This window comes from Equus caballus, chromosome 1, assembly GCF_041296265.1.
Source record: "Equus caballus isolate H_3958 breed thoroughbred chromosome 1, TB-T2T, whole genome shotgun sequence".
Classification (NCBI taxonomy): domain Eukaryota; kingdom Metazoa; phylum Chordata; class Mammalia; order Perissodactyla; family Equidae; genus Equus; species Equus caballus.
In genome coordinates this window covers 50,140,596-50,256,821 of record NC_091684.1, presented here as the reverse complement: position 1 = coordinate 50,256,821, position 116,226 = coordinate 50,140,596, and the positions used below count along the sequence as shown (strand labels likewise).

General features: G+C 39.6%; 2 protein-coding genes, 1 long non-coding RNA gene and 1 other non-coding gene across 7 annotated transcripts; 3 read left to right on the top strand and 1 right to left on the bottom strand.

Annotated features, from left to right (window-relative positions):
- Positions 1-12,222: 12,222 nt before the first annotated feature.
- On the top strand, positions 12,223-23,151 carry MRLN (myoregulin). Of its 2 annotated transcripts, XM_014732968.3 has the most exons (4): positions 12,223-12,356; positions 13,713-13,807; positions 21,486-21,597; positions 22,923-23,151. In XM_014732968.3, exon 4 carries the CDS (start codon positions 22,943-22,945, stop codon positions 23,081-23,083), a length of 141 nt encoding a protein of 46 aa, XP_014588454.1. In that variant the 5' UTR covers positions 12,223-12,356; positions 13,713-13,807; positions 21,486-21,597; positions 22,923-22,942; the 3' UTR covers positions 23,084-23,151. The 2 variants fall into 2 exon arrangements, with proteins under 2 accessions (XP_014588454.1, NP_001291741.1); NM_001304812.1 differs by lacking the exon at positions 13,713-13,807 and having other exon boundaries at positions 12,267-12,356; positions 22,923-23,145.
- An 8,235-nt stretch (positions 23,152-31,386) lies between these two features.
- Positions 31,387-38,644, bottom strand: LOC138923560 (uncharacterized). Its single transcript, XR_011437303.1, has 3 exons — positions 38,516-38,644; positions 37,418-37,497; positions 31,387-31,523 (listed from the first exon to the last, which is right to left on the bottom strand). It is a non-coding gene; the product is annotated as an uncharacterized lncRNA (long non-coding RNA).
- On the top strand, positions 37,618-95,919 carry SLC16A9 (solute carrier family 16 member 9). 3 transcript variants are annotated; one of them, XM_070262933.1, is made up of 6 exons: positions 37,618-37,823; positions 62,089-62,321; positions 74,402-74,545; positions 87,800-87,895; positions 92,474-93,382; positions 93,804-95,919. In XM_070262933.1, exons 2-6 carry the CDS (start codon positions 62,126-62,128, stop codon positions 93,980-93,982), a joined length of 1,524 nt encoding a protein of 507 aa, XP_070119034.1. In that variant the 5' UTR covers positions 37,618-37,823; positions 62,089-62,125; the 3' UTR covers positions 93,983-95,919. The 3 variants fall into 3 exon arrangements, with proteins under 3 accessions (XP_070119034.1, XP_023499331.1, XP_001503456.1); XM_023643563.2 differs by lacking the exon at positions 37,618-37,823 and adding an exon at positions 37,887-38,519; XM_001503406.7 differs by lacking the exon at positions 37,618-37,823 and adding an exon at positions 40,575-40,715.
- An 8,504-nt stretch (positions 95,920-104,423) lies between these two features.
- On the top strand, positions 104,424-104,544 carry MIR9058A (microRNA mir-9058a). Its single transcript, NR_128080.1, has one exon. It is a non-coding gene; the product is annotated as a microRNA mir-9058a (primary transcript).
- Positions 104,545-116,226: the final 11,682 nt, after the last annotated feature.

Sequence of the window (116,226 nt, the reverse complement as noted above, 5' to 3'; positions counted from 1 at the left end):
TCTTTATGAAAGTTACAAGCACTCTCATAGTTCTTACTCTGTGCTCTTCTAAATGTTCCACGCATGTTAACTCACTTAATCCTTGAAACAAGTATCCATGAGGATCATTATTATGCTCTTCAGTTTACAGGTGAGGAAACTGAGGCATAGAGAAGTTAAATAACTTGCTTGGAGTTAAACTGCTAGTAAGTGATCAAGCAGAATATTAAAGTTTTTCTGTATCCCTGCTTAGTCTCAGTCTTATCTCTGGCCACTTCTATCTCGTTCTTTATCCTCCAGCAAGACCAGCTACATGCTGTTCTCTCCCCACCCGTATCCATTCCCCTGCCTCCCTGTACTTTGGCTCCTGTTAATATCTCTATGGAATGCCTTTCCCTGTTGACTTCTTGGCAAATTCCTACTTGTCCTTTCAGACTTGGCTCTGGCGTCATCTCCTCCCTCAGTCAGTCTTCCTATGCACCCTTGCAAACATCTGAGGAGCTGCTTTGTGGTAGGAATGAGACAGACAATGACAATGGAAACCAAGAACTAGAGATGGTACTAAGCATCTTATGGTCATTTGAGGAAAAGAGGCAAAAAATCCTGGAGTAGAAGAACATGAGTAGTCCAGGAAAATAAACGCAGGGCACTCTGGGAGGACATCCTCGGGTGGAGGAATCCAGGCCTGAGGGTGAGGAAAGCCTTCCCAGAGGAGGTGATGTTAAACCAGGAACTCATGGAAAGAAGAAAGTCACAGTGAGGAACTAGGGAGAGGAAAGGTTTTCTAGAGAGGAGGAATGGCATTTGCAAGCTCAGAGCGAAGACAACCCATGTTAGATTTGGGGAAATTGTCGAGTGTGTTCATCTACTTACGACGGCCCCTGACTTATGATAGTTCAACTTAAGATTTTTCAACTTTAAGATGGTGCGAAAGGGATACACATTCAGTAAGAACTGTACTTTGAATTTTGAATTTTGATCTTTTCCAAGACTAGTGATATGCAGTATGATACTGTCCCGTGATGCTGGGCAGTGGCAGCCACAGCTCCCAAGGAGCCGTAAGATCACGAGGGTAAACAACTGACACACTTCCAGCCATTCTGTACTTATCCAACCATTCTGTTTTTCACTTTCAGTACAGTTCAATAAATTACATGAGATAGTCAAAACTTTAGTATAAAATGGGCTTTGTGTTAGATTTTGCCCAACTGTAGGCTAATGTAAGTGTTCTGAGCACATATAAGGTAGGCTGCGCTAAGTCATAATGTCTGGTGTATAGATTTGGTGTATTAAATACATTTTTGACACGATATTTTCAATTTATGATGGGTTTATTGGGACATAATCCCATCGTAAGTCCAGGAAGATCTGTACTTGCTTCTCCTACTTGGCAGAGCTCCTTACGGATGTCAATCCACTCTGCCTGGCTCAAGGAGGTCTCAGTGGACAGTAGACTAGAACCCAAACAGTGGACTCTCTGGGTCCCTGTCTCCCCATCTGTTAATGTAAGGGCCACGTGAGGATACCGCTAAAGTCCTTTGGATTTTCTGAGATTCTATGAACCACACAAGGAAAAGAAGGCAGACAAGAGGCCTCAGTCTCAGAATTTCCTGAATCCTGGGAAGCTGGAAAGGATGCTGAGGCCCTGATTTTTAACTATTGGGGAATAAAAGAGGGTGATGGGAGGATGGTAGTTGAGATAAACTTAGCCACTGCATACTTTCTCTCCTACAGAGGGGAAGTGGAATGGGAATGCCTCTTGCCATCATCCCTGGCCTGAGTGTGGAATCATTTGAGGGCTGATTAGATGTCTGAAGCCTCTTCTAGAGGCAAGGTCCCTATTAGAGACCTGAAAGACTGAATATACAATGGCCAGACCATACATGAAAACACAACCCTGACCCACAACCTGGGGCAACCAGCCCAGGAAGCCAAGCCATTAGCAACTCTAACCAGCCCAGGAAACCAAATCATAACCCCTGTGACAATCTGCCCAAAACAGCCAGGACTTGATTAGTAAATGACAGCTTCCCTAATTTTTGCATCCATTTCTAATTTAGGAACAACAGGAGAAAGCCAACATCCACCCCTAACAAATCACATAGGATGCCCCACTTCTAGTTAGCCCGCCTACAGCTTCCCCAGGCCAACAGCCTCCAATCAGGGCATGCCTGAAGCCTTCCCTTTTTTCCGCTGGAAAGCTTTCCCAGTCTTCTCCCTGCCTTTGAGTCTCTGCCAAATGTATGTGATGGTGGCAGATTCCCTTGCTAGAGCAAGCTCGGAATAAATAGCCTTTGCTTGTTCTCATTTGGGTGGTCTCTATTCTTTCCCACAGATTACGAGAGGTTCCCTGAACCTCTGGGTATTACATCTATTTTTTTCACTCTTGGATCCAATTTCCTTTTCTTAGAACATTGGAGAAGTTTTTAAAGAATTTCCTCAAACCTACCCCAAAGAATGACCAGGATTGGGCATGTTTGTGCTGGAAAGAGCACTGTCATCTATGAGATCAGAGATAGCACCTGGCTTCCCCACTCTGCCATTGGTGCTGTGACAGTCAGCAAGTCCTTTAGCCTTCTTATATCTTCCACCTCCTTGCCTGTAAAATGGGACTAAGAAATTATTGTCTGCTAAGTGCTGGGACCACACCCCAACGTCCTCAAGATTTGCAAAGAGTGAGGCACCTCTCAGCACTTTCTCACTAACCCCAAATCTAGACTAAGGTATGGAGAGACTTTCTTTGAAAAGACTATTGCAATGGGGGGAGGGGGACTATTGCAATACGGAGAACACTCTGAACACAAGAACTGCAGGAGTCTCGAAACCTTTTTGCAGACAGGTATAGTCAGGAAAGGCTGTTCTGTATTCTGATGTTGGCTCAGGGTGAAGGTGACAAAATTCAGGGGCCTATGGGGAGTGGGGAAGTCAGACTAAAGTGTAGTCAAGTCACGTTAGCAGGTATTTTGTCCAGATTGGTCACTGAGGACAAACAATTCAGTTCATCATTTACAAGACAAAGAACAGGAAGTTGGAGAGTCTGTGTCTGGTCCTGTCCTACGTAAACAAAGGAGCATCCACAAGTGTTATCTGAGTCACACGAAGGGTGGTTCTTAGCAGTAAGCCATTTTGAAAGGATAGAGGGGTTTCTTGGTTGCTGTTTTCTAGGAATGTAGGTCTCAGGTAGAGTTCAACATTGTCCTCCATCAGTGGATGAATGGATAAACGTGGTATATACATTCAATAGAATATCATTCAGCCTTAAAAAGGAAGGAAATTCCGACACATGCTACAACACCGATGAATCTTGGGCACAATATGCTAAGTGAAATAAGCCAGTCACAAAAAGACAAATACTGTGTGATTCCACTTATATGAGCTATCTAAAGTAGTCATATTCATAGAAACAGAAAGTAGAATGGTGCTTACCAGGGGTTGGGAGGAGAGGAGAGTGGGGAGTTATTCTTCAATGGGTATAGAGTTCAATTTTGCAAGATGAAAAGAATTCTGGAGATTGGTTGCACAATGTAAATGTACTTGACACTACTGAACTGTACACTTAAAAATGATTACGATAGTAAATGTAACATTATGTGTATTTTACCACAATTAAAAAATGTTTAAAAATTCAGCATTGTCAGTCCCCGCTTTGTTCGGTGATGAATTCATCACTGAACAACTCAGAAGTGATCATAAATCTCCTGAGTGTGAAGAAGCATCTAAGAAATAGTATCCTGAGGACTCTTGTTGGTATTGTTCCTGCAAAGTCAGCTGAACCATCTTTTGAGAGGTGGTAGCTAAGATCAGTTGTTTTAGAGTCCTATGGATTAGGCGCCTTATGTGAGGGATGGCAAGAATAAAAGAGAGAAACATTAATGTAAATGATTATATTAAAGTAAAGAGCCAGGAGTTGGACCCTGGGGGTATCCAGTCTAGCAGATTTCAAGAAGTAGGTGGATGAAAACCTTTTAGTAATGCAGCACTGTGCGTTGAATTTGTTGGACTTAAGATGTCAGCGCTCTTGGTAATGCTGTCCATGGTCTTGGTTACCTCTCACATGGCAGCCCAGACAGTGCCTTTTCCAGGGCGAGATCTGGCCCCTGCTGGGCTGCTGTGAGGCTGAGTCCTTTGAGGCATATATCAAGTCAACAGGGCTTTAGATTGCAGTACTTCCTCAGATGCTAGGGGAAAAAGCCAGCTACAAGGCAACCTAGAGTCCAGATAAGGATCTGGCAGTCATGTTTTAGTTCTTGGTGAACCCAATGCAAGAGGGAGAGAGAAAAATTGGAAATGTTAGTTTGGATGCTTGTAGGAAGATACTGAAGGAAAATAGAAAGAATTGAAAATGTAATAAGGTTTGACAATGTGTGCAAGATGATAGGATCTCATCCAATTTATAGGTGTTCATATCCATCAGTTACCTGCAATTTACAAAGAGGCTCAAGCTAGCTCAAAAATGATGAACAGGGCTAGAATCTGATAGCTCACAAGGGTGTGCTATAGTTTTCCAGTGAAACACAAAAATTCTCTCTACAGTTACCCCTCTTTTGACCAAAGATAATCACAAAGAAAGATTATTCTTGATCATAAAATAAAGCTGGTCTCATTAGATATGGCCTGATTATTTATACAGGTACAGCAAGAATGGTGATTTAACATACAGGCCTTTTAAAGTTTGTTTTGCTGTAAGTTTTCATAAGGAATCTCAGAATGGATCTATAAAAGCCTCTTGAGGCTGGGAAGCCAAGCCAAGAACTCACCATCAGGTTTCACCTGTATTACCCAAAGATTTGGGTGATTTCCTCTCTTCTCGAGGTCCCTCACGTAGCCCAAGTTTCTTTGGCCTGCCAGGAAGAGAACATCTCACTCCCCTGTAAGGCTGGGAAACCTTAAGCCAGGTACCACACTGGTTTTCCCAAGGGGGCTTTGTAAGCATTGGCTCCATAAAATCAACCTTATTTCCTTAAAACTGACTGGTCATATCTAATCCATTCTCAAATATTACATCCTGGACAAAGTCTTTGTTGTATAAACGATATTTTCTATTATATCCTGTTAATAAGGAGGTCAGAATCTCATTGAATCTATGCAAATAATTATACTCCCATGAAAATAAGAATGCTCCATAAGAGTTTCCAAATTCTGGAGGAATCAGACAGGGAGAAAATGATAAATGTTTCATTTCTAATTTTTGAAAGCTTAGTCATCAACATTGTTATAGATAGCTTAAGAGAAAAGAGAAAGGAGTTTCTTATATTCAGAAATAGACTAGTTAAGTATCAGCAACATTCCAAAGAAAACCCAAATCACCCCTCGTCAGTTAATTCGGTTCTATGTAGTTCTTGTTCTGCTCCAGCTGGGTTAGCTGTCTCATGAATCCATGAGCTGCTTCATTGGACTGCTGGCAATCCTGGCTCAGTCTAGTGGTGTGGTCTCAAAGTTGTTTAGGCAATGCCATCAGAAGCCCGTGCTCAGGAGTACCTGACAGCACTTTCCTTTGGGGCTCTGAGACCATCTTTTGTTAAAGTCAAAGCACTCTGCCCGGTCGCAGATTTACAAATGTGTTCAGGGAGGGGCTGGCCCCATGGCCGAGAGGTTGAGTTCGCGTGCTCCGCTGCAGGCGGCCCAGTGTTTCGTTGGTTCGAATCCTGGGCGCGGACATGGCACTGCTCATCAAGCCACGCTGGGGCGGCATCCCACATGCCACAACTAGAAGGACCCACAACGAAGAATATGCAACTATGTACCGGGGGGGGCTTTGGGGAGATAAAGGAAAAAATAAAATTTAAACAAAAAAACAAAAAAAACGAAAAAACAAATGTGTTCAGGGAAGCATCAGAGTAAAAAAAAAAGTCTATAGATGATGAAAGACTTACAATGACTGTGGTTAGCTTATTAGTGATTTTCAAAAGGGAAAGATCTGATAAGATTTCATTACAAAAATAATGCAGTTGACAAGGAAATATGGTCTTTTCCGTGGCATGGAAAACAAAATAAAATCAATCTAAAATCAAAGTGACAAAAATAGATTTAAAAAAAATGGGAGATAACATGATTGTAAAGAACCTTAGTTCTTCCAAAAGTAAGAAGTTTGTTCCTTTAAGCAATCAATGACATGATAAAGTCAACAGAAAGCACAGGAATGTATCCTGATAAAACACACAATCTTTCCTTTTTAAGCAGATTTCTCAGAAGGTAAAGAAAAACCTTTTACAACCTCTTAAGAAGCAGATCAATAATCTAAAAATATTTTGTCATTTAGCAAAGAGAAAGTAAAATTTTAGTTTTGCATCAGTATAATAGTTTAAAGAAAACCTCATAAGAATCCCATTAAACCTTAGCCAACATTGACCACGACAAATAAAATTCCCTTTCTCTGAACCTTCTACGACTTTCTATATTCATTCAGATTTTATCCTACGCATTCCTCTTCCTCATTCTGGAACATCCAGTCACTTTACTTTAGGACAAAGCTACTCTTCCTTCCGTTAACAAAAGCACGTCCTGAGCACCTTGTGTGCACTTATTTTTCTCTGCAATTATTTTTCCCAGAGACTCTCATTCACATATATTGATCACAACTCTTAACCACAGTAACTTGTAGCTTGCAGAGATAATTATGAAGTGGATAATTGTGAACTGTGTGTAATACACCAACGTTTTGTAGCAGCACCTATGAAACTACATCTCACAACTTTTTATAGCCATATATATCCTTACAGTACAACTTCTCAATGTGGCAAAAATTAACACATTCATTAACAGACCAAAATATGTACAGCCTTAAAATTACGCTTAACAATTAATATTTCAGCATTTTGTCCTATTAAAAAAGATCTAGGTCACTAGCATAAGTTTCATTACCAAAAGATCTTGGAGACTATCTTCAAGCTGACACATACTAGAAAACATAATTACTGTTGAAACAAAGTTTGTCTGAATAATGATTTAATTTGGTTAAACAAAAATTTACAGTTTTCATAATCTTTTTTTTTGGAAGATTAGCCCTGAGCTAACATCTGCTGCCAATCCTCCTCTTTTTGTTGAGGAAGACTGGCCCTGAGCTGACATCTGTGCCCGTCTTCCTCCATTTTATGTGTGGGACGCCTGCCACAGCATGACTTGACAAGTGGTGCGTAGTCTGTGCCTGGGATCCGAACCGGTGAACTCTGGGCCACCGAAGCAGAGCACATGAATTCAACCATCATGCTACCTGGCTGGCCCCCAGTTTTCATAATCTTAAACATTTGGTAGACATAATGCTAATTTATTTAATTAATAAACCTGTATAAGTTTAGGAAGAATATGCCCAAATAGAATTAAAATGTATGCTTGTATCATACTTTAACTCAGAAGACGACTGTTTTTATTAAGCCAACAATATTAAACTAGTCTTATTTGCCAAAGATTTATCTAAATTTTGTGAACTTAAATTCTTAATACATTTAGGTTAGTTTTTATAAGAATGCTTTTGAAAGCATTAGAATTTCAATTTTCTTAGTTTCTGGAAATTTTAGGAATATTTAATTCAAACCAATCAAAATAAAGCTTCTTTAGAGGATTTTATAATGTAATTTGGTAATATTATCTGGAAATAGAAAAATACTACACACACATAACATACATACATATATACAGACACAGATAGAGGGCTTATAGCTTCAATTCAACTCGTTCATATAAATGAGTGCACTCCTATCTTTGTCCCACCGTTGTATTTTTACCAGGATTGTGTTCCTGGCAGATGGGGCAAGTTGAAGTTATCTGCTCGACATGAGAGGTGCAGTGTCCCCACCAGTATTTGTAGAGGAGCTCCTTTAAGATTTCCTTTGCCCTGATGTGTGCTCTGATGGAAGCTGTGAACTGAATTTTGGGTAAGGAGCTGAGGAGGACCAAGTGGCCATCCAGGTGTCTCCAAAGCGCATCTAAGTGGATAAAATATCCAACTGTTTCCAATTAGTTTTTCCAGCCTCAGATGATTGCTCTTGAAGTCCTTGAGAATCTCGAGAACCCCTGACAAGGGGAGGACCACCTAGAGCCCAAGTGACTCTAGGGAGTTGAGGGGCCAGAGTGGGAAGGGGAAAGTATGGCAGGGGTGGATAGACGGGTGGAAGGAAGGGGAGCAGATCAAACAGTTCAAGGGAGTTTAGGGGAAGGGGAGATTCAGTAAGAAGGAGGGAGAAGGAGCAGCGAGGGGCAGGGTGTGATGGGAAGGGAGGGATTCTAGGTGAGACCCAGATTGGGGAGTTTCCTAGTTTCTCAAAGAGGCCGCTGAAGTTTCAAATGGTCTTCAGTAAACTTTGGCCTTTACTGAACATACTGAACTGAATTGTGCCATAATAGCGAAGTATGGGAGAAGAGGAGGGAGAGTGCCAGACAGAGAAAGAGTTACTGTGACAGATGAATTGTGTCCCTCCTGAAAGATATGTTGATGTCCTAGCTCTGGTACCTGTGAATGTGGCCTTATTGGGGAATAGAGTCTGCCGGTCTAATCAAGTTAAGATGAGGCCATTAGGGTGGGCCCGAATCCAATACGACTGGTATCCTTATAAGAAGAGAAGATAGAGACACACAGGGAGAAGATGGCCGTGTGAAGACAGAGGCAGAGATTGAAGCGGTGTAGCAGCAAGCTGGGGAATGCCGAGAATTGCCAGCAAACACCAAATGCCAGGATGAGGCAAGGAGGGGTCTTCCCTAGAGTCTTCAGAGGAAAGTCACCCTGCTAACGCCTTGATTTCAGACTTCCGGCCTCCAGAACTGTGAATCAACAAATCACTATTGTTTTAAGCCACCCAGTTTGTAGTATTTTGTTGTGACTGCCCTAGGAAACTAATACAGTTAGTAACCCGTGGGATTAGATAATGAAATCAGACATAAAACCTTAAAGAAGACAGAAAGACAACACTCCTTGCATTACTGCTTTAATGCTCCTTGCCTAATCCCAGTTGAAAGAATCCTCCCTCATTCAATCCTTAACTGAGGAGCCAAGGGAACACCACTAGAGGAACCCTTGCAGGAGAGCCAGAGAAATGCCTGCCTGAAAGAATCAATGTAACTTCTTAGCGTGTTACAACAGACAAATGTCCAGAGCGCTGGATTCAGGAGCTGTGACTCACCATCGTGGATCCCATATCCCCAGGACACAAAGGGCACAAATACCTGGGGGAAGACAGCAGGGTCCAGGGGACAGTCAGCACTCCACGTGAGCCATGGCACCAGAAAATTGTCAAAGAAAAACAAATCCAGATTTTGGTAAGGGGAGACTATCTGAAAAGACTATGGTAGGTGGTTGCCAAGAAATGGGGGAGAGGGGGGACGTGGGAGTTGCTGTTTAATGGGTACAGAGTTTCAGTTTTGCAAGCTGAAAAAGTTTTGGAGATCTGTTGCACAACAATGTGAATATACCTAGCACTACTGAACTGCACACTTAAAAATGGTTAAGATGGTCAAGTTTATGATATATGTTTTTTACCACAATTAAAAAAATTATTACAAAAAAAGAGAAAAGACTTATAAGATGAGGAGGGGGCCTATTGCAATACAGAGAACACTCTGACCACAAGATCTGCAAGCATCTCAAAAATCAGGCACAAAATGGCTTTTTCTTTTATAAAAACGAGTAAATAAGGGTAGAAGGAACTGAATTTTGGGAGTGGAGTGAGTGAGTGTGTGACTGGACAACTGATCAGGGAAAGTCTTTGTGGTCAGCTTATTTTCGGGAGGGGTCGTTAAGGAAGGGCTGCTCTGTGTTCCGATGCTGGCTCAGGTTGAAGGTGGGTCAAAGTTCAGGGGCCTGTCTGGAGAGGAGAAGCCTGAGTAGAGTTTGGTCAAGACACGTTAGTGGGTATTTTGTCCACATCGACCAGTGAGGACAAACAGTTCAGCTGCTCATTTATGAGACAAAGAAAGAGAACTTAGAGGGTCTGTGTCTGGCCTCGTCCTAGGTAATCCAGGGAAGCATGGTTTTGAGGAAGCGTGGTCCTTTTCTGTAAGCCTGTTCCTGGAACACAATGGGTAGGAGATTTCTTGTACAGTGCTGTTTTCTGGGAGAACAGGATTCAGGTAAGTTCAACATTGTCACCCCCACTTCAACTGCTCTCCCTCCCTGGCCCAAATCTCACTCTGACAGCAAGTTCCTCAGCTGTGAGTCTTTGAAGGAGTGCTCCACCAAAGTTGGTTAGCCTCAGCCTACTCATCAGGGCTTAATAAATGTGTTATTGTTTCTGTGTTCCTGACACCATGCTGAGGACGCGGTGTGCCTTCTGTCACTTATTGCTTGAAATAACCCAATTAAGTGGGTAGAGGTTTTAATTGCCATTTTACAGATGAAGAAACTGAGGCACAAGAAGAGCAAACAACATGACTAATGTCACATTGCTAACATCACATAGCTAATATATTTGTTTCCTAGGGCTGCCATACCAATGACCACAAACTTGCTGGTTTAAAACAACAGAAATTTATTGTCTCATTTCTGGAGACCAGAAATCCAAAATCCAGGTGTCAACAGGCCGTCCTCTTTGAGATCTGTAGGGCAGGAGCCTTCCTTGCCTTTTCCTAGCTTCTAGTGGTTGTTAGCAATCCTTGAGATTCCTTGGCTTGTAGACACATCACTCCAGTGTCTGTTTCCTTCGTCACATGGCGTTTCCATATCAGGCCACATTCACAGGTTAGGACGGAGGGTTAAGACTTGAGCATATCTTTCTGAGGGACACAATTCAGCCCACAACAGATCATAAGTGGCGGAGCTACGGTTCTGGAACACCCCCTAGTCATCTGCAGAGCGGGGTGTTCATGCCCCAGGAACCGGTAAAAATGACCCACTGGGAGTGTTAAGAGAATATTAGAATGTCTATTTTTAAATTATATCTTTTAAAAATTTCTACTTATGTTTTACAATGCCCATAATATATTTACAATAGTACATGAATATGTTCTATCCAGATACATATATATTCAGGGGATACTCAAAAATTTTAAACTGATCAGAGTATGAAAAAAACAATTAAGGCTCTGTACCTACTCTTCTCCCTCTCACCCATCTAGTAGACTGGTGTATTACTTTCTCTCTTAATCAACTGCCTCAGCAGGATAACACTCCACTGTGTGACGTTTGTAGTAAGGTGTGCTGGCTTCCCCACTTCTAGTATTTAAACACTTGAAAAAGGGTTTAGTTTGAAAAAAGAACAGTTACCAGGCCTGAACCAGGGAGATAGGCAGCTGGAACTTTAAGAACGAGGGAATTTGACAAGCATTTGTTCCCTTCAATTTGTATCTTTATATATTTCAATAGCTTTTGTCTAATCACCAATTTTCTTTCTTTTTCTTTGGTGAGGAAGATTGACCCTGAGCTAACATCTGTGCCACTCTTCCTCTATTTTATGTGGGATGCTGCCACAGCATGGCTTGATAAGAGGCACTAGGTCCATGCCTGGGATCCAAACCTGTGAACCTCAGGCTCTCCAAGCAGAGAACGCAAACTCAACCACTATGCCACCGGCTGGCCCCTATCAGGTTTCTTTTGACACTTCAAACAGAGCTAGTGTTTAATATAATTTAGGTCTGAAGACATGCTGTTAATGGTCTGAACAATTTGATGTCAACTGTTGGGGGAGAGCAGGCATAGACTTGGACTTTTTTGAAATAGAGATTTTCAAAAGAGGAGAGGCACCACACACCAGGAGCCAGGTCATCATCACGCTTCTGTTCTTCAGATTTCGATTCTACAGGTTCCCTTTTATGTTCGATACAATCCCAAGACCCACACCCCTCCCCCCAACACATACAGGTACTTCCAGGAATTGTTTTGCGATCTTAAGGGAGAGAGATCAATAATGCTCACAGGTAAACAAATCTCAAAAAGTTGATAATGTACATTTGAAAATCCATTTGTTTATATGTTTTAAAAACGGGGAAGTCAAAGCAAAGAAGACAAAAGTGTATAAATTTGAGAGATATTCAGATATCCATGGAAGAGAATTGCTCAGAAGAACAAAGCAGAGTATAACATTACATGAGTCATGGCCTTTCTCAAGAGAGTAAAAGTAAGCATATTTTTATGAGTTGATTGTTTAACTCTTAGAACATTTGACATGGGGTCTATTGATTGTGGAGGGGCTGATCTCCTCCTCGTGGGTTATTTGAGCTCCTCTGTGGGCCTAGGTATATTTTTGTCATAATTTATCCCACCTGTGTCTGTCAATTCCTTTCCACTTGCCTCCTCCCGTGACAGTCTGGCTCATGTTTCTTCAAAAAGCTCTAAGCCAGTTATTAATAACAGCCCAGAGAGTCTCCTGATCCATCTAGGAGCATATGGTGTTTTCACGAAAGAGAGAGATCATCTCCTTGACTTTGAACTTCGCTTTTTGAACGCCTGAACAGTAAGTTTTTTAAAAAATGTGGCATTTTAAAATGTTGATGTAGGAGGGAAGTTTAGTGTGACTCTTGTTTGCTTCTGGTAGAGGGAGAATATAGTAAGACAACACTTAGACTCCTAAAGCTTATTTCCCCTCCCTGCATTTCAACATCTCTCCAATTTTTATAAGGCTGATTATACAATAGATTAATGAATTAGAATTTTATTCCTTCCATTTCCTTCTGGCTAAATAAAAGCAGGAGGAGAAGCAAGGGGTTAATAATATCTAAAGTACTTGACCAAACCTTGTGGCTGTGCTCAATATTCCTGTCTCCTGGTGTTTCTTCTCCAAAGAGAGGATTTCAGTGATTTCAGAGAAATTTCACATACGGAAAGTATCTGCAGGGGAGTGTTCAACAGGAGACGCGGGCTGTGTCATTTTTCTGTCATTTTCTTGAGATTTGGAAGATGGTGCCTGTCCTGTTCCATGGATTCATTGCCTTCTGTTTTTTTTGTTTGTTTGTTTGTTTAGCCAAAGGCTTTGTCTTTGCAGCCTTTTAAAAAATAATGGTTGCTTCTGAGAGTCCTGCAAAGTAGGTCACTGTGTTTTCTGTCTGGAAAAGGAGGACCCTGAAGCTCAGAAAGACTGATGCCCTGCTTGGTCCTTGTGGGCAGAGATGAAACCTGATGCTCTGGTCCTTCTTCAGGACAATGGGCTCGTATAGTTTTCTGCTGTGGTTACATACATTCAACTCTCTTGAACATGCGCATTAGGCTTCTGTTGAAATGTGTGAGGGAGGCATCACAGTGAATGGGAAGGAGGCAGATGCTGGCCTGGTATTGAGCCCTGGCTTGGACCACTAACAAGCTGTATGCCCTTAAATAAGTACTCAATCTCTCTGAGCCTCAGTTTCCTTGTTTGTGAAATGAGCGTCATAAACTGTTTTACAGCATGGTGGGGTTTAATCTTAACGTATATAAGTGGTCAAGTATGGTAACATTAATTATGAAATCCTTCATTTGAATTTTTCCTAAATCTTCTTAATCATCGCTCATTTGTTTCAAATTCAAACCTAGAGCCCCCAATGTGGTCTTTGATGGGGAACATCGATCTAAATTGTAGAGACAATGATTGGCTTTTACTACTTTTAATAAGTTCATCTTTAGGATGGTGGAAGCTGTGTGAGTGCTGAGGGTGGGAGCCTTGGAGGATAGTGTGTGGTTAGCAGTTCAGGATATTAGGCTACAGCTAAGATCCAAGATGATGGGGAATTTCCCAAAACAATTTCAAAGCATAAGCTGGTCTTAATAAACTTATCTTCTCGACTATGATCAGCATTCTAAAATTTTTCTTTTCCTGTGTGTTTCTATGGTTCCAAAGGACTGGTAGATTCGATTCTCTATCTGGATGAAACAGAAAGGAAGGTTGTCTCAGAGAAGATCTGTTTCCCAAAGTGCTACCCTATAACTCAGGAGGTACGATGAGATTTTTGTTGTCCTTTATGAGCTTTCGTTCTGCAAATGTTTATTTAATATCTACTGTGTGCAAGTCACAGTGCTAGGTTAACAAAGAGACAATAAACTCTAAATGTAGTAGGAGAAAGAAGTCATTTCATGGGTAAGTCTGATTGGGAGTCAGAGTGGGCTTGTTCCATGGTATATGAGAAGAATAGACAGGATACTGTAGGTATTCCACAGGGCCTTCACACCCAAAACTTACTCACTGAAAATGGGCATTATAGGTCAGACTTCCCCTTGGAAGCGTGTACTTTCTTGGAAAATGATTCAGTGATCTTCAGGGCTCCTCCTTGGGTTCACCTTCTAAGTCATGAGCCTGTGAGGCATAGAACAGCACCTTAAAGTCACATCTCATCCTTCCCACCAACCCCCATGTTTTTTATTGAGCACCTATTTTGTTCCAAGTTCTATGCTAAATGCTGGAAATATAATTCTGCCTCAAAAGCGGTCAAAATCTTTTATTTAACTTGAAATTCTGTTCTCCAATCTAGCCTCCAATCCACCTTAGCTAAACAACTCCAAATAACATTGAGCTGGTTTCAAAAATCAAATCTTCACTTTAATATTTTAAAAAATCATCGCTGATGAATTTATGGAGAGAAGTGTGTGTTACAGAATAAGAGGACAGTTTAAAAGGTTTTGCCAGTTGCTTTCCAGAACTCAAGCAGGTCCGGAGATTCTCCATGCTCCTCTACTCACCAAGCCCAAACCTGGGATGACACTTGTCTGGACGTATGAGTTCTGCAGATAAAAAGCAAAAACCTAACAAACAAACACCCTTAGTGCCACTCCTGCTTCCTCACATCATGAAAGGACCAGTGTTGGATGACCCTGCTGTGTTAGGGCTTCCGGGTGAAGCCTTTCAGGGCTGGTCCCCAGCCAGGGCTCTGGGCAGTTCCAGAGCTTCTGGGCCTTTCCGGTTTGGTCTTGTAAGAGTGCATTACAGCTGTGATTCATGGAGAGGGTTGGGGAACTTGGCAGGGAGAAGGTTGAAAACATTTTAAATATTTGGTTCCAGAATATTTCTTAATGTTAAGTGCCTGTAATTGAGTGATGTCTTCTTAGGGGTGACGCATAGTCTCCTATTTGGGGCAGGTATGTGGTTGGTGGGAAATCTCAGCCTTTAGGCATCTTGGTAGCGGATGATTAAAAGGAAATGTTTGTTCATGTGTAGAAAAATAGTCCATTTTAGGGCCAGAATCTTTACTTAAAGCATTTGAGCTATGGTCATAGATGGCTTAGGAAGGCCCAAACTGGACAGGTGTTGACACAGAAAGGACGCATGAGAGGGACAGTTGAAGATAAGAGAAGAAGAGTGGTTCCACATGGGGTGATCAGTGGACCCTCATGAGTGCTGCCAGATGAGCCAGCGCCCTGCTGTCCCCATGTCTGTGTGGCTGCTGCAGCTTCTCAGGGCTTTCCATCTCTTAAGTCCATTTGTTTCCTCTCATCCGTCTGAGTCACTCTTCTCTCTTTGGGATAGTTGGGCTGCAGAGAAGTGGCATCTTTCTGATTCTGCTGCTTCATCGTACCAACCACTATTTTGTCCAGTACCAGGCAGCACGCTGGGCTCTTGGCTTACCTTTTTGTCAATCCTGAGATACTGCAGTGACTAAGACTTTGGAGCCAAACAGACCTCCACTTAAATCCCTGGTTATTCTGGGTCTGTGATCTTGAAGAGCTCACTTAACCCCTCTGGTCTTGTCTCTCCATCTAAGGAAATAGGAGTGTTAATAACTCACCTCATAAGGTTTTATGAGATTAAAATCGAAGCATCTGTAGGCCCGTCTTAACTGTAGTTACGAATAAAATCCTTTCAAACTCCTGCAAAACAGATATTATCTCTGTTCTCCAGATGAGGTAGTAGGTGAGGTTGAGTGCAGGGTACAAGGCTACAGAGTGAAGATCAGCCAGAATCAGGATCTAAAACCAGTTCCATCTGGCTCCAAAACCTACTCTCTCCCCACTCCACCTTGCTGATTGACCATCTGTGACAAAGCATATGTTTTTGTTTTCAGTCAAAGTTCACTTTGTCCAGTTCTGTGCCTCATGAGCCTGACCTGCCAAGTTTCTCAGTTTTCACTTGTGCTTTCCTTTATTCTGGACTCTCTGGGCTTACCTTGGCCTGAATCAAAGAAATTGGGAGGTGATGAAGGTAGAATATCTGCAAACAGCCAAGTCTGGTGAAATGCAGAATCCAGTTTATCATAAATGGCAGAAAATTGCTGAGGCAATTATGACAGTAGCTCTGAAGAAAAGTAACTGTGTGACATCAGACAAGTCACTGTACTTCTCTGGGCCTCGTTTGTCAAATGAGAAGTTTACAAAATCTCAAGTCTCTTTTCCAGTGATGACATTTCCATAATATTTCAGACCTTTCACTGCTGTTGGTTTTCTTAGCTAGAAAGAGAAACATCTTCTCGAAATCATATCTTAATCAGGAAACAAGGTACAACAATGATGCTTGCAATCATTTAAGTGTAAAGCCCTATGCCATTTAATATGATTCTCACTGAAGCTTTTTCTCATATAAGGCTCATAGCATTGATGAGTTAATTTCTCAGATGCATGTTGAATTTCCTTTATCATATAATTCAGCTTTGGGCAGAATCAAATGGATGCAACTTGAACTCAAAATAGTCAAGAAAGTGTAACTTTAACTCAAATTCTAGAAACTTACAGAACACACAAAATCCATGTACCATTGAATGTGCCTGAGTTTATAGTTAACTTCTAAATGACTCAAATTTGAGGTGTTTACATCTCCTGCCCTGCCACACCACCATCCATTTCTGGAGTTTTAAGGGCACACATCTCATTAGGCTGTAGAAACGGTAGCCATCCCAACAAGACACTTCTATCTTAAAATCCTGTAGGGCCGGTGCCAAATTTTTGTTGTCTTCCAACAGCTTGACTTGGTTCCTTAATTACAAGCAAAAAACAAAAACAAAAGCAAAAACATAAACAAGACATAATTCCCATATGATTTCCCAAATTTCTAAAAGATAATTTTATTTAATATAAATTTTACGAGAAAGAGACATACTCCATTTGGAGACAAATTGAAAGCACCCAACTTTGGGATTTTATTTTTAAAATATTTGCTGGGAAAAGTAGTCTTACGATATGTGTTTTTCTTGTTGTGATTGACATTTGAACTTTAAGTCTTCCAAGAAAATTTCTACTTCATGTGCAATGATTAAATCAATATTTGTTGAAAACTAATTAGCTTCAGATAGCATGAGGCACTGGGATCCAGGATGGGTAAGGCCATACCCACTTTCTAGAAAGACAGCAACTGCTTCTGGGGTGGTGAACGCAAACAAATAACCATAACACAGTGTAGTGAGTTGCGATGCATTATAGACAAGTGGGCAATAAATTCTGCCTGAGGAAGTCAGGATGGATCACAGAGGAGGTAACAAGGGTTTCAAAGGATGAGTAGGCATGTGATAGTTTTATGTGTTTAGGTGCTTAAAGAGAACCTGAGAGGAGTGATTCATTTAAGAGGTACTATCTAAGAGGTAATATGCTAGACTATAATTAATAATAATAGTCACCACTGCTTATTAAATGTTTGTTGCTGGGCACAAGTATTAACTCTTTTAATTCTCACACTGCCTAAGAAGTAGGTACTATTATTATCGTCCCCATTTTATAGAAGTGCTAACTGAGGTACAGAGAGTTCATGTAACTTGTCCAAGATCTCACGGTAAGTGGCGGATCTGAGTTGAACTCCATCAGTCTGATTCCAGACCCATCTCTCAACCACCACGTCCTAGAAGCATTCTTATTGTTTCTCCGTCCAGTTAATGTTAAGGATGTCAAGGGGAGAAATTTGTCAGTCATAAGTTGATCAGTGGATAGATAACAAACTAATAATAAACAAGAATAAAATTGCATATAGTAAAAGCTAATAAAAAACGGTACTTTCAGCTAACCTGATTGCTTGACAGTAAGCTCGTAGTGCTGTTCTGTGACTATTCCATTTACAAAGAGTAGACTGTTTAGATGTGAATAAATTAACAACTGGCTGTCGAAAAGATATTCTGGCAAATTCAGGGTTATGGGGCCCAGAGGGGTAACTGCAAGACTGTCCATCCCAATCTTCAACATATTCAGTTCACATATACAGAAAGGAGCCAGAACCGAAGAGGAAGAGTGGCCATTAACAATTACATGTGGATATTTCCATTTCAGTATAGTCACTTTCCATTGTAATATAGATGTTTTCAAAAGTAATTTTTCATTTAAAAACATTAATAAATCCACGTAGTTGAAAGAGGTGACACCTGCGGACTGGAGTCCTGGGTTAGTAGTATTTAGGTTCCAGCATAGAATACTGAATAGTCTTGGGCCATTGCTCCATCTCCCAATAGTGCATAATCACAGCCTGGCACATATTACACCCTCAATAATCGTAATTATTATACTTTACTTAAGTTTCCTATTCAGCAAAAATGAACAGATTTCAATTATGTCTCATTTTTCAACTTGTGTCTCTAGGGAACTTCCATTAACATTATTTTGACCATTAGATATTGATGGAAGCAAAGAGTAGGATTCGCAAATTCTTGTCAAAAAAGAAAATATTTTTTGAAATGTGACTCATGCATCTAAGACTATAAACTTGAATCCAATGAAAAGTGTTTTTCTTTTGATTGAAGAAGAGACTTTGCAAAGTATGTTCTGTTCTTTGTCTTGACCAAGAATCCACGCTTAATAAAGGGAAATAGTAGAGGTTGAGAGAAATCAAGAAAAGGGTGAAGTCTTAGTACTAGTAATAATTTTATATAATAGAGGATTTTTTGTTTGTTTGTTTTGCATTGTTTTGTTTTTGCCAAGGGACCAAGACAGTTAGCAAATGCACTCTTCTTATAGTCCCAGGAGTCAGAGTTGATTTGAGAATACTCATTTTACATAAAAACAAAATTGTAAAGGTTTTAAAGGCAAGAGCCTATATGCTGATGCCAGAGTGAAGAAAGAGAATACAATGATGTTCAACCCCAGAGAGCAAAGATTATTGCTACTCTCCATTTGTCTAAGTTACTTTGTGGGATGCCACCATTCAACTCTTCAATAAACAATCAACAAGTCAATTGGAATTAGATTATTTGGACTCATGATTGAGGTAAAAGAAAAAATAAAGACAAATTTTAAAAACTAGACGAGAGAATATTCATTCTATTTTCAGTACAGCGTTCCATAAAATAAATTGATCCCCAGAGCCTTCTGGAAATAGGGAAAAGAAAGGTAGGTAGAGGCATTAAGATGGGAGGGGAAATTATTTGCCGTCCTCTGAAATTTCAGTGTGAAATACATTTGGCCCAAAATAACCTAGGATATCTCATATCAGAAATTGGAGGTGATGTTATTTTAGCTATGATTTTTAAATACTACCTTCAAAATAAGAACACAGTCTTGAGATAGTCACACTCAATGTATTCTGGCTTACGTTTAGAAGTGTCCTAACTTGTTTGACATTTGTTTATATTTTTAGTGCACAAAAAACACTAGGAATCATTTTTTTTCTGAAAATTGCTGCTGTTAAATAATTTTCCCCCCAAAGAATGTCCCTGCGATCCCGAAGAAAAAACGCTTGATTAGCAAACTTCTACCTAAGTAAGTAAGAACTTATTAGGTCAAATGTAAACCAAAGTACTGTGACACGCATAACTTTAATCCACAGTAATATGTGAGTGTGTTAGCAAGCTTATGATGATACAAATTTGTGTCCTTCCAATGACTGAGCTCTTGAAACAGATCTAACATCAAGGAGAAGAAACAAACAGGAACTACCCACATTCCTCTTTCTAATGAGCATTTTGAATGAGACAAGAACATGTTCGTTAGCAAAAGAGACTTAATATGAACTCAAGGAAAATTAAATTTATCAGTGAAACATTTTAATGAAAATATTTGTTAACATGATTGGTTTGACAAAATTAAAATGAGTGTATGTTACTTTTCAATACACAGAGAAGAAAGAGGACTAGCAATTACGGGACTACTTTCTTTAGTTCTCTGAAGTTACATAAGCAACATCCTTTTAAATGAAAATGTGAGAAATGGAAAAAGCAAGGGAAAAAATATCACGCATAGTCCTTCTACCCAAACTTGGCTACTCTGACCACTATTGACATTTGTAGGTATTTCTCTGTTTTCCTTTTTTAATATTTCAATCGTAAAGTCTAACATACATACAGAAAAGCACGTAAAACTTCTATGTACGGTTTCACAAGTAGTTAAAAAGTGATTCCTAATGTAACTGCCACCCAGGACAAGAAATAAAGCATTGCTGGAACTCCCCACCTCTCCCTTCCCTTCGCTCGCTAAAGTCACCACTCCCGTGATTTTATAGTAGCCAGTCCCTCGTTTTTCTTGATAAATTTACCACCCACACCATTGCCACCCATATATACACCCCTGAACCATGAGCTTTTAACTGTTTTTCTACTTACATAAATATTATTACATGATATGTTTTCTTTTGTGTCTTGCGTTTTAAAAATTAAACACTATGTTTGTAAAACTGACCTCTGTTTTCATATTTATCTGTAGCTTAATTTCATTATAGTATAATATTCCATTATATGAATTTATCTACCTACTAATGGGCATTTGGGTTGTTTCTAAGTTGAGGATATTATGAGTAATGTTTGGATAGGTGTCCGGGTGTGGATATCCATGCATTTCTTTAGGATATACACCTAAGAGCGTAATGAGTGGTCAAAGGTATGGATTTTAATCATATTTAAATATTTTAACGTAATTTTCTAAGTAGTGTTCTATTCATAATTGTAATAACTATCATTTTATTGGATAAATAATCTTCCATTTGTGGCTGGATTTTAAAGCCTGATCTTTTGTAATAAATTCACTCCTCCATTTTCTAATTTTTTTGTAAAAGTGATGCAAAATCTTAAAACTGATAGAATTTACAGCAGACATGCAATCACATGAGTTATGTTCTCCTCTGCAGACAGAGAAATTTTGTTTGTTTGTTGTCATGGAAGATAATGAAGCCAATATATTTAAAATAATTTTTAGGGAATTGTTTTGTGTTGAGTTATATTTGACGTACAACATTGTGTAAGTTTAAGGTGTACAACACATTGATTTGACACATTTATATTGCAATATAATTGACATAGTAGTGTTAGCTCACACCTCTATTGCCTCACATAATTATCATTTCTTCTAATGTTGGAAGAATTAAAATCTAGTCTCTTAGCAGTTCAATGTTAACAACAGTTTTATGGTCTGTATTCACTGTACCGTGTATTAGGTCTTCAGAACTTATTTATCTACTAGTTGCAAGTAAGAACTCTTAAACAATATCTCTACCCACCCCCCTTCCCCCAAGAATTGTTTTTTAAAAGCATGGTGATTGTTTGCCCTGCCAGGAAAATCCTAGAATTCAGCTTAACCTTTCTGTTAAAGGTTTAGTTTTTAGCTATACAATTCTGTAATAAGTTGAAATTAAAGCGTCATATTTTTCAAAGTGCACTCTTTGACATCTCCTTCCTGACTTCTTCGAGAGTAGTTTTAGAGTTTCTCCATGCAGGCTTTCTGCCCCTCCACTTCATACACTACCTCACTATCCAATAAAACCTTTTGATATGCTTTGACACAGGAACCAAGGTTGCTAAGAGACCACCTGTGCTGAATCCACTTTGTTCTAGCAAGAGCAGACGGAAAGAACACCAAGGAGCAGTGTTAGCTGTCACTACCTGGGATTAAGGCAGGTGAGAAATGGGTTTCTGCTCACTCTTCCATCCCCACCAGTTGTCTGGTCTTTCCCTCACTTGCTATTTCATTCTCTCCCTTACTGTTACTGTCTTACTGTGGAGAAAATTGAAGGTACCCCTCAGAGCACAGACTGAAGAGACACAAGCTGGAGGCTGAGGCTGTAGGAGGGAAGGAAACTCAGTTTGCAAACCCATGTATTATTCTTACCCCTTGTTTCTGAAACATAAGCAAAGGGAATTGTTGAATGTGAGGGAGATTCTAGAAGTTTACTTTGCCAGCGATGGCTGCATGATTTGCCACACATCGCTCTCTCCTCTAGGAACGAGGCTGGTTATTACAGAAATTAATTAAGATTGCTAAAAGTGGGAGAAGACAGCACCTGCATAAATCTCATATATCTCTTCCTCTCTCTTTATCCTTCTCTCTTAAAACTCAACCTGCCTTTTTGGTTTTTGAGTGAAATTAGCAGAAAATATTTCCCTACCTCAATCTTGCCACTTTCCAAAGGTATTGATGTTCATCTTAAATTGGGTGTTAGGGACTTTGATGTAAGGCTTTGAAAATTACTTGACTTATTTGACTTTGCATTCCTGAAAAGGGCATTAAGAATGGTTCTAAACTCCCTATCTGACAGGCCTTTGGTAAAATGTTCCAACAGTGTGCTAAACAAGTCACAAATTAATACCTTTTACAATTCCATAATACTTTTTAAAATTCCAGCTATTTTTTAAACTGTTTGATTAACATAGAAATGTGGAGGAAATAAAACGTTTAATGTCTTATTAAGTGACCAAAATATTAGAGAGATGATCTTGAGGAAAGATCAAGGAAATGAAAAAGAACTTTTATTGTTTAATTTTTAAAAATTTTATCACCTGCCTTTTTCCATGTCTTCAAATTCTCATTTCCTGGTAATAATGACAGCACAGGTTGGAAGAATGGCAATTTTACTGATGCCAGTAAAAAGGATTATAAACACTTTCCAGATAAGACTTCATAAATAATCTTACTACTGATAACATGAAAAGAGATGGGTCATTCTGATAGTGCCTTGAGCTGTTTCCTTTAGAAAGAAAAGCAAGTTTGGCATATAGAAAAACCTATGAGTATGGCAAAAAGTGGTCAAAATTAGCAAGTGAACAATATTTTAATTAGGCAGAAAAATATTTTAGTTTGTTGGTTGATTACAAATACGTACAGAGCACTGCCTGAAAGACATTTCTCCATCATTTTTTTACGGTGCAAATATTAGGTTGAATTTAAAGAATCAGGATTATAAATGTGCTCATTTGAGGATACTTTTCTCTTTTTTTTCCCCTAGGGAGCAGGAGCTTTCTGAATATGACGTGTAAAAACTGGATATTAATTTCTACTACTACCCCCACAAGTCTGGAAGAGGAAATTGTGGGAAGACTTCTAAAAATTTTGTTTGTTATCCTTGTTGACTTAATGTCTATTATATATGTTGTTATTAGTTCTTAGTTCTGACTTCCCTTACTTTACATGTAAATTCCATATTGAATTCCAGTGAATAAAAATTTGTAGTCTAATATGTTGAGTAAATTTAATTTGATGACATCTCCAATTATTCTCAAAGCCAACAGAACATTACAATAAAAACAATATTGTGTTTAGTACTTTATGGTTTATAAAACATTCATAAATTGAAGTGGAATTCTTTCCCCCCAAAATCTACACTATTGAGTCATAAAATTTCTTGACTTTTAGCACAACTGTTATTTGGTAGATTGACTAAACTTTGTCGGTAGAATATGAGTGAAGTTGATTTTTTAAGGATGCACACCTATGTGAAATTTTATATGGTTCTATTTTTAACATAACAAGCTTAACATAGGATAATTTTTCCACCCGATATACCAATAGTTTATATTCATTTTCTTGTACACATACTTCATCTGTGTGGTGGTAGATTGTTTTTCTTAACCCCGGACAATTTTTTTCTACCAGCAAACACTAAGAGGAATAGAAATACTAAAAAGAGATTCTTTTAGGAAAATAGAACTTAGAGAAAACAGGGAGCAACCTGTGTTGATTTTCCATTTTGGACTAAATACTCACAGTATGTGATTTAACATAAGGCTCATGATAATCCTTGGAGGCAAGTGTTTGTTGTCCCTATGTGACAGACACAGAAACTGAATTTTGGAAGAATTATTCTAGCTTGAGACCACCACCAGGAAGTGGTAGAACCAGGTCTCAGGCCTTTACAGTCCGTGATATCGTGTTGCCTCCAAAGATAGACATTAAATAAAAAGACAAGTGTGGGCTCTGTAGAGCTCAACTTCTTTTCGTAGTAATGTTTTATTCAAGATCCTATGGTTGTATTTTAGTGTACCCCTACTTATTCTTATTCCATATTTAAAAATCTTTTATGAAGAAGAAAGATTGTTTACTCTTTTCTTATATCTAAATTGATAATGTATTTTCTTGATTCCCTCATTTTCTGACAGTGTTAAAATATAAATGTTGAACTTCTGCTTTTTTTCCCTAATTAGTGCAATATATATTTATCTATTTTACTGAGGTAACATTGGTTTATAATACTATATAGATTTCAGGTGTACATCACCACAATTTTAAGCTTTTGAAAAACAAAAGTCTCTGTGTCTTTTAGACTTTTTGACATTTTACATGGGACACACATGCTTCACAAAATTCTGATATCTTCCACGTGCTGACCATCTTCTCAGGCTTGGCCCAATCATTAATGCAAGGTTTCATAAGAGACCTAATGAAGTGTGAAAAGGATCTGAGACCTTTGAGACTTAATACTTAACTGACCCTTACTTAACCTTTCAGTGGTGTTGTATATTTAACCGTAAGCCAAATAGAGTCAAACTATTTGAGGATTTGCTATAACAGAAAGTCCTGTTTCTTTTTCTACACTATATTCTTGGACCCTTCCTTTTTGATATATGGGCCACCTCCTTTTGATGTGATGTGTTTCTCTCCAATTTCTTCTAATTGGGATTTGTTGGAGCCAATTATCAGGTGACAAGGGAGTAAAGTCACTCCCATCTTCAGGCAACCGTTTCTTTTCTCTATGTGCTTCCAGGCACTAGACAACATGGTGGAGAGTATTGACTCTGAAGTGAGACTGCCTGAATCCAAATCTTTACCTCTTACAGTTTAATAACTGTATGTCTCTACTTCCTTACCTATAAAATAAGTGCCTGTGTCTAGGTTTGTAGAGAGGATGAAATGAGATGACTTGTCCAAGTGCTTAGCACAGTGCTTGGCATATGGAAAACTCACCATCCATGGTGGATTGGTGTTATCAGCATCCTCAGGTGGGAACAGAGGTGATGTGGCTCCCTTCAAGCTGAGTGTTAGCAAGCCTCAATCACCCTGCCTGTTCTCCACTTCCCCCTTGCCCTTAGAATGACCTCGCATTAACTCATCCCATTGGCCCAGGGATGTGATTGTGTTCCACTGGACCCTGGCATAGTTCTGATGGATGTATAGGTCTAAACTGGTTGACTCTGCAAGGCTTCTTGTGGTTAACTTATTTTGGGACCTGGCAATTACAAACAGACATCACAATGTAGATATTTTATAAATATCCTTTTTCAATAAGTAATCAGAGACTTAATATGCAAGTGTTGCTGCTTTGTGATGGGAAATAGGTCACTTTTCCAAAATGCTTGTTCAGTTCCTTTTTGCCAGTCATGGTGCTGGGCAGTGAGGTCAAAGCAGAGAACAAAGCATAGTTCCCGCTCTGCTGGAGTTCATAAGAATGACTACCCAAATGGTGCAATTGCAACTGGGAGAAGTATGAGGAAGGACATGCCCAGGATGTTATGAAGGGTATGGCGAAGGATGTTCTAAGGACTACAGTAGTAGCAACTCTTGGGACTTTGCTAAACATGCAGAATCATAGTTCCCCCCAGACCTACTGCAGAATCTGCATTGTAATCAGATTCCCAGGGATTCATATGCATGCTACAGTTTGAGACACACTGATGTGGAGGGAAGCTCACTGGATTAAGTGTTCCTACTGTATGGCTACTGAACAGCTACGTGACTTCTAGGTAAGTGGATTAGCCTCTCTGGGTCTCATACTCTTCCTATGTTAAAACAAAACAGAACCAAGAAAAAACCAAAAACAGCATTAATACTACTGGCTTTGAATATCACATAGAAATACTGTGAATATTAAATGAAATGGACTGAAACTTACATGAAAATGTATAAGAAAAAGGAGTTACACAAATCGAAGACATTGTTATAAAAATCATGAAGACTAGAGTAGCTCTGTGAGGTAAGAGACCTGTGATGACCTCCAGGAGAATTGGAAAAGGATTGTTTTCATAAATGGCAACAATATCCTCAAGACGTCTGTAAGGATGCAGCCTGGGTTGGGTACATTCTTCCTTGGTTGGATTTCTGTGGAGTTTCATAGAACTTAGTGTTCACGTGCACTGTTATAATCAACCCTCCAACTGAACTGGATGGTGTTTCTTGACTTGCCACTAATAGATATGAATTGTCTGGCCATGCCTGAGCTCAGATATGTACATTCTGTTAATTTCATAATCTCTCTTGGTATCAAGTGGCCTTGCATCCTTCCCAATTTTGTGGTCCCTTGAAGAAGTTATTCTGAATTTGAGAAAAGAGGTCAGAAAATGTCTACTAGAATTCTTATTTATAAATGGCAATACCTGGAATTGAAGTGCACTGTGCTAATTGCTTTGCATACATTACACAATTTAATCTGCACTAACAAGTCTATGAAATGTCTCCATTTTGCAGACGAGGAGCTGCAGGCTCAGAAGGACTAAATAAAATGCCCAGGTTCACACAGGACATCCTGACTGTGGTGACACAGTAAGGAAATGAGAGAAGCAAGACCTTCAGCTCAAAAACATCTGCCTCTAGAACTCTGTTCTTGAGCATTTGGTTATTTTGCCTCATACCAAGCAGAAGTTAATTACCTCACTGGCTCCTCATTTGGAAGGCAATAAATTTTCTCTGCAATGAATCATCCCAATCCTACCCTCAGGGATTCAACGAGTAAAATGCAACCTGTTGCATTTTCCCTAAATGTGTTATGAAACCTTGCGATGTGTTGACTACCCACCTTCCAGGTAACACTTTCTCTTTTCCAAAGCTTCAGTCTGTGACAAAATGGCTTATGTATTCTCCAGTCATTGAGCTCCATTGTTTCAGGTTATCAAATATGAAGTGAGGTTTTATAAAAGGGAGTCTTGGATCATTGTTCTGCATTCAATATACAAATAAGTTTAAATTGCATCTATAAAATCATTTAATGTAAATTTTTTATAATTAAAAAATCTCAAATACCATTTTGAGTAAATTGTTTCCAAAGAGCTCACAAGTAACATCCTGGTAAATGTGCCAATTGCTTGGGCTTAATAATAACACCTTTTGAGTGACAAGCACTCTACAGTTTATGAAGCATTTAGCGATTCTTTAAGTGCTCACTTGAATGAAATGACTTTCAAGAAAAATAGGCCAGATAGCCATTCTGAGTTAGGATGGACAGTTCCTAACTCTGGGGCATGATTAGGATGAACAGCTTCTGTAGAGACTGAGGTTAGGGTTTGAGAGAGGATCTTAAATGTGTGGTGTTTGTGTGGCCATGCAGACCAGGTTTTTGTTCTGTGTTGCTCTCTGCATGACTGTTATTTGCTGACCTTACTGGGAGCAGTCCTACTAACTGAGCAAGCTGAGGGCGAGTTGCCATGTAGGCCAGTCTGGGATCAGCAATAAGCCCAGACTTATTTATAAACCCACAGGATAGGTCCCTGAGTGTGCTCTGCCATCTCACCTGGGACCATGGTGAGGGAAGATTAGCACGAGAGCACAGAAAGTCCTCGGTGGCCACTGGGGTTTCCAGTTTGAGTCATTTGCCCTTTCGTCTGGGAGTTGGCTAAGGACTGTTCTCTGGATGATTAGTGTCCCTGGACTTCTGTACAAGGTGTGATCTCAAGGTACAGAGACTGACCTTTTGGGTGTTGCTTACGAAGTTGATTACGACTTGGATCATGGAGATCGTTTACTCAATAAATATTCATCAAGCAGTCACTGTCTCTCCGGTAGCATTCTGGGCACAGGGAAATACTGTGGTTCCCGTCCTCATGGAGCTTGCCTTCTGGTGGGGGAGGCAGACAACAAGCTGATAAACACAAGAGAATGTCAGATGGTACTAAGTGCTGTGGAGAAAACAAAACAGAGCAATGAGAAAGAGAGTTTATGTGGGGGAAGAATATTTTAGCTAGGAGGAGGGTCTCATAAACCTTTCCTGAGAAGGGGACATTGGAACAGAGGCTTGATTGGCGAGGAGCCAGCTAGGTGGAGACCTGGGGGAGGAGTGACGACTTCAGCTGCAGGTACGAAGGCTGTGAGGTACGTAGAGCTCAGCAAAACATTAGGAAATTCAGTGTGATGACAATAAACTCTCTCTAGGGATTGCAATTTCTCCAGGATTGTTCCAGGCTGATCATGTCTGGCCCCTAACTTGTGACAATGTTAGGAACCTCCATCGCTCTATTAGTCGAATTAAAAATCTGTATTTTTAAGACCATACAACTCATCTGTTTGAGGTGTTCAATTCAATGATTTTTAGTATATTTATGGAGTTGTGCAACCATTACCACAATCAATTTTAGGACATTTTCATCACCCTAAAAAGAAGCCCCATATCCATTAGTACCCATTAGCAGTTACTCCTCATTGGCCACCAACCTACTCTCCTCCTAACCCTTGAAGACTACCAGCCCTGGCAACTACTAATCTACTTTCTGTCTCTATAGATTTTCCTATTCTGGGCATTTCACATAAATAGAATCAGACAATATATAGCCTTTTGTATTTGGCTTCTTTATGGCCAAATAATATTCCATTGTATGGATATACCACATTTTATTTATCCACTCACCAGTTGTTGGACATTTGGATTGTTTCCACTTTTTGGCTCTTATGAATAATGCTGCTATGAACACTCACGTACACATTTTTTGGGAGGGCATGTTTTTCATTTATCTTGGATATATACCTGTTAGTGGAATTATTGGGTCACATGCATCTCTACATTTAACCTTTTGAGGAACTGCTAAACTATTTTACAAAGCATTTGCCCCAAATCTATAGTTTTTGGAAAAGTTTTCACGCGACCTCTAGGGGAAAAAGAACTTTTTTGTCACTCTGATAATCTTCAGAATTTCAAATGTTAAATAGGTAGATTATGAAATAAAGGCTAAAGATGAAAGCATTTGCCCTTTTCCTCTTAATTTGATCTGAGTTTTAAAACCTCCATCTATTTTCTTTAGATCTCTATTTTATGTCTATCTAGCAATCACAGCTTATTATTTAGGTCATCACCCATTTCATGTCAAAAGTTAATTATATAAGAAATTCTTCTCATTTCCATCAAGTACCTTAGGTCAGATAATAAAGGTCCAAGTTAACATGAGATTCTTTTTCATTGATTGAGATTAGATTTATTCAATTAATATTCATTGGGTACCTACTCTAAGCTAGGCATGTTCGAGGTTCTCGATATTTTCCTGGCTGTTTTCTACTTTAGGAGGTTCACTTTATTAGTTATGGGTTGAGGAATACTGTGCAGTACAAATGATTCTTACAGCTCATTTTCTATAAGAAGTCCCTTTGCAGGTTGAGTTTTTGGCTTTTGACATTCATTAGCTGCATACTTCTCCTTATAAAACATACTATTTGGGCCGCACTTAGTGAGTCAAACTTATTGTAGATTATAGTTGTCAGTGCGACAGGAGTTCCATTATCTATTTCTTTTCCCACCCCACAGCAATGTTCATTTTTTGATTTATTTGGTGGTGTATTGTAACACTATTGGCTAAGGAACCTGTTGAAAAATAATCTTGACCAGCCAAAGAAAAGTTGAACTAACAGCCTTTCCAAGAATTACATCTAAATCAGAATCCAACCCTTTAGCTCATTAAGACCGTAGTTTACAGAAGGTGGACCCAAGTTGACACCTGAGGAACGACTCAAGTCTTCTTGGTCAAAAGGCTAATTTTCAGACTGTGTTAGTCACTGGACTCTGTTGATCTCCTGGGCTGGTTATCATACCTGCCTGTCACCACAGAAACTCTTCTTGAATGAATTTCAAAAATTCAAATGCAGGTTTTGATGAGACATCTTTAAAAGATATTATATATGACAACCATTCATAATTATTGCAAATTTGTCAATGGATAGAATTTTCATCTTCTAACTATATATAGGAGAGGTAGGATCAGAACCCTAGTTGGGGTTCACTGTTATACTCATGAAAATAAGCACTTACTATGTGTTAGGCTATTCTAAGCATTTTATCTGGTTTAATTCACTCAATCTTCAGAACTACCATATAAGATGGGTATTATTCTCCTCATTTTACAGATGAGGAAACAGGCAGAGAGGACAAGGAACCTCATCAAGGTTACAAAGTTAATAGGTAGTCTTGGCTTCAGGGTGTGTGCTCTTATCCTCTATTTCATCTGCCTCTCATCATTTAACCTCTTGGAGTTTCTGTTTCTTCATCTGAAAAATTAGAAGATCAAATGCCACATTGAGTGTGAGGTTATACCTGCTAATCTCCAAGGCCTACTCGAGTTCTAAGACTCTGCTTCAAATTTAGCTGTCTCAAAAGAAGCATTCATGACTATGTGTGGTTAAGAGAAACAATCAAAGCACAAAGTATCCTGGGAATGTTAAAATACCCAGAAACAGCCTCTTTGAGTCTCCAAGGATGTCTGGAGGACCAGATTCCATGGAAGGAAATGCCCATAACCGTTATTATGCATGACATTGAGAGTTAATTCAGCTTTCCCTTGGCAGGTGCCAGAGTCTGTGTGATCAATCCAAGTATTTGTACTGTGGGTCATACCACTCTAGATTTAGCAATGTAATGGTTTTTCTCTAAGTGCAGAGTGATGGATTTGGTTATGGATAATAAGGCTATTGGCATGCCTCTGTCTGAGCCAGCTGTACTTCTGGGGTTTGATCGATGTTTGCTTGTTGCTGCCAAAAGATCTGGCCCCTTCCTTCTAAGGTCTCTTTAGCTTAATAATTAACCCTGATTCTTCTTGGTTAAGACAGGCCTATTTCCAGGGAACCTTTTGCATTTACTTTGCAGGCACCACTACTCACCATACTAGTATTGAACAGGTTTTCCACTTTTTGTTTCTGCTGCATATGTTCACCATCCATGATCATATTATCCAAACCACAAACCAGGAGACTTGAGTCTGACAAAAGAATTTTGTACCATTTCCAACTGCAAACGAAAGCTTGGAGATATATTTTAGATTTGGAGTTTCTTGGAAATTTTTATACTTTACTGGAACAATGAGATACGATGTTTGAAATTTGGACTATTCTAGAGGGTCCTGTAATTTTCCAGCAATTTTTTATAAACTCTTATGGGAAACCTGGAAGTCATCCCAAACCTTTCTTTTTACTAATCCGCATATCCATCAGTTGCATGGTACTTCTTAATCTCTCAAATTGGTCCCCCTATCTTTTCATAATTTTATAGGTTTTGGCTCAACTATTAAATCAGCCTTCTAACTAATCTCTCTCCCAGTCTATCGTCCAACATGATTTCTAAGAGTGATCATTTTGAAACACCAACTGTGTCCATCTGTGTCATCCCACTGTTTAGAATCCTTCAGCGGTTCCTCTTTGCTTCCTGGATAAATCCTTTATATGGAGACAAGAACTCACATGGCCTAACCCGTTGTAGAGGACATTTATTGTGTTTTGACTAGTCAGCATGCCAATTTGCTTTGGGAGAATTCTCTCTCCCTGAGTGAGTACTCTCAAAGTGCCCCATCTTCCCCTGAGAGATGATTATATTGCCCAAGCCAGGTCAGTCACACTCTTTCTTCTGGGACTTTGAATCTTGAACAAAAGCCTGCAAAGATGGAGAAAATAGTCAGAGCCCATTGATTTCCTGAGGAGGCTCTGTAGTCCTTGCCAACTAGATCTCCAAGTGGACCTGCGTCCTCCCCAGTTCTCCATTTACTCTATCTTGCCAAGAGATGAGAACTGTTGCTTGCAATCAAAAAGCTCTATTTTTGTTTACCTTCCACTTCCCACAAATACTCTTCCCATTAATCATTTCTACTTACCCGTCGTAGTTCCCTAGCATACTATGGGAGTCTCTCATGCCACTAAGACTTTGCTAATGCTCTTCCCTCTGTCTTGGGTTACCTCCCTCTCAACCCAAGCAATGTTTCCTTCTCGGGGTTCCCTTAATGCCGCATAGGTATCTTGACTAAGGTATTTAGTGCATTCTAGTAATTATTTACCTGTTACTCTTCTTCCCTAGATTGCAAGACCCTTTGTTTTCACATAATGGCTGGCACAAAATAAGTGATTAAGAATTATTTGATGAATGAATAAATAAGAATTGACAATATGTTTTGTAGTTCATGCATGGGGATTTATGTTATAGACAAGTGGGGATCATTTCCAGAATTCAAGAAACAGGCTGCAAGCTGTAGTTCATAGAATCATTATAAAATGCATGAGACTTGCCGTAAGGTAAATTGCTGTTGAGATTAAAGCAAATTTATTTAAAGTAGGGATGGTGATGATCACAAAGTCATGTGACAAACACAGAGCACTTATTCTACTAGCGAAGTTTTTTTTAACTAAGTAATTTTAAAATATTATTTTTAATACAACTTGGTTAAATAGTATAGTGGTTAGGAACACAGGATCAGAGTCAGACGGCCTGGGTTTAAATTCCATACCTCTGTGTTTTTTTCTTTTGAGGAAGATCAGCTCTGAGCTAACATCTGCTGCCAATCCTCCTCTTTTTGCTGAGGAAGACTGGCCCTGAGCTAACATCCGTGCCCATCTTCCTCTACTTTATATGTGGGACACCTGCCACAGCATGGCTTGCCAAGCGGTGCCATGTCCGCTTGCCAAGCGGTGCCATGTCTGCACCTGGGATCCGAACCTGCGAACCCCGGGACACCGAAGTGGAACGTGCAAACTTAACCGCTGCGCCACTGGGCCGGACCCCCATACCTCTGTCTTTTCATCTGTAAAATGGAGGAAATTGTATGTGCCTCATACCTGCTGGTTATGGTCATTCTCTGTTTGCCACTCTCCCCAACACAATCCAATTTCTGCCCTTCTTTGCTTTGCTCTGTGCCTAGGAGGTTGACCCCTCATGGGCAACATTTCCCAGGCTCCCTCAGTGCCCGGCTTCTGCTTGGCTTTGGTCAATGGTAGGCACCACCAAGAGATCTGAGAGCAGGGAGAGAGGTGGGGGTATTCTTTCCACATTCGTTTGGCACTTTGGCAATAAAACTCATCTCTTCCCAATTCCAGCTCCCTTCAGGGGGGATCCCTCCTTTGCAGGTTTGTTCTCCCAGGAGCTGGTGACACTAGGTCTCCCTTTGTTACTCCCCAGGACCAGTAGTTGCTTCCTACTGTCCTTCGTCTTTGAGTGTCTCTTGTTGATTCCTTTAACCCTGCCCATTTCGCTACAAACATATTTTCCCTTAAGATTCCTTCACTTGACTACCTGGGACAAATTCTGTTTCCTTCCTGGACCTTGACTAATACACTGCATATATTAATTACTTAAAAATGTGAACTATTATTATATTAACTTATTAATATTAAATATTTAAATAATTAAATTAAACAGATAATTATCAATGTTAAATATTATCATGGTATTAAAACACACACGGCAATTGAGTAGAAGGCAGGATTCACATGCATCTTTAAAATAAAACAGACGACCTCAAACATTTCACTTCTGCAGCTGGTTGTTTTGCCTATGGTTTGGAATAACTCCCAAGTACTTTGATAGAAAAGCTTAAGAAGCTCTACAATGTGGTGGGTGGGGGGATAGAGATGAGCATACCCATACAAAGTGATGGGGTGGATGGGGGAAAATGCATTCACTCTGTTAGATTCATTCTATCTCTGTTGATTTCTGTCTACGTTCAAAATCTTACGGAAATACTTGACTTTACATTTTTTTCCCTCAAGGGTATACCTTTCTTTATAATTTTTAGTTTCATGGGTTTGCTACCATCTACTAAATCATACGCAATAAACCAAAGTTGCAGCATGCCGAATAGATCTAAGGTGACCATATTTTCCAAATAAAAAACGTTTACTTGCTGAAATCATGGGGCAAAGTTTTGGACTGCCCACAAATTTTGGACAGTGTAGACCCTTTACATAGAGGAGAGGTCATGCTTTTTCTCCTACATCATGTAATAAAGAAGAGAAGAAGGCTAACACAACATTTTGACTGAAATATTGTTTGGAGCTGTCTGAAACTTTGTTATGTAATACACAGAAGTCAGACACATAGGCACATTAAAAAAATTGGCACTGTTTCATGAAGAGATTCGATTCAATGGTCTTTGTTTATTTTAAAATAATATTCATCATTTCCACCTGTATTTTCACAAAAAGAAATTGGATCCATCGGTACATTTGAACTTGACAGCCTACCTTTGGGAATAAACCCTTCTCAGATAATTTATTATCTAATAGGATTACATCAGAGATCTTGCAAGCTGAATTTGTAACACACGATTCCATGAGTGAATTAAAATGTCGGAAATGACCTTAAATTATCCTGAACACATGAGGTAATTTTATCCCTCTCTCTTTCGTCTTTGTGCAGACGTTACTGTGGGCCAAGTGCTGTGCTGAATCCTGGGAACAAGCACAGTGAGAGGCCAGATAGCCTAATCTTACAAGTGTGGACCGTGGACTCACACTGCCTGTGTTTGCCTTCTGTCTTTGGTGCCCTCTAATTTGGGGCAGCTCACTTAACCTCGTGCAGCCTTAGCTTCCCATCTGTAAAATGGGTAAAATGTAGCACTTGCCCTATGGGATTAAATGAGATAATTCTTACGATTACTTGGAATAGAATAGAACTTGGCAGAGTAGGGCAACTGAAGAATTTCAATGATCCCTTGCAGCAAAACAATCACTGACAGTTGAGCATGCATTCATTCATTTGCTCATTTGTTCATTCATTCATTCAACAAATGTTCACTGAGCCAAGTTTTAATTTGCTGCTGCTACTGTGCTCTAGGGAACACTGACGAACAGGGCAGAACTGGCACCTGTTCTCCGGAGTTTATAGTTTTGCTATGTAAACAGACAATGAGCACATTAAAGATGTCATAATTCCTATATACAGAGATATACTGGGTGCTTTGGAAACTGATGTACATGAAGGCGTAGCTCGTTTTTGGTTATGGCCTTGAAACCATATGATGCAAGTCAAAAGGATGTCAAGTGGAAAGTGCATATATGTGTACATACACACACACACAGGAGGACATGCACATTCTATGTAATTTTACATTTCCGATCTACTTTTATGAGAAAATAGAGTGATGGTTCAGAGCAAGGTTCTCTGTAGCCTGGAGGCCTGGATTCGAACCCAGCCCACCCCTCATTAACTGTAGGCAAATTCTTTAACTTCTCTCTACTGTCTTTTTATCACCAGCAAAATACAGATGATAATAATTCCACCTACTTCTTAGGTTTATTGTGAGCCTTAGATGAGTTAATACATGTGAGATGTCAGTCCTCAGTGTTAGCTCTTACCAGCCCTGAATCATTTTTCTAAGGTGCAGTGGGAAGAGCACAGGCTTAGCAATCAGCGAGACTAGGGTGTGAATCCCTCCAACATTTAAGGATTGAGTGACTCAGCAAGTAACTTAACCCCTCTGAACTTCAGTTTCCTCGTCTGTAAAATGGACATAACAATACTTATCCACATGAGATTGCTTTGAGGGGTAAATGAGATAGCATAGTTCTTGGCAATGACCAGGCACTCCAAGAACTACATTCATCCCTTTTCCCCCTTCCCCGAAGACTAAAACATCCTTTGAGCCAGAAAGCATGATGAAAATAAAGGCAAGAAAAAGATGAAATAATATTCTGGAGAATTGCAAGTAAAACGATGATATAGTATGTCTTTAAGGTCATTTTTAACACTTGAAAATTTGTCCTTTTAAACCAAAGCTCCAGGAGCATAAGAGGTAATGATTTATCCACTTCTCTTATTTTCTGATCTTTTTATCTGTTAGGGTGTGAGAGAATGAAACGGAATTAATAGAATGATCTTTAGATCTCTGAGCTAACTGCTATAAAAACTCTAAATTCTATTTTTATTTTTGGTTATTTTTATTTGGAAGTGTAGTGTCTTTGTAGCTACACTTTCATTCATAAACAGGGGAAGAACGACGAGAGCAGAAGAGAAGAAGCCTGCCCTGGTGTAATAAGTCAGGAAGGAAAGTCTCGTTAGCTGGGCAAGCGCTGGACCAGTGACTCAGGTGCTGTGCAAAGGTCCCATCCCCTGCCAACCAACTGATGCCTTCCTCTGTCCTCCATGTTTCCGGCTTCCTTGCTGGGATGAAGACAGCAGAGCAATTTTAGGTTAATTTCTCCATCTTATTCTCTAAAGGATTGAGGTAGCAGATGGTCTAAGAAGCGTGAAACTTCGTATAAATCACAAATCACAAATTCTTAATAAATGCTCCATAATAATAATAATACAAGGCAAAGAGTGATCGCCTTTGCTCAGGGCATCGTTTTTGTATCAGTTTTTCTTTAAATGCTTTCCCTCAGGTTTCTTTCTTCCCAAGGGAGGTTCATCTAAATCCAGCTCATTTAATGACCTGTCTTTTTTTCTTACTCCATCTTGTTGAAAGTCCATCGACTTCTGGGCCCAAGAGAGATCCAAAGGGCAGGGGCTGCACAGAACTGCAAAGCCAGCACTATTAAACTTATCTAACTCTCACCTTGCAAGCAGATCTTGCATCTTCGTGTCACTCGGATGAAAACTCTGGATGGTAGGGAGGTGGTTTTAGTCTTGTCTCTGCCAACTTGCTCCCCACCCCCCTCCACCCTGGGGGGTGATCAGGAGCACATTCCTTGCTTCTCTGGGTCAAATTCCATTCATAGGTAAAGCATCTGGGTTGGATTAGATTTCTGAGTTCTCTTGCATGTCTAAATGCTCTGCTGAGGTGTGACTGAATGATGAACCTTTATGAGGGGGTAGGGGTAATTTTCACATTCCAGCCTGGCATTAATCCCCTAAACCAAGAGGCCACCACTGCCCACAGAGCCAGCTTCCATGCTCCCTAAGTTCTGCAGGCAGTACTTTATTCACTACATTATGAGTCTGGACCCCCAGCCTTTTGAGTTTTTGACCCCCGAGATCCACTTTTATGCCAAAGTTGGGATCATACTGTGTGTAAGGATGAGCTCATTTCAGTTCTTAGTTGATAGAACTGGCCTGAGCAGACATGGGAGTGCTGGTCATACACTCTTTTTAAAAAAAATCTGGGAAGACTTGGTGGAGATGAGAACAGAGACACAGAACTTCCCTATAGCCTAAAAGTCAGTAAACTGTGTAGAAAGGAATGGTGTGGAGCAAAAGGGATGAACCACTGTTTTCATACTTGTGAGAAAACTTGAGTGTGGTCAGGGTCCACAGGTTTTTTGAACTCCCATCTCACACAGACTCCATGATGCTGGCAAGATGAGAAAACTGAGGCTCAGGAAGGTTAGGCAGCTTAATCTGGACTTCAGAAACCTACGCTTTGCAAGGCGTCTTTGTATAGGTCAGAACCAGAGGTGGTCAGTGTAAAAAGGGAATTGTCATCCTGGGGGATGGATGGCTCTAGCCGCCTTTGAGAAGCTAGTAGGAGGTATGGTGCCCTTCTCAGAAATATGTATACACACAGGAACACAAAAAGTGCTTATCTCTTTAGGAGGTTCCCACACCCGGCGAGCCCCTGGTACCTATGGACCGTCCCCAGTCTGCTGCAGTGACTCTCTGCGGGGATGCAGCACACATCCATCTCAGCGTCCTTGCCCACTACCTGTCAGCCAAAGATAGGAGTGTATTGTTAGTGCAGTCCACCTGGGGGACAGACTGAATGTCCTTAGATGCCGCCTCCCTCCCTCAGCACCCTGTGTGCACTGCGGGGGCGCCCCCCTTTTCCGTGGAGCTGTCACAAAGAACAGCACTTGGCATCCTCACTCCTCACTGCCCAGGAGCACCGACTCCACAAAGTTCTGGTGCCCGTTTCTCTGGGATCACTGCCAGCTGGGTATACAGCTCCGGCCAGGAGGGCGCCCGGCGGCCCCCGGAGCCTGGGAGACCAGGGGCGACTCGTACTCCTTTCTCCACTCCGGCTCCCCCCAAGTGCGCACGGTTCTTGGCTGGCGCGCGCGAACACGCGGTGGGCAGCCGGGGCGCAGCGGCGCCGGGGGCCGCGCGCGTGTGCTCACTGAGAGGGCGCCTGGCCGACGGTGTCCACCTCTCCAGCGGCCCTGGTGGCTCCGGGCCGGCCTCAGACCACGGCCCGGGCCGCGTCCTCCCTCTGCCTGGCCGGCCTGCCCTAGCCCGGCCCGAAGGAGCCGCGAGAGCAGAAGCAGCGCCCCTACCGCCCGCTTTTCCGCCTCCATCTCCTCCTCCTCCTCCTTCCCCCAGCCAACCGCGCAGTTACAACCGGTTCAGACTGGCCAGGGTGCCCCGCAAAGAAGAGAGAGAGGGGGGAAAACGCAGGGAATAAGTTCCAGGGGAGAAGGAGAAGAAAGAGAAGGTGGAGCTCAGAGGAGGGGGCCGGCTCCCTCCCTCCAGGTGGCCGCCGCCGCCGCCGCCGCGGGGCTCGGCGGGGGCGGAGGGCGGCGGCTCCCGGGGCCGCGCGCGTAGCGGGACCAATTGCCCAACACTCCGGCAGGAGCCGGGCCGGGCCCGGGCCCCGGGATAAATAGCCGCCCGGCAGGGAGCGGCAGGGGAGAGCGGCGGCCGCGGTCCTCGCCGCACCACCCGCCCGGCCTGCCTGGGCCACCGCGCCCTGTGCTGCGCCCCGGCGCCCCCGCCGAGGCCCGTACCCAGGTAAAGGGCTGGAGCTCGCGGGGAGGGTCCCAAGGGTCGGCGGCTGCCCGCATTATCTAGCCGCCTGGAGGCGGGAAGTGACTCCTCCGACTCTGAGCGGTAGGGGGAGGCAGCGGCGACGCTGTCACCGGCGGCCGAGCAGCTTGGAACCGGCTTCTTGTTTGGGGTGTGTGAAAGTGTCCTGGCGCCCGCTCCTTCATACCCTCTTTTTGATGGAGTGCTTCTCCGCGGTGGAAGAGTTTTCCCAGGAATCTGAGGGTGGCATTTTGCACGGAGTTGGAAGAGAGAAAGAAAGGGGGAGAGAGAGAGAAAGAGGGAGGGAGGAAGAGAAAGGGGGACCGAGCCCTCGGTTTGGGTTCGGGGTGGAGATCTGCCCAGGGACTCCCCAGACTGCTTTTGGGGCTGCTGGTGGCAGAGCGATGAGTGGAGGGAATGGAACCCAAGTGGGCCTCTGTTTCCCAGAGGGCAGCGAGGCCTACAAGTGCTCTGGTTGGGAGCTGGTGCACGCAGGTGCCCCCGGGAGGGTCGGGCTTGGGGTGCCCGAGGTGCTCCTGGGCTGGGAGGAAAGCAGCGCCCTGGGCTGGTGGATTCTGCACCGCGCGCCGGTTCAGCACCACCGGGTCAGCCCCGGCGAGCGCAGGAGCACAGCCTCCGCCACCGCCGCGGAGGCACCGGCATCTCGGCCGCCGGGACGCCGAGCGGGGACTTGGGAAAACTTGGTGCTTAATGCTCCATCTGTGGCTCGCTCTAGGTAACCTGCTCTGGCTTCAGCAGCGTTCAGGTACTTTGGAGAGACCATTTAAAAACTTAGTCATCAAAAACAAGTCAGTGCTTCTTGGAATACCAGGTCTAATCCAGCACAGGTCAATCCATCTGGGAGGATTAGGCAAGATTTACCTTAAATATAATACTTATATAGTAAGTTATTTAATATAACAATTTTTTAAACAATTTCCTGGGTCACGGTTAGTTTGGGTGTATTTTAAAAAAATCTTCAATTACTTGGATGATAGTTCAGATTGCAGGTGGATCCCCCCACCTCCCCCCGTAGGACTTTTCAGTTGTTCCATCAGATTCTGTTCGTTTGGTATGTCCTAACAGTTTCTTGACTTGGGGTGGCTTCAGCTCTGAGAAATTGTTCTGGCTGGTTCAGGCAGAGCACTGAGGCAGGGAGAGAAGATTCTGAATGAAAGCTGGAAATGCAAATAACAGGGTTAGTACCCGTATCATTGCCAGAAATAAATTTGTTTTCTTTTTAAGGCCCTGGGAAGTGGAAATTACATGATAAAATAGTTTGTCTGCAATTTTCCAATAACATACTTTTAGCACCACTGGCTGCCTAAGAACATCCTTCTCTGTTTCTTCCCTTTTGTGTGTGGGTGAGTGGAGTCACAAGGACCCTTCATATCTATAGAATGAATGTAAGGAGGGACTAAAGATGTGGAGAGGTAGATCAGGACCCTGGGCAATCTTTTCCCACTTCTGACTTTGACTCTGAAAAGATAGTGATGGTGTGCATTGGTTGGTGTCTAAATCTGTATCAGGGCAGATCATGGTGCTTTGGCGGTGTATCTGGTCATGAAACTAGAGCTGGAGGATGACAATTAGACAGATTTGGTTGGATTTTCAAGCTTTACTTCTTCACCCCAATTCTTTGAACCCCTACTTTTTGTAGTGTTTTTCTCCAGTGACATATCTCTTGAACTTAATTCATAGAATGCAATTGCGTCTAGAAGGCCAGTGTGAAGGTGCAAAAGAAATGATGTTTTGCTTGTATAACTACAGCTTTCCAAGAAAGTATCACTGAGTGACTAATTTTGATTAAAGAGTGCAAGAATGCATATATTTTGATCTAGTTGGCCTTTTCTTTGAGAGGTTCTTTGTAGACACCAAAGTATCTCCTGTAGATAAGGAGATTGAATGATAACTTAAAATTGAGTTTGAGGAAAGATGGTCCCCACCTTCAAAGAGTTTAATCTGGTGGGAAAGATAGGCGTGTTTACAAAGATCTACAACACAAGATAGTATAAATGGAGTCATGACAGGAACATCAGTGGTGTGCTATTGAGTGGCCGAGAAAAGGACAGGTTCATTCAAGGTTAAGAACTTGTGGTGGCTGTAGCATTTCAGCTGGGACTTGAAGAAGGAAGATTTCCTCGATGGAGAGGCCTGCTCGAACTAGGAAATAGCACAGAGGTAAGGAAGTCTGGTATGTTCAAAGGAAGCAGAGCAATTTGGAGTTTGGAAGTTAAGATAACTTAAGATCATCCCAGCCTGGAGCCTGGAATTTAAGATAGATAAGTTTGGGAGATAAGACGCAGCTGGAGTATGGAGAGCATGACAAGCTATGCTAAGAAATAAGATGTGATTGAACAGTATTATGTTTATATCAACAACGTTAGCATCTTTAACTGAAGTTTATGCCTTGAAGTTCAATTTTGTGAGCTTCCCCCTAAAATAAATAAATGAATAAAATCTTAATGGTATTTACTTCTTATCAATGTTACTGTAAAAGAGTAATGTGTTCCAAAGAGCCTTCAATGCTTCATTTAAATCCAGCAGTTTTTTCCTCCAAAATCTGCAATCTTGTGGTATAACAACTCTTAGTTTATTAAAACTTTGGATAGGAAAACACCTCCGCTTTCCTGGGCCAATATGCAGAGTAAACCCACTTTCTATTTTCTGTTTCAATTGTCAATAACAATAATAATTATTATTAATGTTTACTAACGTGATATGTTAAGTGAGCCACATACCTTTTTTTTTGTTTTTTTTGAGGAAGATTAGCCCTCAGCTAACTACTGCCAGTCCTCCTCTTTTTGCTGAGGAAGCCTGGCTCTGAGCTAACATCCATGCCCATCTTCCTCTACTTTATATGTGGGATGCCTACCACAGCATGGCTGCCAAACGGTGCCATGTCCACACCCGGGATCGGAACCAGTGAACCCCGGGCCGCCGAGAAGCGGAACGTGCAAACTTAACCGCTGCGCCACAGGGCCGGCCCCATCGACATACCTTATTTTATCTAGGGAGCCATAATTTTTATCTCAGACTAAGAATTTTAATCGGGTCGCTCAGCTAAGTAAATGATGGGACCAAGAAGTCTGTCTCGAGAGACTATCCTTTGAACAATTGTGCTATCACATAACAAGGGCATAATGCGTGATAACTATTATTAATAGTAGTTACAAATTGGGCCCGCTACCTGTAGGAATGTTTCTCTATTTTTTTCTTTGCATCCTCATTCTCATCACTTTTATTTTATTTTACTTTGTTTTTTAGATTGAGATATAATTGACATATAACATTGTATTACTTTTAGGTGTACAACATAATGATTTGGTATATGTACATATGGTGAAATGATTACCACAATACGTTTAGTTAACATTCCCTCACCACACGTAGTTACAATTTTTGGTGATAAAAACTTTTAAGATCTACTCTCTTAGCAATTTTCAAATATACAATACAGTACGTTAACTATAGTTATCATGCTGTACATTACCCATTGTTCTGATTAATTGTACTTTACAGATTCAATGATGGGACATATTACAATGCTGTAACACATCTTCAAACTGTTATATCATCTTGTACTTTTATGACCCACTCAAAAGAAGCCCTTAAGCTCTTTGAGAAGAGATGGGATGTGGGATGAGAAAAACATTAGTAAATGTGACAGCATTGAACACAAAGACCAGACCTGCCAGATGCTCTTAAAGACTGTCAGTTTCAAGTATTCTTCTCATTATTCCCAATAAACCCTCGAATGCACCAGATCTTTTCGTATTTCAGAATCCCATCTATGTTGTTATGTGTCTTGATTTTTCTATTCTGAAAGTGATATAGCAAATATACTAGTTTGTACATGACATACTAATGTGTGTATTCAGACAAAAAACTGGATTCTACATAATCATGTACAAATTATGCAAAACATATACTAAGCAAAAGGACACACCAATGTAGATAGCATCATCATAGATTTTTTCACCAGAACTAGTACTTGGGCCAAGCTTTGTGGGATATGGGTTGTGTGGGATAGAGATAAACTGAAACAAGAGCCTGGCAGTCTAGAGAGCATGATAAGAGTGTGGGATACAGGAAGATGATCATATCAACTTGTATCTAAGTGTCAGGCCCTCATTTTGCCTACATTTAACTATTAAATCTCTAGATCTTTTCATGTTTTCTCAGACTCTGAATGGTTTACAAATTCTGTTTTCTCTTGTGAGCCTGGGAGCAGGACTTGGAAATAGGCTGGCTGTTCGCTGGATTGGTCAGTAAGGAATCTTGATTCTGGTCTCCCTAAACCTCAGTTTTCTCATACAGATGAAGAAACTGAGGAGCTGATAAAATTGCTGGTGGCAAGTTTACAAGATTCACCCAGGGGGAACAGGCATCATAAATGACCAGAGCAGACTAGGGTTGGAGGGTGGGGAGAGCACAGGTGAAACTCTAAAAGCAAGTTAACCTTTGTCCTGTGTCAGGGAGACACTAGGGAGTGGAAGGAACTGGAGTGAACGTGCCCATGCACTGATGGCCAGAGTTACTCAGTTCCAGCCAATTGTTAGATAAGAAGGAGGGCCCACTGTTGCCAGATCTTCTGATTTTTCAATACAATATGGAAATTCAGATTTGTATGTGAACTCTTCCAGTTTTAAAACATTGACAATTCACTCAAAATTTCTGAAAGTAAAATAAAAATTGGGTGGGCCAGACAAAACACCTCTGGAGATCTAGAGATCAGATTTGGCCTGAGTGCTGCCAATTTGTTAGATCGTTTCCAAGGTTCCTTCTGGCTTCAACTTCTATGATCCTATACTCAATCCGTTTTATCTCTAACCCATATCTTCCCCTTTGCTAAAACATATTCTAGTACTCGCCATATCTAAAATATGAGAGCTTTGGAGGCGCTCTTTGGCAAGTGCTGGACTATGATAGACCTATAAGGCCTTTAAGGTCAAAAGATGTCCTTTTTCAGTGAACATGCTGTTGACATAATTCAGAGGCCTCAGCAGTTAAATACTTGTGTTAATTATCCTTTTCAGAGACAATTAGTGTGGTTTAATTCCAGGACCTAGAGTTGTTTCTCTAAACATTTTCCTTCCTGCTCTTCCTTCTCACCCCACTGTGAGGTAATAACCAGCTAGGAAATTGATCCTGGTTTCTACTTGGGCAAGGTGTATTTATAGACTTGACTTATGGTGCTCAGACGAAGAAATCTTCATCATCTTTACCCTGGCAAGATTTCACCATGTAGTCTGTCTGTCTTCTCAAACATAGAGCTCTTTGGGGATGTCCTTGAATTGCAGCTAGGTGAATAAGTTGAGTTAGGCTTTGATGAGCTGCGTTAATACAGCAGTTTAGTTTTTTTTTTTTAAGTATGTTTATATGGATCCAAAAGATAAAAATGAAAACGAAAGTAATGGATTTGCATATGAATCCAATTCCACATTATTTTGAATAACTCTGACTCCTAGGAGAACTATGCACTAAAATTCTTTAATGTAAAATTTTTTTTTAAAGCTTGGATTCTTGAATTTGACTGGCTAGGACGTGTTCTTCATTTTATATCAATGAGCTATTTTACAAACAAGTGGACTGACTGTGTCTGAAGAGCTCAGAGTAGATATTGACAATGAGAAGGAAGCATCTGAGTAAATAAAACAAGATTGGCATGTTCAGAGAAAGCACATACCTTATTGTGACTGAGCTGACTGTGAGAAGACAAACAGAAGGCTCTGAGCTACCGTTTGTCCTTGTCTTGGCTCCAGCGATGTCACATTTCCTTGTACTTCAGAGGGTACATTAACTGTGTTTGGATGTTTAACATTTAAAACAAAGTCTAAAAGAATCAGGTAATTATCTGATTATTCGAGAGATACCATCTGATGTTATATTGGTAAAAAATTTGGATTAAAAAATCAATTTCTGTATTTTTACCCGTGTATTTGGGTAGTCCTTCAGATTCGATGATGGAAGCAGGCTCTAAGTTTCATGGAGGTGGGGACCACATTGCCATCACTCCATAATACCTTCTAAATCTACTCGATTCATTTTGTTGAATGAAAGATATTTGATTAATCAATATACAGGAGATTTAGGTAAGAATGTTTTCTATGCATTCATTCATTCTCTTCATAAAGATTTATTGAGTTTTTACTATGTGCCAAGCACAATTCATAGTGCTGGGGATATGGGCGAGGCTTATGGGTTAGATACCTTAACAAATAATAACAATATATTGTGATAAATGTTGTAATAGCAAGGCTGCCCAATCGCTGTGAGCCCTGTGAGGAGGAATGACTAACTGTTGGAGCGTCAGGATGGCATCAAGTAGCCCAAGACTTTGAGCTAAGTCGTGAAGGAAAAGCAGGAGTTTGTCAGGAGGCTGATTGGAGAAAGCATTACAGCCCTCTCTACCAGCTGGTGGGAACTGAGGGCTCAAAGGCATGGAGGAGGGAAAGAGTCTGGCTTAAGTACTGAATTGTGACAGTGACCTGGGGAACACAGGTTTGTGCGACGTCCTAGAGAGGTGTGGGGTTGGGAGCCAGATTGTTGTAGATCTTTAGACAAAAACCGAAAGAATCAGATAACTAGCTGAGTGTTTAAAGATCTAAATATTAATAGCATGTGGACAAAACATGGATTTGGAAAACCAGTTTTTTCATTTTTATTTATAAGTGTTGAATAACATTGATTGATGGAGGGCTGTAAGCTCCATGAGGGCAGCAACAATCATCTTTGATTTTCTTGTGCATTTATGATAATAAATTAAAGAAAAAACTTGTTGTCTGCTAATGGGTAAACTGTGAGCAGTGAGGAACCACTGAAAGATTTGAAAGGTTGGAAGCAGAAGTTGAGATGATCAGAAGCATGGTTTGAAAATATGGCTCTAGCGGCCGCCTGACAGATGCATTGCAGCAGGAAGAGACTGCAAGCAGAGGGATTCATCAGTAGGCGCTGTGACTGTCCAGGGATTTGCAGAGAAGATGGAGAGCAAGAGTCTGGTTGCAGAGCTCTTTGTCTGCAGGACCGTGTTCCTGATTGACATGGGACGCTGGAGAGGAGGAACAGGGAGGGCATGAAAGGGGCTTTCTGTTTTTGGGCAAATGGAGGTATGGTGATGTTAGTTTTCCCCGTGAAATTCAGGAGGAAGAATTATGAATATGTTGAGTGTGAGGGGCCTGAGAACATGCAGATGAGCTCTTGACATAGAAAATGGTGAGAAATTGGTTAGAAATGTGGATCTGGAGTTCTGAAGAGAGGTCTGGCCTGAGAATGGAGACTTTGGACTCTGCCCTTGGCATATCTGTGATCATTTGATGAGGCTAGAGAGAGCCTGTGGGGAGTCATGTGGGAGTGGGCTCAGGAGAGTTAAGGAGGCAGCGGTTTGCAAAGAAGAAGAGAGAGGTAAACAGTATCAAGGCTGAGGGGGGTGCAGTGGCTCAGTGATGAGGAGGTAGGGGGCACCACAGGGAGAAGACTTTTCTTGTTTGGGTGCATGACAGCCAGAAAACACTGAGCTGGGGAATGATTAGGAGGTGAGAAAGTGGAGGCAGGGAGAGGACTTTTTCAGGTTCTTCTGAAAAAGCCTTTAAAAGATGCAACAATATCTATGAACTTTTACTGTATGCCAAGGACCATACCTAGTGCTTCATAGAGATTATTTCTATATTCCTCATAAAAATCCTGAGAGGAAGGAGTTCTTACTATTCCTATTTTATAAGATGAAGAAATAGAGAAGTTTGTTAACTTGCTTAAAGTCACATGGCTGATGGCAGAGCCTTAACTATGAACCCAGGAGAAATGACTCCAGGATCCCTGTTCTAGACCAGGGACTTTCAGTGTTTTGACTGTGACCCACAGTAAAATGTATTTTACAGCCTGGCCCTGTACACATACTCAGGCACATATATAAAGACTGAAATAGCATTGAACTCAAAATAATGCTGAACCCTTACCATCATGCTGAGGGTGCTCTTATGTTTTCTATTCTCATTTATTTTATTCTGTTCTAAATTCCAGTTTTACAAAGTGCTGTGCACAGTCCACAATTGATTTCACAACCCATGAGGCAGAGTTTGAACAACACTGCTCTAGACACCACTTTGTGTTGCTTCCCAAACTGTAGCTTAATACTCTTTTCTATTAAACTCAACAAACATTTATTGAGTGCCTACTATATGCATAGATATGGAAAGAACATAAAGCATATAAGATGTGCCTTGATCCCAGGGAATTTTCAGTGTAGTGAAGAGAAAGGGAGAAAGACGAGTCAATGGCTAATTATAATGCCTGCCAGAGTGAAATAAGAAAAGAGAGGTGTAAGCAACATATCGTGGAAGCATACAGGAAAGAGTGATTAATGTCGGCTCTGAATATATCTTGATTTAACTAGTAGTGTTTAGTGTCTTTTGTGCTACGAGAATATTAAAAAGCTTTTATGAAATGAATAGAAATGTCTTTGGTAAAGACTTTGATGCATAAAGACTAAAGGGGTCTGGCCCGGTGGCGTAGTGGTTGGGTTCACACTCTCCACTTCGGTAGCCTGGGGTTTGTGGGTTCAGATCCCAAGTGCAGACCTACACCCTGCTCATCAATCCATGCTGTGGCAGCATCCCACGTACAAAATAGAGGAAGAGTGGCACAGGTGTTAGCTCAGGGACAATCTTCCTTAAGCAACAAGAGGAAGATTGGCAGTAGATGTTAGCTCAGTGCCAATCTTCCTCACCAAAGGAAAAAAAAAAAAAGAATAAAGGCTAAAGGAGATTTGGAGACCATAATATTCTGTGTATTATACTCAAAGGTCTGAAGTGGTCAGAGTATAATAAATATTATTTAGATATCAGTTTGTTCAGTATAAGCCCCTGAATGATGTCAACAAGTTGAGTCGTATTAAAAGTATCCATTAAAAAAAGTTTTAAAATCAAGGTGCATTCATTAAAAAAAAGTTTATAATCAACTTCCCAAAGTAAAAGAATGCAGCCATAGTGACCCTTTATGAACCCGCATGAAGTGATAACTCCTGGGTTAAACGGAGAGAGGCTTAAATAGAATGTAGTAAAATGCCTGTGGACACTGGGGTAGACTGACGATTATTAATACCTACCTCATAGAGCTTTGTGTAGATTAAAAAGATAACATTTGAAAGTCCTTGGCACTGTGTCTGATACCTAGAAAGTGTTAATAGAAAATGGTAATTAAAAGTTATTCCATGATATAGTTAAGTAATAGTATATTTAATCCTTAGAAAAATTTAATTCCACTGTTTAGGGAATTCCTAAGAAAAGATGGTTTCACTATAGGGATTTAAGGACGTTTGAAATATTTTTCCATAGCCATGATTCAAGTGGGTTAAAAAAATGATCAATTTAAATAACTAAAAGCCGTCAAGTCTTTCATTTTATGCTTGTACACGAGGACTTGCATTTGTTTAAGATGGCCTGTAGTCCACTCCTTTTGCTCAATAACCACACAATGAAATCACCTGGAGCCCTTTAGCAACCTGGCCTCAACCACAGGGATCCTGTATTACTGGGTCCAGCATGGGCCCAGGCATTGGTCATATGTAAGCCCCCAAAGTGATTCTACTGTGCAGCTGGATTTGAAACCCCCTGCAGGTCTTCATGTATGCTCTGATGATTGGAAACACGCTCATGTGGAGATACAACCTTAAAATGGGGTCTTTCATTTGCTTTTTTGATGCACACAGAGTTACCACCTTTTCTTGAGAACTAGTTTAGAAAGGAAGATCTTAGGAGTCTTTGGAATAAGGGTGGGGTCTCTTTGAACTGGGGAGAGAGTATGAAACTGGGGTCTGAAGAATGACAGACAGACTTGACTTCACGCAATGCTTCAGAGACAAAGGAGCCGATTTTGAAAAGTCGTGTGTAGCCCTTGTCAACTTTGATATGAATTCTCACCTCCATTCTGCCAATGAGTACCCTAATAACTGCACAGCAGCCTCTGGGAAAGGGGTGCTTGTAGGCTCTGTAGTTTCCTGAGCTGAGAAGAAAAGGAAGGAAGGAAGGGAAAGGAAGAAAGAATGATGGAAAGGAAGCAAAGGCAAACCTTGTTTTGAGTTTGGTGCCTCTTTGCTTCATCTTCTCTTGGCTGTTGGTGACCTGAAGGCTCTTGGTGACCTAAGAGCATACCATTGTTGTCTTTGTGGTCTTTCCTCACTGAGACTTCCCTCTTCCCATTTGTCGACTTTTTCTTACTGTCAGGAAATTATTCGAGATGTTGAAAATGCCAGTTCCAGCGCCTATCGTTTTTTTGGAGGTAGGAATTTGGTAATAATTGTGTGTGTGTGTGTGTGTGTGTGCGTGCACATGCGTGTGCGTGTGCTTTTGTGGCAGGAAAGGAGGAGAGTCGTGGATGTTCTGGCCAGCTGTATTTGTGGGGCTAATACTTTCAGATTTTGAGGGGATCTATGTCAAGATAAAAAAGCAAATTTTTATAACAATCCATTAGGTTTAAAAGGATAAAAAGTAATGATCACTTATGCTGAGATGACTGTGTGCCAGATGCTGGGCTATGGGCTTTATATAAACTAACTCAATCATCACGACAGTTTGATGAAGTAAGTACTATTCATTCGCCCACTTCATAGATGAGGGAAGTGAGGTGCAGAGATATTTAAGTAACTTGTGAAGATCACAACTCTTGGCTGGTGTCAGAGCTGGGATGTGCACCAAGCCCATGCTCTTATTCCTTATGCTAAATTTTCTAGAATACATGTCTTCACGTGTTTATAGATATAAATAACTGTGTGTGTGCTTGTATGAAACTGTAGCTATTGACATAGCAGAAAGGTAGAAATTCTACTAACTATTCTTTGGGACCATATCATGCCATTACCAAAAGATCCTAGCTTCCTCCCCAATACCTTCTCCAAATTGGGAGGTTGTTTTGCTAATTTGAACAAATTAAAGTTGACTCCATCCTCATGTTGACAGCTTTATTATAATTATCACCATCATCATCAACATTATCCTCATCATTAGAATCTCTGAGTTTTGCCCGCCAACCCTATGCCTGCTCTGTTGGAGACTGTAGCCGGTGGCTGGGGCATGTGGCTTGGACCCAGAGAGGTGGGGCGGCCATTTTGGCATTGGCTGCCTGGAGGTTCTTGCAGCTGCTCCTCCCCAGGTCTTTTCCTGGGCTGCTGTACAGCAGAAGGATGGCATTATGGGTGGTTGAGTGATTCTTTAGAGGCTGTGTGCCCAGGCTTGGCCATTTGGGACAATGGGAAAGAGACAGGAAAAGACTCTCCTCTCTTCTGGCTGGCAGTGGTGTGTGCTTGCTCTCTCTGGAGCCGCAAGGGTGAAACTGTGCTCATTCTCTAGCCGAACACCAGCCAACAAATTTTGGGGGTTTGCCATGTCAAACTGTGGGGGTTAATAGCGTTGCCTCTACCAGTGGGGACAGAGCCAAATGTCACAGTGAGGAGGGAGCAGGCAACTCTCCATTCCTTTGTTCTCCTTTTTTGCTCCAGGGTGCTTAGAAAAATATCGTGCTCTCCTGAGAAGGTCCAATTATTCTGCTCTCTTGTAAAGTTCTGATCTTTAGAGAGAGATGCTTACTCTTCTATAACCTTCCAATTCACTTAGGTGAGTTAGCGCGTTAGAGTTATTTTTTTGAGTTGTTTGATAACACTTTTTCCTATTTTCATTAAAAAGAGTTTTGCTAATCTGCAGATAAATGGATGTAACCATCTTTTAAATTTCGTATCACAATGATTCCCTTCTGCATTTTCCCAAACATTTTATAGAGAATCAAGAAAATAACTTGTGCCATGGTCATCACTCCTATCAGAAGTTTTGCTTTTGTTGCTATTGGAATCCTAGATGTGCTGATCAATAGAGATTTTAGGGGGTAAATAAGCTTTGTTCTTGGCAGTGTGGATGACAGGTACAGCTAAAAGAACCACCAAGTGCTGGCTGTTGCACTGGGGTGGGTGGACTCAGGGCAGAAGAGTTTCCACTTGCTCCAGTCCCCTTCTTTACCCCTAACTGCCTCTATCGTCTTCCCTCCCTCACCTGTGTCCTTCCTCCACTGGGACAGAAGATGGCACAGCTGGTCAGAAGTTGTTCTTCTGTCCTATAGGGCAATGATTCTCAGCCCTGGCTGCACATTAGAATGACAGAAGGGTCAGGCTCACCCGGGGCTTGGCATCAGGGATGTTTAAAAGCTCCCCAGATGATTCCAGCGCAATAGGGGTCAAGAACCACTGAGGTTGGGCAGCGTTGTTCAGAGTGCATCTGTGGATGGCCTGGCTCAGAATCGCAGGTTGACTTTTTAAAAAGGCAAATTCTGAGATTTCTAACACACTAAAAATGCTTAGGCCTTGAACTTGAAACTTGAAAGGAAACCAAATCGTAGGAGTAAACATCACTTTTGAATTATTCCAAATCGCAATCTGCCAATGTCCAGATCTTGGTTTAAATATGCTAAGTATTAAGAAATAACTAAAGATTAAAAATTCTCGGAAGCCCTAAATTTATAAATGATTCAGTAACTGCTTGCTGAAGAACTGTGGTGTAACTAGCAACTATTCCTTAGAAAGTAGCTATCAAATTAGCAGAAATCCCTTACTGTTATTAAAGTAATAGCTAACATTTGTTAACATTTTTACTGTGTGCTAGGCACTGAGCTTTGCACTTTAAGTTCATTTTCATCTCATTTTACAGATGAGAAAACTGAGGCTCAGACATTAAGTAATTGGCTCAAAAACATAGCAAATAGCATAGTCTGGCTCGGAACCCAGAAAAGCATGTAAGAACAAAGCTCATGATTTTAATCATTACTCAGTTCCTGCCATTCTGGAACCAGATACTAGAAAAATTTTCCCTCTTCCTTTCTACCCCATCTTTACGGTAAAACTAAGAAGATTAAAGGGAAGCTATCAAGCAATTGAATATATTATTAACTCGCTCCCTATCATTTTCTTTACATCCTTCTTCTATATGTACATAAAGCAGCCAAAGATCACTGATGTTTACTTCAGAAACCCTGAATTTATGTTTGTTTTCAGTTGTTAGACACTTCTTTTATGACGTGTAGTCATTTCTGCTCGCGAGGAGAAGCTTTGCTCTCCTTTGCTCCTTTGGGGAGCCACACTACAATGGAATAAACAACACATAATCTCCTGATTTTATTGCCCTACTGTAGACCTGTTTAGGTTAAAACTCTGGGAGTGTCTGTGGGGAGGTGTGAGGGCATGAGTGGGGAGGACCGCTGGCCTCGGGGAGGGCTGCACGTCTACGAAAGGCCTCGTGAAGATATTGTTGATTTTAGCTCCAAATCAGGCTGTATATATGGTGATTGTAACCATGTGTGTGTTTATCGCTTTATTTTTGCTTTATAAATCAGCTTTATTGAGGTATAATTTACATACAATAAAATACAATAATTATAAGTGGACAATATGATGAATTTTGAAAAATTAATATAGTTGGGTTTACATTAATTTTTTTAATAACAGCTTTATTAAAATACAATTCACATACCCTATAATTCATCTATTTAAAGATTCTATTTTTCCTTTTCTCCCCAAAGCTCCCCCAGTACATAGTTGTGTATTTTTAGTTGTGGGTCCTTCTAGTTGTGGCATGTGGGATGCCGCCTTAGCGTGGCCTAATGAGTGGTGCCATGTCCGTGCCCAGGATCTGAACCTGCGAAACCCTGGGCTGCCGAAGCAGAGCTCATGAACTTAACCACTCGGCCACAGGGCCGACCCCTCATTCATCTATTTAACGTGTACAATTTTATGGCTTTTAGTATATTCACAGACTTATGCAACCATCACCACAATCAGTTCTAAAACATTTTCATCACCCCCAAAAGAAACCTCATACCCATCAGCAGTCACTTCCCATTTCCCCCCAAACATCCTAGCCCTAGGCGACCACTAATCTACTTTCCATCTCTAAAGATTTGCCTATTCTGGAAGTTTCATGTAAATGGAATCATAAAATATGTGGTCTTTTGTGATTGGCTGCTTTCACTTAGCATAGTGTTTTTAAGGTTCATCCATGTTGTGGCCTGTCTCAGTGCTTCAGTCCTTTTTGTTGCTGAATAATATTCCAGTGTGTAGATATACCACATTTTATTTATCCATTCATCAGTTGATGGGCATTTGGGTGGTTTCCACTTTTTTGACTGATAGCATTAATTTTGACAGTGTAAATGTTTAACAGATATCTTGATTTTTACAGACTCATTTTGGCTTTTGTTTTCCTTCAACATTTAATATGCCAGGAGTCTGAGGTAACTTAGTCTTCTCTGACTTCTAAGACAATCTTATTAACACCACCACAATTGGATTCACAGTTATACTAAAGTTATGATTTCTTTATAGCTATTTCATATTGTAAAAAATTCTTATAGAATTATAAATAGAGAAATACATATAATGAGGATGACTCAGTATGATTTTACAGAAAGTTTTAATAGTTTATTTAGAAGGACAAGAGGGTGGGTTCTTTTTGTTTTCCTTTATAAAATGACATTGATATAAAACTAAATTTATTTTACTTCAGAACAGAAATCTTAAACTGTGCTGATTATGAAATGTCACGGGAGAGGGACAAAACTGATCCAGCAACTATATCTTTTAAAGGACTAACTTTGGCATTAATGTGACAACGTTCACTAATATACGAATCAACAAATAGAGTAGACTCACTTGAAAGTTTCTGTCTCTGACTCAGATGAACTTATATTATTTTAAAGCTTTTTGGTTTATAATTTGTCAAAAATCCGTCTTACCTGTGTAGACATTTTTGCAACTGATGACTGCAGATGTTGCACTTTTCACCCCTTAAACATTGTAGAGTGAAACTACTTTAGAACTAGAAAAGTGAAAGTAGAAGTGGAATAATAGCTGTGGTAGGAGGCCGACTCAAGAATCAGAAACAGGCATTATTACCTGTACACCTTAACCGCCTCTCCTGTGCTTGTCTCCCATTAAACGACATTTAATTAATTAATGTTTGAAAGATGAGCTTCAGTGTGTATTAAAGTATATTTGTTTACCTATATTTCATTAGAGTTCCAAAAGAGTTGTTTGCTTATCTTCATTTTCATTAGCACACTCAAAGAATGATTTGTTTACCTACATTTTTATGACAATTCCCAAAGAGTTTTTTCTCAATTCCCAGAATGCCTTTACCAACTGTGGTGCTGGCGAATAAATGACAGATGTTTGGGGGGGACAAAACTCGCAGCCGGCAAATAGCAATGTCAACACTAAAACCGCTCTGGCAGAACAGGTCTGCTCTTTAGTTCGTGAAACTTGTGACCTATATAGGAGTCAGAACTGAAACTAATTTCCAGTAGCTTTTGAAGGAATTTTATTTTAACAGCTTTGTTGAGATATAATTCACATATGATAAAATTCACCCGTTTAATATGTACGGTTCAGGTGGTTTTATCCGTGGAGTTGTGCAACTTGCACCACAGTCTACTTTTAAAACATTTAAAAATAATTTTAAACCGTTTTCGTTACCCCCAAAAGAAACCTTGTACCATTTAACAGTCATTCCCTATTCCTACCCCTCAAACTGTTTTCTGAAGTGGCTGCAGCCTTTTCATCCCCACCAGCAACATATGAGCGTTTCAGTTCTCTACATCTGGCTGTGGTTTATAGCCCTCCATAAAATAAGAGTGGCATAAATGGAAATGAAGGAAGGTCATGAAGTCCAGTATGACTTAGACATTTTTTTTTTGAGGCAGATTAGCCCTAAGCTAACCTCTGCCGCCAATCCTCCTCTTTTTGCTGAGGAACACTGGCCCTGAGCTAACATCCGTGCTCGTCTTCCTCTACTTTATGTGTGGGATACTTGCCCCAGCATGGCTTGACAAGCAGTGCATAGGTCCACACCCAGGATCCAAACCGGTGAACTGCAGGTCGCCGAGGCAGAATGTACAAACTTAACTGCTGCACCACTGGGCCGGCCCTAGACTTTTCACTCACCTCATGGATGACTAAATCAAGACAAAGTCAACCTGGAATCAACCATTTTTTCCCAGGATGTAGTCACATGATCCTAGACTCTAAATAAAGTGCTTTAGCACCAGGTAATTTGGTAATGATTGAGACTCAAAGAAAAATTTGCTGTTTTAACCTCCTCCTGTAATTCAAGTGAAGAATATGTCTAGGAATCTTTTGTGAGATATTTGTAGATAACATTCAAAAAGAAGTTATTAGAGAATGATTATTGTGGTGGGGTAAAAAGGCAGGAGGGAACTGTCCACTGAAAATAAGATCAAACAATTGTGAATCACTTGGAATTTGGCAAAAAATAGTAGGTATGTTTACAGTTCAGGGACTGAAAGCTTCTGGATCAACATTAAATGTTCATAAATATCAAACATGCAATTCTGATGTCCTGCATTCGGCAGAATAGAGGTTTCCAGCCAGCACAGAGTTGAGAAAATAACAAAGAACTGGCATTATTTGAACAGAACAGAAGGCACTCTAAGCCACTGGAGCTTCAAAGCTTTACCGTCAGTGAAATGTGGACTTTCATCAACGCTCCTTTTCGTTTTCTGAAGCAAGTGTCTTGGAACTTGCTGAACTCCCCTTTCCCTCTAACAAAACAAATTCTGGCTTTAGGAGATTTGTTATCCTTTATACTAATGATAATCTAATTTGGTTGAGCAATGATATCTTATTATGGTTAGTTTTATTTCAGCTCTCCTCTCCTGTCCAAGAGAGATTTATAGTATGTGGAATATATTTAAATTTTTTTTTTTAGAAAGATTAGTCCTGAGCTAACATCTGCTGCCAATCCTCCTCTTTTTGCTGAGGAAGACTGGCCCTGAGCTAACATCCGTGCCCATCGTCCTCTATTTTACATGTGGGATGCCCACCACAGCATGGCTTGATAAGCAGTGCATGGGTCCATGCCTGGGACCCGAATTGGCAAAGCTGGGCCAGAAGCAGAGTGTGTGAACTTAACCACTGTGCCACTGGGCCAGCCCTGAGTATATTTAATTTTTAAGTTAAAGCTAAGAAATATACTTAAATTATAAGTTAATTTTATAATTTTAATTATTTTATTAAATTAAAATTAATTCTGTGATATCCCATCAGATCCTGTAATGTGACAAAACTGCCCCTAAATTACAATGCTTTTCAAATGGTCTCTCAAAATGGCTTCTAATTTTGAGTTTTGTAAGATGTCTCCTCATGCAGACTCTGAGTTTTTTGACACTCTGGTTAAAAGAGATTCCAGGGCTGGCCCTGTGGCGCAGCCGTTAAGTGCCCACGTTCCACTTCTCAGCAGCTGGGGGTTCGCCCATTCGGATCCTGGGTGTGGACATTGGCACCGTTTGGCACGCCATGCTGTGGTAGGCGTCCCACATATAAAGTAGAGGAAGATGGACACGATGTTAGCTCAGGGCCAGGCTTCCTCAGCAAAAAAGAGGAAGACTGGCATTAGTTAGCTCAGGGCTAATCTTCCTCAAAAAAAAAAAGCAAAACAAAACAAAAAAAAGAGATTCCAAATTCTCAAAGAATATACTGGAATATACTACAGTGTTTTTGTTTCCCAGAAGCATATTTTCATACAATTGTATGAATAAGAGCTCAAATCTTTGCATATACTCATGGAACGCTAGTCCCAATAAAACAACACCTTCTGGTACTTACAGATCTTATTATCTTTTAGGCAAAAAATCCACCACTTAGATAATATAATGGATTATTAATGCCAGGATTTATTATGGAAATTGTGAAAAGAATCTTTTCTTGGGGTTATAAACACAGGCTTTTTGAGACACTTTCTTATTCTTAAATTTTAACTGAGAGTGCCATGTTTCTAATCTTGTTTTCCTCAGTGAGCCCTCTACGACCTGCCCTCTTTACTTTCCACTGAACCTATCAGGCCTACCCTGATTCCACACCCATGTTTGTATTGTACCTGTTGCTGGAGTCACCCTTTCGTAAGTCTCTCCATTGTTCTTTAGAACCAACCTACTTCATGAGGCCTTCCACTCCTGCTCTCTCCTTGATTACCTTCATTTCCCTCTGATTCCTAAACGTTTAGTATCTATCCACCTCTTGGGTTCTCAATCATATGCTCTCTTGTGTACATATCTTACCTTCCTAACTGGATTGTAAGCTTCTAGAGGGCAAGGGCCAGGCTTATATTTATTCTGACTTCCTTTGGTATCTAGTGCAATATAGTTTAAATTGTGATCAAAAAGACTTTTTGAATAAAGATCACTTTTATAATTCTGTGTTTCTGTAATTTTAGGGTAAGTGGGTTAGTATAAATTTCAGTTAATTTAGTTTTTATTTAAAAGAATACCAGAGAAGGGATTTTATCATATTGGATCAAAAGATATGAAGAAGAAAGGTTAATAAGATGATATATTCAGAAAAAAAAAGATATATTTGATATATTCAGGAAAAAAGATATGGTATCTGTATTTCCTATATTTTGTGGTCATAGACTATACTCCTAGGCTTAATCTTTGGCCCATATGGGACCAAGTAGGGTACGGATGGTTAAAATAATCAACTTGAAATTACTGCATACTCTCAATATGTTTATTTTGTTCCACATAAAATAAACGAATACTAGCTAACTTAACAAGTTTACTAGGTTAGCTCATAGAGTGAAGGCTGGATAAACCAGGCTTGGGTATTACTAGGGAGTTAAAGTAGTGGGAACTGTCAGAGGGTCTCCATGATGTACTACCATTGGAATCAATAAACTCCAAATATTTTTCTTTTATTATAGCATTTCACTCAAGATTCAGGGTCCTGGGAGAGAGGTCCTGATGGCCTCATTTGGGTCAAGTACCACAGTATGGGTCAAGATCAAGGCACCTTGATTAACAGTCCCACCAACTCTCTACCCGTAAGGAAGATACAAGTTCCCCAAAGGGAAGTGGTTCCATTACAAAAGGAAGGAAATGAAGACCAGACTGTTTGTGAAATCACATTACAAAATATAGAATATCAGAGAACTAGCAGGTGAGAGACATCTAAGGAATAGAGGGAACTACAGAAGAAAGGTGTTACCCTGACAGAAAACAAGAAATCCTTAAATGGTATTCACCATGTTCTACTAAGACTACATATATCTCAAACTATGAGACAATTAAAGGTCAGAAGCTGTTAGCCAACTCTTTGTAAAATCTTATCTTTCTAGTCAGAGTTGATATATATGGGAGCTTTGTATTTCAAAGATTTCCTCTCCCACGTATTTGCTTACTGTGTGAAGAATTTCTCTGGCTCCTGTCCTATGTGTCAGAATGTCACCTAAGGCAAGACAAGGCAAGGCATTTCTGTTGACTTAGGTTTGAAAACTGGCAAGGGAGATATTCCTCATCCTTTCACTCACTTTCCTCATCTAGAAAATACTGGCTTTATTCATGATTCTGGTGCTTTACCTATGTAAATGTGTACTCTTCCTGATGTGCTGTAACTTGTGGATTTAAATGAAGGACAATCTCATATGCATTTGTTTTTGCACAACCTTTTAGTCTCATTAGATGTTTGGCTATGTTTGGCTAGTTTAGGGAGTTGACTCTATTTTCTTTAAAAGGGATTCTGTACGGGAATTGCAAAGTACTAAATTGTCGTTAGAAAGACCAGAATTATGTTGTTTACTTTTACAATAGTGTAGGTACTGGAGAGACTAAACTTCTGATGAAGGGGCATATCTGATTACCTCAAAGGATTTCGGTATTTGGAAGTTTAGAGCATTCTGTCTGCTAACACAATCATGTGGTCTGAGAGAATGGATTTTAGACTCTACAGTTTTGTGCACAAATTGTAACATCTTTCAGTTTTCAGTTATTAAATATTGAAGTTGTTAATTTTTACAAAGGCCTGTGGCAGGTGATGGTGTTATTTTTGCCCAGTGCTCTGAATGTCAAAGTGAAGAAATTTACTGAAACCCAGGTAGATTGATGGGTGTAACCATGACTCTCTTAAGGTAGCCAAATGCCTCACCATCTAGTTAGGGACATGCATGAATGAATGAATGATATTCCTGTTGTCTTTACCTATTATTTGATAAAACTGCAGCCAGGGGGATGGCTGGGCAAAATCTGTGGGCCGAGAAGACTCTGCTGCACTTGATTGTAAACCTGGCATGGTGAAGAGGCACAGGAGGTGTAGATTAAGTGGGAGGCCCTGTTAGGAGCAGGGACGTCAGGCCTTGAGCCTCCAAATCCATGGCCATGTAAACTGTTTCAGAACTTAGAAAAAGAAGGAACATTTCCAAATTCTTTTTAAATATCATTTTGATACCAAAACCAAGTAAAAATTAAAAACAAAAATAGACAAATCTCACCTATGAATTTAAAAATTCCCCCCCAAAATACACTGACATAATCAAAATAGCTCATTAACCAAGGAAGATTTAATCTAATAATTCAAGGATGGTTCAATAGGAGAAAATGCAGATTTTTTACCTTAAAAGTTATAAGGAGAAAATCATAATCTCCCTATGCACTAGAAATGCATTTGATAAAATGTAATAAGCGTTCTTTATAACAACACTTAAAAATAGAAAAATATGAATCCTTTCTTCACTTTCTGAAATAAAGCTATCTACGCCTCACAGGCAGCACCATGCATTTGAAAGCATTCCCACAAAAGTGAGGAACTAGACAAAGATGTATACTCTTATTATTTAACATTATTTTGGATGCCCTGTTCAATGGCAAAGACAAAAGAAAGAAATTAGAGGTATTAAAAATTCAGGGCCAGCTCCGTGGCTAAGTGGTTAAGTTCACATACTCTGCTTTGGCGGCCCAGGGTTTCACCAGTTTGGATCCTGGGCACTGACATGGCACCACTCATCAGGCCATGCTGTGGCGGCGTCCCACATAGCACAACCAGAGGCACTCACAACTGGAGTATACGACTATGTACTAGGGGGCTTTGGGGAAGAAGAAGGGAAGAGAAAAGAAGATTGGTAACAGATGTTGGCTCAGGCGCCAATCTTTGGGAAAAAAAGTATAAAAATTCAAAATAAGGAGGTAAAGCTATCACTGTTTGTAGATGATTGTGTAACTGCATTGTATTGTATATTGTATATACCCAAGAGAATCATCCAAAAATCTACTGCAAATGAGAATTTAGTAAGGTAGTGGGATACAGAATTAACATGTAGACATCAATAATTTTTACACATACAAACAGAAGACAAATCCAAGAAATAACCCCAATTATAGTATTAGCAAAAAGGATAAAATACCTAACGATAAAATAAAAAGAAATATTAGGGAAAACTTTAAACATTAAGAACACAATAATAGACTTGAACAAATGGAAAGGCACACGTTCTTAGATAGAAAGACTTGACAACGTCATGAAAGGATCAATTTTCCTTAAGTCAATTTATAAATTTAACTCAATCCTAGTGAAAACATCATCAGATTTCTTTTAGGACCTGACAAACTGATTCTGAAGTACATTTTAAAAAGTAAATAAAAGCCAAGAAAATTGAAAGAGGTGTGCAATGATGGAGAGAGAGAGAAGGAATGTGGCCCCACTAGAATTTAAAATATATTAAAAAGACAAAAAAAAAAAAAAGACAGTAATTAAACTAATGTGGAAATGGTGAGTGAATAGACAGATCAATGGAACAGAATAGAAAATCCAGAAATACATCTATATATACCCAAGAATTAGATAGAAATTACAAATGGCTTTTCACCTATGCAACCACACACAGCATTCAGAGAATGCTGAGAAATGCAAGTCAAAACTGTAACGAAATACTGTTTAAAGCCAACAAATTGGCAAAAATCCAGAAGTTTCACAACACACCCCAAATTGCTGAGGAAGATATAAATCAATTCAATCCCTTGAAGCCAATTTGGTAATCCTATCGTTATAATTACAATGTACATACCTTTGACTCAACAATTCCTCTTTTGGATTTTACCCAACAGATAGGCGTATATGCAAAAAGATATATGTATATATAAAGTTATTCACTGTAGCATTGTTTTTCATTGTAAGCCATAGGGATTGGTTAAAGAATTAACTGGGACACAATCCAGCAGGAAGAAAAGAATGAGGAAGCTCACTATGCGTTGCTGTGAAAGATCTGCAAGAGATTTATCAAGTGATAAAAAGCAAGACGTACCAATGTATATAACATGCTATTTTTTTTGTGTAAAAATTTAGAGGAAATCTATATATATATATATTTTTTAAGATTTTATTTTCTCCTTTTTCCCCCCAAAGTCCCCCCTTACATAGTTGTATATTCTTCGTTGTGGGTCCTTCTAGTTGCGGTATGTGGGACGCTGCCTCAGCGTGGTCTGATGAACAGTGCTATGTCCGCGCCCAGGATTCGAACCAACAAAACACTGGGCCGCCTGCAGCGGAGTGCGAGATCTTAACCACTCGGCCACGGGGCCAGCCCCAGAGGAAATCTATATTTGAGTTGTCTTATATATGCATAAACAACCTCTAGAAGGATATAAAAGAGACCAGAAGTGTTGGTTACCTGTGGAGGATATGGGAGTTAGGTGGGAAATAGGTACATATAGACTGTATACCTTTTGTCCTTTTTTCATTTTTGAACCATATGAATGTTTTGCCTGTTCAATAAGTAAATAAATAAACAGGTAAGTGTACAGCCATATGGTGAGATATTTTGTGCTTATTAAAAAAAAGTCTAAGGATACTCTCAATGTATCGATAGGGAAAAATCTCCAAGGATGTTAAGTGAATAAAACAAGGTTTGGAATAGAATGTACAATACGCTACTTTTTGTTGAAAAAGAGGGAAATCTAAGACTCTTAGCTTGGTTTTGCTTGTGTCTGCATAAAGAAACTCTGGGAGGATTCTCAAGTTGGTGAACCTTGTGATGTGCTGCCAGCTCCCCTCCACTCCCCACTTCAGGAGGGAAAGGTTCTTTGCCCCCGTGGCTGAGAGGACTGCTGGCAGATGGCATTCAGCTGACAGCCCCTATGGGGAATGATTGCCTCTTTTGAAGACAGCCATCTCACCTAAGGTCATGCCCTCTTCCTAGGTGTCTGGCATCCAGTGAATGATCAACATGGAGGTGTGAAGGGCCAGCTCCCCATGCCCAACTCAGGGCATCTCTGAAAGGTCATCCCAGCTTTAGAAATCCCCTTCCTTAGCACCGCACGGCAGCCTCCCCTCTCCCTCTGCTGTCTATTCCCTTCCGTGGGAAGAGAGCACTACGAATAAACCTCCTTATTGCTGAGAGTCTGCTTCCTGGGGAATCTAACCTGTGACAAGAAATCAAAATCAGTGATTTCCTGTGGTTGAGTCTGAGTGGGAACCTGATGATTGGGGACAAGGTTGGGAAGGAGACTTTTCACTCTATGCCTTTTTATAATTAAAAAATGTTTTTGAACCCTGTGGATATATTACTTATTCAAATCATAAATAAAAATTTTAAAGTTAACTTGATGTCTTATGCTTTTCCATGTGTATTTTTAGAGAACCTCTTTTCTGTTTTAATTTAGGAGGAAATATTTTTCATCCAAAATACTGTGCCCCACCACACTCTAAATATGCTTTTCTTTTCTGTTTGTTTTTGTTTAGGACCTACGGAGAAACATCTCCTTGATTTCACCTTACAATGGAATTTAAAAAGTCACCTGATGGTGGATGGGGCTGGATGATCGTGCTTGTCTCCTTCTTTACTCAGTTTTTGTGTTATGGATCCCCGTTAGCTGTTGGAGTCTTGTACATAGAGTGGCTGGACGCTTTTGGTGAAGGGAAAGGAAAAACAGCCTGGGTTGGATCCCTTGCAAGTGGAGTTGGCTTGCTTGCAAGTAAGTGGATAAATATATGCTTGTCTTTACTCATTAGTCATTTAATTACTTTTGCTGCATCGTTAACACTGCAAAGCTTAGGAGGCTATTTTTTTAAAAGTATAACATGTATTTTCCTGCCTTCATTGAGATTATAGCACTACCTTTTCACTGTAATAAATCTGTGTATTCTATAAGATAGTTGTTCATTCATTCATTCATTTGCTTCTATGTGTCAGGCAGTGTGCTAGATGCTGGATATGAAAAGATGAACAACAAACGCATTGTTTCTGCCCTTAAGAGGCTCACAGTCTAGTGAGAGACATATGTACTTCTGTGAATAGGAATGAAACAAGGAGATGAGGGCAGTGATCCAGGTATGTCCAGTCAATGCTGATGACCAGAGGACCAAATGATGTTCAGCAGTCCTGGAAGCAGTTTCTATATGATTCATAATTACTCTTGTCTGATTCAGATATACTGTGATCAATTCGCATGTCCTATGTTTGTGTCACCTTCATAAGAAAAATTTGACATGGCAAAGAGTAGTCCCATCTCACAATGATGATACTGTTAAGGACTTTAATATAGTGTTATGTTTAAGATATATGTGGTGTATCTTGTGTGAACTTTATATAATGTCTCCAAAAGTAATATTCCTCATAAACATTTATGTATGATGTAATAGTGTTTCCTGTCATCTTTAGAGAGAACAGAGGGGTTTTTATTTTCCTTTTAAGGATTAAAATCATATGACACTTCAGGGGGCTTGCTCCGTGGCCGAGTGGTTAAGTTCTCGAGCTCTACTGCAGGCGGCCCAGTGTTTCGTTGGTTCAAATCCTGGGCGAGGACATGGCACTGCTCATCAAACCACTCTGAGGCAGCGTCCCACATGCCACAACTAGAAGGACTCACAACAAAGAATATACAACTATGTACCAGGGGGCTTTGGGGAGAAAAAGGAAAAAAATTTTTAAAAAATCTTAAAAAAAAAAAATCGTATGACACTTCAATTTCTGAAGTCATAGTTTGAACTCTGCAGTAATATTTAATGATCATCAGTCTAACTTATTTGAAACTATTTCAGCACAAATGTGCTAAGACGGTGACCTAAATGGGGTCTCTTCCTTTGTGCTGTGAACTTGACATGATTCATTGAGCAGATCGCAATGTGAATTTTGTGGGGAAAATGAAGACATTGAATGTGGTGATTTGTAAGGTATTTTTTGGCTTTAAAAATCATTCATGAAAACAAAATGCATTAGTCATTCTTTCTTTTAAATATGTTGTCTTTCCTGATCACTATAGGGGACTTCTTAAAACAAAACAAAACAAAACAAAAACAGTTGCTTCCAATTGATGTATTAGCTTGTTAAATTAAAAACAAGACTTGAAAAACAATGCTGGATCATCTGGCCATGTCAGATAAGATAACTAAACATAACTAAACAAATGAAAATAATACTGTCATTATGAGCTCAAGAGAAACAGAAAATGTTTGCCCAATATTTATTTAAAAGAGTTTTTCAAAATGTGGATTGTTTGTAATGTTGTCCAAGTTCAAGTGGATGATAATTGATATGTCAATAGAGGGGTTTGAAAGTATTCATTTCTAGAAAATGATCTTGTAAGAAAAGGAGAGAATTTTTTAATGTTTTCCAATTAGTCACCATTTCTACTACAAATACTAAGTTAAACAGAAAAGTAATTACCTTGATTTCCAGCAAGTGACAAGGGACAATTGAAATGATATCTCAGTTAGCACAAACTCAGAGAACAAAGCTCCTTTTCATGAACTCTGTCCAGGTAGGACTTGAGAGTTCAGGGAAGCTGACATCTTCTTGAGGGTGGATGGGGCATTGGCAGTCACAGCTGATTCTCAGACTCTGGAAATTGAACTTGTCGCTCTATACTTTCTCCAAGTTCCTAGGTGGATGATCACTTTGTCTCAAGGAACATGAGCAGCCCCCTTTACTTATAGGCAGGACTGGTTACATAATTTGCAGGCTCAGGTGCAAAATGAAAAAAAATTAAGAATTTAAGAGAGCGACAGCAGAGCAGTAAACCAAGTGTGTGGCCCTTCTAAGAGCTGAGCCCTTTGCAACTGCATCGGTCTCAAGCCTCTGAGGCCAGCCCTGCCGGTAGGGGCTGGAGATATAAGCATCCCATGGAAGTCCAGGGGAGACAACAAGGACTGGGAGGAGCATTGGGCTGAAGATGGAGGCTAATTCAAGTCCTGGCTCTACCACTATTTTGCTGAATGACCTTAAACAGGTCACGTAACTTCAGTGTCATCAGCCATGATGAGGAGATACTTGGACCAGTTAATCAAAGCTTTCGAAGATGAGGCTAGAATAAGGAGACCAAAAGGTTCAAGAATGAGGAAGTGGTGGGAAAATAATGATGGCTGAAGAGCTACCACGTATGAGGATGTGTGTGTACATGTGTATGTGCACTTTAGTTAGTGTCCACTGAACATATGTGATGTTGGCCTCCCTTGGCTCTTCATAGCGTAAATTAAGAGACCAATCCTGAAAGCTGTGGTATTACAGTGTTAGCAAGAGGTGTCTAGCAGTGTGTGAGCCAGGTTAATTCTCTACTTTGTGGACAACTTTGTTCCACAGAGAAACAAACAGATTAATATTACCTTGGAAATGGGAAAAGTATATCTCATGTTGGTGACCCAAATGGTTATCAGTGGCTCCTAACCAGGGGAGTAATTGTAATCATCCATAGAAAATTTCAGCATACAATTGCCTGGATTTGACCCTTGGACTTTCTAATTCAGTCGGTCTGTGGTGGGGCCCAGATATGTGAATTTTTTTTAAAGCCCTAAAAGTCATTTTCTGATGGGAACTACCCCTGTGTTAAAACCATTTCAGTCTTGCACTTTGGATAATTTCCTGATGTACGATTTGCTTTGATTTATTTATAAATGGAACTATTGGAGGTTTCTGCTTAGGTGTGGCACTGCTCATGTCATATAAATCATGAAAAATAAATTTTGTCCAGTTACCCTAGTTCTGGTGAAGAAAATACATAAATGGACATCTTTGCATCATTTTTGATGAAAGACAATTTATACATATGTGTATACATATTTACATACATATTTCTTTTTGACAAAAGATGAGATTATACACACACACGCACACAGACACACACACACACGTATGTCTATACAAAGTTGCTCTTAAGTTCAGGAGTATGTATGAATTACTTGAGCTTGTCTAAAAAGCCAGTTTCCTACCCATCAGTGAGTAGGGTGGGGCCAGGGGTGATCCCAGGAATCTGCATTTTAATTAGTTCCCCAGATGATTCTGATATAGGTAGACCATATCAAATCTGAGAAACATGAATTTGCTTTCTTTACCCAGTCTTGTCCAGAGAGGGCATGGTAGGTGTCATCCTTGACCAGGTCTCTGATCCAACCTCAGGAGTTTCATAATTGAGTAAGGCACAGCAGAATAAGTACATTTGCCAAGCAACATACAAATTCTGCCTTTTGTGTACTTGTGCCTTAAGTTCAATACCAGCCACTTTCACTTAATTGATCTTAGTTGATTCTCTTAACAATGCACTGAGGTAGGTGTCATTGTCAAGGTTTAGTGACCTACCCAAGACAAAGCACATTCTCTAAGAGGAAGAGTGGCACCTCAGCTCTGGTTTTTCTAACCTGTTAAGCATGTTTCTTCATCTTTAATTTGGAGCTAATGAAAGTACCTACCTTATATGATTGTTGTATAGAATAATTGAGATGATGTTTGGCATATGGTAAGTGTTCAACAAATATTTGTTATTAGAGAACAAGAATCACCTGCAAGTAAAATTACTCTCCCAAGCAGTTCTAACCAAACTGTAGAACCCACAAAAGAAAGGGACCCTTCAGGATGAAAGACAAACACATGTCTAGTAGGATGGGCAGGAGGGAGAGTTGGAACTTTGTCTAGATTGTACCTGAGGGAGCCAGCCACGTGGCCAAGTGGTTAAGTTCACATGCTCTACTTCGGCAGCCTGGGGTTCACTGGTTCAGATCCTGGGCATGGACCTACACACTGCTCATCAAGCCATGCTGTGGTGGCATCCCACATAGAAGAATTAGAATGACTTACAGCTAGGATATACAACTATGTACTGGAGCTTTGGGGAGGAAAAAAAAGAGGAAGATTGGCAAAAGATGTTAGCTCGGGGCCAATCTTCCTCACGAAAAAAAGCGTACCCTTAAAAAGATTGTGCCTAAGCATCTAGAATTTAAAGGCCCACCCCTTGTCTCTGACAAATCTAGATTTTGACAGTAGGTCATAGTAGCATAGTAGAACTATGCAAGCATGGAGTTATGGACTTCACACTGTTCATATTCTTAATTCTTTCTCTTGGAAACTTGAGTAATTGAGGAGAAAATACTTCTTCCTCTTGTCTGAATTATTTGTTTGTCTAGATGATCCTTGGCATGAATAAAGCTGAGTATCAAGGATTCTGCCTGCCTGGGTTATACTTTGTGAATGAGCTCGCTATCATTACATACATCCATAGAGGCTCCTCTCCTCTGTAGTAGGGGTGCTAAGATAGAAGACATCACCTGTGCTTATAAGGAATTTGTAGTCTCAGGGAAGAGACAGAAAAAAAAAGTTTACTGATAATTTGAGACTTCACAAACCCAAGGAGAATAGCAAGGGCAAGACAATCTCTGGAGTTTTATAGAGATGCCTGTGAAGTGGGCCGGATGGGAGGATGGGCTGTGCAAGGTGGATGGGCAGGGAGAGGGGAGACCATGCAAAGTGTTTGTATGCAAAGGCCTGGAGTCTGCACGGCAGATGACAGGTTTGGTAGAGTAAATTTGGCTGGAGAAGGAGGGAGTGTGTTGGGAGATGTGATGGTCAATGTCAGCTTGACTGGGCTATATTCCCCAGTTATTCAAACACTAGTGTAGATGTTGCTGTGAAGGTATTTTATAGATGTGCTGAAAGTCCATAGTCAGTTGATTTAAGTAAGGGAGATTATCCTAGATAATCTGGGTAGACCTGATTCAGTCTCTTTAAGAGCAGAAATGAACTTTCCCAGAAGAAATTCCACCTGTGGGCTATAGTGTAGGCCTGTGCTAGAGAGTTCCAACCTGCCCTTTCTTGACAGCGTGTCCTGTGGATATTGTACTTGTCTGGCCAGTTCCACAGTCGCATAAGCCTGTTCCTCACGTTCAAACTCTTAATATATATCTTCTTCTGGATACAGAAGGAATGGAAAGTAACTACAAGAGAGGCCTATCATGGCCTTGTGTTGTTTTAAAATGAGCTAAAGCACTCTTTGGTTAGATGGCATTTGTCATTCATCAAATTCAAGGAGAAGGGTAGGGCCACTTTTCAAACAACAGCGTTGCTGAAACAGCATGGAGATCTTTTGTTCTGTAGTTTTGTACTCAAAGCGGATTTAACAGTCCCCCCCACGTTTTTGTCCTTAATTCTTGCGCAGGTCTTCAAATTGATCATGAGTCAGTAACTATGCTCAGTTTAATAGAGTCAGTATAGCCAACCCAGCCTGCTGAGTGAGTTGTGAGTGCTAGCAGAGCTGGGTTTGAGCATATCTGTACGATTTTACCCCCAAGCACTGTTAACTTCTTCAAGCAGGACTGAATTTCTGCCTCCTACAAGGATTCTGTTACACTGGCCAGTTCTCAATGTGCTAGGTGGTTCCAGGATTGGTAAGAATAACTACGGATTTTGATTAAGCTTTCCACTGTCTCTGTATATCACCAAACCAACCAACAAGCAAGACAGTCAATATACAGGAGATCAAGGATTTGAGTGGGTACAGCTCATTAGTGCCTTTCTCTTCCTTGGGGAGATGAACTTGAAATTCTAGGTCTCAGCAGGAGCAAGGAGTAAGGAAGCTGCTTGTTTGCTAGGCTCTCTGCATTGTAGGTGGAGGGGTAGGACACTCATGGGCCCAGTCAGTCTACTGTTAGGAAGTCCTTGCTGTCCTGCAGGCACACAACCTGGTGACTGCTGTATTTTATTTCTACTGGACCCTCAGCCTACTGACACGCCTTCGATGCTGTAGGCCTGTCCATCCTACCACTTTCGGGACTCTCTGAAACTAGTTGATTTATCTCCCAAAGGGAATAATTTGTTTCCCAAAGCTATCTTATAATAATTTCAAACTGGAAAAACATGTTATGTTTCTGTTCCATCCATTCAGAATGTATTTTCATCTATTTTGTCGACTTACCATACTCATGAAACTGGCAGTTAGCCATTGATGATTAAGTAGCTAGGAACTAAGGTTTTTCACCTTTTGGCAATTACTGATTATAGCTTTTAGCTGTTTAACCCGCCCATTGTTAACTGTGCTGTTTAGGCAATATGCTGTCTGACTCTCGCTAGGCTCCTATAGATAACATCTTCCTGGAGCCTGGCCATGGTAATGGGTGTTTGAGCTACTTTTCAGGAATTAGAACCACTCTGTCCACTCCAGGTCGCTTGAGACCACCATCTCATCAGCTGGGCCTGCACAGATGTCTGATAGGTGACTTTTTGACGTCAAGAGGCTAAAAACTCCACCCTCAGATCATGCTCACGCCACCACTTTGTGAGCATGTGTCCTATAAAGAGGCATGGAGTCTGACTATGCTTGCACGCATCATCACTTACCTCACCTCTCCTCACCTACAATCACCTATCTCCCCATTTCAGACCACCTTGCTCCCCATCCCATAAATACCCTGAGTCCCTATTTTTGGGGAAGTGGATTTGAGACCTATGCTCTCGCTTCTTCACATGGCTGCCTTGTGATTAAACTCTCTGCTGCAATCTCGTCATGTTGGTGTTTGGCTTTCCCAGCAGCGGGCCAAAACGAACCTGGTATGGTAACACTCGTGGCCTGGTTCAAAGCTCAGTTCCTTGGCCCATGGTGCTGTCCCTTCTCCGAAATCCCCAAACACAGCATCTGAATCTTTCTTTTGGTGCTTATTGCCTGTGGCCTTGGGTTTTGTTGTGTGTTGGTTTTGCCTCCTGGCCTAGGTCCTGTATTGTGTGTGGTCTTCCCTGTTCCTCTTCTACCAGGATATGAGACTCCAGTGCTGTGCTGTCCAGTACAGTAGACTAGCTACAGGTGGCTACTGAGCCCTCGAAATGTGGCTAGTTCAAGCTGAGATGCGCAGTAAGTGTAACAAATATGCCCTGGATTTCAGAGACACTACAAAAGAAAAGAATGTGAAGTATCCCATGAACGATATTGAAATGTTGAAATGATAATGTTTTTGATGTATTAGGTTGTATTATGGTTAAATTTGTTTGTTAACATTAAATAATATTTAATGTATTATTAAAATTAATTTTACCTCTTTTTATTATTTGAATGTAACTACTAGAAAGTTTAAAATTCCATATGTGACTTCTATTTCTGCTGTGCAGCGCTGCTCTAGTGAACGCTTAGGAAATAGTGAGGGAAGGACAATGATCAAATATCTACTATTTTGCCTGATTAATGCAGACCTAAATATAATGTTACTAATGTGATTTTTGATTTTAAGAAGTGCATTCCTCCTCCGTGCTTATTTTAACAGCCAGCAAACATTTAACTCTGTTGTTTCTTCCCAAATTGCTCTGAAGGCTGAAGGAAACAGTTTCGTCACTTGTGGATCTTTCTGACTTCCTTAGAGCAATTCATTCTTCTCATTTTCTAATTGACCCATGATCATAACAAAACACTTTTTCAGCTAGAGTTTTCATTTTCATTTCCCTCATTTTCATTTCCCTCATTGGTTGAAAATTACATCCAATGAGTCTGATGTATAGATGGCGAATACGTTATTTTATATTTTTGGGTTTTTTTGTATTTAAGAGGTTGAAATGCTCAAAATACTAGCCTTATCCTTCTTTTTTTCTTCACTCCTCACTTTGGTTTATAGGATTACTCCCTAATATATGTAGATTCTTACCTTTTTCAAGTGAACGCGTCAGCATTGTGCCTAAAATGTTGCCAGGCCACTGTGCAGGAGGGTAGAATATCTTTTAAGAGCCCTGCATACCCCCTGGGAAGGATAGAGCTGCTCACCTCTTAGGGCCCCACATCACCATCTGCCATCCTTAGGCAGTTCCTCTGTGCTGACTGCCAGCTCTGCTATTTAACAGTTCAACCCAGGATTTTCAGTTCAACCCCCCCACCCCCCGCCCACCCCCTGGTCAAGATCAATCTCCTGTACAGAAGGTAGTGATAGTAATAATGGCTCCTAAACACCAATACACATACGACTAGAAGTTCAAGAAAAATTTTCACTGAAAGCAACGTGAATATAAAGGCAATGATATGTACTATGAGGTGTCTCCGTGTGTATGAGTCTATGTAAGTATGTGTAAGGTTCCCACTATCTTCTTACAGTCTTGCATTTTATTCTGAAATTACATCCTTCTCACTATTTCCTTGTTAAAATACTCCTTTTTTAATGAAAAGGCAGCAATATTAGATGGTTTATTACATTTAAAAAATGTGTATGCTTGCTAAACTAAAACATTGTCAACCAGATGATGAAGCCTCTTCCTTATGTTTTTTTCTAAAATTTTCAGGTCCCAGGGTGTGAAATCACTGGTTCATGTTATGTGAACTAACTTTTGTTCCAAGGGTCCCTTCTGCAAAGTGAAAGACCTGAAGCGTCATAAGAAATCTCCCCTGAGAGTAGTCCTTTGATTTAATTAATCTCTTGAGTTGAAACTAGCTGCGTGCAGAGGAGTAACCTGCGGTCTATCATTCTAGAGACCTTGCCTGTTATTACAAAGAGCTAAACATGGAAATGTGTCATGTTTTCATATGGGACTTAATGGTCACTTCCAGTTGCAGTCTGCCTTAACTGTTACTGATGAAATACGGGGCAGTTGTGGTTTAAATCTGTGTAAATAGAATCTGGAAATACCCTGGTTCTGAGGATGGGAATAAAATCATTTGCTCTAAACTTTTAAATACCAAAATGAGCGTAAGTGTTATGTTTTCGTCTGCCATAAATTCACAGAACTACTTAAGCTGTAAGATATTAACAAAAGGACATTGATGTTCTTTACTAGTGTTTTTATTTCTAGAAGAAGATTGAGGTATTGATTGAAATTCTTCTCAGTTGAGGACAATGCTGGGCTGACTCTGGCCTTAGCTCTGTCATTGGTTAGCGATGGATTCGTGGTCAAATCACATGATCTTTCTGAGTTGCAGTTTCATCATTTTTAAAATGAGGTGTTTGGACCATTTCCCAAGCCTCTTTCAGCTCTAAAATTCGTTGTTTTTGACCTCTGACATCAAGATATTTTTCTCTAAGTAAGCAGCAGATGGCAGTGTGAAAGCAGAGAACTTTTTAAAAACAGTTTTCAATTTGTTGTTTTCATCTGTCAAAGAATTACTGCTTGTTTCTTCCTTAAACTTAATTTTTTTTTCAAAGAATCATGTATTAGGCAAAAATGGTTTAAGAATTTATCACATAATTGATAATGATATTATATATTTTATAAAATAGTGGTTTTAGTTGTACATGCTATGAGAATTGTTACCCTTCATCCCACCCCCAGCTTCCTGAACTCTAGGTTGCCTTGTGGAGTTAACGTGCATCCAGCAGCCTAGATTTAAATAGTCCTCCTTTGAGGATGAAGCTTGGGACTTTTCAAGTGTACCAGTAATAATCTCTGTGTTGCAATTCCATTGTGCTTATTAAATTTGTAAACACTGACTCCCAATGTCATCAGTTTGGTAAACAACAGAGAGGAGTCATGCCTTTATGATGTCAGACATCCGTTTACGAAATTTGACTCTTAAAATCATTTCTATTTTTGAAATATCTTAGTATTTCTCATTGGTTATACAGACAACTCAACTATTAGATGATAAGTTTGGGCTTTCCAATGGATTTTCTTTTTAAAACACTGGCACAGAATATTCCCCTCTGTTTGTCATATTACTCTATCAGTCTGCTCTTCTGTACTGGCTCACAGGGTAAGACCTGAAATGGCAGGGGCCAATTCATGAACAGAGAGGAATGTGGGATGACTGTCGTGACCTGGTCTTAAAGATGCGCGTCAGCGATTCTCTGGTATTGGCAAGAGTGTTGGGCTTGAGGTCATTGGATCCTGGCTCTGCCACTTACTAACAATGAGACTGTGGATGGATTACACCATTTCTGTTTGAGGTTATTTACATTTTTTTTTTATCAGAGTAAAAGATATATACAGAAAAGTGTACACATCATGAGCGTGTAGGTCGATGAATTTTTTACAAACTGAACACACCCATGTAATGAGCACATTCACATCAAGAAACAGAACATTAACAGTACCCTGGAAGTTGGGCTCTGCTCCCTTCTGGTTATAATTCCCTGTCCTCTGCCAAAGATAACCACTATCCTGACTTCTAACTTTAGATTAATTTTGCCTGTTTTTGTATTTTTTTTTTTTATAATTGGAATTGTGCAGTGTGTACTTTTTTGCGCTGGGTGTCTTTCACTCCACATATGTTTGTGAGATGCATCTGCATTGCTATTTGTGGTTGTAGAAACCATTCATTTTTATTGCCCTACAATAGCCCATTGTATGAATATGTCAGAATTTACTTATACATTCTACTGCTGATGAACATCTGGGTTTCCGGGTTTTGGCTACTATGAATAGTTCTGCTATGAACATTTATGTGTATGATTTTTGGTGTAGGTGTTTCTATTGGGTGTATACATAGAAGTGGAATTTCCAGATTATACAGTGTGTTATGTTCAGCTTTAGGAGATAATATCAGCAGTTTATGAGCATTCCGATTGCTCCACATCCTTGCTAAAGCTTATTATTGTCTGTCTTTAGCCATCCTGGTGAGTGTACTTTTTAAAAATTGGGGATAATAATATCTACCTCGAAAGGTTGTTTTCAACTCAATTAAGGTGTGTTTCTCTTTGCTTTCGAATGTTGTCCTCTTTCTTCTCCAGTGGGCTTGGACAACCTCTCTGAGCTTTAGTTTCCTTCCGTGTCAATGAGGGTATTGGGTTTACCCTTAATGTCCTTTTATTTCTAATATCCTAAGCTCTGTTGTCTTAGGTGCTTTCCGGGTACAGTGCTCATGGGAAAGAATTTCATTATCACTTAATCCTATTACATGAGCAGTTGCCCAGTTATACGTAGAGCAGGTCTGGCTCATGGTCACCCTTGCCTGTTGGTCAACAGTGCACTTCCTCCTCAAAATTCCAGGTTACACATGGAATGTAGGACAGTGGTACTGGTAGACTCATGCCTGGGTGGATAGAGTGGAGGCATTGGCCCCGCCTGCCAGAATATTCTTTAGACAAGGAGTAACCACCTCATCCTCCAACCCCCCATCCCTCTATAGGGTAGCTATTGGTTGTATTCAGTCAATCATCAAGTTTATTTTCATCATCAATTATATGACTGGCCTTGTGGTGGAAAGGAGCCCTGGGTAGGAAAGATGCATGGAACATGCAGGAGACAGAAATCCTCAGAGTAGTGTGATGGCTAAGACGGTGGGTGTTTACTTCTTCCTCTGTTACTGTGCTGATGCTGGCTGTTGCTGCCACTGTCATCGCTGAAGAGCAGGCAAGCATTGACTGGGCATTTACTTGTGCCAGGCCTTGTGATCAGCTTTCCATCTGTACTCTCATTTGTCCTCACAGTTACCCTATTATACACTATCTTATTACACTAATAATAAGAACTATTATTATTCCAATTTACAGATGAGGAAAGGAAGGCACAGAGCAATCAAATAAGTTGCCTGAGATCCAACAGCTAGCAAGTAGTAGAGCTTGAATTTGAATAAAGTTTGACTCCAGAACCCCAATTTCTCAACTATGTCACCTTACCATCCTGAGACTTTAATTTCCTTATCAAACAAGTGAGGCTAACGATAGTATCTGCTTTCCAGGAATGTAGTGAGATTAAAATGAAATGAGATTGTTTATGTGACTCTCTTGCATAGGGTCCAGCACTTAGGAAATACACAGTACATGTTTATAACTATTGTTGTTATTTTATGATGGAAAGACTCATTTTAAACTTATGTTGGGATGGATAGATAATGTGATTGTGGAAAGGAGGTTACTGTTAAGTAAGCAAAGATTTCATTTATTATTTTAGGTCCCGTCTGCAGCCTCTGTGTCTCATCTTTTGGAGCAAGACCTGTGACGATCTTCAGTGGCTTCATGGTGGCCGGAGGCCTAATGTTGAGCAGTTTTGCTCCCAATATCTACTTTCTGTTTTTTTCCTATGGCATTGTTGTAGGTAAGAAACCTGGTCACCATAACTTTTCCAAGCTTTGAGAGTTAAACATCATTTTACCAGTGTTAGGTTTGTTATTCAGTTAACATAAGGAGTGAAAATCCTCAGTAATAATTTACTTTCAATGACCACTTCACCAAAAATTGTTGCTTTTGTAAAATGTCCGCCCAGTGAATCAAAATATTTGGAAGGATAAACGTGTTTTGACAATGCACATTATGTTTTCTTGCAAGACGCAGGAAGGTTTTTCACTTCAGCACTTGCTCTAGTACACAGAAAAGGAAGAGAGGGAGGAGCGTGAAAGTTAGATGTCCCTGACATCTGTCACTTCTCACTGACTTAGGAAGTGGTCCCTTTCATATTGGGTGGTTAAGCGGGGCTCTCTTGAGCTCTTTGTGTTCTAAACATCCTGCTGTTCCACAGCATCTGTCACCAGGGCCCCAATCACAAAGTCACAGCAGAAGTAAAAACTAGATTTTAAAACATGTAATTATTATTACTTTTTAAAAAATAAGGCAGGAGTGAAGAAAACTAGGGGGGGTAGGGCGGGGATGGTTGATAACGATCTTGCTTACAGGAGAGGAAAGAGTAGAGGGCTCAGGGCCTGAGGGCACTGACAGTTGTTTGGCGGGAGAGGGAGATAGGACACAGGGACCCAGGGGATGGGCCGCTTTTGTGATGTATTGTGTTAATTGAAGTCAATGTTAACACGTCACCAGACTCAGTATTCCTGGGAGCTGTTGTGAGGGAATTTGAACAAGATGACTCCAGCCTTCAAAGTTTCTTCTCATTTTCTGAAAGAACTTAGTTTTGTTGACTACCAAGATTCCTCTTTTTTACTTGGGAATATTTCCCCGATAATAAGCATTAGATATAATAGCGGCTAATATTCATTGAGTACTTACTATGGTCTAGGCTCTGTGCTTTATATGGCCTTGTTTAATCTACACATGAACCTATTTTACAGAGAGGGAAAGTGAAGCTCAGTGAACTGAAATTACTAACTAAAGCCACATAGCTGGGAGACTTGGGGTTGAATCCACTCAGTCTGACACCAGATCCTGACTTCTTTTACATTTTTGTAATTATTTTTAGTGCTTTTAGAACTCTTAAAGTTTATTTTAAATTTAACTACATATCCAAATACTACTCAGATCTTAATCTAAATAAACAGGCCACTTGTTAGTTCTTTGAGAACAGGTAGTATTATGTTTGATATTTTATATTCCTTATGGTGCTTAATACAGTTTGAACCTGTGTGTACAAATATATTAATCTCTGGTGTAAAATTTGAGGGTCTTCATTGAATAATCATTCTGCATTCTTGTCTAAAATCATAAAAATAAAAATGTGGATATCTGTGTTTATACATGAACGTTGGATTGTTCCTTTTAGGACAAACCCCTTTTTAATAGAAAATCGAATCATTATACCATTGGTATGATTTGGGCATTTTCCCCAAAACTCTGGACTAACCATTTAAAATTCCATGGGGTTTTCCTCCAACACATGCTTTCAAGGTTATGGTGTATAGCCTTTCTGAGTACATATGCAAAGTTGTCACTGACTTAATAATTGATGAAAAGTGAGTGATTTCATAGCATTTGCAGTAACTATAGATGAAAATGAATTTTTAAAAAGAAAAACACTAGCTTGCATTGTCTAAGATATATATACATTTGATTGTGTTGGAAGAATATCTAAGGATATATAGAAAGAAAAAGACAAAATTAACTAAATTCCATAACTAAATCTCAGAATTTCTGTGGCAATAGAGAGAACTTTACCAGCCTGTGAAACTCATTTGGATTTGGCTCATGTTGTTGGAACCTTTTGATAGCTAACCCGGTTCCCCTTTCCCCGTGAACCCATGATATTCAATTAATTAGACAGGATTTGATGTTGATCTTGATTTACTCTTTTGGCTGCTGGTGGTGGTGTGGTTACAGCTGGCTTTCCCCACTATGGTAACTCTTACTCCACTGGCCAAGAAACAATGTAAGGGGTTATGTCAACTACCATGTAAATATGCTCCAATTAAAAATCAGGACCTGGGGAAATGACTGTAGGATGGGTGTGTGGACTCAGTGGACCCACTGTGAGCCAGATCTGGGCCATGATCACATATGTTACTTGGCCCCCATACTACCCCACTCTCAGGGGTATTAACCCTTAGTTAATAATGCCAACTCATAGCCTATTTCCAACAATGCTCAAAAGTTATCCCACTTTCTCTAGTGTACAGTTACCTAAGTAAGTGGCCATAGTTCTCTTTGGGGAAAGATTCAGGATATCATTATCTATATATTTTCATAGTGTTTGTTGCAGTGTCCTTCCTTCTGGAATCCTGGCCTCTCCTTCAGTTAATGGATTCTGGGTCAGAAAACAGACTCAGATCTGAAGACTGTACTGTACAACTCTGAGTTGGCAATGGGTTCTGAATCCCCACGGCTAGAAGGAAATTGTTAGCTCATGAGAGAGCGCTGGGCTTCGGGTCAAGAGACACAGGTTCTGTGAGCTAGAGCAAGCCCCTTGCTCTCCGTGAATGACTGTCCCCCCATCTATGAAGGCAGACTAAGAAACCTACCTCATATAGGTCTTGTAAGGGCCAAATAAAGTCAAGAAAAATATAAATAAAATAAATAAAGGAGTTGAGTTGGATTTCAATTATAAAAAATCATTTAATTTTAACTTCAATAATTTTTAAATGATTTTAAAATTTTTTCAATAATTTTAGATAACTTTTAAAATTTTAATTTCAATAATTAAAAAATTCTTAGTAAACATATCACTCACTCTAATAATTACTGGGGCTCTGTGAACCTCTCCTTGTTAGCAGATTATTAACATTTATTACCATCGTTGACTTCTTTGTGGTTTTATTTCATCAGTAGGCTCATAGTATGGGCTCATAGGATATTTGCGGGATAAATAAGTGGGACATTAATGAACAATGACACTTTCATTCTGTCACTATTTGAAGTAGAGTATCCAGTTAAAAAGGAAGTACAGGAAATTATTACACAGTCTAAACTCATTCTCCTTTCTGTATTATGAGTTTCCTAGGAAAAAAAAGAAAGATTTGGTCTAACGATAACATTCATTGAGCACCAGTTCTGTGCAGAACTGTATTCCTAAGCACTTTCATTTGTCTGGAATGAACCAGATCGTCTCTTAAGATAGACAGTATGACACAGGAAGGAGCAAGCACTGATAGGCAGGCTCTGGGGTCGGACCATGTGGGTTAACCTTATCTTATCCACTTGCCAGCCATGTGACTCTCAACAAGTTATTAACTTCTTTTTTTCTCATTTTTTAAACTGAGCGTAATAATAGCATCTACTTTATAGGGTTTTGTGGATCAATGAGATAATGCAATAAATATTAGCTAGCATAACCGTTATTATTAGTTTTGTGACCTTGGAAAATTATTCAACCTCTCTGAGCTTCTATTTTTATTTATTTTTTATGAAATGGGGCTAATATAACTTTTCAGAGATATTGTGACTATTCGTGAGATCATGTATATTGAGAAGCACACAGAGGTGTTTCATACATATTTGTTCCCTTCTCCTTAAATTCCTTTCTGACCTCTCAATTCAAGACCACAGCAGCAGTTGTTTGCTACTAAAGAAGCTCTGTTGAATCAGAAATATTTGTATAACAGATTAAATAATATAGAAAAAGAAATTAAAGTTATATAGTATGTTTAGAATATAAAACACCAAAAGAATACTGAAGTGTATTAAGTGGCATAATTCTGTTTTACCATTGAATCAATATTTTTAAAAATGTCATCTTGAAAATATGATGTTATTTTGTTCAGCTTTTGTAGCTAGAATAAAATGGCAGCTTGCCAGTTTTCAAGTGATTATAAGCCATATTGCCAAACCTGGTAATTCAGGCTCCTATTTTCTCAATAACTTTACTAAATCAGGAAGGAGAAAGTGTGGTGGGAGACTGGGGGTGGGGTGGGAATAGGGGGTGCAAGAAATATGCCCTTAATGAATTGCTCAAGCTTCTTCCCAATCATTTCTCTTAGCTTTTCTGAAAAGCACAACTCAAAATCAATTTCTTGTATTCTCTTTTCTTCAGGATATGTTGTTATTTAGCTACTTGATTACTGTTTTCTTAATATTCTCTTCTTGATTTTTGGAAAAATTCAATTTCTTTTCCTTCATTTTCTTGGTAATCTCTGCATAGTCCATTGAGCTGGGGGAGGGGGTAAATCACGTTCACAGACAATCTCATTCTATTCTAATTATAGCAAGTGAGATAAAGTTCATTTCCTGTATATTCATTTTAGCAGTTACAGTTTTATAAGCCTTTTTTTGGTTTGTTTTTAATGGTTATATCATTAAAGATAGTCTTTTGTCTCTCATGGATATTCAAGTGTAATAAGGAACTATGATTTTCTAATTAGTCTGAGGCTATAGCTACATAATACCATAACAGGTGAAAAGTGAAAAGTATACCAATATATTGGCTATTTTTTAGTACTTATTATATTCCAGGCACAGAGACTAAATTTTTTACATTTTTTATGTCTCTTAATCTTTACAACTATCTTGTGAAACTGTTGTAAAGATAAGGAGACTAAGAATTAGAGAGTTTAAGTAAACTTGCAAATTCCTAAAGTCACACAGCCAGTAAGTGATAGAGTTGGGATTTGGGTCCACTCCTGCCTGATCCCAGGCCTGTGCTCTTAACCAGTCGATGTCATGTTCAGGGTACTCATGCTAAGCATTTGAAGTTTAGAGCCATGTCAATCAAAAAACTAGCCAATTGCTTGAACTTTTTAACTTTCCATACAGATGTTTTAGGCTAGAAACATATACAGTACCTGCATTTGGATACTTTGAGCTTATTTATCTTTTTCAGCATCCTAAGTTATATTCTCACAGTTTCATTTCTAGAAGTAGATATTTCTGGAATACTATATATGATTGTGTATCCTAACCTTTGGTCAAGATAATTAATCATATTGGCTCAGCTGTTCTAAGAAGTTGCCTAAAGGCTTGTTTCAAAATGTACAGAAGGGGAATTCTCCTAAATGACTAAGAGACAGTTTGCCCCACAGTGGCCAACTCTCTTGGTTTGCCCAAGACTAAGGGGTTTTCCAGGATAATGAGACTTCTAGTGGCCAAACCAGAGAAGTCCTGGTCACTCCCCGTAACCTCTACCCCACACATGGAGTCTGGATTCTGTAGCTTTGGCCTTATCACTTTTTAACACTGCCACATTAGAATGCACCGTTACTAAAACGTTTCTTTTCGTAAAAATTATACCGCAGGGGGAAATTTCCATATATAAATGTAGGGGCTTGATAGATGTCTGTTAAGTTACACACAAATATATGTATATAATGAAAGGATATTTAAAAGTAATTCATAGACATTTTTCAAAATATGTACACGATTTCAAATGTTTTATTGCTTGTGCCTCTTAAAAAATCAAAATTCCATTTTGCATAATTTTATTCATATGCTAGTTCCTTAGAGATGCTTGCTTTTATGTATTCTGAATTAGAAGCATTTTATAACATTAGAGTGTTTTACTTCAGTTATATTTTCTCCTTATAACTCTCTTATCAGTTTAATTGATCTAGGTGTTTTTTAGTTTATAGATAAGGATTGAGAAAAATGAGGAAATGAGGCAGTTTAGTGTTATTTGCCCAAAGCATCACACTGTAAAACATAAAAGTTGTAAATTAAGTCTATCTTTTTTCAAACAGTGTAATTTTAATTCTGTATTTCTAATGATACTATCCTATTGCATAAATTTAGTGAAATAAAAAAATCTTGAATATTTTTCAAGCTAAGATAAAATTTATGGCCTAAGTAAAAACATCAACATGACTTAATTGGAAAGCAGACATAAATATATTATAAAATATATATATGCACTCAGACATGCGTACATACAGATAGTGTGCGTGTTTGTTAAGAAAGAATGACAACTGGAGTAAAAATAGAGGGAGATGGTTGACATTATCCACTGTGACTTAAAATTGGGGAACTCAAATGAGATTTATGGGGAAAAATAGTAGAATAACTTCTGTGGGGAGGTTCATTCAACAGACTTTTTAAAAACGCTCCCTCCGTGCCAGGCTCAGACTTGGAACTAGGATACTCAGATGAATAAACACAGCCTGCCCTCAGATAGCTCACTGTCTAGTTCGGGAAATAGACTTATAAATATTTAACTGGTAACACAACAAAATCAGTGCAATAATAGAATGAAACCAAGGTTTAGTGCTAGTGTAGTGTGTATGTGTAGGGCAGAGGGATGCTAAAGGAGGCTTCATGTACGTTTTTCTGCTTGAGTTGAGTCTAGAAGGACTGGTAGGATGTGATCAGGTGGGCACCGGTTGGAAGGGGGAGTGAGGGTTGTGGGAGGAGGACATTCAAGGAACTCCAGTGCTCAGAGGCGTGAGATACAATGGATATCAGCTGTGTTTTCATAGATATTTGTTTAAGGAATGCACAGGTCATGTGGGGAGTTGCAGATATGTCAAAGCATGGTGTGTAACAGAGGTTGGATGATAAAGGGTTTTATACAGATTTTATGGCAGGAGTATGACATGATGAGAATTGTATGAGAGTAGGTTAGAAGATAGATTGGTGGAAAAAGTACTCAAGGCTGAGATAGCAGTTAGGAGGCCATAGTTCAGATCAAAAAAGATGAGGAGGTGAATTGAGCCAGTGGCAGTTCAGAGAGAGAGAGTTGTTGATAATTCAGGCAGTGGGTGTGATAAAGAGCATGACGCCTGGTTTAATGTGAGGAGATGAGGGAAAAGAGGCCTCTGAAGTTGTGGTCTCACTCAGAGGTGTGTGAAATGGAACATAAGGTGTGAGAAGGAAGTGTTAGAACATGTAAACATATTTAGTTTTCACCTATGTAAGTAAAGCGAAACAATTATATTTTACTAATGTTTATGCTTTGAATTGTTAGTAGTACAGGCATTTAGCTGAAAAATTTTTATGCGTATACTGGAGGCCGATGCTCAGAAGTTTTTCCACTGGCAAGAGTCTTATAAAAAATGATTGGAGACCAAGGAATGCTTTAAGGCAGTGCTTTCCAAGCAGCACAAAAAAGAAAATTACAGGCCGATATCACTGATGAACAGTGACGCAAAAATCCTCAACAAAATATTAGTAAATCGAATACAGCAATACATTAAAAGAATCCTACTCCATGATCAAATGGGATTTATTCCATGGATGCAGTGATGTTTCAACATCTGCAGATCAATCAATGTAATATACCACATTACCAAATTAACAAAATGAAGAGTAAAAATCACATGGTCACCTCAATGGATGCAGAAAAAGCATTTGACAAGATTCAGCATCCATTTATGACAAAAACTCTGAATAAAATGGGTTTAATAGGAGAGTACCTCGACACAATAAAAGCCATATGTGACAAAGCCACAGCTAAGATCATACTCGATGGTGAAAATCCAAAAGCTATCCCTCTAAGAACAAGAACAGGACAAGGATGCCCACTTTCACCACTCTTATTCAACATAGTGTTGGAAGTCCTAGCCAGAGCAATTTGGTGAGAAAAGGGAAATAAAAAGGATCCAAATTGGAAAGAAAGAAGTAAAACTGTCACTCTTTACAGATTACATGATTTTATATAAAGAAAACTCTAAAGAGTCCACCAAAAACCTATTAAAAATAAAAAAAGAATATAGTGATGTTGCAGGGTACAAAATCACCAAAAAAATCAGTTACATTTCTACACGCTGACAAGGAAATAGCAGAAAGAGAAATCAAGAATACAATTTCATTTACCATCACAACAAAAAGAATAAAATGCCTAGAAATAAATTTAACCAAAGAGGTAAAAGACCTGTACACTGAAAACTATAAAACGTTGTTGAAAGAAATCGAAGGAGACACAAAGAAATGGAAAGATATTCCGTGTTCATGGATTGGAAGAATTAATGTAAAGTGGCCATACTTCCTAAAGCAATCTACAGATTCAATGCAATCCCTATCAAAATCCCGATGACATTTTTCATGGAAATAGAACAAGGAATCCTAAAATTTATATGGAATAACAAAAGACCCAGAATAGCTAAAGGAATCCTGAGGAAAAATGAACAAAGCTGGGGGTATCACACTCCCTGATTACAAATTACTACAAAGCTGTAGTAATCAAAACAGCATGATACTGACAGAAAAGCACACAGATCAATGGAATAGCATTGAGAGCCCAGAAATAAACCCATGCATCTGAGGACAGCTAATTCTCTTTTCTTTTCTTTTTTTTAAGATATGCCTTTATGTGAGGAAGATTGGCCCTGAGCTAACATCTGTTTCGAATCTTCCTCTTTTTTTTTTTCCTACCCACAGCCCCACTACATAGTTACATATCCTTGTTGTAGGTCCTTCTACTTCTTCTATGTAGGATCCTGCCACAGCATGGCTTGATGAGCTGTGTGTAGGTCTGTGCCCAGGATCCAAACCAGGGAACCCCAGGAACCCCAAACTGCCGAAGCAGAGCACGTGAACTTAACTACTACGCCACTGGGCTGGTCTCGCTAATTTTTGATAGAACAGCCAAGAACATAAAATGGAGAAAGGAAAGTCTCTTCAATAATTGGTGTTGGGAAAACTGGACAGCCACATAGAAAATAATGAAAGTAGACTATTATCTTATACCATACACAAAAGTTAACTCAAAATAGATTAAAGGCTGAAATGTAAGACCTGAAACCATAAAACTCCTAGAAGAAAACATAGGCAGTGCACTCTTTCACATCTGTCTTAGAAGTATCTTTTTGAATATCATGTTTCCTCAGGCAAGGGAAACAAAAGAAAAAAATAAATAAATGGAACTACGTCAGACTAAAAAGCTGCTGCATGGCAAAGGAAACCATCAACAAAACAAAAAGACAACCTACCAATTGGGAGAGGATATTTGCAAATCATATATCTTATAAGGGGTTAATATCCAAAATATATAAGGAACTCATACAACTCAATAACAGAAAAACAACCCAATTAAAAAATGGGCAGAGAATCTGAACAGACATTTTTCCAAAGAAGATATACAGACGGCCAACAGGCACATAAAAAGATGTTCAACATCACTTATTATTAGGGAAACGCAAACCCAAACCACAACGAGATATCATCTCATGCCCATGAGACTGGCTATTATTAAAAAGACAGGAAATACCAAGTGTTGGAGAGGATGTGGAGAAAAGGGAACCCTTGTACACTGCTGGTGGGAACATAAACTAGTACAGCCACTATGGAAAACAGTATGGAGATTTCTCAAAAAATTAAAAAGAGAACTACCACATGATCGAGTAGTTCCACTTTGGGGTATTTATCCAAAGAACATGGAAACACTAATTTGAAAAGATATATGCGCCCTTATGTTCACTGCAGCACAATAGCCAAGAATTGGAAACAATCTAAGTGCCCATCAATGGATGGATGGATAAAGAAGACACAGTGTATATAAACAATGGGATACTACTCAGTCATGAAAAAAGATGAAATCTTACCATTTGCGACAACATGGACAGACCTCGAGGGTATTATGCTAAGTGAAACAAGTCAGATGGAGAAAGCCAACTACCATATGATGTCATTCATATGTGGAAGATGAAAAAACAACAACAAACGAGCACATAGATACAGAGAACAGATTAGTGGTTACCAGAGGGGAAGGGGAGAGTGGAGTGGGTGAAAGGGGTATAAGGGCACATGTGTATGGTAATGGATGAAAACTAGACTTTTGATGGTGAACACAATATAGTCTATACAGAAGTCGAAATATACTGATGCACACTTGAAATTTATTTCATGTTATAAACCAGTGCTACCTCAAAAAAAAAATGAATTAAACAAGCGAATGAACAAAAAAATGATTGAAGACTAAGCATTGTTTTAAGGCAGTGGTTTCTAAACTTTATAGTCTTGGAGCCATTTACACTCTCTTATTTAGGACCCCAAGGAGATTTTAATTATATGGATTATACTTAGAGATATTTATTCTGTTAAAATTTACTGTATTAAAAGCTGAGAGGGGCTGGCCGGTGGTGCAGCGGTTAAGTTCACACGTTCCGCTTTGGTGGCCTGGGGTTCACCCGTTCGGATCCCAGGTGCCGACATGGCACCGCTTGGCAAGCCATGCTGTGGTAGGCGTCCCACCTATGAAGTAGAGGAAGATGGGCATGGATGTTAGCTCAGGGCCAGTCTTCCTCAGCAAAAAGAGGAGGATTGGCAGCAGATGATAGCTCAGGGCTAATCTTCCTCAGAAAAAAAAAAGAAAAAAAAGCTGAGAAATTAAAAATTGTTTGTTTAGTAATTAATTTAAAGATAACAATAACAAACCCAGTACATGTTAACATAAATAACATACTTATCAAAAAGAAGCTCTGTTTCCCAAAACAAAACAAAATTTAGTGAGAAGAGAGGCATTGTTTTCTGCAAATCTCTTCAATGTCAGGCTTCATAGAAGACATCTGGATTCTTATATCTGCCCTGTACTCAATCTCTTGCAATATGTTTTTCTGATTGAAGAGTATGAAGAAAATCTGGTCTCACACAAAGATGTAGTTACAAAAGGGAGGATTTTTAAATAGCTTTTTCAGGTAATTGTAGATATTCTTCTTCGATACTGTACTGAAACTCAGTAAGTGATAGTTTTCCAAAGGTTAATTGCAGTATGGAACTTGATACCACATCAGTACACTTTTTGTACTCTGTTATATTAAATCTACTTGTTTATTCTGTACTTTGAATAGATCTGCATTCAAGCCTGATTTTGTAACATCATGAATTGGTTATTTGAAAAATAATGGTCGCTGAGTTGTTTTGAGCAAGAACTCAAAAATGTTGACACATTTCATTATCTATCTAAAAGATCACTTTTATTAGTATCCCCAACAGGCTTTTCAGAAAATCTTTATGTTTTGGGAAGTTGTCAAGTTCACAGTGATGGATTCAAGTTTCCAAAATTCTAATTTTTGCTAGAAAGCTCGAATTTCATCATTGGAAAATATTACTGTCAGTTATTTCCCTTGATAGTTTTGTTTTCAAGAAAATGTCTGCCACATACCCAAGTCTGAGTAACCGTAGTTTGTCTGTCAGACATTCTTTCAAATACAAACAAGATTACATGAAAAATGGACGCGTGTAGCTGGCTAATAAAACAATCGCATAAGTACTTTTCCTTGCAACCCACAGTTGTCATAATTCAGAGGAAGCATTTAAAAAGACTTCGCCTGCTTGTTTTTACTGTGAGGGAGTGGTATTGAAGCACATAAGGCGTAAAGTTTGGGATCAATACCTTGAATTGTGCAAAGACTTTTGCAGGTTTACTCACCAACTCTTTTCACTATCAGCATAAATGTGAACACAGTGAAAAAAGCAGAGAACATATTAGTATTATTATGAAAATAGTTTTGTCCTCACAATCTCCATGAAAGCTCTTGAGGACCGTCCCTTTAATAACTGCTTTAAGGTCATCCTGATACAGATGTGGGAAGGCATCATGCCACCTTCTGCTTTTTAAAAAGTTTAAAGGAAAGGCATTTCAGATTTCTGCTACATTAGAAAAAAAAAGTGAGACAATCTTATCTGAAACTCCTGGGTCTGAAATAATTTTTAAAACCTTCTTTCTTTTTAGTCGAAGGTTGAAAGTTTAAAAGTTGCTGTTTCAACTTTTCTGGCATTGGCATTTAGTAATCAGAAATGTCTTTTTTTCTTGTCTCTACTGCTTAATGTTTGACAGAGCCCTGACAACCAAATCACAGAAAAGTAAATTCCTTCCTCCTCCAAAGGCTTTCTGAAATAAAGTCTTACTTACGGGTGACGTTTTTGGCTTCAGAAAATTGATTGTTCAGTAACAAGTCCTATTTCATTGAAGTATTCTATGGCATGTAGTCATGACAACCGTATAAATCAACCCAACTCATATTTTAGTTAATGAGATAGCATTTTTTTCCCCTTAAATCATACAAAAGAGTGCTTTATTTTAAAAGGTTTATTTAGAGTTTAATTTTTTTAATCTATCTCATTTCTTTAAGAAGACTTTTTCGGCAATCACAGATGATCATCTGAGTCCTGGGTGGTTTTAAGCACTAATTTCTTAAAATGTTTATACAGTATATTTGTTAAGTCATGTGTTCTTTCTAATCATAGTCCAGGTGCAATTGAAAGTAATGAAAATGATCTTAATAACTCACCTAATAAGCCATGGTTAAAAGTCAGTTTTTAGATGATGGCTTATGTGTTGTTTGTAGAGTCACCCTCAAGGACAGATGATGCTGCAGAAGAAAAGCAAAAAGTAATGAGCTTGAAGCCAGAGGAAAATTTTATGAAAAATAAACTGGGGTTATCAGGTACTTAATAGGGAGGAAAAGATTAAGCTTACAAACAAGAGTCTTGGAGACAATCTGGAGATAAATATTGTCCTTGGGTCTCAAGAAAGGGAAATTTAGGTGTAAGATATTTTCTTAACTATAAAAGAATTTCAAATTTACAGAAAAGCAGAGAATAGTATGGCAAACTACCATCTGCTCACCACTTAAATTTAACAACTGTTAATATTTTAGTGTGTTTACTTCCTTTTTTTGTGACTATATTTTAAACTAAAGACATCAAGACATTTTGATCCTAAATAGGGTAGATTGCATCTCTAAAAGATGAAAACCTACAAATATACATTTTACTCTGAGGGGATGATCTGAGAACCCCAGAGGACCTGCCCGAGGTCCCTCACTTTGCAGACTGGGGTGTGCAGGCTACGAACTCTAGCAAGAGAGCTTGAGATGGTGAAGGAGATTTTATAGAAGTGTTGAGAGGACTTAGAGAAGATGAACACTGAGAGGAGGGCAAGATTTGAAAGAGAGACAGAGAGATGGAACGGGCAAGTTTGATTAAATTGTACTATTTTGTGTGTGGTTTAACCATTTTCTATATCTCCCCATAATGTCTTAATTTAAGTTTACATTATTCATTCATGCTTTAGAAATTGGATTATTTTTTTGACTTGACCCTGACCTTAGGGCGGATGTGGAGTGAAAACCGAGGCTGCCCAAATGTGTCATGGGAGCCACACAACTAACATCGAAGGAGTCTAGGAATCCACACTCGGAAGAGTTTTAGCCAGTCAGTAACAGAATGTCCTATTGGAGATTCTTAATTGTTCCCCACCCCCTCACTTTTTTTTTGCATTGAAGTAATACAGTCTGTCTTAATTTATGCAACGTCTTCTTATGTTTAGGTCTCGGATGTGGTTTATTATACACTGCAACAGTGACCATTACGTGCCAGTATTTTGACAGCCGCCGAGGCCTTGCACTTGGCCTGATTTCAACAGGTACGTTTTCAAAATAAGTGCAGCATTGCCATTATTCAGCCGTCTCATCACAGTTAAAAGTGACCAAGCACGGACACGTTTAACCAACCACTCCCCAGCTACCACTCAGGTAGCACAATTTTTTTACATTAGTCCTAGAAGGAAATTTTATTTTTCACTGTAAATATGAGCGTAGCTTTAGAAAAAACCCTAAGATATGTATATGAAAAATCAGGAGCTTTAGATGTCCAGTATAAAACAGGAAAAGAAAGCTTATGAGAGTCACGTGCTGGTGAGAGCCTTGCTAAAAGAAGCAGAGAGCACTTGAGTAAAGCACCTCATCCCTGAGAAAGATAGGAGAATTGAAAGGAAACTGGAGATCCTTAAGGCCACTGTCAGAAAGACTGATGCTGATGTCCCTCCATCTCCATTTACTGTGGAATTACAGTTTTCCTAAAGTCCTGATTTATGAATACATCTCACTGACCCGTGCGTGTCCGAACGACAGGCTGTTTACCCTTGTTATTCCTTTAATAATCAAGGGATGACCACTGAGGGGGAAAATGTAAATATAGAAGCCTTCTGGACTCCCTCTGATATTTTAAAGTGTGCTTCACTTTTCAGATGGATTTTTTTCTAGGCTGTTTAGGGAACTTATCAAAATTTTCTGTGGTCAATGTTTTATAGATTTGTGTAGGGGATAAAGCAGCCAAGTTTACTATAAGTTGTAAGTTTTCATATGCTACTTGTTAATGAGTGGGTATTCCTGGGAGGTCAGGCTTTCAAATAAGCTGAATAAATTCAATAGCATATCTGGCAACAAGATCCAAACTGATGTTTTGTTCATGGGGCCAACCCAGTGGCAACAAAGTGATTCCAAATCAAATTAAATTGAGCTGGATATTTACCCAAGGTGGTTTAAGGATGCGTTACCAGGTGAGAAATGTGAACCGTCGTCTAGGAGGAGACAGAGTCAGAGTCTGAGGACAGGCTAAGGCAGAACTTGGAGAAGAAATAGAAAAAGCAGAAGACGGGAATCCAGAGCAGTTGGTACCCATACTATATTTTCTGTAGAGGCGCTATACTGTAGTGATGAGCACAGACCCTGGCGCCAGACCACCTGGTTTTGAATCCTGCCTGTGTCACTCACTAGCTGTCCAGTGATGGACAAGTTACTTAACTGGTCTGTTAACTGTTAAGTTAAGCCTCAGTTTTCTGAACTGTAAAATGGGATATAATAGTACTCATCACATTGGGTTACTGGGAATATTAAAGGAGAGTGTGCCTAAGACATATTGTAAGGGCTCTAAAAGCATTATAATTGTGACCTAGATTCCCCTTCAGGTCCAAATTTGCTGGTGCTGAAGATATCGGACATTGTATGCTGAGAGGGCTTTTCTAGCTTCCCACTCAGTCTGGAGAAGAGGGCAGAAGGGCTTGGGAAGAATTAGAAATGGAGCGACTGTGGACAGTCAAGATTTGGCAGAATTAATGAGTTTTCAGTTTCGGCTTAGATGGAGCTGGGTGAAGCAAAATTAAAGAGAAACATTAATCCCCTGTCTTAGTCACCTCAGACTGCTATAACAAAGAACTATAGACTGGGGAGCTTGTAAATAACGGAAATTTATTTCTTGCCATTTTGGAGGCTGGAAGTGTGAGATGAAGGTGCCGGCATGGTCTGGTTCTGGTGAGAGTCCTCTTTCAGGTTGCAGACTGCTGTCTTCTCACCGTGTCATCACATGGTGGAAGGGGAGTGGGAGCCCTCTGGGGTCTCTTTTATACGGGCACTAATCCCATTCATGAGGGCTCTACCCTCCCAACGGCCACACTTCCTAATACCATTACCTTGGAGGTTAGGTTTCAGCATATGAATTTTGGGGGGACACAAGCATTCAATCTATAGCATCCATCTTCAGAAAAAGAGATGACAAGCAAAACAAAACTCACAGAATTTTTAAAAAAATTGGAAAGAAACCAAAAGTCAAAATACTTGAAATATTGTGACTTGGTTGAAAGAAAGGAACATGGACATGAAGTGAAGGTTTTGGGAAAGCGATCTCCCTTCCTGGTGAACAGGGGTTGGTAAACTAATGCCCATGGGCCAAATCTGGTGTCCTGTCTGTTTTTGGACAGCTCATGAGGTAAGAATGACTTTTACATTTTTGTATAGTTAAAAAAAATCAAAAGAATAATATTTCATGGCATGTAAAAGTTATGTGAAATTCCAATTTCAGTGTCCATAAATAAAGTTGTATTGGAAGACAACCATGCTCATTCCTTTATGATTTTTCTCTGGCTGCTTTCATGCTTCAAGGGCAGAAAAGGGCAGTTGAGCATTTTTGACAGAGATTGTATGGCCCCCTATACTTTACACATTTACTCTCTGGCCTTTTATGGAAAAAGTTTATTGACCCCTAGTATTAATGAGTTAATCAAAGTGTGAGTGTATCTCTCACTGTTTCAGGTTCCCTGAACATCGGTTAATATCTTTCCTTTTTGTGATAATGTATAATTTAGGCATGCATAGAAGCATAATTGGTGCTTTATTTCACTTTTCCCTTTACATTGATGATTTTTAAATGGGAATTTCCTTCTTGAAGATTAAACATTATAGTTTTACAGTTTACACAGTTCCACCACAAAGTTCTAAATTACTCTTCGTTGCCTGAAAGAATTCTTGCATCTTTCTAAGCTGTGGTTGCGTTCTTGTGGGATGTAGGCTGAGGAAAGTAGTGTTCAATGTGTAATTTGATTTTGCTGCCCTGTCATATGCTTAACACATTATAGATGTTCAATGAATTTCTGTTGAATTGATTTGATATGTTTCCCTTATATTTCACGATATTGACAGCTAAACTTGGTTGGTGAGCAATGGGGAAGTTGTTCATTTTCTTAACTTAAGGTCAAAAGATGGAACTTGCAAAACACCAAGAGTATTTTTAAGTATTTAATGGTATGGCACTTTTTTAGAATCTGTACAAAGAAATGGTGTTAGACAAAAATATGAATTAACAGTGAATAGATGCTAAGTTAGTACAGAAGTACATGAAGTAGTCCTATTTTCAAATCTTTTAGTTTGTTTTCTGAAGTACTTTTAACTGTTAAAGTATGTGCCACTTTTAAAAAGATAAGGGAAGGATTACATTTGCCTACTATTATTACTTCTCAAAAGTCAACATAGAGACACTTATTCTCTTAGTAGCCACAAAAAGATACTATTTTAGCTGCCATTACATTAACATGAGCTATGAATTAACATTTGCATGCTAAGATTTTGTTTCTTTGAGGATGAAGGAGTTAGCTTTAAAAATGTTAGGAAGGGACAACCACGGTCCCAAAGAAAAATGTTTTCTTACAACTCTAAGACAGAGCCATTTGGTTATTTGTAAGAATGTTTGATGAGACGGATTTTTACTGCAAGCGTGGCATCCTGTTCGAGTTAAGATGTAATTTGGTATAGACTATTTTAAAGGTATGATCAGCTTGTTTAGAACTATTTGTGTGTGTGTGTGAGGAAGATCGTCGCTGAGCTAACATCTGTTGCCAATCTTCCTCTATTTTATGTGTGATGCTGGTGCAGTATGGCTTGATGACCAGCGCTAGGTCCACGCTGGGGATCCAAACCTGCAAACCCTGGGCTGCTGAAGTGGAGCTCACAAACTTAACCTCTATGCCACTGGGTCGGCCCCTAGACTCTTTTTTTTTTTTTACAACCTATTTATATCTGTTTCTTTCCTGCTTTTTCACATGATGTTTCTCAATGATATTTAAATTTTAAAATTCTCAATTTTTAAAAAATTGAAGCCAGAACCATGTAGGAACACTGAAAATTAATTGGGCCGATGTACCTTGCCATTCCAGCATGTCTAGTGTGATCTATGCTAAAAAACTGGAGTATTTACAGTGCTGCACAGACGCGCAAACCAGGCATACTTTGTAATTTAAATATCCTATCAAATTCTGCTTTACTCTCCTCATAGTTTATTAATATGAATCATTCTGGTGATTCAGCAGTGGATTTGAACTATCAAACCATTATAAATATCCTAAAACTAAAATATATTCTTCATCTCAAAAAATAAAATATGAGAATTTGTTTTTCCAAAGGGAATAAAGGGAATAAATATAAGCATGGAGCCTAGCACATCGTAAGTGCAAAAAAAGTAGTTGCATAAGGTATTTGTTAAGAAGATGGGCTCCTGGAGTTAGACTGATTGAGTGTGACCTACTTCTGCCATTTAGAGCTTTGTGATCTGTGGCAAATTTCTCAACCTTTCTGCCCTATGTCTCTTCATGGGTACATTGGGAATAATAATAGGACCTGCCCGACAGGATCATTATAAAGATTAAACAAGACTGGGCAATGGAAAGTGCTTAGCACAGTGGCCGAACTATAAATGCTAACTCTTAAAATAAATAGTCTATCAGTATTCCTATTATTATTATCATTATCTTCAATATTCTTGCTGTGATTTTAATATGAGGGCACACATGAATGCCAGTGTGAAAAAGAAATTCCATTATGATACTAATAATGCTTGTCCTGAAGGCTTCAAACTGTAAGAGATTACGATTGAACAACTCTCATTTCCTTTTCAGGTTCAAGTGTTGGGCTTTTCATATATGCTGCTCTGCAGAAGCTGCTGATTGAGTCCTATGGACTGGATGGATGCCTGCTGATTGTGGGTGCTTTAGCTTTAAATATATTAGCCTGTGGCAGTCTGATGAGACCTCTCCATGCCTCTGCTTGTCCTTTGCCTGAAAAAACAGCTCTGGAAAATGTACCAGATAGATACTCCATTTACAATGAAAAAGAAAAGAACCTGGAAGAAAACATTCTTGAAAAGAGTTGCGGTAGAGAGGAAACCTGCCAGAGCACCTTGCCCAGTGGTGACTGGAAACAGGAGAGTTTACTTCATAAGAACCTGACAACGGCACACACAAGAGAGACTGAAACCTACAAAAAGAAAGTTGCAGAGCAGACATATTTTTGCAAACAGCTTGCCAAGAGGAAGTGGCAATTATATAAAAACTACTGTGGAGAAACTGTGACTCTCTTTAAAAACAAAGTATTTTTAGCGCTCTTCATTGCTATCTTTCTTTTTGACATCGGAGGGTTTCCACCTTCATTACTTATGGAAGATGTAGCAAGAAGTTCAAATGTGAAAGAAGAAGAGTTTATTATGCCTCTTATTTCCATTATTGGCATTATGACAACAGTCGGTAAACTCCTTTTAGGGATACTGGCTGACTTCAGGTGGATTAATACCTTATATCTTTATGTAGCTACCTTAATCACCATGGGCCTGGCCTTGTGTGCAATTCCATTTGCCAAAAGTTATGTCACGTTGGCAATACTTTCTGCGATCGTAGGGTTTCTTACTGGTAATTGGTCAATCTTCCCATATGTGACCACAAAGACTGTGGGAATTGAAAAATTAGCCCATGCCTATGGGATATTAATGTTCTTTGCTGGGCTTGGAAGTAGTCTTGGACCACCAATTGTTGGTAAGATATTTGTTTCAAAGTCAACCCATTTTACTTTTCTTTGTAACATCTCCAGATATAGAAATTCAGATTGTAATAATAGTGCTGATTTGCACAAAATAAATCTGCAAGGAAGATCTCATGGGAATGATTTCTTCAAAATCACTTTGATATGGATGAAAAAGCCAATTACTTGCTCAGGGATTTGTGTTCATTATTTGGGAGAAGCTCAAAATGCCAGCTTACTCTTATCCAAATATTTGAGAGATTCTTCTCTTCTAACTCCCAATGGGCCACTTTAGAAGTCGGGGTGGCGGTGGGGGGTGGAGGGGGAGTAGTTTATATCCTAACCCAACTGTATATAAAATCGATGAAATTAGAATATGGGCTTCATATTCATGCTATTTCTATCAAATTCACTTTTTTCTTACTCTCTTTTCAGGTTGGTTTTTTGACTGGACCCAGACCTACGACATAGCATTTTATTTTAGTGGCTTCTGCGTCCTGCTGGGAGGTTTTATTCTGCTGCTGGCAGCCTTGTCGCCCTGCGATACATGCAACAAGCAACTCCCCAAGCCAGCTCCAGTGACCTTTTTGTACAAAGTTGCCTCTAATGTTTAGGAGAATATTGGAAGGCACTACAAGACTGTTTTCTTATAGCAAAATTTCACTATGGCTGACTCTGAATGAATTTTTTACATATCCTATTCTCTGTGTACTGTATACATAGCCTCTATTGCCTGTATTTTTTTTCTCTTTTTTCTTTTTCCAAGATGTGGGACTATTCTGTTTTGCTAGTATTCATGAGTTCTTGACATTGTAAAAATTTTGGCCAGCCTCAGAAGGCTTTCTCTGTGTCAAGAAATATAATTTCTCTGCACACTCCGTTGGTTCCAACGCAAGGCACCCAGAGGGAACTCTTCTGTTTTATAACTGATGCGGGCAGCCTGATGAGATATGTATGAAGGCCGCTGGGGACTAACTCATTCTCTTTTCTGTTAGACCAGCTAGTAAATAGAAGACTTCGAGCCAGTCAGGAAGTGAACATGGTTACTAAAACAGCCTTAAGAATTGCAGTGGAGCAAACTGATCCTTTGAAAAAAGATATTTTAAATTATAGTCACTGGTTTTCATGATTCTAATTTATTTACCTTGATGAAGCACCCACTTATTTGGTGTCCACTGAGCATAAATCGTTTCAATTCCGAAGGAGATTGCTGAGATGCAGGCAGTCTCCAAGCAGAGGAGCCGTCGCTGTAGCCTTTCTTCATGGGTGGCCGCTGTAACCTTGCTCACTTTGTCAGCATCCGCTAAGCTGTTGTTTCCCAGAAAGTGCTGATTTTACCTGTTTCCAAATTGGAAATGCATATTTAAACCATTCCATTCTTGGCAAATGGGAAACATCCATTTGCTTCGGGCACAGTGGGGATGAATTGCAAGTCCTTGCATATCTTCTCGATGAAGCATTTATTTGCTACTATTAGATTTTACTGCTATCAAACCTTAATTCAAGGACAGAACTAAAAAGTGTGTGTGTGTGTGTGTGTGTGTGTGTGTGTGTATTGTGCTCTGAGTCTGTGTGGGACATGGGAAGGGAAAAGGGCAATAGGAAATTGATACCCTAATCCAACTTCATTCAATCTTAAGAAAAATGTTCTAGGAAGAAAATCAATGTTTAATAAATTGACATTTTTCTAAAGAAATGTTTTTAAAACTTTGCTATGCATCAGAATCCTCTAGATCCTTTAAAAAATATAGTTGCCTGAGTAGCACTCTTAGAGATTTTAATTCTGTAGGTCTAGGCCGTGGGCTAGGCGTCCATATTTTTAACGAACTCCTCAAGTGATTCTGATAGTACAGCCTGGGTTGAGAATGGCTGTTCTAAGACTGGCAATAGAGAAACATTTATTCTCTTAAATAGAAAACAAAAACCCAATAAACCATTGAGGTAAGGGGTTTTTAAAAATAGCCAAGTGTGGTTCTTTAAATTGGAGGCACTCTTCCCATTGTGCCAAAATTATCTTTTCATTTCTTTTGAAATATGTAAGATTATTTTATACTTCTATGTTGCCTTTCTTCAAAGGCGCCTGAAGCACTTTATAAGCATGAGTCCCCACAACACCTCAGTGAGGTAGGTAACTAGCGCTTTTCTATGCAGTAAACCTGGAGTATGGGGAGCTTCACGGCTGAGTTAATCCTACTCCATAACGCAATAGTGGGGCTCCAAAGCGCCTTGGACTTCTGCTCCATACTCAGACTTCTGGAAAGTTTTCTGTACCTCATTCTTTAGTCACTGTCAAGGCTAGTAAATACAATAAGTGACATTTAAAAAAATTAAACTAAATGTTTTTGTGTTGACAGTTCCTTTTTGCCAATATTATACAGGAAATCGAATAACCTGAAAATTTTCACTTTTATGACATCTCCACATTCATCAATGTTGACAGCTGTTCAAGTGCATCTTCACTATGTCTGCTAATGTCGTCCGATGTGTGCATTATCTGTTGTCTAGGGAATGAGTTTTAGGTGATAATAAAATATTTTTTGTTTGTTTTGCATCCATTTGGTTGCTTTTTCTCTTCTTAGTCAGTCCCCCTCCTCCAAATTACAGTGACACTTCACTTGCATGTAAAAATATAAATTACCTGATATTCACTTCAGACCCCAGAATTTGGTGATTGGACATCAGCATATTCAAAAGTAAATTTGCTAAACTGTTTTGACCATGGCCTTCCAGAAAGCTAATATGTCAGTCCTACAGAATCCTTTTGAAGAAGAGGAGACAGGTTTCTCTTTGAGATTCTTATTAATTATCTCACCAATCATTAATGGAATCCTTAATATGTTCCAAGCACATTACATTATTTATCCCTCATAATAGTCATGTGAGATGGGGATTATGGTCCTCACTTATGGTATAAAACATCATTGCCATGATATGGACAATGTATGTATATATGTAATTTCCAAAAGTGCAAAAAAGGAGTTTCTAGTAAACCCTTAGATTTCTAATGTGGCTGGGAAATGGGGCCCAGCTGGGAGGGTTGCTATAAGGCCAATCCTTTAGTGAATAGAGAAGTCATGTTTACATGTTAATTATGTAAATGATTATTCATGACTTGCCCATTTCCCAAGAATTAATGTTTTTTAAAAAACAACAATGAAATTATATTAATTAGAATATAATCTTTCTTTTGTGACTTAAAAAATACTTGACATTCCAAGTACCTGGGGCTCTGTTGGGGAAGGTGTGAAGTAAGGTTTGTTAGGGACCCTATTCCCTGATTTTGTTTAATACCACCTCACTCCTTTCAGCCTCCTGCCTCTCTCTCTCTGATGAACCTCCTAGGAGCCAGTTGGTGATCTAGTTTTCTCTGGGTGACCATGACATCAGTGGAGAAGTTTCAGCCACCAACTTGTAAAGGCCCCAGGAGGAGCAATTCTCGAGAACCAGAAGTTCCAGCATTGGGAAATCATGTGCTGGTTAGAAAGTCTCATGACCTCAGATAGCCTCAACTTCTAGCAATCAGTGTAGGATTACCTTAACTCGGGATGTTCCAGGAAATAAAGGAAAGCTCTATTTTGAAGGAAAGATTGTCTCATTTTTTTCTTTTACGTAGAGAGAGTATTATGTTGAACACATAAAATACACAATTTACATTAGCAGTGCCATAAAATTTCTCCTCCATTAATAACAATCTCGGGACTCTTGGCTCTGCAGTCAAGGGTGTCTGAAGGATGTCAGTAATAAGATGCCTGTTTGAGTAAGGAGTTTAACCCCAATCAGTTAAAATGATCAGCAATCTATGAATACATGGATGATATTTGGCGATACATGTACATACTTATTAAAGTTGTGATTCCTGAGTTCAGATCCCAGCCCAGTTCCTGGGGCTGGGTGATTATGAGCAAATTCCTTAGCCTCTCAAAGCCTAAGTTTCCTCATTTGCCACACACCTCGTAGGGCTATTGTGGGAATTAAATAAAACAACTTGTATATATGCCTGGCACATATTTGGTAAGTGTTAGCTATTATTATTTTTGTTGTTGTCGTTATTCTTTAGTGTGTGGCTTCTGAATACCTGAGGGAGCCATCAAGCGTCCCTGGGCACGGATGTGGGGTAAATGTTTGCATCGAAGGGCCTCATTTAGGAAAAGAATAAGGAGCCTTCTGTTATCTCTAATTTATGCAACTGTCACAGCTCTTGCCCTCCTCCGAGCATGTTCTTGTCAAAATCTTTCATCTGTAGGGATTTGTGACTCAGCGCATTTTTCTGGAATTGCCATTCAGAAGCTCTGACACAAAACAGAACAGAACACATGCTGTTCCTCCACAAATCAAATAGAACCCACTTTGTAAATTGAATTGCTATGGGAATTTGAACTGTTTTTTTCCTTAAGAACTCTCATCTGAGCTGCTTGGAAGGCTGGCCTGAAACGGGGCAGAAAGCAAAATGCCCTGATTTGTTTATTGAGCACTAATTGGCTTCAGCTCAGGCCCTTACTTCACTCTCTTCCCAGTTTGCCTTTGAGATTTACTCTTGAGGGAGTGTACGTCCTTGCCAGGTCTTCTGGGATTCTATTCCTGACGGGTCTCAGTCACATTAGTTGCTTTCTACTACATGCATTCCTTGGCCTAAAGAGTCACTTACTTTTATTCTTTCTCCTTGAAAACATAAAAAATATACATATTTAACAATTAAATGTAATCAGTTTCTTTCTAAGTGGTATTCTAAAACTTTGGTAATCAGCATGTTTTCAATAAAGAATAATTAACTATGTGCAAGGTGCTGTTATGCTGTAGGTCACCTTAAATCTATGTAGCCACAGAGATATGCCTGTTTTCTCCTCCTGAAAACATTCCTCTTGTGATAAGTCATTATTCCTCCAGCTTAGATCTGAAAACTCCTGAACATCTATAGCTTTAACAGGGCATTTCTAAGAGTAGCCCGAATAACTTTAGGACCATGACAACAAAGGTGATGAGATGTGACTGGCTATATCTACCTCTGAAAGATGCTGGGCCAGGGTTAACAGCTCATTTGCATACAATCTCTAAGGCTTCTGGGAGGGTGCCATTTTGAGAACTCCTGGGCAGAATTCCCTCCTGAGGGAAATGCATCTTCCTGCAGGTCAGGTGTGAACAAGGGGTCAGTGGAGGTGGAGGAATTATTTGAGGCCAATGAGAGTACCACGCTACAGACAGAGTCAGGATGAGCTAAGGTCCCTGAACAGAACTGTAGAGTGTTGGTTTGTCCAGCAAAATGGGACAATATAATATGGGACCTTCCTCTGCACAAGACTGAAGACAACTGTAACTTCCAAGGGATGTTGTTTTTTTTTGTTTTTTTGTTTTTTTATTAATGTTATGATAGATTACAACCTTGTGAGATTTCAGTTGTACATTTTTGTTAGTCATGTTGTGGGTACACCACTTCCCCCTTTGTGCCCTCCCCCCACCCCCCCTTTTCCCTGGTAACCACCAATCAGATCTCCTTGTCAATATACTAACTTCCACCTATGAGTGGAGTCATATAGAGTTCGTCTTTCTCTGACTGGCTTATTTCGCTTAACATAATACCCTCGAGGTCCATCCACGCTGCTGTGAATGGGCCAATTTTGTCTTTTTTTATGGCTGAGTAGTATTCCATTGTGTATATATACCATATCTTCTTTATCCAATCATCAGTTTCTGGGCATGTAGGTTGGTTCCACGTCTTGGCTATTGTAAATAATGCTGCGATGAACATAGGGGTGCAAGGGACTCTTGGGATTTCTGATTTCAGGTTCTTAGGATAGATACCCAGTAATGGGATGGCTGGGTCATAGGGTATTTCTATTTTTAACTTTTTGAGAAATCTCCACACTGTTTTCCATGGTGGCTGTACCAGTTTGCATTCCCACCAACAGTGTATGAGGGTTCCTTTTTCTCCACAACCTCTCCAACATTTGTCGCTCTTGGTTTTGGATGTTTTTGCCAATCTAATGGGTGTAAGGTGATATCTTAGTGTAGTTTTGATTTGCATTTCCCTGATGATTAGCGATGATGAACATCTTTTCATGTGTCTATTGGCCATATTCATATCTTCTTTTGAGAAATGTCTGTTCATGTCCTCTGCCCATTTTTTTTTTAAGATTTTATTTTTTCCTTTTTCTCCCCAAAGCCCCCCAGTACATAGTTGTATATTCTTCGTTGTGGGTCCTTCTAGTTGTGGCATGTGGGACGCTGCCTCAGCGTGGTTTGATGAGCAGTGCCATGTCTGCGCCCAGGATTCGAACCAATGAAACACTGGGCCGCTTGCAGCGGAGCGCACGAACTTAACCACTCGGCCATGGGGCCAGCCCCCCTCTGCCCATTTTTTGATCGGGTTGTTTGTTTTTTTGTTGTTAAGCCATGTGAGTTCTTTGTATATTATGGAGATTAACCCTTTGTCAGATAAGTGGCTTGTAAATATTTTTTCCCAATTAGTGAGCTGTTTTTTTGTTTCAATCCTGTTTTCCCTTGCCTTAAAGAAGCTCTTTAGTCTGATGAAGTCCCATTTGTTTATTCTTTCTATTGTTTCCCTCAACTGAGGAGTTATAGTGTCTGAAAAGATTCTTTTGAAACTGATGTCAAAGAGTGTACTACCTATATTCTCTTCCAGAAGACTTATTGTTTCAGGCCTAATCTTTAGGTCTTTGATCCATTTTGAGTTTATTTTGGTGTGTGGTGAAAAAGAATGGTCAATTTTCAATCTTTTGCATGTGGCTGTCCAGTTTTCCCAGCACCATTTGTTGAAGAGACTTTCTTTTCTCCATTGTAGGCCCTCTGCTCCTTTGTCGAAGATTAGCTGTCCATAGATGTGTGGTTTTATCTCTGGGCTTTCAATTGTGTTCCATTGATCTGTGGACCTGTTTTTGTACCAGTACCATGCTGTTTTGATCACTGTAGCTTTGTAGTATGTTTTGAAATCGGGGATTGTGATTCCGCCGGCTTTGTTTTTCTTGCTCAGGATTGCTTTAGCAATTCACAGTCTTTTGTTGCCCCATATGAATTTTAGGATTCTTTGTTCAATTTCTGTGAAGAATGTTCTTGGGATACAGATTGGGATAGCATTGAATCTGTAGATTGCTTTAGGTAGTATGGACATTTTAACTATGTTTATTCTTCCAATCCATGTGCATGGAATGTCTTTCCATCTCTTTATGTCGTCGTCAATTTCTTTCAGGAAAGTCTTGTAGTTTTCATTGTATAGATCCTTCACTTCCTTGGTTAAGTTTATCCCAAGGTATTTTATTCTTTTCGTTGCGATTGTGAATGGGATTGAGTTCTTGAGTTCTTTTTCTGTTAGTTCATTGTTAGTGTATAGAAATGCTGCTGATTTATGTATGTTGATTTTATACCCTGCTACTTTGCTGTAGTTGTTGATTATTTCTAATAGTTTTTCTATGGATTCTTTGGGGTTTTCTATATATAAGATCATGTCGTCTGCAAACAGCGAGAGTTTTACTTCTTCGTTACCTATTTGGATTCCTTTTATTTCTTTTTCCTGCCGAATTGCTCTGGCCAACACCTCCAGTACTATGTTGAATAGGAGTGGTGAAAGTGGGCACCCTTGTCTTGTTCCTGTCCTCAGAGGGATGGCTTTCAGTTTTTGTCCATTGAGTATGATGTTGGCTGTGGGTCTGTCATATATGGCCTTTATTATGTTGAGGTACTTTCCTTCTATACCCATTTTATTGAGGGTTTTTATCATAAATGGGTGTTGGATCTTGTCGAATGCTTTCTCTGCATCTATTGAGATGATCATGTGGTTTTTGTTTTTCATTTTGTTGATGTAGTGTATCACGTTGATTGACTTGCAGATGTTGAACCATCCCTGTGTCCCTGGTATAAATCCCACTTGATCATGGTGTATAATCTTTTTGATGTATTGCTGTATTCGGTTTGCCAAAATTTTGTTGAGGATTTTTGCATCTATGTTCATCAGTGATATCGGCCTGTAGTTCTCCTTCTTTGTGTTGTCCTTGTCAGGTTTGGGGATCAGAGTGATGTTGGCTTCATAGAATGTGTTAGGGAGTACTCCATCTTTCTCAATTTTCTGGAACAGTTTGAGAAGAATAGGTATTAAGTCTTCTTTGAATGTTTGGTAGAATTCTCCAGAGAAGCCGTCTGGTCCTGGACTCTTATTTTTGGGGAGGTTTTTGATTACCGTTTCTATTTCCTTACTTGTGATTGGCCTATTCAGATTCTCCATTTCTTCCTGATTCAGTTTGGGGAGATTGTAGGAGTCTAGGAATTTGTCCATTTCTTCCAGGTTGTTCAATTTGTTGGCATATAGTTTTTCATAGTATTCTCTTATGATCCCTTGTATTTCATTGGTATCTGTTGTGAATTTCTCCTCTCTCATTCTTAATTTTATTTATTTGTGATTTCTCTCTTCTTTTCTTGGTGAGTCTGGCTAAAAGTTTGTCGATTTTGTTAATTTTTTCAAAGAACCAACTCTTTGTTTCATTGATCCTTTCTATTGTCTTTTTTGTTTCAATATCGTTTATTTCTGCTCTTATTTTTATTATTTCCCTCCTTCTACTGACTTTGGGCTTTGTTCTTCTTTTTCTAGTTCTGTTAGGTGTCGTTTGAGGTTGCTTATGTGAGCTTTTTCTTGTTTAGTGAGGTGAGCCTGTATTGCGATGAATTTCCCTCTTAGGACTGCTTTTGCTGCATCCCAAATGATTTGGTATGTCATGTTCTCATTTTCATTTGTCTCCAGATAATATTCGATTTCTTCAATGATCCATTGTTTGTTCAGAAGCATGTTGTTTAGTCTCCACATTTTTGCACCTTTGTCTGCTTTTTTCTTGTAGTTGATTTCTAGTTTAATAGCGTTATGATCAGAAAAGATGCTTGATATGATTTCAACTCTCTTGTATTTATTGATGTTTGCCTTGTTTCCCAAAATATGGTCAATCCTTGAGAATGTTCCGTGTGCACTTGAGAAGAATGTGTAACCTGCTGTTTTTGGATGAAGTGTTCTATATAGATCTATTAAGTCCATCTGGTCTAATTTTTCATTTAATTCTATTATTTCCTTGTTGATTTTCTGTCTGGATGTTCTGTCCATTGGTGTTAATGGTGTGTTGAGGTCCCCTACTATTATTGTATTGTCTTCTTTTAGTTCTATTAAGAGTTACTTTACAAATTTTGGTGCTCCTGTGTTGGGTGCCTATATATTTATAAGTGTTATGTCTTCTTGGTGGAGAGTCCCTTTTATCATTATATACTGTCCCTCTTTGTCTTTCTTTATCTGTTTTGCTTTGAAGTCTACCTTGTCTGATATTAGTATAGCGACACCTGCTTTCTTTTGTTCATTATTAGCTTGGAGTATTGTTCTCCATCCCTTCACTCTGAGTCTGTTTTGTCTTTGGGACTGAGGTGTGTTTCCTGGAGGCAGCATATTGTTGGGTCTTGTTCTTTGATCCATCCTGCCACTCTGTGTCTTTTGATTGGGGAGTTCAATCCATTTACATTTAGAGTGATTATTGAGATGTGGGGGCCTACCACTACCATTTTGTGTCTTGTTTTCCGGTTTTCTTCAATTTCCTTTGTTTCTCGTCCCACGGTTTAATCTGTTCTGATGAAGAGCTGCTGCTCTCTGTTGTTGTCCTTCTACTTATCTCCTCTGCTCTTGGTTTTGTAGCCCCTTTCCTTTTTTTGATTTTTCAGGAATGAGGGTTTTCCTGAGGATTTCCTGAAGAGGAGGTTTTGTGGCAATGAACTCCCTTAATTTTTGTTTATCTGGGAAAGTTTTTATTTCTCCATCGTATTTGAAGGATATTTTCGCTGGGTAGAGAATTCTTGGCTGTAGATTTTTGTCCTTCAGATTTTTGAATATATCATTTCACTCTCTTCTAGCCTGTAAAGTTTCTGCTGAGAAATCTGCTGATAGCCTGATGGGGGTTCCTTTGTAGGTTAGTTTCTTTTGCCTGGCTGTCCTTAGTATTTTCTCTTTGTCGTTGACTTTTGCTAGCTTCACTACTATATGCCGTGGGGTTGGTCTTCTTGCATTGATAAAGTTTGGAGATCTATTGGCTTCTGTCACCTGAAGATCCATCTCTCTCACCAGATTTGGGAAGTTCTCAGCCATTATTTCTTTGAATAGGCTTTCTGCCCCTTTCTCCTTCTCTTCTCCCTCTGGTATACCTATAATCTTTACGTTGCATCTCCTAATTGTGTCTGATAATTCTCGGAGAGTTTCTTCATTTCTTTTTAGTCTTACATCTCTCTCCTCCTCTGCCTGCAGCATTTCTATATTGCCATCTTCCAAATTGCTAATTCTTTCCTCCATATTATTGGCCCTACTGTTCAGTGCATCTAGATTTTTCTTAATCTCCTCTATTGTGTTCTTCATTTCCAGTATTTCTGTTTGGTTCTTCTTTATCGTATCAAACTCTTTTGTGACATAGCTCCTGAACTTGTTGAGTTGTCTATCTGAATTCTCTCTTAACTCATTGAGTATTTTAATGATGGCTGTTTTGAAGTCATCATCATTTAGGTTATATATCTCATTTTCTTTGGGATTGTTTTCTGTGTATTTGTATTTTCCTTCTGTTCTGGAGATTTAATGTATTTTTTCATATTGCTTGATGTTGTTGATTTGTGCCTCTGCATAGAGATAGAGTTTAGTTGCTCCTTTCACTTGTTTCTGCTGTTGTGGTGGGGGAGCAGCTGTTTATACTGCACCAACCAGGAACCCTATCCGCAGTTGCTAACTGGGCCTGGGCCCCTCCTCGTAGTCACAGTGGTCCTTTGGATTCCCTCTTCTGCTGCGGGGGCCGTCACAGGGGGGCTTCAGGCTGCTGGTGCCTACTGTTGCAGCCCACCTAGATGTGCTCCCTCCTTGGGGTCTGCAACAGTGTTATGGGCTTTTCCAGCGGCCAGGGGTAGGATCACTTATATTTGCCGCTCCATCACTGTTGGCACCCACAAATTCTCACTTGTCCACTATGGGTCACAGCAGAGCTATTGGCATCTTCTACAGTCTGTGGTTAGCTCACCTAGCTATGCTACTTTTGTCCCGGGGTCTTCCAGCCTTGTGGCTGCCAGATGGGTGCTCTCTACTAGTGCTGTGCAGAGGCTTTCCCTGAGGCTGCTGTGAGCCTGTAGGGTTTGCCCCTAGGCTACGAAGCTGGGTCGCTGGAACTCCACCCAGCCCCAGTCCTGTTCCCCAGGAACTCGGGGAGCCCTTTGCCCTGTCTAGGGGATAGCCAGAGATCCTGATTTCAGTGGTAGCTGGTCAGCTGCTGCCCTGCCTGATATTCTCCTCTCCGGGACCCTCCCAGTGTTGTGCATGCTGGGCGTGGCCCCTCCGCTAATAGCAGACAGAGAATTTTGTCTGCTGCCCGGGCAGAACTCTGGAGCTTCCCGTCCGGGCTGCAGGGCCAGCCTCTGGAGCTCCCCCCAGCCCCAGTCCTCTCTGAGATCTCCGGCAATCCCTTACCCCACGGGGTGGGCAACGGCAGCTGGGGGTCACCTCGCCCTCTGGGATTCTCTCCAGGACTTTCCCGGAGTTGTGAATGCTGGGCGTGGCCCCTCCGCTAATGGCAGACAGAGAGTTTTGTCTGCTGCCCAGGCCGAACTCTGGAGCTTCCCCTCCGGGGCGTGGAGCTGGCCTCTGGAGCTTCACCCAGCCCCAGTCCTCTCCGAGATCTCCGGCAATCCCTAGCCCCACCGTGCAGGCAGTGGCAGCTGGGGGGCCTCCGTACCCTTAGTGATTCTCTCTGGGACCCTCTGGGCGCCGTGAACACTAGGCGGGATCTCCCTGCCAATGGCGGGGAGAGACTCTCCCCGCGGGCTCAGGTGTGTAACTCTAGAGTTTCCCTCTGCGTTTAGGAGTAATTGCGGGGGGTTTAGCTAGTGTTCTGGTCACCTGTTTCCACTGTCGCTCCTCTGTTGTGTGCTTGCTCCTGCCCTAGGTGTGTGTTGATCTTCTGGGGGCATCTGTTGGAAGAAAGCCGCTTGCAGGTACTAGGCTGTTCGGTCGGGGTCAGAGAATTCTCACCTATCTCCACATCCTCCCGGAGGAAAGTCCATCCGCCTTCCGATGTATAGTCACGTGGGTCTCTCAGATGTCCTGAGATGCTGTCTGGATATCCTTTGTTAAGCAATGAGTGTCCAAATAATTAGACTCAAAGGGGGAGAGATAAAGAGGACTACTCACAGTGCCATCTTGGATTCTCCCTAGCTAATTCTTAAGGGATGTTTTAGCAATCACTAGCTGAGAGGCATAAGAGGGACAGGAGCGGTGTCTGTGCCTTGTTCTCAAAGCCCTGGGAAGTGGTGTGAATCAAGAAAAGGTAACAACAGAAGCATCAAGGAACCCCAGCAGACAGCTGTGATGGAACTGGGAATGGATGTCCCAAAGAAACCTTAGAGAAAGTGTGTGTGTTCTCTCCTCTGATATGTTGACACCTTTAATGAGGTTCTAGCCAAGTGTTGCTGGTCAGAACCACTATGCAGATGTGTGCTTGGAGGCATTATGTTTGCATACTATATTGCTCAGAAGGCAGTCTCCTTGGGCAGAAGACCAGGAATCAGGTGAGTCAAGCAATGAACTCAAGGTTACCCTGCAAATGTCTCAGGCCCAGGCCCAGGTCCTATCTATTTATGGAGATGGGGCAGTGAATGTGCATATGGATATTATCTGATCCAACCCCATGACCTCACAGAAGAAAATATTGGGCCAGAAAGAGACAGGGTGCAGAACAGAACTCTCCTGCCTTAGTATTTACACCTGGAAATCCGTGACATCACTCCTGCCCCTTGAAAACAAGCAAATATTTACTATGTAACCAGAACTTTAGTATTAGCAAGAACTTTCTTCTCTGTTGTCCAATATGGTAGCTAGAAACACGTGGCTAATGAGCACTTGAAATGTGACTTATCTGAATTGAGATGTGTTATAAGTATGAAATGCACACTGCATTTCAAAGACAATACAAAACAAAAAGTAAAATACCTATTTACAAATTTAAATATGGATTATATGTTTAATGATTATTTTATGACTAGATGATAATATTTTGGATATATCAGGTTAAGTATATTATTAAAATTAATTTCATGTTTCTTTTTACTTTATTAATGTGGCTATGAGAAAATTTAGGATTATACATATAGCTCATATGGTATATTTTTGGGCAGTGCTGTCCTAGATATTTCTCTCCAAAAGCATATTTAAAAATTCTTACCACATATTATATTTGGTTGATATGAATCTTAAGTCTCTTTTAATTTAAACATTTCCCTTCAATTTATTTGTTGAAGAAATCAGATTTGTCCTATGGCGTTTCCTACATTCTGGATTTTGCTGACTGCACCACCCTGGTGTCATTTAATATATTCCTTTGTACACTGTATTAGCTGGAAACTGAAAGTTATATCTAGAAGTTTGATCACATTTAGGTTTGATTATTTTGGTAAGAGAAATTCATTGGTGGGTATACACTTCCACCAAGATGCACTAACTGTCTGGTGGTCTCATTATTTTTTTGGTGTCAAGACTGAGCAGGGTGTTCAGCGTGATCATCCTTTATAAATTTCCCCATAGTATTTTTTTTCACCTAATGGCTTTTGCAGCTATTTGTGTGCATTGACATGCTTATTATTTCATGAGAGATTGCAGAATGGTGATATTCTAATTCTATCGTTCCTTCATTTATTAGCTGACATACTGCTATAAAGAGAAGATATCCCTAGTCAACTATTTCCCCGAGGAAAAATGGATACAAGAAAAGTAAGAAATATAGTTGATTCTTTCTCTTTATTTATCAATTTCAGGAGAATAAGTTGGTTTTCTGGCATTCTCCGATGTCACTGATCAGTCCTTCTCTTCACCCCCCCCCCCCCCCCCCCCCCCCCCCGCCCTCAAGAGGAAGGCATTATTATGAACTCATGGATTTTAAATTTGGGGTCATGGAGGGTTTCCAGCAGTTGTAGTCTTGTCTTTTTTTTCCTGCTTTTCCTCCCCAAATGCCCCCAGTACATAGTGGTATATTTCAGTTGTGGGTCCTTCTAGTTGTGGCATGTGGGACACCACCTCAGCATGGCCTAACGAGCAGTGCCATGTCTGCACCCAGGATCTGAACCAGTGAAACCCTGGGCTGCCGAAGCAGAGCGTTCGAACTTAACCACTCGGCCATGAGGCCAGCCCCTGTAGTCTTTTCTTTTTTGATGCTCAAATTTTCCCATCAGGTCGACTCCTGAATTCTAATGCTCTGTAGTCTTTGCTAGTTTCTTTACTTCCTGATATGACAAGATGTTTTCAGCTCATCTTTTACATTTTCTGTCCCAGATGTGGAATTAGCCAATCCTCCAAGGAGCCTGTGGGGATGGTTTTTAGACCTCAATCTGAGCACTTGGGATGCTCATTGCTAGTGGGTTGGAGATTGTTTCTACAAAGTAGATATTTTCGTTTTTTCCACAGAAAACACATTATGAGTTTATACTGATAATTTTCATTTAAATTGGGGATCACATATTTTTACCTAACTTCATTGACTTTATTCTAAATTCTTTTCTTTGATGTTGAAAAACCCCGATTTTCTAATGATAGCATTTGCTCTAGCCTACCACGTGTATACCATTTTCAAAATAACGATATTACTATTATCACTAACAACGTGATTACTGAAAACACTTTAAGATTGCTTTGCAGTTCTTTTTGTCCTTAGGGTAACGAATTCAGGATGTGCACTCAGATGATTATGTTTTAGTCCTTTGAAATAGCTCCTCTCTGGGTGATTAAGTCACCAACTTCATACTCACTTGGGTTTATTTGTGCAGTTTTAATTTGCATTTCTCTTATTATGAGTGGGGTTGAGCATCTTTTCACATATGTAAAGGACATTTGAATTTCTTTCTTTGTAGGTTCTTTCTCTAGAGAGTTATTGGCCTTTTTGCTCTCTACTTTAGAAACTATATGTTAGAGATACTTGCCCTTTGTCTGTACTACAAGTTGAAAGTGATTTTTCCCAGTTTGTCATTTGTCTTTTTACTTTGTTCATGATATCTTTTGCCATGTTGAAGATTTTTTATGTTTATATTTGCCACATTTTTTATTGGATGTTTTCAAATTTATATTAAATAAGAATTTGTATATTTTAGATGTTAGCTATGTGCATGTTTTTAAACTTTTATTTACTTATTTTTGTAATTATAATATAAAGTTTACATGTTACAGAGTGAACTTTATGAAAACTTCCATTTATGAGTTTTGGGTCATACTTAGGAAGGCCTTCTCAACTCCAAGATGATAAAAAAAAAATGTATCAAGATATTTTTGGCTACAAGCCATAGAATACCAAATTAAAAATTGTAAATATATTAAGAATATTTATTATTTTGCATAGCAAAAAAAGCTGGAGCCAGGAAAATCCCAGCATTTGTTAATTTTGTAGCTCAACAATGTCATCAAGGGCCCAGGCTCTTTTCATCTTTTTCTTTTTCAGTCACAATCATGATAGTTTATCCTCTGAGGCTGGGTCTCCTCCTGGCCTCAGAGGGCCACCACTGTTCCAGGTATCACATGCAAACAACTACAGACATAGACAATGGAGATACTTCTTCAGAATTCAGATTTTGAGAATATAGAAAACCATTCTAAGCAGTCCCATGGCAAGTCTCAAATCTAAACTGTCCAGTGCTCATTTCCAAGGCAATCATTGGCATTGGAGATAAATTGACAAGAATGACTAATGAAGATTTAACCCTGGAACTTGGGAAGGGTTACCACTTCCCAAATGATCACCACTTATCTGGGCATAATCTGGATTTTGTGAGCAAGGAAGAAGGAAGAAATCACTATTGGGTAGTTTTGCAGTTCCATTTTTTACATCTAAACCTTTGATCCACCTAAAATTTGTGTTGGTGTAAGCTGTGAGTTAGGGATCAAGCTTATTATTGTTTTTCCTAAACAACTAGTTACCTGTCCTATTTATTAAATAATTCATCTTTTTAATCTACTTTCTTATGACAGTTTCTAAAAGGAAACATCAGGAAAATCTGCTGATACCATGGGAATTTTTGGTCAAGTGTTCAAGTTCACTATTTCATATAAAATTCCAGTGAGACAGCACCTTCAAGTCACGCTGTTCATACATAATAAATCCACAATATAAGAACCTGATAGACGATATTCTCTCTCCATCTAAAACATGGACAAACAGTATGGAATATAACTTAAAATGCATGAATCACACAGTGACAAGTTACATGATATGCTAGCTATTTTTATTTTGAAAATTGAATGCTTAAATATGCCTATATCTTATTTATTATAAAAATAACTAAATGCCAACTATATGCCAGCCACATAGTGTCCTTGAGAAGCTTAGATTTTAGATAAGGACAAGAGACAAAAGCTAATATACCCTGTGTGTGTGTGTGTGAATGTGTGTTTGTATGTACACATATACATACAATGGGAGAAAAGCAGAGTTAGAAGGATGAGAGTGGGGATTCATGCAGATGGCAGTGTAGGAAGATTCTGAACTCACCTCCTCCCATGAACACAACCGGCTTACAACTATTCTTGGAAAAATTACCAGAGAAGGAATTGAAAACTGGATAAAAAGAACCCCCACAACAAGGGACAATCCTGACTGAGGTGGAAGAGGTAGAAATTCCTCTCCAGAGGGAAAAAAGCCACCTTTGTGAGCCGGAGAGCTTCACAGTTGGCTGGCCGGGAGCGTCCCTAAGGTATGCAGCCTTCGCTGGAGGAGCAGGGACCTGAGTTGGGGTGCGTTACTTCTATAAGCATACTTGGGACTTGGCACAACTGAGATGAGTGTCATAATATCTGGCTTTGCCGGCTATTAACTACAATGGGGAATACCCTCAGAAAAGCTATTGATATAAGTGGAAAAATCTAGCTCTTAAAGGGCCCATGCACAAATTCACTTGTCTCAGAAAGAAACCTAAAGTCACCAGATAGAAAGGTACACAGTCCTTTGGTGAAAAGAGACTCACCTGGCAGGCTTTGGGTGCATCTGGGTGAGACCTCTCCAGAGACTAAGACATTGGCAGCAACCATTGTTGTGACATAGTAAGGTGTGCTCACACAGATGCTGGCAGATGCCATTGGAGTTCTTCCCCTGGCCTGTTAGCCCAGGGGTCTGCCACACCCACTAGAGTGCAGATCTAATCCAGCTTAGCCAGGGCAGGCAGCCACCCTAGGGACTGGCCCTACTCAACAGCAAGCCCTCAGGCTAATTGTAAGCCTGCATAGACTGGGTGCCTCGATCCTCTGAAGGCAGGAAAGTGTGTCTGCCTCTGTGGGGCAGGGCCTGCATGAAGAGCAGGTGAACTGTGGGGGCATTGGTGGAGAGGTGGGGGCCTCTGCAGTGGGGCGACTGGGTCTGCTCCAGGGCATCAGGACGTGTGCATAAGGCAGGACTGTTGACAGTTTGTGTTGACCTGTGGAGGGTGGGGCTTATCAGTGGCATGATAAAGCCGTGGTTCACAAACAGCCATATAGGAGATTGGCCCTGCCTTTCAAAGCCTGAAACAATTGGGTGCTCCCATGCCTGGGGCCAACTGCACTTGGCTGCAGTCCTAAAGGAGTTGACAACAGGCTTGCAGGCCTGAGGCCTACAGCAATTGTAAGCCCCTGAGCCTAGCAACCAGCCATGATGGGGGCCTACTCACTTAACAGAAAAATTGCCACAACAGTGTGCTATTAGACCTTGCAGCCAACTGTACTAGGGCTCCCCAAACCCAATTTACAAACAGCCGGCCTGGATGGGAAAGCCTAGATTCCCTAAGTGCCTGCAGTAAGAGCAACCCTGCTGCAGAAGAAGGACACACGTAGCACACACAGGGGTCACCACACAGATGTCTTGGAACATTTGGAGTGATGACAAGAGGGAAGCACATTGTTGGGCCTCAAAAGGCATCTCCTACATAAGGCCACTTCTCCAAGACCAGGAGAGATAGCTGATTCACTTAATACATAGAAATAAGCACAGAGAAAGAGACAAAATGAAGAGGCAAAGGACTATGTTCTAAGCAAGGGAAAAGGACAAAACCCCAGAAAAAGAACCAAATGAAACAGAAATATGCAATCTACCTGAGAAAGAGTTCACACAAAAACTCATAAGGATGCTCACTGATCTTGGGAGAAGAATTGATGAACACAGTGAGAATGTCAACAAAGAATTGGAAAATATAAAAAAGAACCAATCATAAATGAAGAATACAACATTGGAAATGAAAAATTCATTAGAGGGACTCAATAGCAGAGTAGACGATACAGAAGAATGGATCAGTGAGCTGGACGAAAGACTAGAGGAAATCACCCAAGCTGAACCGATAAAAGAAAAAAGAATTAAAAAGAACAAGGACAGTCTAAGGGACCTCTGAGACAACATCAAGTGCACTAAGATCCATATTATAGATGTTGCAGAAGGAGAAGAGAGAGACAAAGGAGTAGAGAATCTATTTGAAGAAATAATAGCTGAAAACTTTCCTAACCTAAGGAAGGAAACAGACATTCAGGTACAGGAAACACAGAGAGCACCAAAGAAGATAAACCCAAACAGGCCCACATTAAGACACATTATAATTAAAATGTCCAAAATTAAAGATAAAGAGAGAATCCTAAAAGCTGCAAGAGAAAGGCAACAAATGACATACAAAGGAAGCCCCATAATGCTATCAGTTGACTTCTCAGCTGAAACCCTACAGGCTGGAAGAGGGTAGCATGATATATTTAAAGTGCTGAAAGGAAAAAACCTACAGCCAAGAGTACTTGACCCAGCAAGCTTATCATTCAGAATGGAAGGAGAGCTAAAAAGTTTCCCAGACAAGCAAAAATTAAAGGAGTTTATCACCAAGAAAGCAGTTCTACAAGAAATGCTAAAGGGACTTATTTAAGTGGGAAAGAGAAGACTACAAACAGGAATAAGAAAATTATCCAAAAAACCCCGTCAGGCAATAAAATCATTGGTAAAGGCAAAAATACAGTAAAGGTAGCAGATCAACAACCTACAAAGATAATATAAAGGTTAAAAGACAAAAGTATTAAAATTACCTATTTCAGTGATAAGAGGGTAATGGGTAGACACATAAAAAATAAGAGGTTAGATAGGATTTCAAAAACATAAAACATGGGAGGAGGGGAGTAAAAGAGCAGAGCTTTTAGAAAGCGGTCAAACTAAAGAGACTATTGACTCAATATGGATTGCTATATATGTAGAATATTATACATGTACCTCATGGTAATCACAAACCAGAAACCTATAATAAATACAGAAATAAGTAAGAGAAAGGAAATCAAACATATTACTAAAGGAAGCCTCAAACCACAAGGGAAGGGAGCAAGAGAAGAAGAAAGGAATAGAGAAGAACTGCTAAAACACCCAGAAAAAAATCTAACAAAATGTCAATAAATGCATATTTATTAATAGCTACTTTAAATGTCAATGGACTAAATGCTCCAATCAAAAGGCATAAGGGGGGTGATTGGATCAAAAAACAAGACCCATATACATGCTGCATACAAGAGACACACTTTAGACCTAAAGACACTCACAAACTGAAAGTGAAGGGATGGAAAAAGATATTCCATGCAAATGGCAATGAAAAGAAAGCTGGGGTAGCAACACTCCTATCAGACAAAATAGACTTTAAAACAAAAACTGTAACAAGAGACAAAGAAGGCCACCACGTAATGATAAAGGGAACAATCCAACAAGAGGATATAACACTTGTAAATATCTATGCACCCAACATAGAAGCACCAAAATATATATAGCAGTTACTAACAGACATAAAAGGAGAAATAGACAGTAACACAATAATAATAGGGGACTTTAACACTCCACTTACGCCAACGGATAGATCATCCAAACAGAAAATAAATAAGGAAACATTGGCCTTAAATGACATATTAGGCCTGATGGATTTAGTAGATATATGTAGAATATTCCATCCAAAAACTGCGGAATACATATTCTTTCTAAATGCTCATGGAACATTCTCCAGGACTGATCACATATTAGGCCACAAAACCAGTCTCAATAAATTTAAGCAGATTGAAATAATACCAAGCATCTTTTCTGACCACAAAGGTATGAAACTAGAAATCAACTACAGGAAGAAAATCAGAAAAGCCACAAATATGTGGAGATTAAGCAAAATGTTACTGAACAACGATTGGGTCAATGAAGAAACCAAAGGAGAAATCAAAAAATACCTGGAGACAAATGAAAAGGAAAATACAACATGCCAAAACCTATGAGATACAGCAAAAGTGGTTCTAAGAGGGAAGTTTATAGCAATTCAGGCCTACCTCAACAAACAAGAAAAATCCCAAATAAACAATCTAACAGTGCACCTAAAGGAACCAGAAAAAGAAGAACAAACAAAGCCCAAAATCAGCAGAAGGAAGGAAATAATAAAAATCAGAGCAGAAATTAATGAAATAGAGACTAAAAAACAATAGAAAAAATCAATGAAACTAAGAGCTGGTTCTTTGAAAAGATAAGCAAAATCGACAAACCTTTAGCTAGACTCACCAAGAAAAAAGGGAGAAGGAGAGAAGGTGCCAATAAATAAAATGAAAATGAAAGAGGAGAAATTACAACGGACACCTCAGAAATACAAAAAGATTATAAGAGAATACTAAAAAAGCTATGCATTGATAAATTGGATAATCTAGAAGAAATGGATAAATTCTTAGAATCATACAACCTTCCAAAACGGAATCAAGAAGAAATAGAGAATTTGAATAGACCAATCATCACTAAGGAGATTGAAACAGTAATCAAAAACCTGCCCAAAAATAAAAGTCCAGGATCAGGTGGCTTCCTGGGTGAATTCTACCAAACGTTCAAAGGAGACTTAATACCTATCCTTCTCAAACTTTTTCAAAAATTGAAGAGGTGGGGAAGCTTCCTAACTCATTCTATGAAGCCAACATTACCCTGATACCAAAACAAGAAAAGGACGAAGAAAATTACAGGCCAATATCACTGATGAACATCAATACAAAATCCTTAACAAAATACTAGCCAATCAAATACAACAATACATTAAAAAGATCATACACCATGATCAAGTGGGATTTATTCTAGGGATGCAGGGATGGTTCAACATCTGCAAATTGTTAATGTGATACACATAAACAAAATGAAGAATAAAAGTCACATGGTCATCTCAACAGATGCAGAGAAAGCATTTGACAAGATACAGCATCCATTTATGATAAAAACTAAATAAAATGGGTATAGAAGGAAAATACCTCAACATAATAAAGACCATATATGACAAACCCACAACAAATATCATTCTCAATGGAGAAAAACTGAAAGCTATCCCTCTAAGAACAGGAACTAGACAAGGAGACCCACTTTCACCACTCTTAACATACTATTGGAAGTCCTAGCCAGAGTCATCAGGCAAGAAAAAGAAATAAAAGGGATCCAGATTGGAAAGGAAGAAGCAAAACTGTCACTATTCGCATACAACATGACTTTACATATAGAAAACCCTAAAGAACCACTAAAAAACTTTTAGAAATAATAAATGAATACAGTCAAGTTGCAGGATACAAAATCAACATACAAAAAACGGTTGCCTTTCTATATACTAACAACGAAGTAGCAGAAAGAGAAATTAAGAATACAATCCCATTTACAATTGCAACAAAAAGAATAAAATACCTAAGAATAAATTTAACCAAAGAGGTGAAAGATCTGTACACAGAAAACTATAAAACATTGTTGAAAGAAATTGAAGAAGACACAAAGAAATGGAAAGATATTCCATGCTCTTGGATTGGAAGAATTAACAGTTAAAATGTCCATACTTCCTAAAGCAATCTATAGATTCAATGCAACCCCTATCAAAGTTCTAACAACATTTTTCACGGAAATAGAACAAGGAGTCCTAAAATTTATATAGAACAACAAAAGATCCCGAATAGCCAAAGGAATCCTGAGAAAAAAGAACAAAGCTGGTTTCACACTCCCTGTTTTGAAAATATACTACAAAGCTATAGTAACCCAAACAGCAAGGTACTGGCACAAAAACAGATACACAGATCAATGGAACAGAATTGAGAGCCCAGAAATAAACTCTTATGTATATGGACAACTAATTTTCAACAAGAGAGCCAAGCACATCCAATAGAGAAAGAGAAGTCTCTTCAATAAATGGTGTTGGGAAAAATGGACAGCCACATGAAAAAGAATGAAATTAGACTATCTCACACCGTGCACAAAAGTCACCTCAAAATGGACTAAAGGCTTGAATGTAAGATCTGAAACCATTAAACTTCTAGAAGAAAACATGGGCAGTACAGTCTTCGACATTGGTCTTAGCAGCATTTTTTCAAATACCATGTCTGACTGGGTAAGGGAAATAATAGAAAAAATAAACAAATGGGACTACTAAAAAGCTTCTGCACAGCAAAGGAAACCATCAACAAAATGAAAAGACAAGCTAACAATTGGGAGGAGATATTTGCAAACCATGTATCAGATAAGGGGTTAATATCAAAAATATACAAAGGACTCATACATCTCAACAACAAAAAAACTAACAGCCTAATTAAAAAACAGGCAAATGATCTGAACAGAGATTTCTCCAAAGAAGATATATGGATGGCCAACAGGCACATGAAACGATACTCAACATCGTTAACGATCAGGAAAATGCAAATCAAAACTACAATGAGGTATCACCTCACTCCCGTCAGAATGGCTATAATTAACCAGACAGGAAACAATAAGTGTTGGAGAGGATGTGGAGAGAAAGGAACCCTCATACACTGCTGGTGGGAGTGCAAACTGGTGCAGACACTATGGGAAACATATTGAGTTTCCTC

Bases quoted from the DNA above. Each gene is read 5' to 3' on its own strand.
- MRLN (XM_014732968.3), top strand. From the start codon at position 22,943: ATGACGTGTAAAAACTGGATATTAATTTCTACTACTACCCCCACAAGT.
- SLC16A9 (XM_070262933.1), top strand. From the start codon at position 62,126: ATGGAATTTAAAAAGTCACCTGATGGTGGATGGGGCTGGATGATCGTG. The intron at 62,322-74,401 runs GTAAGTGGATAA...TTATTATTTTAG, and splicing joins TGGAGTTGGCTTGCTTGCAA to GTCCCGTCTGCAGCCTCTGT. The intron at 74,546-87,799 runs GTAAGAAACCTG...TCTTATGTTTAG, and splicing joins TTCCTATGGCATTGTTGTAG to GTCTCGGATGTGGTTTATTA.